Raw genomic sequence first — 144,179 nt, forward strand, 5'->3', positions numbered from 1 at the left:
TGCAGTTCAAAAGATCATTGGCTGTTCTTATCTTTTGTGTGAATCATAGTTATTCTTACATTTGTCCTAAAAATTTTTTGGGTTATGAAAAAGAGAGATAAAATTTGTGTTGCAGATCAGCCCTGATACTTTGGCCAAAACCTGTTCATATTGTGGCAGCTTCTGTGGTGCCTGTTGTATTAGTTATAAAATTTTCAGTAATAGAATAACTCTGTATATGGCTTTTGGTGAATGATTGTACATAGATAAAGCCATGTATGACCTCACTATTAGAGTCCTGGCAGATTTAAAGAAGAAAGATTTTTTTTTTCATATGCTTTTTGACCTTGGTAAGAGAAAAAGATGCTCACATTGATAAATATGTCACAGGAATGAAATTAGACAAAGATTGGGGAACATTTAACATACAATTGCAGGTTAGGTACTGGCTCTTGATCTCATTGTTCATAAACAAACTTGTTGCAGTTTCAAAGCATTCTTCAGGCTCAAAATGTTGGCTTCTTCAACAAAGAAATGTGTAGTGATTATACAAGCATACAGGTCAAAGAACCAAACGATCATGCTAGGAACAGCTCACATTATGTAAAGGAGTGTCACAGAGACTCATGTTATGCCATTTTAAACAAATTAAAGGGATGCATTGGCATCACAAGTAGGCAGGACAGTAAGTGAAACAGTAGTAGTGTTGTAGTAGGAGTGTTGTTCCACAACAAGGGTTTTACAGAAATGAGAAGTCAGTCATGTGCAAATGAGAAGCTAGGCCAAAACAACGAACTAGGGCATAGCTGTAGTTGTCAAAGTGGCTGGATTGTAGTTGGTGACCACTTACCATGAAAATACAAAAGGCCATACTGGCCTTCGTATGCAGCCCAAGAGATCACAGGTCAAACAAGATGTCTCCATAGCACCAGGGCCAGATGTTCAGGGATAGTGTTCACTGCATGGAGTGCTGCTCCCATAGCAAGTGTGCAGAACAGTGTGTTTCTAGTTGTGTAGTCTGGAAAACCATGTCATGTGGTTGGCACTGAAATCATTGATGTGTACCCCCCACTTGTTACTTTGAAAATACATAACTTAAATTAAATAGTGGTAGACACCTGAGCAAATCTACGAATAGGATGTGTGACCATAAGAGTGATCCTGAGTGGCACATGCAGTTGTGCAGTGAACATCTTAGCTCTGTCAGCCAGAGAGACACGCAGTCTTTGTGGTCTCAGGAGCATAAAATGCTAGGGCTTAAAGATGCAGAAAAATTGGGCTGATCATCTTGATACTGGCACATGGCCAGCAATATTCTGTATTAATTGTGGATTTGGGGGAATTTTTTTAAGTAATTGTATGAGAAGCTAGAGCAAGATAGCAAAATAATACTTTGCTGGAGAAGCAATTAAGTGGTAGGCTGCCACATCTGTTACTGGTAGGTTCAAACAGTACACAAGTGTTACAGAGATGCTTCAGGAACTCAAATAAGAACTTCCAGAAGGAAGGTGATGTTCTTTCGAGGAACACTATTGAGAAAATTTAGAGAATTGCCATTTGAACCTGATTGCCAAACAATTTTATTGTTTCCAACATACATTGCGCATAAGGACTATGAAGATAAAATTTGAGAAATCGGGGCTGATATGGAGGTGCATGGACAGTCTTTTTCCCTCGTATTTGCGAGTGGAATGAGAACGAAAATGACCAGCAGGGTTATGGGGTCCCCTTCCCAATGCACCATTACCTGGATAGCGGAGTATCGATGTATGTGGAGATACTTGGTAAAATAAGTAGCTGACTAATGTAGTAGGAGCAAGTGATATTTTTTATAGTAGTAAATGTACATTAACATACATACAAAATAATCCATTAGCAGTTCCCGTAATTATCAGTGTGAGTAGATTAGCACTGTCGTGTCCCAAGCGTGGGTATTGCGAGGGATTGAGCGACATGGTTCGTGGCTGGGATTTTAGCCGGTTGACCTAGTGAGAGGGAGACTTTTTGATCTGGCTAAGATGTAGAAATCCCTGGTGTGAAGGGACAAGGCTAGGAAGCGGGTAAAATTAAAGTCTTGGTAACTTTAACAAATTGCAGTTTATTCTAAATGAATACAGCTCACCCTAACTGTGCGGTGATTGCATTCACAGGAAGGCCAAGTCTAACACAGAGACGGTGACAGACTCCACCGTTCCGACTGCCTCCTAAAAGTTCTGCAACGTTTCCTAACACCCTACGTTAGAGTCCCGCTGCTACACACTCCAGCGACTATCTCCGGCTGCCTACCTACGGCCCGTTCCCCAGCCCAAGTCGGCTGCTGCTATCACTCTCTAACTCTCCAGACAAGATCTGACACGACAAGACCTCAGAGCGGCGTGCTCTCGGGTTTTGTTAGCGTTTCCCCTTCGACCCCGCCAGCACTTGGCATGACGTAGCGTCGAAGGCAACTTGCCCTTATTTGGTATCGTTAAAACATTGTTGTTGCTATTGTTCTTCAGAGGCTGAGTGGAGGGATAGAGGCGCCTCTCCCTATATGGTCACGCACTGCGTCCTGAGCCCTTCATTGGCTCCTCATGACGTAGCGCGGTCCCCACCAAGGGCCCTCTTTCTTTCTCTCTCCACTCCCAGACCTCTCTCTCTAGCCAGGAGTGCTTTCTGTTTATACCCCTTACTTGATTGCCTATCATGAGCCCTGCACAGACCTTCATTTGTATCTGCTGGCTGTTTACTTTCTTATCGAGCACCTAGCTGCCCATCGGTTTGAGTGCCGCCTCGGCTGGCCCTTCGGCCACTCCTGGCGTCCAGCGCTACAACTTTAACTTCTTCCTACGTGCTATTCTCAAGGTAATGCAATTAGACTTGGCTTGTTCCTGCGGTTACAACACCTCCTTCGCCAGGGAAATTGGCGTTACTCCTCAGAGTAGTCAATTGTGATTCTCTTACTTTATTTGCTTACATTTTCTTTTGTTACATCAACACTTCATATGTTTTCTTTTTCTTTCATATACACTTAATTCCATTAAGTTCTTTGTGAGACAAAATCATTTTATACATACATTTATCAAGATACACTTTTTTTTTCAAATCATTGATACAATTACAATCAAGGTATATTTTTAAAAGCATTGATACAAAATACCATTTTCATTCAACATTGGTAATTACAAGTACGTACAGTTTCATAAAAATGGACAAAACACTAAAATTGATTACACCTTTCCATAAGACTCTTCTAATATATTTTTATCTTTTGATTTTACTTAACGCCTGTTTCTGAACAGAACTGACTCTTCTTGGTTTTTCCCACATCTTTCATATATTACCACATCTTCAGTTTCTTTATTAGCTTGTCTTCTACTTAAGCTAGTATCTGGGTATTGATTTACTATAGTGTTTCTTATACATACTTTACCACAACAGTTATTATCGTCAAAGTACTTCCATACACTTTTGAAGCATTCCTTACAGCATTTACAATTTTTACAACAACATGTTATTACAATAACAATGACTATTGCTATAGCTATGTATGTAGTTATTGAGTAATGTGTGAAATATCTGGAATATTTTAGTTCTTCCTCCTGCCTTTCTGCCATTCGCTGGACATCATCCAATCTTTTCCCAGCGACTTTCAAGTCGTCTGATTGTGTTACTACCTGCTCCAGTGGTAAATCTAGCGTTAGCATTGAGACATTTTTCTTTTCTTCGTTTACAACACAACAGTCAAATTCTAAATTAATTTGAGGTATTATATCTTTCTTTGTTACGTTACTATGAATTACTCTATCTGTTTGTATGAACACTCTCATTCCATACCCTTTACATTTACTATAAAAACTTATTTTTTCTACTCCTTTCATTAATAAGTCCTTCGGGGGTTCCTTTCCACATAATACTGTCAGTCCTTCTTCCTTAGGAGCTACATATAGCCACTCGTTACTGTTTAGGTGGGTCCAAAGGCTCTGATTCAGTGCGACTATGTTTCGCACACAATCTTCCGGAATTTCTCTTACTGGTTGTAATAATTTGGCTTCGCATTCCTCATGGTCGAATGTGGATAGCAATGCAAATGACTGTCTCCACAGTCTTCTGTTCTTATTCAGTTCTTTACATTTTAGATCATCCGCAGAAAGATTCGCGTACTGCCTTTTGGATTCATCTATCAGTAGAAATTCTTTCTCTGGCTGTATGTATATGTACCTTCCTTTCATATTTGGAATCTCCTTTGGTAATGGGAGAACTCTGTAGAAATTGAAATTATTATTATCTATTAAAGGAATATTAATTATGTACTCTAGTATGCTACTGGAAATGAAAACATCTAAATCGATTATTCTTAACAAGAGGTAGCCTGATGACTCCGCTAGAGGAACAGGAAACTTCACGTCCTTTAATTCGTCTCGTATTAAACTTAGGTACTTCACAATTTGCACTGGATTAATGATGTGAGGCTGAAGTATTCCCTTTTGAGCATTTACAATGGCATTTATCATTTGCTCGTACTCTTCTTCGATTTGGCCAAACACTGCCGCTAATTGTAATACTTGTTCCGTTACAGTGGCAAAAGTTGCTACTCGTTTGAAACCCATATCTGTTTCCTTCACGTATTCCTTCATGAACCTTTCTAGTCTCTGCATGCCTGTCCTTAGAATGTGTTCATTTGATTCTAGTGTATACACGTGTTCTGTTTACTCCTGCTAATGTGGCCCTTACCACTGCCACCTGTTCCTTCGTTAACCTCAGCAACCCTTCAGAGTTCCTTTCCATAGCATCTATTCTTTCCTTATAGTACACTGCGTCTGCTTCGTCCAATGTTCCGAACAGTATCTTACTTACCTGTCTGACGATGTTGAATACTCCTCTCTTTCTTCTGGTTTCGTGTTTTGTGAGTTGCTGTACGAGTTGCTGCAGACCTGTAATCTTTTCCACGTGATGTGTAACCTGTTGATCTAGCACTCTACATTCTATTAATCCTACGTTTAATTGTTTCAGTGTGTCACGGCACCTCTGTACCGCTGCCTTACCGTACCTCTCTGCTTTTTGAAATCTTTCTGTTATTACATCTAAGTTCACATATGTGACTATTCTCCATGTGGTACTGTATATTTCTATTTGTCCTAGGTGATCATAATATAGTCCTGATGAACTTGGTATTGCGGTCACTTTGAAATCGTTCGTTTCGTATCCTGATGCAACGAAACTGTATGTTGTTATCACTATGCTGAGTTGCACCACTTGCCACTTGAGTGCCATACCTGAAATTTAAAAGAACTGTTTCAGCCTGTTGGCATGTACTTTTGTTTCCGTATTTCTCTTAACTCTTATAACTACGTTAGGACCTTCCACTTTTAACACTTCAAATGGACCTCTCCATTGCGAATCTAGTTTCCGAGGTCTACCACGTCTCACTGATTCGTCGTGTAATAGCACCTTGTCCCCTACATTAAATTCTTTTGGGTTCTGCTTCAGATCATACTGTCCTTTACTGATTACCTTACTCCTTATAATAGAATCCCTAGCCACTCTATGGGCTTCCTGCATCCTTGACATACGAATCATAATCGTAACTTACCTGCGGTGTTTCTTGCTGCAGTACTCCTGGTATGTTAACCTTCCTTCCGTACATTAATTTGAATGGTGGATAACCTGTGCTGCTGTGTGGTGTAGTGTTGAACACAAAAATTGCATACGGCACCCATTTGTCCCATGAACTTTGATCTCCTGTTACAAAATGTCTGAGATATTCTACAATTGTTTTATGGCTCCTTTCTAGAGCACCGTTTGACTCAGGGTGGTACGCTGTGGTGTTTATATGTTTTACCTTCAACACTTTACATACCCTTTTGAATACGTCACTCAGAAAATTCGATCCTTGATCTGTTAACAAAACTGATGGAATCCCATATCTTAGTACTATGTTTTCTACAAATGCTTCTGCTACAGTTTCAGCGTCTTGCTTGTCAATCGGGACTGCTACTGTGAATTTACTCAGATCGTCTTGGAATGTTAGCATGTACTTTTTCCCTGTACTTGATACATCTAGTGGACCCACTATATCCACTGCACATTTTGCAAATACTGTTTCAGCTGTGTCTGTAATTTCTAAGGGCATCCTTGTTTTCATTTGTGTGTTTTTGTTCTTTTGACATGATGGACACTTCCTAATATAGTTTTCAATGTCCCGCTTCATTCCGCGCCACTGCTTGTACGCTTTTATCCTCTTGAATGTCCTATGCATTCCCTGGTGCCCTCCCAAAGGATTATCGTGCATCTCCTTTAATATACTTTCCTTTTCTTCGGGGCTAATTTCCTCATTACTATTTGTTTCCTGGTCTATTTCACCTGACACTTGCACTTGCCGCACGTTTACGGAACTCTGTTCCGCCTTTGCTTGTGCTACTGAGGTTCTTTCTGCCTCCACATTTTGCTTTGAACTTATCTCTTCCTTTCCTTCCTGCCTTATCCGACTTAACGCGTCCGCATTACTGTTTAGCCTTCCTGGCTTATATACCACCTCGTAGTCGTACTCTTCGAGCTTAAGTCTCCACTTTAGGAGCCTCGAACTCGGATCCTTCACACTAAATATCCATGTTAGTGGCTTATGGTCTGTCACCACTGTGAATTTTCGCCCATACATGTATGGTCTAAACTGCTTTACCGCGTATACTATAGCCAACAACTCTTTTTCCGTTGTACTATAGTTCAGTTCTGCTTTGTTCAGTGCTCTGGATGCATATGCAATCGGCAAGTCTTCGCCAATCTTTTTCCCTTGCGATAACACGGCGCCCAACGCTGCGTTACTCGCGTCCGTTGTGATTATAAACGGTTTCGTAAAGTCAGGATACTGAAGTAACGGCGGATTCACTAATTTCTCTTTCAGTTTCTCGTACGCATTCTTCTGTCGTTCTCCCCATTGGTACTCTACTCCTTTCTTTAAGAGCTCATGGAGAGGTTTCGCAATTTTGCTGAAATTTGCAATGAAATGTCGATAGTACCCTATCAATCCTAGAAACCCTTTTAGTTCTTTTGTTGTTCTCGGCTGTGGGAAGAACTTCACCTTCTCCACCTTTGCCATATCCGGTGATATTCCCTTGTCCGTGATACAATGACCTAGGAAGATTACCTCCTTCCTCAGAAATTCACACTTGTCTAGTTGCAACTTCAAATTGTGCTCTCGCAACCTGTCAAATATTTCCCGGAGTTTTTCGTTATGCTCCTGCAGGTTTTTCCCATAACATACTATGTCGTCCAAATAGACAAAACATTTAACACCTTGTAAACCTGCCAATACTGTGTTCATCAGTCTCTGGAAACATCCTGGGGCTCCTTTCAGTCCCATCGGCATTCTTTTGTATTCGTAATGTTGATAGTTGAGCTGAATGCCGTTTTCTCTCTGTCCTTCTCATTCGTCAATATTTGATGGTACCCGCTTGCGAGGTCAAGCGTCGAGAAGTACTTGGCTTGCCCTAATTGATCCAGGATATCGGAGATATTCGGCAGTGGAAATGCATCGCCTACCGTGATGTCATTTAATTGTCGGTAGTCCACTACTATTCTCCATTTCTGCTTGCCACTGGCATCTAACTTCTTCGGAACTAACAATAACGGTGCATTCCAGGCGCTCTTGCTTTCGACAATTATGTCATCCTTCAGCATCTGCTCTATTTGCTCTTCTAGCACTTCCTTTTGCGCTTCAGGGATCCTGTACGGTCTAGCATTCACTACCTTCCCCGCGTGTTCCGGCGCAATCGGTATTCTATGTTTCACTGCAGAAGTATAGGACAGTTTGTCCCCCGGTAGATGAAATACATCTCCGTACTCCATGCAGACCTCTGCTAGAGCGCTCTTTTCTTCGACGTTCAAATGATCCATTCTGAGTTGCCTTCGCAACACACTAGCACGACTTTCCGTCTTACCTACTGCATCAGTGTCCTCTGACACGTTCAATGCACTTACTAAGCATTTCCCATTTCGCACTTTTACTAAGGACTCAGGTACATGCACCCCTTGTGCAATCTCCTGCCTTGGTATGACCATTTCTCTTTCGATTCCCCGTGGTACCCTTCCGTCCACTTTCAACAACATTATTCTTTCTCCCCGGGGCCCTATCTCCCCGCCTATTTCTGAATCTGCTTCTATCTCTTGTTTCTTTGATTCTTCCTCTACTACTAAGGGTATATATCGCCCTTTTAGTCTTATTACTTTACCTGCATAGTTCAGGTTGACTCTATGCTGTGTTAAGAAATTTCTTCCTATCAATCCGTCGTACGGAATGTCTAGACCTCTACCGTACACGTGAAATTTCTGTCTCACCTTTTCAGATCCGTCTATACTTAAGTTTATTTGTACCGTGCTTATTGTGCTAACGTCTTCACTCGTTACACCCTTTAACCGAAGCTTTCCTGTTTCATTGATCCCAAGCATACTCTTTACCGGAATACTCGTCCTCTTTAGCAAACACAATTGTGCTCCTGTGTCTATTAGTAGCTTCAAATACTTCTTTAACTCTACGCAGTACAACACTACCACGTCGTTTTCTGTTGCGCAGTCTATTACCCTCACTGTGGGTTTACCTATCGCAACAAGGCCCGACTGCGCGGCCTTGCCCTCTTAGTTTCCCTGTACCACCTTTCCTGTTTTACTCGATACTGGCACCCTGCCTTTTCTCCAGGCGTGCCAGGGCCCTTCGTGGCAATCTTTCGCGTAGTGGCCCTGCGGCTTACACTTAAAACACGCAACATCTTTTACTCTTGTGCACGGAACTCCGCAGTTCCCTGGTAAATTACACTGTGGACATCTCCACTCTCGCAACCCTCCATCTGTTTCTCTGTGATTTCCTCTGAATTCCCTTACATCTATCGGGTGAACTTTTCTTAACCGCACCCGGTTTTCCATGTCTGTGTGTCCTGTCTTGTCACACCCATAGCAAAAGTTTGTAAACTCTTTACCCGTCATGGCTCGTGCTCTATGCTCTGGCCTGCTTTTCCTACACTTGCTGGCTATGTGACCTCTCAGCCCACAATTGAGACATTTCAACTCTTTACTTTCTCTCGCGTTTTTTACAGCTTCTTTATTTCGAGTGTACGTTACCCTCGGGGCTAGTCCCCACTCTCTCATGGACAATATCGCACTCTCCTCCTGCAGTGCCAACTCCACTGCTGCTGCCAACGTAATTTCATCGCCTCTGCTTCTCACTATTGTTTGTATTGTGTCATTACTTAAACCCTGTATAAAGCACGCTCTTCCTAAGGAATCAACTAGTTCTATCGCACCTTTCACGTTTTCTCTGGCCGTAACTCTGTTTACTGCCTCTCGAAAATCTCTCTGCATTTCATCTATTCTGCTTGCCCACACTGCTATTGGTTCCCTGTGTCCCTGTCTGGCTTGGAAAATTTTACATGCGTAGTAGTCTATAGTACGCTTACTAGCATAGTTTTCTTCTAAAACGCGTTTCACCTCTTGCCACGTACCTGTGCGTTCACGCACCTGTAATCTCGACCTGGCCTCACCGGTTATCTTTGCTTTAACAAACTTCAATAACGTTTCGTGTTCCTCTGGCTTTACTAATTCAAAAGCTGCATCTACATTTTCGATAAATTCCCTTAAATCCTTCTTATTTCCTTCGAACACTTTTGACACAATACATAGGGCCTCCTTCACTGACATCTTACCACTAGTGGAGGATGACGCAACTTCATTAGTTAGGGGCATCTTAACTAAGTTAATACTTTACACAACAAAATACAATATTCTTAAGACAGTTTTACAAGTACCGCTTCTCTTGTGGTGCGCCGTCTGCTCTGTTGACTCGCATCGTCCCGCGCTGCTTCGCGCTCTCTTTGTCCCCCGCGCTGCTCCGCGTCGCGCTGCCGCTGTCCTGCGTTGCCCTGCACCCGCGAGGACTACCTTTCTGGACTCTGACGTACTGGTGCTACTAATGCTGAAAGTTGCGAGTCGCCACAACTTCCTGCCAATTGCCACAGTCGCTGTAGCAAAATCCAGTGGCTGCTACCTCCTATTTGCCTATTCGCCTTTGTGATAACCCCACACCTGGCACCAAAAGTTTTTATTTATGTCGCGTCCCAAGCGTGGGTATTGTGAGGGATTGAGCGACATGGTTCGTGGATTGGATTTTAGCCGGTTGACCTAGTGAGAGGGAGACTTTTTGATCTGGCTAAGATGTAGAAATCCCTGGTGTGAAGACAGAAGGCTAGGAAGCGGGTAGAATTAAAGTCTTAATAACTTTAACAAATAGCAGTTTATTCTAAATGAATACAGCTCACCCTAACTGTGCGGTGATTGCATTCACAGGAAGGCCAAGTCTAACACAGAGACGGTGACTGACTCCACCATTCCGACTGCCTCCTAAAAGTTCTGCAACGTTTCTTAACACCCTACGTTAGATTCCCGCGGCTACGCCCTGACGCAATCCAGCGACTATCTCCGGCTGCCTGCCTACAGCCCGTTCCCCAGCCCAAGTCGGCTGCTGCTATCACTCTCTAACTCTCCAGACAAGATCTGACACGACAAGACCTCAGAGCGGCGTGCTCTCGGGTTTTGTTAGCGTTTCCCCTTCGACCCCGCCAGCGCTTGGCATGACGTAGCGTCGAAGGCAACTTGCCCTTATTTGGTATCGTTAAAACATTGTTGTTGCTATTGTTCTTCAGAGGCTGAGTGGAGGGATAGAGGCGCCTCTCCCTATATGGTCACGCACTGCGTCCTGAGCCCTTCATTGGCTCCTCATGACGTAGCGCGGTCCCCACCAAGAGCCCTCTTTCTTTCTCTCTCCACTCCCAGACCTCTCTCTCTAGCCAGGAGTGCTTTCTGTTTATACCCCTTACTTGATTGCTTATCATGAGCCCTGCACAGACCTTCGTTTGTATCTGCTGGCTGTTTACTTTCTTATCGAGCACCCAGCTGCCCAGCGGTTTGAGTGCCGCCTCAGCTGGCCCTTCGGCCACGCCTGGTGTCCAGCGCTACAACTTTTAACTTCTTTCTACGTGCTATTCTCAAGGTACTGCAATTAGACTTGGCTTTTTCCTGCGGTTACAACAGCACTATTCACAAACAGCTGGTTGTCAGTATACATCAGAGGTAAACTCCTGTGGGAGCTTCTGCCTTAAGATTTGCAGCCTGGCTCACCCACTTACATCCACATCTTCGTTTATGGAGTGCAATGTGTAAATCAAGGAATGAACAAATGAATAACATTCACACCCCATCTCTAGCCAGAGCAGAGGTTACAGTGTTGAAAGCAAATTTAATTTTATGAAAAAATTTCTGAAACGTTCAACAGTAGATGCAACCGATCAAGATAAATTACCATATTTTACTGAAAGAAGTTATACCTGTATAAGCAATTCTTCAGGATGTTTAAAATCATCAGATTTCACAAAGCTATAACTTTGTATTAAATAAAGGTACAGAATTGGGGTCCGATTTTTATTTCTATACATGCCTGCAAAGCCTTTATTTACAAAGGAACCATATGATCTTCCCATTGATCACAATTTGTGTGTGTGCACATATGATATTAAGGTGCTTTTAACAGCTGTGTTTAGGATCAGATTTATCATTTACTGATCATAAATATAAAAATTCTTTTAGACACATTTAAGCAGCCATGTGATGGAATTGATCCATGCATTTCCAAGCACGTCAGTTTAGGAAATTCACTGCTGTTCTTATGTAGTATTCATCTTATGATGTTGGAAGGGAGGCACATAGATGGAGCCTTTCACAAACTCCTGCCAATAAGAGATAGCATACTGTGAGATGAAGCAAATTTCCAGGTCAGGTCTGCAGCCCCTTATAGCTGATCAATCCCTCAGGCAGCTAACTGTTCAGAAGTGTTCTTTTGTGCAGGTTCCAATGCAGTGGTACACAATCCATATGAACAATGATATTTGTGATAATTTTCCATCTCTTCTGTTTTTGGTTGATCTATGTGTTTTCTAGTATTGTCAACTTTCTTCAGTTTGTTACAGAATTCCCTTCTCTTCAGATTCAGTTCAGTACCAATCTCACTAAACTGTTTATCACATCCCCTGAGTTTGATAATAAATCATGATCACTACCAACAAACTTCCTGTCCCATATTGCACAGCACATTACCCTTATTAATGTTGCAGCTACCAGTTCAAGTCATCCCTTGACGACTCATTTTATAACATGCAATTTAATTAGAAATGACCTGCTACTGGAAGATGTAGACATTACTGGTCACAGACTAAATGATACATGCTGCATACAATTCCTTGGTGTCTACTTGGGTTTCAGTTGAAATGGGATCAACAAAATGGTAAACTTCTCGAGTTGATCCCCTCAACACTACTCACCTGGAGGCAATTATGATAGCGTCTTTTGGAGTTTTAACTTGTTTTTGGAAATATGTTCTGGGACAGCCAACTACAAATAAATATTTGTTACTTAATGTAAAAGCCAATAGGGAGTTCCATAGTCAGATGTAGGCGCAAGATTCCCTAGGTCAGTGAAGAGGTTTATGCAAGGTGTTCAGTTGTCATCATCACATCATTGGTACTACAAGCTTGTATAGGATAAATACTAATTTGTTCATAGCTGCCATGTCCTATAAGATTATACTATGGGATAGTACTGAGTGAAAGCATGCTAGGAAGCATTTCTGCAAGCTGGAAGAACATTCATTAATTGCAAGGCAGAGAGATGCGAGGTTTTTGGTTAACTCATTCTCATGCTGGTGCTTCCTTAATTTAATATCCATCCAAATGCCCAAGAACTTATGCATTCTCATTCAGTGCCTGTCATTAATATCTCCTTGTATCTGTAAGTCATTTGGATTTGTTTGGAATTGCATCAAGTGTGCTTATGTAAGTATAAAGGTTGAATTGTTTGTTACATTGCCTGTAAACTAGTTGAAAGCATGTTCCTTTATTTTCCTGGTTGTTTCTAGTATGAATGTGTTTGCCAGTTATCAGTGTACTTGGTGTCATCAGCAAGTATTGCACGTTTTGAAGGTACCTGCAATGGTTTTAGGTCAGGATAAATCAAATGCTGAACCCTGTGGGACATGGTGTGATTGTTTCTCCATTCTGTATTCAGTTTTCCTCCCAAGGTATCATTTATTACTATGACCCAGTTTTTGTTGCTAAGGTAAGATTCAGTTCTTGTAAGTGTAATTCATTTAACACCGTAGTTTCCTGAGTAAAGGGAGTTGAAGGTTGTAATGTGATGCCAATATGGTTTCTACACTTATACTGCATATTTCAGTCATGCTGTAAAGTCAGCACAATATTTTAGTTATTAGATTGTTACAATCATAACAAGAAGAGTTCCTGCTTCTGTCAGCAGATGATTCGTGTGACTGATTTGACCATTCATCTGATGTCTGGTCAAGTATACATTTCCTGACTGAGTCTGATGAATCTAATTTCAATGGTCACTCGCCCCCTCCCCCCCAGTTTTTTTCAGCTACTGTTAAGAAATTATTGTTTTCATGGCCTGATATTATCTCAGTTTTTTCCTAAATATTAGGTTTGTGCATAAGTTGATAGACTTTAGTTTTGCATGTTGGTATTCCTCTTGCTGAGGATTTATTTATCAATTGTCATTTTTTATTTGTAGTTCACTGTTGCTCTTTGAGTTTACACATTGTCATTTTGTCATTTGAAGATACTAAGTGGAACTGTGGCCACTAGATAGTGGAGTGCCCAGTGGAGAAATAGGAGCACTGTTGGGTTCTATATAGGTGTAAAAGCAATGGAGGCAGCCAGAAACATTTGCATCCTGTTTGTGTTTAATACCTTTGGACAGAGCTTGGCAAGAAAATTGTTTTTTCATTCTAAGGAGAATTGTTTTGCCATTAGTGACTTACATTCAGGGCTTGATGGAGATCATTTAAATGCATTAATTCACAATGATCCCTGTCACTGTACTTGAGAACTGGCAAATTCGATGAACTGTGATCTCTTCATGACCTTCCAATATTTGCATGCAATGGGTAAGGCTCAAAAATAGGGTGTATGGATACCACATGCACTAAACCAAAATCACAAAAATGGATGGCCATATGCGCATTCTTGCTTGCCTGTAATCAGTTATTTGTGAACAACACTAATCATTCCTGCCCTCTACATTATGCTGATCAGAAATGGTGACTTTGTGCTAAAATAAGGAAAAGAAAGGAATGATTGAGCCCAAACAAAGCAGCAACAAAAAGCATCCACAAAAGATAATGCCCCTCAGGGGGCTCAGCATTTAGTTGTTGGGTACGGGCTTGGCGACCCCGGGGTCCCTGAGCTGGGGATTGGGAAGCACCACTAGTCCTCAATACCGTAAGCTCTGAGCATGCTTCAACGACCACCGTAAGGTGTGATGGTGGAACGTTGTATGGTACAGAGCCCGGAGATCTTGGCTTAACTGCCTGGGTCGTGAGGATGGTATAAACCTCTATAAAAAAAACTCAATCTCAAGGTGTGCTTTGTGCTGAGGAGATGCATGGCTGTTGAGGTAGAACAGTTGCCAGCAGGTGACCTCTGGGGAACCTGCCGCCCCTGGTTGTATTAGGCTTACCCAGGCAAGCGGGGCTCTGTCTGGGTGGACATTCCTTCCCCTAGCTGCTCATGGGACCACCATGAAACGAAATACGAATAGTGTGCAAGTATGAGTTTCTTTGCTCGTCAGACTGCACGGTTTATCAAAAAGAACGGAAGATCATGGAGTATAAGATCTTAGACAGGCTCACTTACACAGAGGCCAAATGCAAGTACGACCGACTTCAGCCTGTGCACATTTCATCGATGTCGCCATCCCTGGTGACGAGGGCCCAAGCTCAACCACTATTTGTCTATTCCTGCCCCCCAGGTAGTTGGGGAACACCCTCTTCTGTTGCTCCCCTGTTATCAACATCGGGAGTAAAAACCCCTCCTTCTTTGGGGACTTCAGTCCCCACCTCTGAGCCGGAGAAGTGCCCACCTCCTCCGGCTCCCCTTGCGTGGAAGGGATCGCTTGGTGCCCTCCCTTCCACGGTTACTGCCCCTCCAGATGTTAGCCAGTGGCTGAAAAAGCCACCACCTGAGGGCCGTAAGGCTTCCAGGTCTTTGTCGGTCCATGAGACTGTGTCGGAAAAACCCACCCAACCTGATAAACTGAAAGACAAACGGGACCCTACCAAAAAGAAGCAAAAGCAAAAGAGAAGGACATAGAGACAGAAAAGGAGTTCACCACAGCACCTGAAGATGATGTGGAGAATCTAGCATCCACTCAGGAGCTAGATGTTGCTAGACCCTCAGCTCCTATGGAAGTTGATCAGGCTACTTCGCAATTGGTGGCAGCAAGCTTCCTCCCCCCCCCCCCCCCCATGTTCTCTCATGTCTTCACAGTCGGATACCATTGTCCTTCAATGGAATTGCCGTGGCTTTTTCCATCACCTTGCTGAGTTGAAACAGCTTTTGTGCTGCTTCCCTGCCACTTGTCTGGCCCAACAGGAAACGTGGTTTCCTGTTCGACAGACCCCCTCCCTCTGTGGCTACCAGGGTTACTATAAGAACCTCGTAGAATACGACAGGGTGTCTGGCGGTGTCTGTGTTTATGTTCTTGCCACTGTTCCTAGTGCCCCAGTGCCACTTCATATGGCTCTCGAGGCTGTGGCTGTTAGAATCCGGGCAGGAATAGAGCTTACCATCTGTTCCCTCTACCTTCCCCTGGATGAGGTTGTCCCTCTTGCCGACCTAGCTGCCTTGTTCGCCCAGCTCCCCCCACCATTCCTCCTTTTGGGGGACTGTAATGCCCACCACCCTTTATGGGGTGGGGCCCAGATCTCGGGCCAGGGTAGGAATGTTGAGGCTCTCTTGACACAGCAGGACATTTTCCTCCTTAACACTGGTGCTACCACATATTTTAGCTTGACTCATGGTAACTACTCGACCATTGACCTCTCTCTCTTAGTAGCCCTGGTCTTCTTCCATACCTCAGTTGGAGGGTTCACGACGACCTCTGTGGTAGCGACCACTTTCCTATCCTGATTTCTCTTCTTCAATCCCAACCCCTTGACCAGCTGCCACGATGGTCTCTTCATGGAGCTGATTGGGCAGCCTACACCTTAGCTACTATGGCCATTGGTCCGCTTCCTGGTGACATTGATTTGGCAGTGGACGAGGTCATTATGGCTCATGTTTCTGCTGCTGAGGCAACTGTCCCCTGCTCTTAAAGTACCCTAAGGCGTAAGTCAGTTCCTTGGTGGACACCAGAGATTGCAGAAGCTATCCGGGACCACCAGCGAGCCCTGCAATGACACCGGCATCATCCTTCGCTAGAGAATTTGGTTGCCTTTTAACGGCTGCGGGCCTGGGCTCGGCGGTTAATCCGGCGGAGCAAACTAGACTGCTGGGAACGATATGTTGCCACCATAGGTTCTCACACCTCCCCATCTCAGGTGTGGTCGCGGGTTCGGCGCATTTTTGGCTTTCGCCCTCATCCACCTGTTCCTTGCCTTTCTCTTCGGGGTACACTTTGTACTGACCCAATTGCCATCGTCGAACATCTGGCAGAGTACTTCGCTCGTATTTCCGTGACAGCAGGCTAGAGTGCAGAATTTTGCACCATTAAAGAGCAGGCTGAGCGTACGCAGTTGTCGTTTTGCACGCACCGTTGGGAATGATACAGTGCCCCATTTAGTGAATGGGAGTTCCAAAGTGCCCTTACAGCTTGCCCCGATACCTCTCCACAAATTCACAACAGAAACTGCCATCTCTCGGTGCACTGTCAGTGTGAATTACTCGCCCTGTTTAACCGCATCTGGACGGAGGGTGTTTTCCCAACTCGTTGGCAGGATAGCGTTACCATCCTGGTGCTAAAACATGGTGCAGGTCCGCTGGTGGTTGATAGCTATCGCCCTATCAGCCTTACCAACGTTATGTGCAAACTCTTGGAATGGATGATGAGTCGGCGGCTCATGTGGGTCCTCGAAGCTCGGGGCCTCCTAGCCCAGCAACAGGGGGGGCTTCCGTCAGGGCCACTCAGCAATCGACAATTTAGTCTCGCTAGAGTCGGCTATTTGTACAGCTTTTACTCGGCGAGAACATCTAGTTGCTGTTTTCTTTGATCTTCGGAAAGCATGCGATACCACCTGGCACCATCATATCCTTGCTATGCTGCACGAATGGGCTTACAGGGTCCACTTCCAATTTTTCTAAGGAGTTTTCTCTCCAATCGCTCCTTTCGGCTCAGAGTTGGCACTTATTTTAGCTCTCCTCATATTCAGGAGAACGGTGTGCCACAGGGCTCGGTTCTTAGTGTTCCCCTCTTTATGGTGGTTATTAATGGTCTTGCGGCTGTGGCGGGCTCATCGGTCTGTTCCTCTCTGTATGCCAATGACTTTTGTCTTTATTACGGTTCCCCAAGCATCAGTGTCGCTAAATGGCAGCTGCAGGGAGCTATCTGTAAGGCACATCTTTGGGCGTCCAACCATGGTTTTCAGTTCTCAGCCCCCAAGACCTGAGTGATGCATTTCTGTCGTCATCGAACGGTCCACCTCCATCCAGAGCTCTACCTTGCCAATGAACTCCTTCATATTGAGGAGACACATAGCTTCCTTGGCATGCTGTTTGATGCTCAGCTCAATTGGACACCTCATCTTCGCGAGCTTAAACAACGGTGTTGTCGGCACCTCAACGTCCTTCGCTGCCTCAGCCACACCATTTGGGGGCCTGCACAAACAATCCTCCTACAGTTCTTTAAAGTTCTAGTCCAGTCCCGTCTCGACTACGGGAGCGTGGTGTATGACTCAGCAGCACATTCAATGTTGCAGATCCTCGACCCGATTCTCCATTGTCGCGTCAGACTGGCGACAGGTGCCTTCCGACTAGTCCGGTGACTAGCCTTGTTGTAGAAGCTGGAATCCCTCCCCTGCGATTGCGCCGACAACAGTTGCTTGCATTGTACATCGCCCGCATCCATGCCACCCCGACCACCCAAACCGCGGGCTCCTTTTTCCATCTTCTGCACTCCCCTCCCCATGACGGCAGCCTAGGTCGGGTTTCCTAATCGCAGTCCTCGTTCATTCCCTTCTCTCGTCACTAGAGTCCTTTCCTCTTGCTCCATCCTTCCGGCCCTCTTCTTCTACCCCTCCTTGGTCCCTCCCTCACTTGCAGCGTTGCTTGGATTTGTCCTGTGACTTCAAGGCTTCCGTTCCACCTGCCAGTCTTCGTCAAGAATTCCTGACTCTTCTTGCCTCATTTCATGATGCAGATGTAGTCTACACCGATGGTTCTGTGGTTGATAGACGCAGTGCGTTTGCTTTCATCCACGGCAATTACGTTGAGCAGCATTCCCTGCCTTGCAGGAGCAGTGTTTTCACTGCAGACCTGGTTGCTCTTTATCGTGCACTCGATCACCTTTCTTCCTGCACTGGGGAGTCATTTGTCATATGCAGTGACTTCCTGAGTGGATTGCAAGCACGTGACCAGTGTTTCTCTCGGGACTCTTTGGTACAGGGTATTCAAGATGATGTTTCTGCTCTCTCCGATTGTGGTCGTTCAGCAACGTTTGTGTGGACTGCAGGCCACATCGGGATTCCAGGAAATTAACGTGTCGATTGGCCAAGCAGGCCACCACTTCGCTACCCCTGGAGCTTGGTCTCGTGGAAAGAGACCTCCAGTCAGCCCTACATCGCAAGGTGCATGATGTCTGGAGCTCTGAATGGTCTGTCTTGAACACGCCAAATAAGCTCCGCATGGTAAAGTCATCCACGGCCATATGGAACTCATCCTTGAGGACCACGCATAGGGACTCAGGTGTTCTCTGCCGTCTGCGAATTGGACCCACAGCTATCTTCTTCGTCGTGAGAACCTGCCCAAGTGTCGCTGTGATGCAGGGCTGACAGTGGTCCATCTTCTGATGCACTGCCCCCTTTTAGCCCCCTTGTGGGAGTCCTTTAATTTACCAGCTGCACTTCCTTTAATTCTCAGTGACGATGCCTGTATAGCTGACTGTTTTACGTTTTATCCGTGCAGCTGGGTTTTATCACTCACTCTATCTAGTATGGGCATTCTCGCATGATTTCTCAGGCTAGACCCACTCCAGCGACTTTTAAATGTGAAGTGGATACCAAAATAGCGTCTTTTATGGTAGTAAGTTGTGTTGGTACCTCCATCAACACTTTCCAGCTGGAGGTTCTTCGTTTGTAGTTGAGTGGTTGACCTTTAACCTGATCCATCAACCACTGTAGTCTGTTTTACTCTAGTCAACTATTTGCTCTGCTCCTTTTAAGTGTCCTCTATTTTGTGTTATTGTGGTGTTCATTTTAGCTCTGTACCCCTTGGTGTTCCCTCCCTCTGGGTGCAGAGGTTATGCTTTTCCTGTATAGGCCTTTTACAAGTATGTTTTTAACTGGGGACTGATGACCTCGATGTTTAGCCCCCATCAAACCCCAAAACCAACCAACCAACCAACCAAAGATAATGTACATCCTGTGTAGTTTACTATGAATTGCATCCTTGAGATGTAACCACTGATTACTGCTTACATTTGCTGTCAGCAACTGAGATTGGTTACAGATGCTGTATATGAAGAATGACCAGGAAGACACTACTCCAGGATAATGCCTGCCCACAATCTGCTAGACTGATAAACAGTACACAGGAGTTAGGTTTTGAAGTCATTGCACACCTACCTTATTCAACAGATCTTCCACCCTCAGATTTTTTCCTTTTGTGCTCTCAATCGAACAAACTGCAAGGAACTTCCTTTCCAGATGAAAATACGCTCATAGCCTTGCTTAATGAGTTCTTTGCCTTAAAACCAGGTGACTTCTACAGTTACAGAACGAAAAAGTCATCCCAGCATTGGGAGACTGCTGTAAATAGTGAAGGAGAATATTTTGTTGGTTATTTAAGTTTCTCTTATTTGTATCTGTTATATATTAAAATTAGGGAATATGCCATGAACCATATACCAACTAAGTGATAGCTGCAAAAGGGTACATATGCCTTATCTTTTTTCATTTTACTGGTAAATTGTGTTTCCTTTCATCTCTGTCTAACTAGTATGTATAATGAAACAGTATGTATAATGTTCAAAATAATACTTGGTCTGTTAAGCCCAATGTCTGTGTACAGATGTTGCTAACACATATTGGTTTTGTACACATCTTTCACAATGCAATTAACTCTGTGAATGTGTGCTAAGGCTTCATTGATGAATCATATTGTATTTAGTTGTCGAGTTTATAAAGAATTTAATATTTTCTCAAAATAATTCTGATCCCCCAGTAAAGTTATGGCTAAGTAAATGACAGAAGATTTTTAATTTCTTGTCACAAAATGATGTGGCTCTGTTGAGAGGCTAATGTAACCTGTGCATGGTTGTTTCTCAGAAAATTTTAGTAGTAGTGTTGGGGTCAGCTGTGTTGTGACAGTTATCCAACATAAAAGCTAATTACTCTTGTTCTGAGGTATTGGTTTAAATAATTTTAATGAACAACCCAAAGGGTGCATTGAAATATTATCACAAAATGAGCATAGCTTCTAAAACTAATTTTGTATGAAGAAAACACAATGAATAATTGACAGAATCTGTAAATTAGTTAATAAATTTGTTTACTTCAGTGTAGAAATGACTGAAGCACTAAATATCCGCCAATTGATGTTGTAAATAATTTTAATTTGGTGTATAATCAGTATTCCTGGTAGTTGCAGTGGATAGAGATGCAATTATTTCTTTATGGAATACAACAGTATACTTACTCATTAAAGGTCAATTAAATCAAAAGTAGAATTCAGCTGAGGAAAGAGTGATTACAAGTTTCCTCTTGGGCATCACACCTATGAAAAGTGAGTTTCATTAATTGTTATAGTAACATTTTCTTTTCTAAATGAATGATGGGTTCATACAGTTGGCTGTGTGGAATTAAAGATAGCTCCTGAAGGAATTTTTCAAAATTATATTCAAATCAGAAATTGTTTGAATTGCACCCTTCCCTTAAAATACAAATACATAAGGAATGTGTTAAATTAGGCATGCAGTAGTTGTATGTAAAATTTGTAATCTAGAAGATAAAAGTCAAAAACTAATTGCATTTTGAACACCATAGATTCTATACATGGCTCGCACAAATAGTGTCATTCATAGTGCAACTTTTGATACTCTAAAAAACTAAAACTATACATAAATCATATGATTTAAATACACGAGTCTTTCAGTTTTTCATTATATTACATTTTCTTCTTAAAAAAAAAAAAAAAAAAAAAAAGAAAGATCCATGTTGCAGCACAGTCGTATGTTCCAATTCTAAACACATAAGTAATATCTGTTGCTTTTTAAATAATCATTAATTGGTTTAAAATGTTCAGATATGTTCAGTTCTAACAAAAAGTGCTGTCACTTTTGTATTGTGTGAAAAAATTGTAGCCTTTGGAATGTGTTTCAAAAACATTACCATAGCTTCTGCATTTTCAGAGATGCCATAGAAATTGTGTTATAGCTCTCTCATTTAAAATTTCTACAGTGACAAACAATCCAGGATTTATCAGGTCAACATGCACATCTTTGCCAGCATCTGTTGCAGTTGTCTTCATCTGCAGCATTTGGTCCCCGCAAGAATAGTTTTACACCGGAATACCCAGCACATCTTTGATGGGTTGCATCCTTAGTTATGAGAAGATGTTTGGTTTTTTCAAGCTTCAGGTTGGTTGGGTCAACAGTATTATGATAGCTTAAGGTAGGAAATAATAATAGTTTTGAATATGAGCAAAAATTTTGACCTGAATGTAATTTATGCTCACGCAGTTGTCCAGAAACCATCTTCCAGTTCCATAAAACGTGGTTTTTCCTCGAATCTGAGTTTGTGTGCATTCATAAAAATCAGCCAGCATGCCATTTTCTTTGTTTCGTCTGGTTCCACAATCCTCTCCTCATTGTACTACCAATAGCATCCATCACAACTTTGCCATGACATGCAGCAAAGAATAGCAGGTACTTGTTTTCAAATAGGGGAGTACAGCCATCTCAACAAATTGTCAACTTTTTTGACACATGAGATCTGCTTTAAATCAGCTGTAATCTATATAGGAACACAGCAATAGAAACTTTAATGTGTTAGATGTCATTAGTGATGATGGCATGATAAAAAGTTTCCGCGGCATCTAGATTGTGAGTTTTTAATGAAGCAGTGAAATGTTAAATATAAAATTTGTTTATCAATTTCAGACACTATATCAGCGATGGTACCATTACCTACTTTATATTTTTGTTGCCTGCCAACATCAATCCATTTTTTCCATTTTACTACTTTGTCAGTGAACTTCATTATTTAATGTGAAGTGAAGTTTAAGAGTTACAGCTTTTACACTTCTTTCATGAGTTCATAGTATACATGAATTAACAGTAGCCCACATGTTCCAGTAACTCCTTGCCTCAAGAAAAAATGCTGTTTTCAGTGCATTCACCAGATAATGAGAGTTGGCATGATACCTACATGCATACATTGAGGTGTATTCAAAACCAAAAAAATGTGTAATGAATAAAAGAATGTTTTATTTGCCCTATTTCTGTGTCTGCATAAAATTGCTTATAGGCTCCTTGAGCTGAAAATACTATGTAGTGTTTTTGCAGCACTCTGTGCATCTTAGTTTTCAGATCTTTAAAGAATTTAGTACCCCATCTGTCAGGTGCTTGACAGCTTGTCATCCCTGTTGCAAAAAAATTCAACTGTTTGCTTCCCTTTTTCTGAAACCTTGTTATTCAGTTTGTGTTGTTACTGTTTGCTTCAACATTATGGAAGTTGTTGCACTGGAACAATTAAAATGTTTGTTACTACATATTTCCAAGTTGGGCTGTCTGGATGTAGCTATTCTGATCTTTTCACTGCCTTTCCTAAAGTTTATGGGGATTAGTATGAACCTAAATAGGGTTCTGATGATTACACTCCAGTGACATGTGTCGTTGCACATTTACTTCTTTTTTATACACTCTTCCCAACTCTTTCTTCCTCTATTCCTTTACTTTAAATTTAGACATTTGCGAAATTGCTCTCTTTCCTCTCTTCTGCAACATTTTATTATCTTTTTGTCTGCATTGAACCAGTTGTAATTGATTTGAATATAGTTTTGCAAAATTTATCTCAGTCTCTTAAACTTTCTATCCATTACCTTTAACAGAGAGCTAGCATTAATAATGTATAACAATGCACCAGCCTTCATATACAGATGTATTACTCTGTAACTTATTCAGCAAATGAAACTTATATTGTTTCAGCCACAAACTAATTCCCCCATAAATTCTTTGCTCTACTGTACATTTTCTTTAAAAAATTTTTAGATTGAAGTTAACTAACAAAAATTTAAACATTCTTCCTGACCTACCTTCTGTGTAGTAAGAATCCTTAATGTTATATTCTTCTTTGGATATCACAACTTAATCAGTATTTTTACTTCCATATATGGCAGCAAACATGATAAATTTAAACTTAAAATGCCTATAACACTGTAGGCAAACACAATGTGTTTTGTAACATGGTCTATGCAGTTGAAATCAGCACACAGGAAGTGTCATACTGATGAGTAAGTTAGGTATATAATGTTAAGACAAAGGGTCTTCATATCATTGTAACCTCTGCTTGTAACTTTCAAAAAGTAGATGTGGGAAATTATTTACATTTTTCCTACTCAGACAGGAAAATAGATACTACAGCTAAACCACGATGCAAAAACAAAGATAAGGTTCAGAAAATTATATTTTAATTGTGTGCTTACATTTTGGAATGGCTCAAAACTACAAATTGGTCAGACAAAATGGCTGGCCTCCACTTAACTTCAGGAGGTGAAATAGTTAGTACTGACAATACATGCACACAAAAGTATAAGGAACTTCCCTGGCTTTTGGAATTATTAGTTCCTTCATCTGGAAAGAGTTAGTAACAGATACAGGAAGGTTAGGAAAGAAGGGCAGGCCACTGAAACCCAGAGAGTGTCACTCACAAGGAAACATCATCAGTTTGACCTTATATTTTAGAGAGAACAAAAACATACCATATTTTATGGAGTACGACACACTTTTATCTTCAAAAAATTTCGTACAACATTCAGGTGTGTCTTTGACTCAAAATGTAAAAATGTCCATTGTTTGATGTAAAATTCCTGCAGGCTTAAAACAGGCCATATATTCAATGCTGTGGGAACCTATCTCTGCCAGCCGTGGTGGCCAAGCGGTTCTAGGTGCTCCAGTCCGGAGCCGCGCTGCTGCTATGGTCGCAGGTTCGAATCCTGCCTCGGGCATGGATGTGTGTGATGTCCTTAGGTTAGTTAGGTTTAAGTAGTTCTAAGTTCTAGGGGACTGATGACCACAGCAGTTAAGTCCCATAGTGCTCAGAGCCATTTTTGAACCTATCTGTATCTGTCAACACTGGATTCAACCGCCAGCAGCAGTGCAACGATGCGACGAACATGAGTTGTGGAGCTTCACAAGCTTGCTAACACTGTCCCCCTCCGGCCCTACCATCACAAACCCAGAAAACTGTCTAGCCTATGATGTGTCACTGCAGTCTATAGTGCCAGTGAACTTGAACTGCAAGTCATTTGTATTATTGGTAACAGAAGAGTATTTTATTTAGGAGTTTCCTAATGGAAAAAAAATAGGGGTTTCATATGATGTAGGCTATAATCTGAAGGTAATAGCATATGCAGAACAATATGGAAACAGAGCAGCTGAGTGGAATTTTGGTCCTCCTCCAACAGAAAGAGCCATTAAAGAGCCATTTGTGATTGGCATGCTAGTATGGAAGAAGTGAAAAAATGAAGAAGACTACATGTGCAAATTGAGGACTGAATGCAAAATGGCCGAAACTACACTGTTATCCAAAATTAAAGCAACAAACCACAACATCCCTGTCCTGTGTTCAGTTCATGATACAGTCCTACAAACTGTCAACCAGACATCTGAACGATCATGTTCTGCACGGTAGATGGCATTCCGGTCAACTGACAACTATGCCAATGATGTCAGGGCACGTATGAAATCAGGTAGTGTTTATTGGGTAACCCTACATCCACAATCACCATGTACACAACTGCAGACAGTGCAGTTTGACACAGAGAAAATGCCTACTAGACTCGGCAGTGGAGGGCCATAGAAAGAAAGGAAGCAGAACAGTCAAAACTTGATGTGTCCTGATGGCTTAGTGTGAATGGTTCTGCTGTTTCTTGGGTGGGGCGACAGCTCATAGAGACGGAAACTGTATCCCAAAGTCCAGGGTAGGGTCGACCATGTGTGACTTAAGAAGAGAGGACTGTTATTTGGCTGTAAGGTCACAACAGACTGCCTTAGTACTGCACGGCAACTGGCATATGAGCTTGAAGCATCCACTGGACGTGTTGTATCAAAGTAAACTGTGTGCATATGGCTTTGGCAGAGTGGCCTTTGTTGTTGGAGACCTGCTGTATGTATAGCTCTGACACATTTTCACAGAAGGTAGTATCTAGAGTGAGCAGGCAGCTTGCTTGTGACTCAGGGCAGGCTGCCCTGTCTTGCAGTCATTTTTGGTGGACCCCATGCTGCATTCCAGGAAGCCACTCTTGTGTGTTACAGGCATGTGGCGTAGGTTGTGATAGTAGGACAAGAATCATGTAGTATACAAACTGCTGAGTACTTTGGCATTCCAAATTGTTTGTTTAGGGTTTAAGGCGTGTGTTATAAATAGTACTCTGGTGTCAAGTGATGAAAAACATCCGTCTTTCCACTAGCATGTTGCAGCATGCTATACTATGCCCTGCTGGCTCTGCTTTGCAAAGCAAGTTGGCCATGTTTGCTTTGCAATGCATAACTGCATAACACTCTCACCTGTCTGCAGCTGGCTCTGTTTCAACTCGCTTCTGCTCTGGCATATTTTTTTACCATTGATGGTTGATACACTAAATTGACCTTTTTAACAAGACTCTGTCCCTCGGGTTGACCAAACTATACTACCCATTACACCAGAGTTACTGGCGACAGTTATTTCCAGCCTTATTTTGCCTTTTAAGTATCATTCTAACAATTAGTTACCTTAACCCTTTCAGTGAATCTTACACATTTCTATAGGACCCCTTGACCTGCACCTTCACTGGAACACCATGGTACTAATTTCATTACTATGCTTCTTGCACCATCATTTCTAACTCTCTACTCCCCACTTAAAAGCCAAAATAAATCAATTATTGTTCACATTATATCACTGTGCATTTTGCTACATTCTGCCACTTTTATGTTTTGGTTATCAAACGCAGTGGAATCTGAACTATGGCTGGGTCTGAACATGGTGGTGTTCTTTACCTTTTATTTATCAGGACAACACCAGTCTCAGCAGAACTAGTGCTGCTGTGTTGGTTAGTATGACAATAGTCAGTGTTGTTTGGTGCCTCCTGCTGGTTCAGAACTGTGTTTATAGATTACTTTAGCTCTGGCCCTAGAGTTTTATTTAAGCTGGTCAGATTTGTGGCAGGTGGCACTTCCATGGGCTTCTCTGGCCAGTACAAATGTGACTGGGAAATACTCAAGTGAGTTATCCCTGCAGCCACGGTGGACAGGCAGAAAGTAGGCGTCATTATGTAGAATGCTGTTCTATTTAATACGAAGGCATTCACCTTTCATTTTACCCTCGTTGATGTACCCCTCCATTTCTTGAAACAAGTGGCTGCTACTACCATCTTCTCAAAGCTAGGGTACAATCCATGTGCCTTGACCTGTTGAAAGTACGATTCTGGCTGGACCACTATTTATTTGCATTATCTTTCCTACTTTGTCCCATTAGCAATTTCACTGCACAGGAATCCTGCCCCACTCTTATTACCATACTCGGACAGACTATGATTTTCTCTCGGTGGCATTTTTGTAACTTTGCTTCCTCCATTTCTACATATCTTCCTTCATCTTTTGCAGTTAATAACAGTCGCTGAGTCTTTACTCTTACAAATTACTTCAGTATTCCCCACTTGATGAGATATGCGTGAATATGTAGCACTCATGATGTGCTTATTTCCCGGCTGTTGTTACAGAAATGGAAATGGAAACTTTTCTTCCACCAGTTCTCACTGATGCTGTGGCTACTCCAAATTAAAGTGCAAGTCTTTGCACTCAGGTTCTGAAACCAACCACATCTTCAGTGACAGTTCCTTCTGTACTTTCCGTAGACACTTTAAATACTGCTCTTCTTGCAACAAATTTACTTGTAGCTGAAACACTATATTCTATGGACTGCAACCATTGTAATAACTACTTCCGTATTCAGGACCTTTACTTGGGTTTGTAGTTCCCTGATATTCTGAGTAATATGTAATACTGCTGCTTTTCTACTTCAGCTACCTGCATTTCCATGCTTCTTCTCAGTTTTATGTACAAGCTCAAAATCTTATTTGCTTAGTCTTGCTGTTCGTCGTGTCAACCTATAGGGAAGGTTTCTTTAACCCCAACAACCATTTTAATGCCACATGATCTGTTATTACTCTAAATGCTTACCTTACAGATAAAATTTGAAATATGCGATTCCATTCTCCATTGTGGAATAATTTCATTCTTCAGAATTCAGGAGCCTTGAGCGTAAGCTACTGAATGTTCTGCACATGCCACCTCTTCTGATGAGACACAGCCTGGTGCATGGTTTTATGCATCACAGAATAAAACAAATTCACTATTAAAATCAGAAAACGCCACAATTGGACTCAATGTTAAAGCTCAAAAGCATGCTGGCACTGTTCTGACCACACAAACTTGGTACCCTTCTTTTAACAATTGTGTAACCTTCAGGCAATATCGGCATATCCTTTTGTCAACCACTGGTAATAGATCACAAGTCCAGAATGATTGCAACTTTTTTACAGATTAAGGTACAGGAAATTCCCATACAGCTCTAATTAATCTTGGGTCTGCCTTAACTCCATCTTGTGGTATCTCCTTTCTGTACTCAGTGTTCACTTCACTGCTTTTAACCTTAAGAATACTTCCCCTAATCGCTGCATATGCTGTTTGATATCACTTCCATAGACAATTACGTCACCAAGATACACAGAGCGTTACCATGGTTTCAGACTTCCGGGTATTGTGTCCAACAATCTCTGAACTGTTACAGGTGCATTTTTAATGAGGGTGGCATCCGTCTGATTTAGTAGTGGCCCCAGGTTTCCAGAAATTCTGTTTTGTGTCAGTCCTGTGGTGCAGGCTCTATCTGGTGATAATCACTCTTCAAATCCATTGTTGAAAAATATTAGCATAACTCTAAATTATCCATAGTTTCTGTGATGTTTGGGAAAGAGTAGGCAACCGTTACTGTTTTCACATTTAGGTGCATCTAATCAAACCAAAACCTATATTTTTTACACAACTATTCCGCTGACATTACATTCTTCAGTTATTCCATCTTTCAGCTGTTGATAGATTTATAACTCCTAAATTGGGTGAAAGTTCCTAGCTATTCTGTATGGTTTGTGGTAGACTGAGGATTTATTTCCTATTGGTATGCAGTGTTATGTAATACCCGTACCTGATAATGGTCCATTTGGAAAAAATAAATCATTGAATTCCAAAAGTAGTTTTGTTCCCTGTTTCCTATTGCTTCCCTCTAGAGGCTTCACTTTTGCTGGCAATTCTCCATGGCTGACTCCCCACATGTCCCATTCTTCTTCCTCCTCCAAGGTATTCATATTAGCAATTAACAAATGATTTGTTAATCATATGCCCTATGTGCTTAAATGGTACATAGAAACAGGTATGTGCATGATATGTCTGTTAAATAAACAACCCATGTGATCTAATACTTCATTCTCTTCTAATGGTCCATCACACACAAAATTCCTACCAGCAAGCTAGACTCAACAGTGACCCAAAGTAATTTCCCAGTACCCTTAGATACATAATCATGTGTATCAAGTCTTTCTATGGGTGTTCATGGTTTAATTGATTCACCTTTCGCAACACTCTCTTTGCCGCCTCTCTACCTTGACTTAACCTAACTGAACCATTTTTCTACCACGTTCCACCCTGTGTAGCTGGAAGTTGATTATGGCACAATGCTGATAAAAGAAATCTAATCCCAGAATCATGTCATAGCCCTCAATTTAGTGTGCCACAATCTCTAATTATTGTTTCAATTAAGCCGTATCCAGGTGGATGCCCAAGTCCACTGTCCTAATGGTGTGATGTCTTTATTCCCACTCCTTGCTGTCTGTGCTGTGGTGGGTCCAATTGCTTACTTATTCACATCACCATGAGGCTGGCGACACTTCGTCCTTACATGGCCTGTTTGTCCAAACTTGAAATGTTTCATATTAGTTGCGAACAGTGTCCATTTGCCCTGCATTCCAGTCAACAAATTGATCTCCTCACACTCTGTAGTTAACTGCACTGCTGTGCGCAAATCTGTGGGACATCCTGTACACACACACTTTGTCATTTCTGCATGCAGTCCACTTAAAAAAGAATTGAAGACCCTCTGCTCTGCTTCCTGCAAAATGTCAGTGACCTCAGCATCCTACCCTAATGCATTAATTTTTCTCATCTTATCTGCAAATTTTTCCACAGTTTTTGTATTTTTCTTAGTTATTGCCGCTAGTTGTTCCCTGTAGTGTTTGGCAATATTTTGCTCCATATATCTTTGAATTAACCCTTCTTTAAATTCTTGGAATGTTGTGGCTCCCTTCAGAGCTCCTGTATACCCTAAATATGTTTATACTTCCCCTGTTAGTCTCTTTGGAACAGTCAATATTACTTCATTAGACCAACCTTGCATCTGAGCAAGATACCGAAGGTGAAGACCTGGTCATTGTCAGTTGCTTTACCAGGACAAGTAGCAATTAAACTTTTGTCTGACAAATTTACACTCTGTTGAACGATCGTGATCTTGTCAACCCACAAAGTTCGTTATTTTCTGCTGGTAATTGTGCTACATTTTCTAACAATATGCATACTGCTTCTGGTTATGACACACCTGATGTCTCTGGTTTTATTGAAGCTTTGTCCTTCACAACACTCACTTTGAGAACTAACGTTCACAAGACAAGAAAACAAAATACATTAATTTTATTCTTATATGTAATTATGAGCCATTTTGACTCCCAGCACTGCCTAGTCGTATGGCCCAAGTGATTACATGTGTGACCTTTTCCTAGAAGTGATTTCATACATTGCACTTAGTGACCCTTGAGGTTACACTGTGCACATCTAACAGTCACAAACTAATCATACCTTCCATTACCTCTAAGCATAGAAATATCAACGTGTTCTCTATTTGCTATAAAATCTACTTCATAATATTCACAACTGTCAGATGTCTTTTCCACGACCAAAATATAAGAACTTTCTTTTTTTGGTTCTTGATTCACTGTAAGATAAGGTGTAGGTTCTAACGTAGGTCTACAAAGAGATGACAAAGTTCTGACATGAGTGTTGCATGACTCTTGGAGTGTCACATGTGGAGAGTGAAATGAGACGTCAGGGTGACTGTAGATATGTTTAATTGCTTTCGTTTTTTCCAACCCTCAGCCATAGTACATCAGGAACAGCTTCGTAGAGGCTTCCAATTGCCTCTCATGTGAAATAGTAGACATCTGGCATTGCTGACAGTGCAAGGAGCAAGGCTGAATATGGGGGTCACTCAATGCCGCTGTCAGCAGTCTCTGGCTGCAACAGTGATGACACCACAGTGGTGCAGCTGATGATGGCCGTGAACTTCCTCCAGTGAGCAGCCAGCTCCCTCATGCCTCATAGCAGGCTACTCTGAGTAGTGCTCAAACGGCTGACCCCATACTGCATTCTAGGATGTCACTCTGGGTGTCGCAGGCTTGTGGGTGTTGTTCGCTCTGATATTGAGAGAAGAATCATTTAGTACATGAATGGCTGAACGTTTATACATTCCAGACTATGTTCGTTGAGGGCTTCAGGCAAATATTTTAACATGACTGTTGGCAGGTGAGGAAAGGCTCCTGAACTTCCGCTAATGTACTGCAGTGTTGGCTGTTGCTATATGATGCCCAACTAACTCAACTTCGCAACATCAGTGGGTCATGTTTAGCTGTGCAGCATGTGATACTCCCACCCACCTGCGGCTGGCTCTGTTGCGGCTCAGTTCTGCTCTTGCGTTTTTTCAGACCAAATTCAGTTGACATGCTACAGACAAAACCCAACAAGGACTCTCACCAGAGAGAGCATTGAAAGGGCCTACAATCAAACTAGTGTGTCAGTGGAAAAGACAGTCATGGTGTAGAGTAAGAGAAGACGTTATGGTCAAATATTTCAAGAAGTACAGCACAAGTAATGCTCTGATGGGCAGTGAAGACCATCTCTTATATGAAGAAGACAGTGGTCATGAAGGAGAAGTTAAATTTTGATATTCAGGGGCCTTTACATCAGTTCGGTTTTATACACTAAGAAATTTTTTTAGCCTGGCTTTGCAATCTAATATTAATATTTGTAACACTGTTACTTTTTAAAAAGTGGTTAAAAATGATAGTGTGCTTTATAGCCCACATCCTCTTAGTCTAAAATATACTGAGGGTCTCACTGAAGCCTTCACCGACCGTAATTATCCTCCCAATCTTGTACAAAAAGAAATCTCTCATGCCTTATTGTTGCAGTCTCCCATTGTCTGGCCACAGAGGAGCATTCCCCTTGTAACTCAGAATTACATTCTCCACCATTGTTTTGACTACCTCTCGTCATGCCCTGAAGTGAGAAATGTTCTGCCCATTATCCTTCCCACACCTCCCACAGTGGTATTCCACTGTCCACCAACCTTACACAATCTACTCGTCCATCCCTACACAACCCCTGCTCCCAACCCATTACTTCATTGCTCATACCCCTGTAATAGACGTAGATGCAAGACCTGTCCCATACATTCTCCCACCACCATCACAAGCATTACCTATTGCATCAAATACAAGGCTACCTGTGAAACCAGTCATGTGATCTACAAGCTAAGCTGCAGCCATTGTGCTGCATTCTATGTGGGTATGACAACCGACAAGCCATCTGTCTGCATGAATGGCTGTGAAAATAGTGGACCACGTGGTTGCTGAGAATGCTGCCAAACATGACCCTTCATTTCAATGACTCATTCACAGTCTGTGCCATATGGATCCTTCCCACTAACACTAGCTTTTCTGAATTGTGGAGGTGGGAACTTTCCCTACATTCACATAACCCTCCTGGCCTCATCCTTCATTAGCCATTGTCCTCACCTATTCGCCCTCCTGTTCCATTGCAGCACCATACAGCCCTCATTCCACCATCACACCCAGTCTTTTTACTTGTCTTCTTTTCTGGTAGCCTCTTCCCCACCTCTCCCCTGCCCACTGTGTAACCCCCTGATAGCACATAGCTGCCCTACACTCTTTGCACCTCATCCTTGTTCTCTCCCCAGCAGCACTGTGCTATACATCACCACTACCCTACTATCCCTCCCCCAGTGGCCACTCCCATCATGCAGTAGTGCTGCTGCTGCTGCTGCTCACAGTGTGGTTGCAGTCTTGTGTGATTTTTTTTGGACGAAAGACTTATGGGCCAAAAGTTTTATTTGTGAGAGACTTTTTGTTTATCATCTCTGCAATACGATGAGTGTCAACTTTGCTTTCCCCTGCTGGTCCAGATTAGAATAGGCTTGAGGTATCCCTGCCTGTTGTAAGAGGTGACTAACAGGAGTCTCTAACTTTTTGGCCTTATAAGTTCAGGTACCATTTTATGGTTTCATCTGCCTCTTTCCAAATTCTACAGAAGCACAGGCTATATGGGAAGGACACCTTATGTGGTGCATGAGTTATCCAAATAGCTCCCTTAGATTTGATCTCCTGAGCCTCTTGTCATGGCTTTGGATCTCCACTTGCAATTCAACTATTTGGATGAGGACACTTTCCGGGGTATGTCATCTTCTTACATTGTCTCCTGTACTCTTTTGCCCCCATGACAGTATTAGATTTCTCTGAGCCCAATATCCAGCATGGTAGTCAGTTCGTTGGGGGTGGGGCCATCTTGTCCCCTGACAACACAGGGATAGCACTGCTGATGCTTGGGCTGTAAACTGCCACGTATGCCAAGGAGTAGGTACCTGTCTTCCTGGGGCATCAGGACTCCCAGAAATGGTCATCATGCCAGGTGGCCTTTGCTGTGGCTGGGTGCTGCCCATGGGGAGAGGCCCTGATCGGAGTCGGTGGCATCAGGGTGGCTGACACACAATGAAGCGTACTAAGTCATCTCTTGCTGGTGACTGTACAGCACCTGCAGTCTCTAAGAAGGGCAAGATCATCTACAATGCTGACAGATATGATCCTAAATCATTTCCCTACCTTGCTACACAATGGGAGGAATGTAGTGCTACAGAAAGAAGAGAGCCATATTCACCTTGGTCAGGGACTCCTTTCTACCTATGAAGCTTCAGTTTTTTGTTGAACATCTTGAGGATAAGTTTGAGGAAGTGACAGCACTGGCAAAGATGAGAAGTGGTGCAGTCTCGATTCAGACAGCATCCTCAGCCCAATCCCGGACATTACTCGCATGTGACTAGCTGGGTGATATTCCTGTTTCAGTTACTCCCCATAAAAGCCTCAACATGACCCAGGGGATTATTTTCCATCACGACCTCCTCTTTGCAGTCTGAAAAGCTCCACACCACTCTAGAATGGTGGTTCATTTTATCTGGCAGGTTTACAGGGGACCCAAAGATAAAAGGGTCGCTACTGGTGCCTTCATTTTGGCCTTGGAGGGTGATTCATTGCCTTAGAAGGTCAAGGTGATGGTTTACTGTTGTGATATTAAACCATATGTCCCTCTTCCAATGCAGTGTTCTAAGTGCTGGAAATTTCGGCATATGTCTTCATGTTGCTCTTCCAACGCCACATGTTGAGACTGCGTATGTCCACTGCATCCAAATACTTTCTCTGCATCTCCTCCCACTTGTATCAGCTGCGGTGAGCAGCACTTCTGCAGCTCGCCAGACTGCACAGTACTCCAAAAGGAGTGGAAAGTAATGGGAGTACAAGACCCTGGACCATTTGACTTATCAAGAGGCTAAATGTAAATTTGAACGATTACACCCCACTCAGTTGACGTCCACATATGCTGCAGCTACATTACCATCGCCATCATAAGTACCTATTTCAGGAGCAAGGACCCCACAAACGCAGGGGAGAAGCAACAGCATCCTCTGGCTCATCTTGTGCAGAAGAGGTTCCTTGGGACCTAACTAATGCTGCAGCAGACGCTCGCCAGTGGCTAAAGGAGCCAAAAGCTGCTGAATGAGGAGCTTCACATTCTTCCTCTGTGCCTGAAGCTACTTGAGAGAAGTCCTCCCAGCAAGCCCCTAAAGAGAAGTGAGAGGGCAAACAAAGAAGTCTGCTAAGAAAAAGAACCCTCCAGTGGCCTCACCACCACCACCACCACCACCACCACCACCACCACCACTACCTACCAATTCTGCACCTGTCGATGAGGTGGAGATCTCAGCATCTCCTGAGGACCTAGATGCCACTGATGCCTCATCCACAATAGGAATGGATACAAATGCTCAGTCATTGGCAGCAGGTGACCCTGAGGCGTAACCTGCCTTCAAGCATGCTTCATACCTTCCCAGCCTTATGATAACGTCGTCCTCCAGTGGAACGGCTGTGGTTTTTTCCACCACCTGCCTGAGCTACAGCAGCTGTTTGGCTTTACACCTGCTTTCTGCATTGCCCTCCAGGAAACCTGGTTCGCGGTAATGTGGACCCCTGCGCTTTGTGGCTATAGGGGATATTACAAGAACTGTAGTGAATATAATAGTGTCAGGTGGAGTTCGTGTCTGTACCGCACACAGTATGCAGTAAACCTGTGCTCCTTCAAACCGCTCTTGAAGCTGTGGCCATCAGGATAAGGATGACACAGGAAATAACTTTCTGCAACGTACATCTTCCTCCAGATGGTGCAGTACCCCTGAACACATTGGCTGCACTGATTCATCAACTACCTAAACCTTTCCTACTTTTGGGAGATTTTAACGTCCGTAACCCCCTTGTGGGGTCACACTGTGCTTAATGGCCGAGGTATAGATGTCGAAACTTTTGTGTCTCACCTCGACCTCTGCCTCCTTAAATACAAGGGCCCTCCACACATTTCAGTGTGGCTCATGGCACTTACTTGGCCACTGATTTATCACTCTCCATCCCAGGACTTATCCCATCTGTCAACTGGAGAGCCCACGATGACTTGTGTGGTAGTGACCACTTTTCCATTTTCCTGTCACTCCCACAGCGCCATTCCCCCAGATGTCTACCAGGATGGTCTTTAAACAAGGCAGACTGGGAAGCTTTCGCCTCTGCTGTCACCATTGAAACTCCCCCACATGGTACCATCGATGTGGTAGTTGAGCAGGTCAGTAAAACGATTGTTTCTGTGGCATAAAACATGACTCCTTGTTCTTTAGGGCGCCCCCAACGAAAGTCAGTACCTTTGTGATCGCCGGAAATCGCTGAGGCTGTTAAAGAGCATCGGAGAGCTCTACAGCGACATAAGCAGCACCCTTCCCTAGAGCAACTAATAGCTTTTAAAGGGGTCCTGCCCACGTTCACCAGCTTATAAAGACGGAAACAGGCGTGTTGGGGCAGGTACATCTCGACCATTGGGTGCCATAAGTCACCGTCCCAAGTCTGGACAAAGATCAGACGTGTTTGTGGGTACCAGACTCCAACCGATGTTACTGGCATTAACATCAATGGCGTGTTATCTACCAATCTGAAGACTTTGCTGAAAACTATGGTTGAGCCTCTGCATCAGAGAATTATCCCCCATCATTTCCCACCCTCAAACGGCAAATGGAAAGGAAAGACCTTTAGTTCACTGAATGTCACATTGAACCTATAATGTTCCATTTACAGAGTGGGAGTTCCTCAGCGTCTTTGCACATTGCCCTGACACATCTCCTGGGGCAGATAGGATCCACAGTCAGATGATCAAACATCTTTGCTGACTACAAGTAATACCTCCTGAACATCTTCAACCAGATCTGGTGCAGTGGCATTCCAGTACTCAAACCCGGCAAAAACCCACTTGATGTGCATATGTATCGGCCCATCAGCCCCACCAACTTCATTTGTAAGCTGTTAGAATGTATGGTATGTCAGCGATTGTGTGGGGTCCTGGAGTCACGTGGTCTACTGGCTCCATGCCAGGGTGCTTTCCGCCAGGGTCACTGTACGATTGATAATCTAGTTTCCCTCGTCTGCCATCCAAACAGCCTTTCCCAGATGCCAACACCTGGTTGCCATCTTTTTTGATTTACAAATAGCTTAAGACACGACCTGGCGACATCATAACCTTGTCACATTATATGAGTGGGGTCTCCGGGCCCCGCTCCCGATTTTTATCCAAAATTTCCTATCGCTCCATGCTTTCCGTGTCCATGTTGGTGCCTCCCCACAGTTTCCACCATGCCCAGGAGAATGGCGTCCTGCAGGGCTCTGTATTGAGTGTATCTGTATTTTTAGTGGCCATTAACGGTCTTGCAGAAGCTGTCAGGCCATTGGTCTCAGCTTCTCTGTATGCAGATGACTTCTGCATTTCGTACTGCTCCTCCAATACTGGTGTTGCTGAGCAGCGCCTACAGGGAACCATTCACGAGGCATAGTCATCATGGCCCTAGCCCCCAGCTTCCAGTTTTCAGCTGTAAAGTTATGTGTCACACACTTCTGTCTACTTCATACTGTTCATCTGGAACCAGAACTTCACCTTAATGATGGTCCACTCACTGTAATGGAGACATATCGATTCTTACGACTGGATTTCAATGCCCAATAGATGTGGCTTCATCTTCATCAGCTGAAGAGCTGGCGGCACCTAAATGCCCTCTGCTGCTTGAACAACACCAATTGGGGTGCAGATCACTCTACGCTGCTGCAGCTCTACACAGCCCTTGTTCAATCCTGTTTTGACTACGGGAGTCTGGTTTATTGTTTGGCGACACCCTGAACATTACATTTACTCGACCCAGTGTGCTACTGTGATGTTCGACTGGCAGCAGGAAGTTTCAGGACGAGTCCAGTGACCATGCCAGAGTTCCTCCATTGAAGGTTAGGCGTGCACAACTGCTCGCCAGTTACGTTACACACATTCATAGTTCTCCTGAGCATCCGAACTACCATCTCCTTTTCCCATCCACGGCATTTCATCTCCAACATCAGGGCCCAGGTCAGGGCTTAAGATTGCGGTTTGCATCCGATCTCTTCTGTCTGGAGTCCTTGCTTTTACCACCTATGCTGTAGATCCATTCACGTACACCTCCATGGTGTACACTGAGGCCGAAACTTTGCCTGGTCCTTTCACAGGGCCGTAAGGACTCAGTTAACCTTTCGGCTCTGTGCTGTCACTTCTTCTCGGTTCTTGACATGTACTGGAACCATGAAGTGGTTGCCACTGACAGCTCAATGGGTAATGGTCAATTTGCCTTCACATATGTTCATGGAGGTCATATTGAACAGCACTCCTCGCCAGATGGCTTCAGTAGTGTTTGAACTGCAGAGCTGGCAGCCATTTCTTGTGCTCTTGAGCGCATCCGATCATGCGCTGGCGAGTCGTTTCTTCTCTTGAGGAGCCTACAAGCTATCGCCCAGTGCTACCCTCACCATCCTTTGGTAGCGACCATCCAGGAGTCCATCTGTGCCCTGGAATGATCCAGTCGATCCCTGTTGTTTGTGTGGACCCCATGCCACATTGGAAATCCAGGTAATGAAATTTACAACAGGCTAGCCAAACAGGCTACATGGAAACCACTTCTGGAGATTGGCATCCCTGTAACCGACCTGCGATCATTATTATGCCACAAGGTTTTTCAGGTTTGGGAGATGGAATGGCATAATCTCAGTATGCACAATAAACTGCGTGCGGTTAACACATTGCTACTCCTCTGTCGCGAGGACCCACCTCGGTGTCATTGTGGCTCACATATGACTTGTCATGCACATCTTGCTGGACTGCCCAAATCTAGTCACTCTACGGCGGACTTTTAACATTCCCAGCACCATACCTTCAGTATTGGGCAACAGTGCTTCAACAGCAGATTTTGTTTTACATTTTATTTGTGAGGGGTTGTTTTATCATACCATCTAGTTTGGGTGTCTAGCCTTCTCTCTGAGGTCGCCACCCTCCCTCCATTTTAACTCTGTCGCACTTTCTTTGCATTTATTTGTCTTTGTGGTCGTCTTTTCCCTACATGTATTCATCTTACCGTGCCTTTTTGGGGTGGAAAATTCAATATGTTGCAGAGTGGCTGGCTCATCCTCTTTTATTATTGTGATCAGCCAGCCTAGACCATATGCTCTATGGTTTTAATACCTTCTGCTTCTCCTTGTGGTGTATGTTTTTCCCATTTTCTTCGTTCCATTTGTTTTATTGTTAGGTGTGGTGTTGAGTGTTTACTACCTTGAGCCTTGCTTGTCAAGAGAAAGGGACTGATAACTCTGCAGTTTGGTCCCTTTATACCCAAAACCAACCAACCAATCAACTTTGTTCTTCATAATATTGTTACATTCCATCAATGGTTTTCCATTACTTGAGTCTATACTTGCAGGACATCAGTGCTGTAGTTGATGCGGCATTGAAATTTGGGCTATAATTCTAACATTTTGCAGTTATGACCAACTGAAAGGACAGCTTTTAAAGATAGACATTCTCAAGTTGTCTGTTACTCCACTCCACTGGAGCCACACAATGCCTGAGCAACAAGTACTACACTGTTGAGGAGGTAAAGTGTTCGTGAAATACTGTTTTGGTGTTGCTTTTATGTTTCGTTCATTGTGTAAGTGTGTGGTTTCTAACCTGTAACTGGAGACAGAGATCTCCTACTTTAAATATTTTTATGTTGCAATGCACAAATGCAGTGTAAATGAATGAAGGTCATGTTATAGTAGTAGTATAGGTCTCTGTGTGTGTGGTTTTTTTTTTTCCAAATTTACAGCTGGCGTTATTAAAGTGAAGTACATTTTGTAGGAGTTTCACTGTTCTTAACATAATTGGCATGATCAAAATGTAAATCAAAAATAGGTAACTTAATTTCATAATAATTCTGAAGTTGGCTAGGTTACTTATTGTCATCTTGTGGTGTGTATATGTAGCTTCAGAATATGGAAACATTAATATTGTTAAAATACAGGGTGTACATGAAGTCAAAGAACACTTTCAGTTATTTATTGCACAGCAACTAAGCTTTGTACATATATCATACATATTGCAGTTTGAAAAGAAACTCTGAAAGTTGTTTTCTTATGAACACTCGATATGCGAACCATGAGTGACCCAGCAGACATCAATACGGTAATTGAATTCTTGCCATATCCATCCCAGCATGTCTCTCGTATGTACTCCAGTCACTTCACTCTTACTGGGATGTCCACTTCTCTTTGCTGGGCATAAGCAACCTGTCATAACGAATTTGTTGTGTCAGTGGTAAATGGCCTTCCTTGTTGGTGGCTTCTTACTGGTTCTAAACATCTGTTGAAGAGCTGTAGCATACTCGTTTTTGTCAAACTCCAACACACAGAAAGCTTGCTCCACACCTGAACTTGCTGTGCTGACTATCACCGGCAAATTACCAAAATATGCTGTGCTGGTGGTATACATAAAAAAACATTTTCATGTTTCTCTTCAAAATGACATATGTTTGCTATCTGTACAATGTTTGGTTCTTGTGCAATAAATGATTGAAAGTTTTCCTGGACTTCATGTACTCCCCGTAATACACTACTGTTTCAAGAGTATAACACATTTAGAGGCAGTGGTCTGCACCATGCCATGATAAAAGGACTGTAGAACAGTAGAAACATAATATGTGATTTAATTGGTAGAGAGTCGTGTGCGCATAGGCCCAGTATTGCCTTCTTTTGTGTGATAGGCCAGGTCAGTGTTACACAGCACTGGGTGCAGAGATGTCATATGAAATAGCAACATGTAATCAAGTGCCACTATTCCTTGCCAGTTTCACAAGGTGAAATATCGGTGTGTGTGTGTGTGTGTGTGTGTGTGTGTGTGTGTGTGTGTGTGTGTGTGTGTGTGTGTGTGTGTTCAAATGGGGCAGAATTATTGGTTATTCTGTCATGTTGTGGCTCACACGAGGCAAGCTGCATCAACAGTGAGGCAGATGTGGAAACGGTGGAGACCAGGTACTGGAGGACACAATATGACCACAGTGTGAGATGAGCACAATCTTGTCTGCTTGCAAGGTGTTACAGGAATTGCATAGTTTAGCAAAGTAACACTAACAGTAAGTGGTCCAAAAAGTGCAAATAATGCACAGAAAAGGAAAATTAACTTCAGGTAATTGGCAGCATATTAAGAGAAAAAGACTTCATGATGGTGGATTGCAACAGAAATCACAAAAGGTAAGGTAGTTCCTGCGAAACAGCCACCAATGCAAGTGAGTGGAATAATGCTGGATTGGTTTCTTTGGTTTTGTAAAAGGACATATGTTAATAGAATAACATGAGTCCTAAATGACAGCATATGTGCCCTGTAGAGTACATGGCTCTAACAACATACCTGATGTGCATCTTCTGACAATATGGTAGTAAAAATAAGTAACATGGATAAAACTAACTATAGTTATGTCTTTATCATTGATGAAAGAGTGGAATACACACTGCTATATTATTAAGACAATGTGGGGTATGACACTTTAATTGAATATTGGGTAGTAATATTGACAGCATGATTCAGGATCATGTATGCAATACTGAAGTGTGTTCAAAAGAAGGATTCTAGGACATTTAAGTATGTAAATTAAATTAAAGTTGTGCAAAGAATACCATGCCTTGATGCACAATGAAAAGTCAATTAACTTGATAAACTCCACGTACATAGGTGTGCCAGGCAGACGAAAGGAAGGTAAGACAGACGGTACAGCATTGAAACAAGCTACTTTGAAATACGAAGTCCAGTCAAAGGAAGTATGTCAAACATTGCTTTACGCATTCTGAATCACCCAGCAATGAAAACTCTGTCTTCAGCATAAACTGGAAAGTGGAGTGACCACTCCTGAAGATGGTTGAGGAAAATATTTGTGTAGGTCACAGCCATATCAAATGATAAGTCTCTAATTCGGGAACTCGGTTTCAGTTTCTCAAAGTAGGAATAAATCTACGAAGAATTTCTGTACCACAATCTCAATCTGTTCAGAATTTTTCGCTCGTTTATGCTCGCAGCTTCAGGTGAGATACAAATGCACAACATGGAACCTGGGTCAGTTGTCATGCAAAAGCAGACCGAGCATACAGACTGCTAAAAGACAACACAGAAATGGCTACAAAAGAACAACAATATAAATGTTACATGTGTTGACGTACAACAGGTTCTACTTTGTCATACATTGGCACATTCCATGGTATTCTGCCAGAGACAGCTGCCATCATATAATTTCATGGTTCGTGACTTCGGTACTTAACTAACACAGTAAATTTAGGGGATGAATCTGATGCAAGATTTGGTTCAGCCAAAATAGTTTCCAGTTTGATTAAATTTGTTATGCTTGAAGGTGGTGTGGAACACAAACTAATTATGTGGTATGACCACCATGTTGGGCAGAACAGTAACTGGAGAATTTTAGCACTTTATTTTGGTCTGGTCAACTGCAAGTACTGTGTGAAAAAACATAAAAAGTTATTATGTTCAAGTCACAGTTTCCTACATTGTGACAGGAACTTCGCTATGATTGAGAAAAGAAAGTGTTAAAAGTTATGGCTCCTTTAGAATGGAAGCATGTCACAGCTTAGACCTCTGTTGAACTTTCAAAACTGACCATTCAGAAGACGATGGAAGACTTCAAGGGCATAGGATCTGTTGAGCTGGTTATCAAAACACCACATGCTTTAAAAATTACTGGTGTGCTCTGGTTTAAGTTATGCAGTGACAATCCTTGAGGCATAAGGATGCTTCATCCATGTGGAAGACATTTCATTTTGAAATGTGGGTGTGAACATGAGGTAAAAGAAATTCTGTTGCGTTTTGCTTTTTGGTTGCTCTACAATGGGGTACTGAAACTTGTAAGGAGAAGAAAAGTGATCTATTGGATGTGACGAAATACATGGAATCAAAATTATAAAAAACATTATGAGTGTAATGTGCCAGCTTTCGGTCTCCACTTGATAACAAACTCATGTTCTATTATTTTAAGACCAAAGTAATGGGTTTACAATAAAAATCCGTTTGTGTCTTGTTATAATTTTCCTATTTTAAACTTTGAGACTCTAGGTAACCTTATAGTTGAGTGTGATTATACAGTAATGTTGTATATCAGTTGCTATACACTGTTTTTCTGTTACAATAGTTATCTATTTTCTAAAACCTACCCTTAGTGCAATTTTAAAAAGTACAAGCAAGTATTTTCAACAGTCTGCATCTTCAAACAACACATATCTGCTATTACATTACTATTAATGGTTTTTGTCAATTTCCTAAAAAGTCCAAAATGTGCCCTTCAGCGTTATTCATGCACATGCTTCATTTTGCTATGATTATGTGCGTCTATCAGGTGACACAGATAGAGAATGCGATTGACTGGTGCCTTCTTCCAATCACTAGGAAACTTTCATGGGCTCAGAGACATATGATATGCTGCTGTTAGAGAAGGAAGTAGTTCATTGTAATATGAGCAGTATTACACAGCCATCTCATATGGTCCAGGTGCCTTTTTTCTATTAAGTGGTTACACAGTATAAAATCAACAGTTATTGATCATCTCAAAATCTGTCATTTTGATGTTTATACCGGTACTGAAAGGAGGAACTCCATTACAATATTCCACGATAAAATAACTTTGGAAGAGCAAATTGAATTTTTTGGCCTTTTATTATCTGTTACCTTCAGTTTGTGTGACAGTAGGGTCACTGATGATGGTTTCAGTCCAGCTACTGACACTGTGAGCTTACTCCTTACTGAGTAATTTCATTCAAGACGTGTAATGTTAATGTTGTGAATTTGGTCCTATGATGTACTGAGTTTCAGGCTAGTGACCAAATCAGATGTTGGAATGTACCTCTACAGTCCCATGCATGGGTCACAGCCATCCACCACTGAGTATCTACCCTGTTAAAACCACCAGCTGTCTACACTATATTTTGTCAGTCAAGCAACATCTAAAAGTATGAAGTTAGGCATATATTGCAATAGTTAATGTATACTTAAACATGTTGTTTAAACTGAATTTAAATGCAGTGAAAACTAAATAAGGAAATGTAAATGCAGTGGCAAAGTTAAGTTGAATGGTGTATACTGTCAATGTAAGACTCAAAAGTAGAAATAGCCATACTTAAAATCATTAAATTGAATTATATAGGTTCACATAGCAAGGTTGAACACTTCAGACTGATAATAATGCAGTTCAATTATGTGAATAATATTTGACAGATTCCCCAGTTACATAAGCTACTTTGAAATCAGAACTAAATCTAAGTTCCAACTTTGGGTCAATATAAGTTCATTTTTCACGCTGTGTCACTGTCTGATCAAAGTTCAACACAAAAGAGAACTATCAGCTGCACAAAGTGAAAGTTCTTCAGTCACAAAACATACAACAATGAGAAAATGTGAAAATCCTCAAATTTTGCTCAAAATCATATCGTCCATACAATTTTAGAGAACTTAAGTCGCACAACTGGTTGGCTGCCCAGAGACTTCAGTTCAACTACTGTCAAAACTTGCGCAGGCTTAACAGAAACTGTTCACCAGCCCAGACTGTGTGAAAAACACAAATATATTACCAAAGGGCATGAGGCACAAAAGCACTGCTTATTTAAAACCTCAAGAAACCATACAATGCTAGTCAGCTCCAAAGCATCTTACAAAAGTAAATCGAACTAACAGTGATCGAAAGTACATTGTTATTGTTGAAACTAAACAACTTCAAATAAGCACCTTCCCATGATGTTCACTTTGAGGCTTACCAAACATTCTAAGATTGATTTTACATTACATATCAGTGAAGAAACGTTACATTGCCATCATATTCAACTGTTAAAATAAGCAAATCTAAGGAAATATTTCTCTACAAACAAGTTTGTCATATCAGATGAGATCATAATTTTATGCTCATGTACATGGCGCTTTAGGTTACTATGTAGCACATACCAAGTGTGAATTACAACCAATTGAACTCGGCCCATCTTGATCTCACTGCATAATAGTCAATTTGTCAAAAAAATACCTAAACACAAATTCACTAAGGATGATTGATTTGGTTTGATTTTGGCAGGGAAGCTAAAACAGCTTTGATCTAACCTGACACTGCCTGCACTGAAACAGTTTGTGTGGATTGCTCCCTGTGTATGTAGTAAAGCCAACCAGTGCCCTTAGGTAGTGCAAGGAGTCCCTTTACCAGTTCTTTGTTAGACACAATTTCTCCACTTCTAGTTGCCCCGAAATTTCTGCCCCTCTTGCTGTGGTATGTAGGTGTTATTTGAAATTCTCATGGCTGGTCATCATCCCAACCATAAGTTTAATATTTTTCCTGTTCAAGCCTAGGATTATAGAGCTTCTTTTAAAACATGGCTTTGGCATAATTATCTTACCATGTTTTGGTTATAGACCTTGCTCCAGTATTCTATGTACTATCTTGTAAGCCAGTTCTGTAGTTCTAGTTTGATCATAGTCGTGGTGGTTGTAAGGACAGGTTAGGGTCCAATGAATGGAGTCTTTGCCCCCATCCTGGCCAGTCTTTAGGATTGTTCATTGCCACCGATCTCTGAGTGGCCAGGGACCCACATTAGGTTTACCCTATTGCTTCCCCTAGCTCCACCGGAGCACTGTGACATACTACAATAATCTTAGATCTATTTGCAGGAGCTACCAATGATTTCAAGGCTGCCTGGCTGAATAGATACTACGGTCCTTGTAGCAACTATGTATATTCTCCTCCACACACACACACACACACACACACACACACACACACACACCCTGATTTCAGTAATTTCAGCTTGGAATACCAAGGCCAGTTTTCCTAGAGTGATGATGCCCTCCAGTCTTCGCTGAATCTGAGACACCCCGACCCCAGCACCTTGGTCTGATTTCTACCCATATGGTGTCAAACTGCTTTTTGCACTGCTCTCTGCTTCCAATTATTATATTGTTAGGCTTGTTAAAGCAGTTGGAGTTATTATGTAGTTGGTCTGCATTTCTCCAGCCATTCATATATTTGCCCCACTTACTGATTTAGTGTGTGTGTGTGTGTGTGTGTGTGTGTGTGTGTGTGTGTGTGTGTTGGTGTGTGTGTCCCATTGAGATCCAGTTTTTACCAGTTTTGAGTCTGTATGCATCAGCTGCTGCCTTCATCTAAACCCAAAGGTGTAGTGGAGGCATGTCCAGCATGGCTTCCATCTCAGCAGTTGGTGTGCTACTAATTTTCCCTGTTATGGCTAACCAGGCCAGTCTCTTTACCTTAGCAAGCTCCTTAGCTGCAACCTGATTTTCTACCTTCTTCCACAACAATACGGTCCCATAGGAGATCCTAAGTCTAACTGCTGTGGTGTATATCCAGTGCATACCTCAGGGTCTTATGCCCCAGTTTTTGCCATAAGCCCTTCTGGTACTCACTAGAGTACAATTCGCCTTCCAGCAGATAATCTTAATGTGAGAAATTCATGTTAGTTTCTCAGCTAAGATTACCCCTAGATATTTCACTATCCACTTCACAGGTAGGGTTTCATTGAAAAGCTTTACATTCCAAACTTGAGTGTTGTATATGCTTCTTTGTGATTGATACATCAGTCTTCTTGGGATTAACCTGTACATCCTGTTTAATGCACCAGTCTTCCACAATGTCAAGCGCACCTTGTGCCAAGTATTACTATGACAAGGTCATCTGCTTATCCTTGGCAAAAACATTGACTGGAATTTAGTTCCTAAATGAGTTCATTCACCACTAGATTCCACAAAAGGGACAAAACTTCTCCTGGTGGAAAACCTCTAGTGGCGTTAATTGCCATTTCATTCATTATTGTGGCCTCCACCCTTCTTCCACTAAGTGTGGCCCTAGTTCACCCACATATAGAGGTCAGTAGGTCATGCACCTTCGCAGCCCTAACCATGGCATCGAAGGCTGAATTACTAAAAGCCCCCTCGATGTCCAGGAAGATGCAGAGGGCTATTTCTTGAAAGCAAAGTGCTTTCTCCACCCTCCCAACAAATAGATGGAGAGCTGTCTCATTTGATATACCTGGTCGTGTGTGTTGGGGTTTGAATGCGCAGGAGCCCTAGTTAACCTCCTCTCCCCAACATATACATTAACCAGACTCATTGGTCTCATATCCTTGGCCTTGTTATGATCAATTCTCCCTGGCTTTGGAATAAAGCAACCTTCACTGCCCTTCAGGCATTGGGAATGACTCCTGCTGCTAGGCTAACCCTGAATAACCTGCACAGGACTCTTACTCTTTTTCAAGAGAGATGGAAAGATGCCATCTGGGCCAGGTGGCTTGAACAGTTAGAATGTTCCCACTGCCCACTGGATTTTACTGAAATTGTCACACTCCTTAGCCAATTCCCAGTCCTCTCTTAGAGCGCCTGAGAAAAATGGCTGAAATGGCTCTGAGCACTATGGGACTTAACATCTATGGTCATCAGTCCCCTAGAACTTAGAACTACTTAAACCTAACTAACCTAAGGACATCACACAACACCCAGTCATCACGAGGGTGCCTGAGAACCATTGTCTTTCAGGGGTCACATTCTGGTCTATGTTATCAGCCAGAGCATATTGAGGAAAGTAAGTTTTGCGGAGGAGTTCCAGTGTCTCGTATGCTGTCTTTGTATATTCCCGTCCTCCTTCCTCAATGTACCTTCTGGATTAGTTGGTACTCTAGTGAGGATTTTGTGAAGCCTGGCTTGAGATAAGCACCTCCTCATGCTGGTCACTTTAGAACCTTATGAAACCTTCTAAGATAAATACTACATTAAATATCAGTGAAAACATGACAAACTGCCATCATATGCAACTGTCAAAATAAGTAAATACAAGAAAATATTTCTATACGAACAAGTGTATCATATCAGGTGAGATAATAATTTCCTGCTCATTTACATGGTGTTTTTGGTTACTATGTAGCACATACCAAGTATGAATTACAACCATTTGAAGTGGAAATATCTTGATCTCATACTGCATAATAGTTAATTTGTCAAAAAAAGTACTTAAGACACATTCACTAAGGATAAAGGTAAAGGTGTAGTGTAAAATATGCTGTCTTTTTGTGTATGGAAGTGTGGAGTATATTTAGCTCTGGTCAAATTAATCGAGTAGTTTGTCAAATGTTAGATACCCTGGATCCAGTTGAGTTCCAGACAATTTATGTATTCACTGTACAGTTTGATGTATTGGTTATGCTTGTGGCAGTTTTGGCTTACCAGTAGTACAATTTAGTGTTACTGTAATCAGTGTTTATAAAAATTGATATATTAGTGATGAATTGAATTTTAGTGGTTTTTTATGTAATATTTGTGAATAATATTTTATAGCTGGGAAGTGACAAATTAGCAGTTAGCTATAAATCTGGTTTTTTGAGACAATGGTCAGCAGAGTTAGAATATTTCATTTGTTGAATCCTTTGTTTATTTCTGTTCCTCGCTTATTTTGGCCACATTCATATTTTGTTCATCAGTGAGTTTATGAGTATATTTAAATGTGTGACAAAAATTCTACTTGCTCTCATGGCACTGACCTTGGAAAAGTCCTAAAATTCCTCAAAGCTACTAGTGCAAAAGTTGTATAATGTGAATTTAAATACTGCCTTACAGTCGTTAGCTTACTCTCACAGAAAGGTATTCCCAATGGATAGCAGATTAGTGGCATTTCTCGTGGCATGGGAGGAATATAGTTCACCACAGCAAAATATTAAGTGTATATTTGTTGGTGTTTCAATGTTAAATGAGAAAAGTTCTGTGTCAATCATTTGAATTTAGATCCAGGCTCTGTCTTAGGCACTCAAAAAGTTTGGTTTTGGTCTGAAAAGAATTTCTTAGAAAATTGACAGAGGTGTGTTTTGGATCATTATCTATATATATATACTTACATTATGAATATAATAGAGGGAAACATTCCACATGGGAAAAATGTATCTAAAAACAAAGATGTGACTTACCAAACGAAAGTGCTGGCAGGTTGATAGACACACAAACATACACACAAAATTCAAGCTTTCGCAACCAATGGTTGCTTCATCAGGAAAGAGGGAAGGAGAGGGAAAGACGAAAGGATGTGGGTTTTAAGGGAGAAGGTAAGGAGTCATTCCAACGCCGGGACTGGAATGAAAGGGGGGAAAAAAGGACAGGTATACACTGGCGTGCACACACTCACATATCCATCTGCACATACACAGACATTTGCCTGTACAAATGTCTGCTTGTGTCTTTGTGTGCGAGTGTATACCTGTCCTTTTTTCCCCCTTAAGGTAAGTCTTTCCGCTCCCGGGATTGGAATGACTCCTTACCCACTCCCTTAAAACCCACACCCTTTCATCTTTCCCTCTCCTTCCCTCTTTCCTGATAAAGCAACCGTTGGTTGTGAAAGCTTGAATTTTGTGTGTATGTTTGTGATTGTTTGTGTGTCTATCAACCTGCCAGCACTTTCGTTTGGTAAGTCACTATATACTTACATTGTTGTATGATCTTGCTTGTTCACTAGATATGTAACCACAGCAGCTTGAAGCTCTTGCTGGAATGACACATACATGTGTTGCTCTTTTGTGACTGCATGCAAGCAGTACTGGCAGCATAACACAACTGCAAAGTATTTCTGAGAACTGCTGTAACCTAACAAAACACTCCAAATACTGTTCCCTGCATATTTGCAGAGACACTTTGACCTACTTGCTGTAATATGTTTGCAGTACAAATACAATTGCTGTGCTTTACTGAGATGGTATTAGAAATGTGGAACAATATTTTTTTTCCCTTCTCAATTACACGCCAGCTAAGGTTTTACATTTCTTTATACTACTCCTTCATCTGTACACTTTCTTGTTTCCACTCAGGTGACATCCAGTTTCTATTTTCTCTTTTTGGAACTATTTTGCTGTGGAGTATTTATCAACTCAATTCTGTTTCTGTATTTGGTTTTAAATTTCTTGCTTATTTATACAAGTTTCTTGTAGGTCTTGGTGCAGTTCTGTAAGCCAATGAGTTCTCTTCTTAAGTTTTTAGTACTTCTGCACAGTTTTTCTTTTTAGTATGATAAGATTCATTAGCTTTCTTTGCCAAATTTTGTCTCCAGTTATTTTCGTACATATTTATCTATACTTCTGTATTGTTTCTGAATTTAAATGTTTGTACTGGTGTTCTGTTTCCTAATATCTTTTCTTTTTTCATAATTTTCTCTATCATTTGTTGATTCTAAAATTAGTGTTTGTGAGTCAGATCTGTATTCTGGCCAAATGACTGCCTTGCAAGTTGGAGGTTCTGCAATTTTGGAGAAAGAATTTTTACTGTAAACATCTTCTGTTAACAGAAATCCAAAGACCATCTTTCATAGTCTACCTTTTGTGGCTCCATTTTCCCCACCATTCGGCTACATGAGTTCTCATAGATCCTTAAATTTTTCTTCCCCTGATACTTCGTATTTGATTGGGATATTGCAGTCCTGTTACCCACCACTGCTTCTTACCAGAGGAGACGAGTAGTCATGCTTCTCCTACCGTTTTTCTTTCTCTCTGTTTTGTGCTTTCTCTACACTGTGAGTATTGCTAAATTATCTACAAAAGTTGAACAGACAATTTTGACATCCATTTTCTAACCAAGTAGTATTCAATTTCTGGTATTGGATTCTGACAACTGCTCCATGTGTTCAATGTTCACTTTTCTAGTATGGTCTGAAAGAAGAATGGAGTTAGTCCTTTGCCTTGGCTAAAGTATGTTGTTATCTCAAACGAGGCTGTAGTTTTTTTTAAGAAGACCCGTGTTGTCTTCTGTATTTCAGATTCTGTAAGAAGTTTGAATAAAAGCAGTCTTGCTTTATAGTTATAAGCCTTCTAAAAGTTTACAGATGTATTCCAATAGTATTTTGCTCCTTTAGTCCTTAACAATTTGCCCTTCAGAGGACCATCCTGCCCTAAGCTATCTCTAATATATCTCCTATTTTGGGATTGTTAGTGTTGTTTTCTCCTTGAACTTTTCGTGGAATTTCTTTTAATCTTCTGTGAACATGGCTATCTCTTATTACAGGCCAGGAATCTTACTTTTATGATTCAGTGATAATAGTCAATTTCAACAGGTATCTATGTCCGACTCTGGAAATCATCACCTTCTTGGAATTGTGCTTCATTATTGGCACATAAGCTATCTGATATTCTCAAATCATATTATTGTTGACCTCGTGTCTTTTTAGTGGTGTATGGGGGGGGGGGGGGGGTTATCTGCCAACAATTTAGCTAAATGTCTTTTTCTTACCACTTTTCCTTTTTTCTTACATCCACAGTCAGGCAGACATAAACATTTTCTCCTTGGACTGTTATGGAAAGTATTTGTTCAAAATTAATTTGGCAGCTGTACAATTATCAAGTGGTAGCCCAGTGTGACATCTGAATCCTTTATAATTCTTTTGAGGTAATACTTTCCTTGTGTTAACCATGTTCACAAATTGCATATTCATCAAAAGACAGGAGTCTTCATAATCTGTATGTCCAGACAATGGTAGTACTTCATGTACTAATTTCTTTCAGTCATGTCATACTGCACGTCTTAATATCCACTCCCTAAGCACTAGTTATGACATTTAATAATTTTGATGTAGTTTATAGTAAAATGTCACTGGAGAATGGCATAAGTCAAAATTCCAGTTGTGAATAAATATATGTAATAGCACTTTTATGCAGAAAATGTTCTCATCTGCATCCTCTGATAGTCTGAGGATAAAAATTTAATAAAATTTTTATGTTTTCCTCTAGCACTTCATCAGATGCTTCTCAACACTGTTCTCAGGACTGTTTTACTTTCTGAATTGTTCTTGTTACCCTGATTTATTATTGCATGTGCATTAATTATTGTGTACCTCTCATCTAAATATTGAATTATGGCAGGGAGAGAAGTCTTTCTGGAGGTAATAAAAAATTTGCTACTGATTGCAAAGTAGATTCGCCATTTATAAATGCAGAGCCTAGCACTGGAGGAGTTTCACGAATTTCTTCCCTGTGTTCTCTTTGAAAAATCTATAGTTCTCTGAATGTTGTATTTCTTCATCTGTGAACATGCTATTTTGTAACGCCAGTTTTAACTTGTCCATTTACAATGTCTGAAAGTATTTTGAATCTGCCAATATTGATTAATGTTTGTATATTTAATGGTCCAAGCGTGTATGTAGTTCTGAGTGTGAACTTACGGTTGGGTTTAGAAGTCACTCCTCACCTCTGCAAGTTGGTCTGGGCTGGCCAGAGCACAAAGGCCCAACTGTGTCACTTATGATGATCGATTCATCTCTCACTTTTCATAATAAAAAAAAAAGAATGAAAATCTTACACAATACATATGTACATGACAGATGAAAGATGTTTTGGTCACTTTTCTTTGTGAAGTGTCTAGTAGGAAGTATGGCTACAACCAAATTACTGGCTTGTGTAGATATTTACAGAACTGAAGACAAAGTGAGGAAATGGAGAGTGAATTCTTACTGACATTCTGTTTCATTAACTGAAACAGTTTATCATGTCCTCTTTAATAATATTTTCAAGCCTCACTTACAGCATTTTGTGGGCCAATCACATGTTGGTGGGCATTAATTCAATTATATTTATTTACTGTCTCATCAGTTGTAAGTCACAGGCAGTTTCTTCATATATTTCAGGTGGAAATCTCAACAAGATACGCATCTGATAGTGCAAGGTAAGTTTTCATAATTCACTGCAGAACTTTTTGAGAAATATAAATTTTTATTACTTGTGAAAATACGTCAGATATAAAATGCCCTACTGTAATTACTCAGTATCACCGATAAGCAACAACATTACAAGGCAGTATGGTCAGTACTGCTATTCTCTGCAACAACCATTATGTGACTGTTCCTAGATAAATAGAGCAAATGTCTAATATCTGTACAGGTAAATAAAAGTTCAGGTGGAATGTCAGCAGCTGTATTGGGCTGAATTCAGAATGTCACATGACTCTCTGAAATTCAACAGGTTCCTCTTGATGAGCCCAAGCTAATATACTGCAATAGAAAAGTAAGAAGGAAGGGTGAGTGGCTACATATCCAAAAATTGGAGCTGATTCCTGGCCTTCCAGATTAATGAACATAGTGTTGAACAGCTCTTTCAGTGCTGTGCCACAGTGGTGCTCAGGAAGCACACAAGTTTGTAGTGGTGACAGTGTACAGGCCACCATCAAGAAGAATCTTAAGTAGCTGGTGCCACTTTCAGTAAGGCTGTGAAGACTTAACTGGTGAATCCTCATTCTCTTTGTTTCTCCTTTGTCCCGGTGTGTTCCTAAAGGCTGGCCCATTCATTACACACATTACAGGTGACAAGGTAATGGATAATGCCAAGCTCCAGGTCAACAGGTAGGGTTCACACGTACACTCTTATACAGTCCAGGCCCAGAGATGGGTAACTGCCTAAGCTGTTACCTTCCCAAATCCCAATTCGTCCCTCTGTCAGGAGTTCGGGAGGTGTGACCTGAGATGTGAGCAGTCATTTACGGTGGGGTGAATCCCCCCTCTGAGGGTGCCCCCAGTTGGAAGGAGCATGCCATTGTAGGTGTTGGCAACCATGGGGATTTATTTATTTATTTATTTGCAATGACTCACCATCTTAGTGTGTGTGTACTATACGTAAACAGAATGAGGCTAAAGATTTGAAGACCCTCCCAACTGCACTTCGGTCCCTCATGGTATCATGTACTGGAAGTGGTCCGTCCTTTGCTACAGTTAATGTGTGCATTATTCTGAAACGTGGTGTTGCAGTTGCAGGCCCTGTGAAATCCTATTCCCATTTATGTAATGCAACTGTGCTTCTGAAGATGTATTGTGATTCTCAAGCTCAACTGCTTACAGCATCACATATGCAGAGCTATCCTGTTCGTGTGGAGAACCATCTTACACTGAACTCTTCGCAAGGTGTTATTTACATTCTGATGCTTGATGGCCTCACTGAGTAATGTTTGCCTCAAAGATTAAGGCAGGCTATGAAGTCATCACGGTCCAACCATAAATTACAAACCGGATGAGTTCCTACAAGTGTCAACATTATAATAAAACACGTATCCTGTCAAAACATGGGCAAATTTGTTACTCTTGGCAGAGATGCTCACGAGGGCAGCAGTTTGCCTCCTCCTTTCTGGTGTATCAATTGTAATCCCATGAATTTCCCATGTGTCTTAACAAGCAAGCCGATTAGGAGATCTGAGTGGTAGACATCAAACTCCACTTTGTCACTCACAGTTGTTAGCTAGTCAAAATCTGTGAATTTTACGATTGGCATTTGCAGTATCGTTTTTGCTATGTTATGCATAATAGAGGATATGCCCATCCAGACGTGCGACCCCAAGTTCAGTATTGCAGTAGTGAAGTCACCCAGGTCACAGTAGCATCCCAATCTGCTCCTACAGCTGCGCAACAAGCCATCAGATCTTTGCCCCTGGTGGTGAAATAACCTGTTACACAACTGTCAGGCTGAAAGGACAAAAGCAGTACTCCTGCAAAAGACTTTCTACAGTTAAAAACAGTCTTCATCTGCCAACCAGAAAGTTCTAAGAGCTCAAACAAAAACAAACTGTTTTCTCCTTACCTGATTTAGAGATCTTCTTCAGTGGTGTTGCAACATATACTCTAACCTGGCTGACCTCAATTTTGCTGGTGCCCACTGCCTACTGGTTTTCTGCCATAGAATTCACAGGCTGACTAAGGGAGAATGCCAATATGTTTGCAGAGCTCATGGAACAGGATTCTCCAGCCTCTGCCTCCTGTAGCAGTGGATTTTTTAAGGCTGGCACTCAGCAGCCACCAAGGTGACTAACCTTCATTTGTTCCCTCCTCCCCAATCCCCATTCCCTGTTATGACTCTTCTCCAATGGAACATTCATGGCATTAGATCCAACAAGGAGGAGTTACAGCTGCTCTTGGAATTGCAGTGTCCACTTGTTTTCTGCTTCCAAGAAAAAAATTGTCATATTAAAAATTGTCCTCACAACCCCTTTGATCGCTTATGTTTCCTTCTGGTCCTCTGTGATGTTCCCCCAAGGACAGCATTCTACCTCATGGGGGAGCCATGCTGGTCATCCATCTCATTGCATTCGACTGCTAGCTGTTGCAGTCTATATTTTCCTTCCTCATTTCACCTTTTGTCTACATAACTTCTACACCCCTCCGTCATTTGCTGTTACTAAGTCAGACTTACTCCAGCTCATTGGTCAGTTCCCTCACGCCTTTTTGCTGCTTGGTGACTTTAATGCCCACCATCTGCTTTGGTGCTCTGGGAGAACCTGTCCAAGAGGTTCCCTCTTAGCTGACTTCCTGAATCATATTTTAGCACAGGAGCACTCATGTTCCTTTCAGATTCCATGGACATTTATTACCATTTGGACCTCTCATTCTGCATTGTATAGCTCGCTCATCATCTTGAATGGCCCGTTCCCTCTGACACATACTCAGGTGATCAATTTCTGTGTGCTATCCATTTGCCGACTCCTATCCTACCTGAGTGCAGATCCAATTGGCAGCTTTCCAAGGCCAACTGGAGGCTTTACCCCTCTCTCACGACATTTACACAGCTGTGATGACCACGTAAAGTATCTTCCAAACGTTATCCTTACCGCCGAAGTATGTTCCATACCATGCACTTAAAGTTTACTGTAGCATGTTCTGTTCCCTGGTGGACTGAGGCATGCAGCAATGTGTTTCGCTTGCGGAGATGTGCTCTCCACATTTTAAACAATCATCATGATACATCTGCTGGAGTTCTGGTATCCTGTAGTCCATACATCTGGGACTTCAGAGGCCATCTTACACCTTTACTAGAGGAAGTTTTGAAAGACAAAAGTTGTCTCTAGGTTTATATTGTTCAGATTTGTCACACACATTTATCCAGGAAAACGGGATGCCTGAATGCTCGTTGTATCATTGCCTTTGCTATCCCCATTAACTATATGGACTCTCCCTCCAGGCATCTCAGCTTCCTTTTCTTCAAGGATTTTACAATCGGTTTCAGTTCGAAATCAACTTGCCTCCTTAAGCCAGTGACGTTAGCTATGGTTTCGTGTGTTTCCAGCCAGTCAATGCTGTACATAACTACCCCCTGCTCATATATTGCAGGAAAGTAGTTTGCTTTCACTTTAGCCCAATTAGGATTAGAGTGAACGTCAGTACATCAAACCTTCAAATGATGCAGAGACTTGCATACTGCTTGTTTTTATGCAATTTTGATGAAAAATATGTCAGAAATATCCTCAGAGGTATGAACTGAAGTCATGGTAGCGTCGAACATTGTACAACAGCTGGTTCCTATTGGTGAAGTGACAACACAATTCTTTATGTGGCCTTAAATCACCAAGAGCTCCATACCTCGAACAACATCTAAATTTACTGTTCCACGTTTTGTGGTTTTGCACATTGTCTCAGGCAAAGTGTGGTGTCACCGCCAGACACCACACTTGCTAGGTGGTAGCTTTTAAATCGGCCACGGCCCGCTAGTATACGACGGACCCAGCGCCGCCACACGGCAGGTCTAGAGAGACGTACTAGCACTCGCCCAGTTGTACAGCCGACTTTGCAAGGAACGGTTCACTGACAACTACGCTCTCATTTGCCGAGACGATAGTTAGCATAGCCTTCAGCTACATTTGCTAAGACCTAGCAAGGCGCCGTATTCAATTGATATTGATATTCTATTAATGTATCATCAAGATCGATGTTCTACAAATGTGGATTAAAGTTAAGTATTCCAGAAGCTACGTACTTTTCTTTATAGCATTCATTACGTATCCTGTTTCAGACCTCACGCCAGCCTGCGTGAGTTTAAGCACGTGCCTTTCGGCTTCCTCCCATTGTGTCTAGGCTGTCTTGTCTAGACACAACACAAAGTATCCTACATAAACACGCTGTAAAATCTCATGATTTTAAATTCTCTGGTGAGTCTAAGCAGATCTATGTTTTTACCCTTCTTTCCAGTACCATTGCCTTGGGCGTTTTTTTAATGTACAACCCAAGCCATCTTCTGTATTGTAAATAGAGGCCTTTACCTATAGCGATGGCCTCCATGGTCATATTGCCCCTTTTAGTTGCTTGTAATTACTTTTCACTTTTTCAGGCATTCTCTAGTGCTTGAAATATATCAGCTCTCCTAGCTAATGAAACTAGTGGCTGACAGCCAAGTAAATGTAGGTATCAAAGCCAGAATTATTCCACCAGATGTCTTTGGTATTGGTAGGAACCTGGGCGTTTTAACACATCATTTCCTTCCTTTTTTCTGCCTCAAGGCACCTTTTGGTGCTGTCACCAATTTTTTAAACATCCCATAGGTTTTTCTTCTTCTTTAGAATGCAGTGAGATGCATTCAGTGTTGCTTGAAGGTTAGTCCAGTACCCAATTTAAGATCTAGCAAACATTTCCTTACCAACAGCATATGCAAATATAGGTTGTCCTACATGAATATCCGTCCCTTGATGTACCTGTGCAGCGTTATCAGTGAGTATTTGGTGTGCAATATGGTGATCTTTATTTGTAGTGTAGGCGGTGATGTGCTCTTTGCACACATTTTTTAATGCGTTGAAGCCCTTATCACCATAATCTTGGTGCTATTTCAATTTTGTTCCAGCTCCACAGAAATTATATCCAGAGATACAAACTTCTGATGACAGATTCTCGAGAATACCACCTCCAACTTTGTTGATACATTTCCTAGCACTTGTCACATTACTGCATGGTTTGAGCTTTGCTTTTCGTATTACGTAGCAGTTTGCGAGTGTTCACCCAACTGTTGAGCTTCCATGAGAAACTAAACCATTTCATCAAAGCCCTGTTCCCTCAACATCATACAATCTGCTCTATGAGGAACATAATGGGTTTAAAGCTATCCCGTAGTTCGTTTGTGACATCGATAGGTTTGTTCTTAATTCTGTGGTGAATAATACGATTATACTTGTCAATGATCTGTGGCTGTATGTTCAGCCATTTGCACATACGTTGAAGATTAAATTGCTTCCACATTTGGTTTTTCATGGTCCAGTTCAACCATATGGCAATACTAGTTTCCAAATGGGAGACTGTTGAGTAGTGATTTATCCAACATCATTCCAATTCTGCTTTGAAATGCCTGTCGTAAAATTCACTTCCATCATATTCCTCAAGGTTGTTGTGGCATCGAGTTAGTCCTGTCTGCAACAATTGTTTAGAAACCTCTCAAACCTCCTTCCGTGTCTTTACTTTCAAAGGTAAGGCCCAAGCAAATTTGGAATGTGTGTCTGTGACCGTGAGAATGTACTTGAAACCATTATTTGATTTTAAGTAGTCTTGCGTATCTGAGATCAGCCTGCCATGCATAATACATTCCTTGTATTATCAGAAATATTCTGCATGCAAGTCCGTAAAGCTCGTGGACAATTCTCTCCCCAATCACTCGACGATGCATATTTTTCAAAGCTCATGTAAGATCGATAATATTTTGCTCATGTGATCAGCATTCTCTTCACCAGCTGAAGGTGTAAACAGTTTTAATTGAGCTATGATTTCATTTAGTTACCACAATTTGTATACTCTACAAGTAGATTGTTTAGTCTTTCAGACTAAACTTAGGTTAGTTTACCTGCACTATGTGGAACTGCTACTGCTGGTACAGTTACAATCCTGTATTTGTCACTCTCTGAAATTTCCATTCATTTTTTTGCTGAGTGGGTCAGGAGTCAACTACACAAAGGAAGCAGTTCCACGAGTATGGGGATGTGTAGAGGAGACTGGGCTTTTTTTTAGGTTAGAGGGTCTCAGGTAAGTGCAGAAAGGGCTTCAGTTTCAAAGGCTGCAAGTAGAACACCGAAAGAGGGTAGATACAACCACAATAAAGGTATGGAAATAAGTTCAGCTGAATTTTTTCAAGAGACCTGACCATGTTCACAAAGAATAGATGAGATACAGTTGGTGTTGTAGTGTTAATTCCTGGTGGAAGTAGTTTACCCTGTAGTGAAATTTAAGATATTTCCTTTGAGGTAGTATGGGTAGTGATTAGTTAAAAGCTCTGGGCTGAGATGCCGTTTTCGATCTGTAAAGCTACTACTTCCTGGCGTTTCGTTGCCAACTGCGGGAACATCTTTGGAGGTGAGTCAATTATGGCTGCCAGGCAGTGGAATTCCCGTTCATATAGAGGGCACCAACATACGTTCAATTGGGACCGACTATAAGTCTCTCTGACTAGCGTCATTATTCCCGATCGAATGTAATCGATCGTCAAATGGTTGGTGGAGAGGTGACCACCGTATCCTGTGTAACTGTAAGCCTTCCTCTTTTCTGTTGAAATTATTGTGGTGTTCCTTAATCTCTATAGCTTTCCTATACATACATGCATAATAATAGATGACCTGGCTAACACGCTTGTCTCACTAAATTTTATTTCATGATCACAGTCTTTAAAAACTTGTTCCGCTACAGCTGATTTGTCTGTATATCCCAGTCGACAGTTTCTTTTGTGTTCCGTTCAGAGGGTATTGACATTTCTTATCGTTGTTCCAATATAAACCTTTCCACAGCCATATGCAATTTTATATTCGCCAATCTTATACATTCACTAATCTTGGTCAGTAAAAATCTTCTGGGTTTGAGGAAGGCGTGTTGCAACAGTCGCCAAGACGTCGAAATTTTATAGTTGACAATGCGGCTTCAAACGCAGAAGAATTTTATTGAGTGTTACAACGGACGCGGAAGCTTGCGTTTACACTCACTAATCTTCTTTGTAGGTCTAAAGATTGTTTAAACTTGAAACTTGGCCAGAACTTTTCCAATACAGTCCGTAATATTGCGAATAATTGGAAGCAAAACTACCCTCTTATATATTGGCGAAAGTAAATGTTTAATGTCAGTGGTAGGCATAAAACGTCGTCCGAAACCGTACTGAATGGCGTCTCTGAAAATTATTTTGAACAATGGGTACAGAAGCGCGAAAACATCCTTGACATCATAATAGCCCTGACCAAGCAGGGATTAGTGACCACAATGTTGTTGAGCCATGAAGAGTTCACAAGAGTGAATACTGTAACATCGAGACTGACCAAAATAAATGCAAAATTCACACTTAAAGCAGGTAAAAATTTGCTTGACACATTCCGAAGATACAGTTTCCACTCCGTCTGATAAGTCTTTCTAAACTTAGTCCAGATGCGGTTTAAAGTCAAATGAGTAATAACTGAGAGATACGCGTCAAATTAATGAAATGTGGTACTGACAAAAAAACAGGTCAGACCACTGGTGCAGAAGCAACGAATTACACATGCCAAATTTAAAAGACCGCAAAATCCACAAGATTGGCGAAGTTTTACAGAAGCTCGAAATTTAGCGCAAAATCAATTAGAGAGACTTTTAATAGTTTCCAGAATGACATTCTGTCTCAAAATCTGATCGTAAACCCAAAGATATTTTGGTTGTATGTGAAGTATACAATTTAAGAGGTGCATTAATACCTTCACTGCGTGATAACAGTGGTAAAGTTATTGACGACAGTGCTGCTAAAGCGAGTCACTGAAGACGGATTTTCTAAATTCCGTCACAGGATAAATGTAGTGGAGCAGCTTAATAGTTGGGAGGGGCAATGCCTCTGGTCCAGATTGTACACCATCCAGGTTCCTTTCAGAATATGCTGATACAGTAGCTCCATACTTAACAGTCATATACAACTCTTCAATGGCAGAAAGATTGGTACTCGAAGACAGGAAATTTGCACGAATTACACCAGAAACCAAGAAAGGGAATGTGAGTAATCCGATTAAATGCACGCCCATACAACTATTCGGAAAACATAATTCTTGTGAAACACAAGCTCTTTATTCTCGCAAAGTAATGACTGATTAGGACATATGACATTACATTGATTCCATATTTATGGTTTTCAGAAGGCTTTTGACTCAATTCCTCACAAGTGACTTCCGATTACATTGTATGCCCCTGGAGTATCATCGTAGTTGTGTGCACTGATTCGTGATTTTGTATCAGAAAGATCACAGTTCGTAATAACTGACAGAAAGTCATCGAATTAATATCTGACGTTTCCCAAGTAAGTGTTATAGGCCCTTTCTTGTCCCTGACCTACATACACGATTTAAGAGACAATCTCTTAGATTGTTTGCAGATTATGTTGTCATTTACCTTATCGTAAAGTCATCAGATGATGAAAACGAATTGTGGAGTGATAGAAAAGATATCTGTATGATGTGGAAAATAGCAATTGACTGTAAATAATGAAGAGTATGAAGTCAACCACATGAGTACGGAAAGGAATGTGATAAATTTCGTTCACACGATAAATCATACAAACCTAAAAGCTGTGAACTCAACTGAATGCATAGGAGCTACACTTATGAATAAATTGAATCATAACATCCTTATAGATAATGCTCTGAGAAAGCAAACCAAAGACTGATTCCTTGGCAGACCACTTGGAAAACGTAACAGGTTACTAAAGAACTGGCTTACATTATGCTTATCTATTATCTTGTGGACTATTGCAGTGTGGTGGGGGACATGAAATAAATTGAAAGAAATGCAGCTCGTTTTATACCATCGCAAAATAAGGGAGAGTGTGCTATGGATATGATACGTGAACTGGGGTGGTGGTCATTAAAACACTTTTTTCGCTGTGGCACTAATTTATCATGAAATTTGAAACACGAATTTTGTCGACAGTGTGATAATATTTTATTGATGCCCATCTAAGCAGGGAGAAATTATCATAGTAAAGTATGAGAAATCAGCACCCACATGGAAAGGTGTAAGTGCTCGTTTTCCCTGCATGGAGTGAGAGTGGAATGGTAGAGAAGTAAATTACAAATGATGGTTGGATGACCCTCTGCCAGGCCCATAATTATGAATGGCAGAGTAATCATGTACATAAAGATCAGGCATCATCGCCATTTTACATAGTAACAAAACATATGAAAGTTACAGGTAGATCAGTTCTCAAACGTTTCTTGGATGGACAGGTATTTTAAACAATTTAACATATGCGGCACTTCATAGATGTTAGTTGTAGTATCATGATATGACGTAATGGGCTCAGAGATGTGAGATGCACGGGGCAGTGTGTGCTTCATGAGAGTTGATGGAGCACTGGCCATGGGAGTGGAGGTGTCAGAGGCTCATATCAGTGAAATATGACATGCATCTGAACTGCACTTGGAATAGGAGCTGCTACACATACAATTAGTCAAAGCATAGGCAGGAGAGTCCTCATTACTTCCTTCCCCCCTCCCGTCCCCATTTGTCCTGTGGACCTCAAGCCGTAGCTGCTTTCCTGTCATCTCTAACTCCCGTCCTCTCCCCCCCCGTCCCTCCCGTCCTCTCCCCCCCGTCCCTCCCGTCCTCTCCCCCCCTCCCCGTCGTTCTCGTCCTCTCCGCCCCTCCCCGTCGTTCTCGTCCTCTCCCCCCCCTCACCGTCCTTCTCGCCCTCTCCCCCCCTCCCCGTCGTTCTCGCCCTCTCCCCCCCTCCCCGTCGTTCTCGCCCTCTCCCCCCCTCCCCGTCGTTCTCGCCCTCTCCCCCCACCCACCCCGTCGTTCTCGCCCTCTTCCCCCCCCCACCCCGTCGTTCTCGCCCTCTTCCCCCCCTCCCCGTCGTTCTCGCCCTCTTCCCCCCCTCCCCGTCGTTCTCGCCCTCTTCCCCCCCCTTCCCCGTCGTTCGCGCCCTCTTCCCCCCCCCCTTCCCCGTCGTTCTCGCCCTCTTCCCCCCCCCCTTCCCCGTCGTTCTCGCCCTCTTCCCCCCCCCTTCCCCGTCGTTCTCGCCCTCTTCCCCCCCCCCTTCCCCGTCGTTCTCGTCCTCTACCCCCCCCTTCCCCGTCGTTCCCGCCCTCTCCCCCCCTCCCCGTCGTTCCCGCCCTCTCCCCCCCTCCCCGTCGTTCCCGCCCTCTCCCCCCTCCCCGTCGTTCTCGCCCTCTGCCCCCCTCCCCGTCGTTCTCGCCCTCTGCCCCCCTCCCCGTCGTTCTCGCCCTCTGCCCCCCTCCCCGTCGTTCTCGCCCTCTGCCCCCCTCCCCGTCGTTCTCGCCCTCTGCCCCCCTCCCCGTCGTTCTCGCCCTCTGCCCCCCTCCCCGTCGTTCTCGCCCTCTGCCCCCCTCCCCTTCGTTCTCGCCCTCTACCCCCCCTCCCCGTCGTTCTCGCCCTCTACCCCCCCTCCCCGTCGTTCTCGCCCTCTCCCCCCCCTCCCCGTCGTTCTCGCCCTCTCCCCCCCTCCCCGTCGTTCTCGCCCTCTCCCCCCCTCCCCGTCGTTCTCTCCCTCTCCCCCCCTCCCCGTCGTTCTCTCCCTCTCCCCCCCTCCCCGTCGCTCTCGCCCTCTCCCCCCCTCCCCGTCGCTCTCGACCTCTCCCCCCCTCCCCGTCGCTCTCGTCCTCTCCCCCCTCCCCGTCGCTCTCGTCCTCTCCCCCCTCCCCGTCGTCCTTGTCCTCTCCCCCCTCCCCGTCATCCTTGTCCCCCTCCTCCCCTCTGACTCCCGCCCTCTCTCGCCCCCGCCCTCTCTCTCCCCCGCCCTCTCTGGCCCCCGCCCTCTCTGGCCCTCACTCTGAATATGCTGTAGGCAACCATGACATGTCATGTCATTGATACAGCATGTTGCACAGGTAGACCATTTTGAAGATGTAATTTCTCATCATATCCTAATAACCATACCAGAACCACCAGTATCATTGGTCTGATCGTTTCTCTTCTTTTCCTGCACTGATGTCTCATTCTCACTGCTTATAGCGCCATATTTTCACCTTTTGGCGGAAAGTGAAAAATTATTTTTCAGTGTACTCGATGAGGACAACTGTTAATGAACACCCTAAACTGCCACAGTATCCTGGAAAGTATAGAGCTCACACAGCAGCATCTGGAGCACTGTCAGTGTAATTATAATCACTTAAAACGCCTTGGGTCGACTTCTTGTTATGAAAACTGGTTGCTTTTCAGACAGTTTTACACTCAATAAATTCATAATAAAGTTATTATGACATCCAACAGAGATACCACACTCGTTCAACAAATACTGCTCAGCAGGGGTTTTTATCAGCAGCTTGTGTTTATTCTTGTTGTTACAGTGTAATAATTATGGTGTCTTCTGTCAGTGTCTTTTACAGTATGCAGTGTGTGTCGCATATCTCTAACCATTCAAACCAGCCATAACAGACTTATTATTCTCCATGAGTTCTGTCCACAGTTTGTGGTCTACTGGCTAGCATTGCTGCTTCTGGAATATGGCATCCTGGGTCTGATTATTGGCTGTGTTGTTATGACTGGGTGTTTTCACTGTCGTCATTTGATCATCATCATCATTCGTGACAGTGGCTACATTGGACTGTGTAAAAAAAGACTGCAATAATTGGGACTGATGGCCATGCAGTTGAGCCCCCACAAACCAATCATGCATGAGTTCTGTAAGTAGGACAACTGTACTTTAATATATATTTAGATAAATGGTATATGAAATTCTGGTTGACAGTAATATTCATCAACATTACATGATGGAAATTGGTGATACAATTTCAGAAGAGACAATTTCAGAAGAGGGCCGTGGTGGTGGTGGTGGAGGAGGAGGAGGAAATAACGACAACAGAGGATACAGTCATATCACCATGATTCCTGCTTTTATGGTAGGGGAAACTCTTTCAAATGGAGAAATGCACAATCCAAGCAATGTTTGTGCTACACAATAGAACATTGCTTTGCAGATTCCTGCCCTGTAACTTAGTTGTGATGTGATGAGTAGAAATCGAGACATTGTACAAGAAACAAAGTTTTGTTTTCACTCAAGGTATTTTAGATGAGATTCAACAGTGATGAAACAAAATCTTGATAATATAAAAATATTCAAAAGAACATACCCTCTTTGCATGATATTAATTTTTCTGAGTAAAAGCTTTAATAGGCTTGCTTGTATTCACAGCAGTCTCCAACCCTGGCATCAAATGCATTGACAATATTTCCTTACTAGGTGGAACCAATTGTAATATTTTCATGGTAATGTAAGAAACGACCCACCAGGGTAGCCGAGAGCGCTAACGCGCAGCTTCCTAGATTCAGGCATGCACGCCATCCCTGGATCAAATCCATCTGGTGGATTAATGATGAAGGTCCAGTGTACTGGCCAGCCTGGATGTGGTTTTTAGACGGTTTTCCACATCCCACTGGGTGAATACCAGGCTGGTCTCCACATTCTGTCTCAATTACACGGCTTGCAACCATTTTCAGACATTCACACTTTCCCATGGATTACACCGGATGTAGGCAGTTAGGGCACACTAATCCTGTCCTGTAGGGGGGAGTGGCGGTAGTCTTTGGGAGTGGCGAGCCCATCGCAAAACTAGTGTATATATGCAATGGCACTTCGCAACCATCCTCAGCCGAAAGACCAAGTAAAAGTGATGAAGTCCCATTAATCCCCCGACCGCACTAGTTGTATGATACAGGGGTACTGGAGTATCTAGATAGAATGTAAGAAACTGTTTTTGTTCATAATGACAACTCTTTGGTTTGAGAATTGAGAGAACAAAGGAAGGAATAAAGTAGAGGTAACAGCTATAGTGCCAAACGTTTTAGCAAATGTGTAAACCATCAGCAGTGTTGCAAACCATCAGCAGTGTTGCTGTTCAGGCTGTAGTACTTGTGTTATTAAAATACATGTGCACTTCCATCATGACTGCAATAAGAGTCTATGAATGTACATGCCACAAAAAATGTTGTGCAGTAAAGATTAAGGATACGACACAAGTACTCAGTACCTACACAATGCTTACGTGGAGGTCTCTTAAACAATTGATAAATAATTATCATCAAAATTTATGTATTGTTGACGTTTTCCAGAAATTCTGGTTTTTATTCTGGTTTGTTTATGGTTGACTGGCATAGTCTAAAATTTAAATTGTTACCTTTCTATTTCTTAAAGTAGTAGAAATAAAACTATTTGTTTGAAACCTCAATTGCATACTTTTTGATTTCTTTCTTCATTATTTATATTCTGTTACTTCACTTCCATATGTATGAAAATACATGTAACTGAGTTTTAAAAAGTTACAATGTTTAGTGATTCAGTTGTGAACTTCTAGAATCTGACACACAACGCTACTGGTTACGTTAAAAAACCCGTGTGATCCCAATTAAGAGTTTAAAATCATTCGAAATTTAGCAGATACCATGCCAAACAGAACTATATACCAAACACAATGCAAAAAAGTTAGAAGTTACAGTCAGAACAAAAGAAAACGCTGGAGCATGCATGCCTCCAGTAGTTTGTGATCTTTCATGTGCAACATGATCACATGGGGACCTGAAAGGCATCACAGTTCTGTTCTGTGGGAAAGGGTTTAACTGCAGGTGGAGTTATGGGACCCAGATACTACACGGGTAGCTCATGCATTAGCTATTGTCACTGCTACTCGATATGTAGTCTCAGACTGCAGTGTTTAATGTGTGTGTCCTTAAGTTATTTGTGTTCTGCAGTGTCGGGTGACCAAATGTAAAAATTTTCAAAAAGGCTCACTGCAAATATACTGGAAAATTTACAACCATTTCAATCATTTTAGACAGCATTTCCATTTGTGCAAGGCTTCATATAAGTTGCAGTGCCAAAAACATAGTCTTAGATTAAAACCATCTGCAAGTTTGTCATTCACATTCATTCATCAGTATGCATTTTTTCCATAGATTGATGTGACATTGATTATTGTTCATGAACAGTCATTATCCACCTGATAAACATCCATACAAGATACCTAACCAAAATAATTATGCTTGCAGTAGTTCTTGACTCATTGGGAATCAAACAAAAAAAAAAAAAAAAAAAAAAAAAACTGTTTGCTAGGTGAAATAAATTTTCAAAGGTGAAAGTATTTGCCAGACAAAGGAAAGCCATTTCCAGAGCTACGATAATAGAAGAGGAACATTTAAAAATTATTTCTCTTAATTAAAACATGTAACCGAAATTTTTTTTTATACAATTAATAAATCGGTGTAGACTATTAATTTGTAGCACTGTATTTTAAAAAGACTGTAACACTTGAAAGTGAATTATTTTAATTCTCATCTAAAAATTTCAGATCAAATTGGCAGTGACTCAGATTAATCATTATTTTTACCTCATCAGTTCCTTACTTCTGGTGGAATATTACAATTTTAAATCTCTAACAATTTCTGCACTTTTATGAATTCTCTCTTATAGTACTGGATTTATGGACACCTAAATATTGTTTCTTTGTTGTTTGTATATCAGTATTTAACATCCGCCTCCTTACTCTTCAGATTGACTCAGTGTACTGGTGGGAGCAGTGGCATATCATGTGAAGAAACTTGTCACCATAGACTGGTCCAGGATGAGTTGTTGATAGACATGGAGAAGTCAACACACGAGTTTGGTACCAATACAGAAGATATGACTGTTGATAAGAACTGCTCAGTTGCCATGCGGTATAACTTTAGTACGTGGGAAAAGGAATTACATGTATATAGCTGTAATTTCTGCCAACAGAGCTTTCCTTCAAAATACAGATTCATAAAGCATGTGTTTATTCACATTGATGGTACGCTACCACCTTTATATGTTTGTAAGTGGTGTGGTGAGGTATTTCACAGTAATGTTAGTTTGAAAAAACATTTGCGAATGAGTGAGAATTACCGTTTCTCAACTGCTGGCAACCATGAAAATTATGGCTATAGCAATGAGCATCAAAGCACTAGCTTCTCAGATAGTGAGCCAGAAGTTTCTGTCACAGAACTCAATAAGCTGAATTCATACAAGGAAACATGGAAAGCTGCAAACAAGTGTGATAATTACATAGGTAACACAATACTCAGAAGTTTGAAACTATGGAAATGCTATGTATCCTGATGACATAATCGTCTATGGAAGTGATAGCAAACTGTATATGCAGTGATCAAGGGACGTATTCTTAAGGTTCAAAGCAGTGAAGTTAACAGTGAGTACAAAAAAGTGCTATTTTGTGATGGAATAGATAGCATACCTAGGACATATCACAAGATGGAGTTGAGACAGACTTAAGGTTAATTAGAGTGTATGTGAATTTCCTGTACCATAATCTGTCAAATAGTTGCAATCATTCTGCATTTGTGAACTATTAGCACTGGTTGATAAGAGGATATGCGGATATTGCCAGTAGGTTACACAATTGTTAAAAGAAGGGTACTAAGTTTGTGTGGTCAGAACAGTGTCAGCATGCTTTTGAGGAGTTAAAAGAAGCTTAAACATTGAGTCCAATTGTGGCACTTCCAGATTTTAATACAGAACTTGTTTTATTATGTGATGCATAAAACCATGCACCAGGCTGTGTTATCAAAAGAGGTGCAATGTGCAGACCATCCAGTAGCTTACACTCAAGGCAGCTGAATTCTGCAGAATGAAATTATTCTGCAATGGTGAATGAGATGTTAACCTTATTTATGGACTCACATATATCAAATTTACCTGTATGGTGAAACATTTAGAGTAATAATAGATCATGTAGCATTAAAATGGTTGCTGAGGTTAATGAATCCTTCCCAATAGGCTGACAGGATGGACAGCATGACTATGCAAATTTGATTTTGAACTCATGCATAAAACTGACTGGCAGCATGGAAATGCAGAAAGCTGAAGTACAAAAGCAGCAGTATTACATATTACTCCGATTATCAGGGAACTACAAACCCAAGTAGAAGTCTTAGAGGGAAGTAGTTATTAAAATGGTTGCAGTCTGTAGAAGATAAGTGTTCCAGCTAGGGGTAAATTTTTTGCAAGAAGAGCAGTATTTAAATGGCCTAAGGAAAGTACAGAAGGAACTACCACCGAAGTTGAGATTAGTTTCAGAACCTGAGCACAAAGACTTGCCCTTTAATTTGGAGTAGCCACAGCATCAATGAGAACTGATGGAAGAAAAGTTTAGATTTTCATTTCTGTAACAGTAGCAGGGAAACAAGCACATCACGAGTGCTACGTAATTCGTGCATAACTCGTCACATGGGGAATACTGAAGAAATTTGTAAGAGTAAAAACTCAGCAACTGTTATTAACTACAAAGGACAAAGGTAGATATGTAGCAGTGGAGGAGGCAAATTTACAAAAATGTCACCGAGAGAAAATCATAGTCTGTCCGTGTATGGTAATATCAGTGGGGCAGGATTCCTGTGCAGTGAAATTGCTAATGGGACAAAGGAGGAAAGAGAATGCAATTAAAAAGTGGTCCAGCCAGAATTGTACTTTCAGCAGGTCAAGGCACATGGGCTGTACCCTAGCTTTGACAAGATGGTAGTAGCAGCTAGTTTTTACAAGTAGAGGGGTAGATCAGCAATGAGGGTAGAATGAAAGGTGAATGCTTTCTTATTAAATGGAACAGCATGCAACGTAATGGGACCTATTTTCTGCTTGTCCACCATGATTGCAGGTATAACTCACTTGAGCCTTTCACAGCCACATTTGTACTGGCCAGAAGACCCCATGGAAGTGCCACCTGCCGCAAATCTAACCAGCTTAAATCAAACTCTGGGACCAAAACTAGTGTAGTCTATAAACACGCTTCTGAACCAGCAGGAGGGACCAATCTTCCTGGAAACGTTATTGCAGCATGTAAATTCATATTGTGAAAATCAGCACCAGAATGAGACAACACTGACCACTGTCATACCAACCACTGCAGTGGCACTTGTTCTGCTGAGCCTTGTGTTGTTCTGGCACATAAAAGACAATAAAAACTACTGAGTACAGACCCAGCCATAGTTCAGGTTCCACTGAGTTCGATAACCCAAGCATAAAAGCAGAAGAATGAAGTAGAATGCACAGTGATATAGTATGAAGAATAATCGACTTATCTTCGCTTTTAAGTGGGAAATAGACAGAAAAAATTGGGCAAGAAGCATAGTAATGAAATTACTACCATGGTGTTTGAGTCAAGGTGCAGGGCAAGGGGCCCTATGGAAATTTACGATTCAGTGAAAGGGTTAAGGTAACCAATTGTTAGAACAACACTCAAGAGGTGAAATAAGGCCAGAAATACTTGCCGCCAGTAAATCTGGTGTAATGGGTAGCATAGTTTGGTCAATTCGAGGGACAGAGTCTTCATAAAAAGAAGGTCAATGAAGTGTATCAACCATAATTGGTAAAAAAAAAAAATATGCCAGAAGGTAGGTAAGGAAGAAAGTTAACATTTTTTGTTAATTAACTTCAACCCAAATAATTTTTTTAAAAAAATGTGCTGTAAAGCAAAGAATTTATGGGGTAATAATTTTGTAGATGAATAATTTACAGAGTAATACATTTGTATATGAAGACTGGTGTATTGTTACACATTATTAATACTAGCTTTCTGTTAAAAATAATGGATAGTAAATTTGATATATATATATATATATATATATATATATATATATAATGGAAGGAAACATTCCACGTGGGAAAAAATTATATATAAATACAAAGATGAGGTGACTTACCGAACAAAAACGCTGGCAGGTCGATAGACACACAAACAAACACAAACATACACACAAAATTCAAGCTTTCGCAACAAATTGTTGCCTCATCAGGAAAGAGGGAAGGAGAGGGGAAGACGAAAGGAAGTGGGTTTTAAAGGAGAGGGTAAGGAGTCATTCCAATCCCGGGAGCGGAAAGACTTACCTTAGGGGGAAAAAAGGACAGGTATACACTCGCACACACGCACATATCCATCCACACATACAGACACAAGCAGACATATTGGTCTTTAAATATGTCTGCTTGTGTCTGTATGTGTGGATGGATATGTGCGTGTGTGCGAGTGTATACCTGTCCTTTTTTCCCCCTAAGGTAAGTCTTTCCGCTCCCGGGATTGGAATGACTCCTTACCCTCTCCTTTAAAACCCACTTCCTTTCGTCTTCCCCTCTCCTTCCCTCTTTCCTGATGAGGCAACAATTTGTTGCGAAAGCTTGAATTTTGTGTGTATGTTTGTGTTTGTTTGTGTGTCTATCGACCTGCCAGCGTTTTTGTTCGGTAAGTCACCTCATCTTTGTATATATATATATATATATATATATATATATATATATATATATATATAATAGAGGGAAACATTCCACATTCCTTCTCCTCCCTCTTTCCTGACGAGGCAACCATTGGTTGCAAAAGCTAGAATTTTGTGTGTATGTTTGTGTTTGTTTGTGTGTCTATCGACCTGCCAGCGCTTTTGTTTGGTAAGTTTCATCATCTTTTTATATATATATATATATATATATATATTCCAAAACTACATGCAAATCAATTACAATTGGTTCAATGCAGGGAAAATGCCAAGAAAATATCACAAGACTTCAGAAGAAAGGAAAGAGAGCAACTTAGCAAATGTCTAGACTTAAAATAAAGGAAAAGAGAGAGGAAGAAAGAGCTGTGAATAGTATGTATGAAGAAAGTAAATGCACAACCACTCATGTCACCATAGTATAATCATCAGAATCCTATTTAGGTTCATACTAATCACCATAAACTTTAGGAAAAGCAGTGAAAAGATAGCTACATCCAGACAGTCCAACTCAGAAATATGCAGTAACAAACAAATTAATTGTTCCAGTGGAACAATTTCCATAATGTTTAAGCACACATTAACAACTCAAACTGGATAACAAGGTTTCAGAAAAAGAGAAGGAAAGTTTAATTTTTTTACAACAGGGATAACAACCTGTCAAGCACCTGACAGATGGGATACTAAATTATTTAAAGATCCGAAGACAAAGATGCACAGGGTTTTGTAAAAACATTACATGGTACTTTCAGCTCAGGGAGCTTATGAGCAATTCTAGGCAGACACAGAAATGGGGCAAATAAAAAATACTTTCATTCATTACACATTTTATTGCTTCTGAATACACCTCAATGTATGTATGAAGGTATCATGCTAACTCTGATTATCTGGTGAATGCAATGAAAAATGACACTGGAAAGAGCATTTTTTATGAGGTAAGGAGTTACTGGAACATGTAGTCTATTGTTAATTCATGTGTACTACGAACTCATGTATAAAGTGTAAAAGCTATAGCTCCTAAACATCATCCACATTGCATAATAAAGTTGACTGACAAAGAAATAAAATGGCATAATGGATTGATGTTGACAGGCAACAAAATATGCAGAAGTTAATGGTACCATCACTGATGTAGTGCCAGAAATTGATAAGCAAATTTTACATTAAATATTTCAGTTTCATTAAAAACTCACAATCTGCTGAATTGAGGATATGTGCAAAATAGATTTCTCAAATCTGGAGATCTGCAGACTGACTCTGTAGATAGTGTGTCTATGATTAACGAAGAAAAAAGTCTAAGTGCTCATTCATAAGATGAATAAGTACAGGCTTCACAGGTTGCACCTGGATGTTGCAGAAACATCATCACTAATGACGTCTAACACATGAAAGAGTCTCTGTTGCTGTGTTGTCATATACATAATACCTGCTGTAAATAAGATCTCCCATAATTGAAAATTCATTGAGATGGCTGTACTTCTCTATTTGAAAACAAGTACACATTATCCAGTTTGTGTTCAAGAGTATTAAAAGTGGAAAAGGACTGTTATTCTTTGCTGCATGACATGGTAAAGTTGTCATGGATGCTATTGGTGGTACAATGAGGAACGAAGTGTGGAACCAGATGAAACACAGAAAATGATATGCTGACTGAGCTACAGATTTTTTATAAGTGTGTACAAACTTAAATTGAAGCAAAAACCTTGTTTAATGGTACTGGAAGATAGTTTCTGGACAACAGAGAGAGTGTAACTCACATTCAGCTCAAACACTTTTGCTCATATTCAAAACTATTATTATTTTTAGCCGTAAGCTATCATAATATTGTTGTCACTCTAACCATGAAGCTTGAAAAAACCAATCATCATCTTGTAACTATGGATGCAACCCATCAAAGATGTGCTTGGTGTTCAGAGTTGGAAAATGATTTTTGCAGGGATCAAATGCTGGAGATGAAGACACAATTGCAACAGATGCTGTCAAGGATGTGCATGTTGATCTGATAAATCCTGGATTGTTTGTCACTGTAGAAACTTTAATTGAGGGAGGTATAAACCCATTCCAAAGGCTACAATTTATTCACACAATACAAAAGTGACAGTACTTTTCGTTAGAACTGAACAAATTTGAACATTAATAAATTAACCAATGACTATTTAAAAAGCAACAGATATTATTTATGTCTTTAAAATTGGGACCTACAACTGTGTTGCAAGATGAATCTTTTAAGAAGAAAATGTAATATAATGAAAAACTGAAAGACTTACGTATTTAAATCGTATGATTTATGTATAGTTTTAGTTTTTTAGAGTATTAAAAATTGCATTATGAATTACGCTATTTGTGCAAGCCGTGTGTCCCAAATGCAATTAGTTTTTCACTTTTATCCTCAAGATTTAAAGTTTTAGATTCAATTACTGCATGCCTAATTTAACACATTCTTTATGTTTTTGGATTTTAAAAGAAGGGTGCAATTCAAATAATTTCTGATTTAAACATAATTTTAAAAAATTCTTTCAGAAGCTGTATTTAATTCCACACAGCCAACTGTGTGAAGATATTATCAATCATTAGAAAAGGAATGTTACTATAAAAATTAATGAAACTCACTTTTCATACATGTTATTGCCCAAGAGGGAACTTGGAATCACTCTTTCCTCAGCTGAATTGTACTTTTGATTCAACTGACCTGTAATAAGTAAGTATATGGTTGTATTCCCTTTAAGAAATAATTGTATCTCTATCCACTGAAACTACCAGGCCTACTGATCATACAACAAAATCAAATTATTTCCAACATCAATTGGTGGATATTTAGTAGTTCAGTCATTTCTACAATGAAGTAAACAAATTTATTAACTAATTTACATGGTCTGCCAATCCTTCAGCGCATTTTCTTCATATGAAATTACTTTTAGAATATATGCTTATTTTTTTATGATATTTCAATGCACCCTTTGGGTTGTTCATTAAAATTATTTAAACCGATACCTCAGAACAAGAGTAATTAGATTTTATGTTGGTTAACTGTCACAACACAGCTGACCCAAACACTACTCCTAAAATATTATGAAAATCAATAGTGGACAGATTACATTAACCTCTCAACAGAGCCACATCATTTTATGACAAGAAATTAAGAATGTTCTGACATTTACTCAGCCATAACCTTACGTGCAGATCAGAATTATTTTGAGGAAATATTAAATTCTTTATAAATTCAAGAACTAAAGACAATATGATTCATCACTGAAGACTTAGCACACATCCACTGAGTTAACTGTGTTGTAAACGGTATGTACAATACCAATCCGTGTTTGCAACATCTGTATTCAAACACTGGGCTTAACAGACCAAGTTTTATTTTGAGCATTATATATACTTCCACAATGAGATTTTCACTCTGCAGCGGAGTGTGCGCTGATATGAAACTTCCCGGCAGATTAAAACTGTGTGCCCGACCGAGACTCGAACTCGGGACCTTTGCCTTTCGTGGGCAAGTGCTCTACCAACTGAGCTACCGAAGCACGACTCACGCCCGGTCCGCACAGCTTTACTTCTGCCAGTATCTCGTCTCCTACCTTCCAAACTTTACAGCTCTCCTGCAAACCTTGCAGAACTAGCACTCCTGAAAGTAGATATTGCAGAGACATGGCTTAGCCACAGCCTGGGGGATGTTTCCAGAATGAGGTTTTCACTCTGTAGCGGAGTGTGCGCTGATAATGAAACTTCCTGGCAGATTAAAACTGTGTGCCCGACCGAGACTCGAACTCGGGACCTTTGCCTTTCGCGGGCAAGTGCTCTACCAACTGAGCTACCGAAGCATGACTGATGCCCGGTCCTCACAGCTTTACTTCTGCCAGTATCTCGTCTCCTACCTTCCAAACTTTACAGAAGCTCTCCTGCGAACCTTGCAGAATTAGCACTCCTGAAAGTAAGTTTTAATCTGCCAGGAAGTTTCATATCAGCGCACACTCCGCTGCAGAGTGAAAATCTCATTCTGGAAACATCCCCCAGGCTGTGGCTAAGCCATGTCTCTGCAATATCCTTACTTTCCGGAGTGCTAGTTTTGCAAGGTTCGCAGGAGAGCTTCTGTAAAGTTTGGAAGGTAGGAGACGAGATACTGGCAGAAGTAAAGCTGTGAGGACCGGGCGTGAGTCGTGCTTCGGTAGCTCAGTTGGTAGAGCACTTGCCCGCGAAAGGCAAAGGTCCCGAGTTCGAGTCTCGGTCGGGCACACAGTTTTAACCTGCCAGGAAGTTTCATTATATATACTGGTTAGACAGAGATGAAAGGAAACACGTTTACCAATAAAATGAAAAAAAGGTAAGGCATATGTACCCATTTCCAGCAATTATTTGGTTTGTATATGGTTCGTGGCATATTTCCCTAATTTTAATATACAACAGATACAAATAAGAGAGACTTAAATAATCAACAAAACGTTCTCCTTCACTATTTACAGCAGTCTCCCAATGCTGGGATGACTTTTTCATTCTGTAACTGTACAAGTCATGGTGTGATGGTGGAATGACAGCTGCGTAGTGCTGGAATGGGAACAAGAAAAGGGCTGGACGGGTGAGAGCAGTGACTAATGAAGGTTGAGGCCAGGACGGTTACAGGAATGTAGATGTATTGCAGGGAAAGTTCCCAGCTGTGCAATTCAGAAAAGCTGGTGTTGGTGGGAAGGATTCATATGGCACAGGCTGTGAAGCCGTCACTGAAGTGAAGAATGTTATGTTTGGCAGCTTGCTCACCAACAGGGTGGTCCACTTGTTTCTTGGCCATAGTTTGTCAGTGGCCATTCATGTGGACAGACAGCTTGTTGGTTGTCATGCCCACATAGAATACAGCAGTGATTGCAGCTTAGCTTGTAGGTTACATGACGGGTTTCACAAGTAGCCCTGTCTTTGATGGGATAGGTGATGTTTGTGACTGGACTAGAGTAGGTGGCGGTGGCGGAGGACATATGGAACACTTCTTGCATCTAGGTCTATTACAGGAATATGGGCCATGAGGTAAGGGGTTGGAAGCAGGAGTTGTGGAAGGATGGACAAGTATATTGTGTAGGTTCAGTGGAAGGCGGAATACCACTGTGGGAGGGGTGGGAAGGATAATGGGCAACAGTCTGTATATGTGCGCGCGCGTGTGTGTGTGTGTGTGTGTGTGTGTGTGTGTGTGTGTGTGTGTGTGTGTGTGTGTGTGTGTGTGTCAACATGCCAACGCTTTCGTTTGGTAAGTTACATCATCTTTGTTTTTAGATTTATAATTACAAAAACACACATCAGGCAATTCCAAACAAATCCAAATGACTTACAGATACAAGGAGATATCAATGACAGACACTGGATGAGGATCCATGAGTTAAGTTCTTGGGCATTCAGATCAATAATAAATTAGGAGGCACCAGCATGAGAATGAGTTAACCAAAAAGCTCATATCTCTCTGCCCTGCAATTAATGAATGTTCCTCCAGAATGTCAACTTGCAGAAATGCTTCCTAGCATGCTTTCTCTCAGTACTATCCTATAGGATAATCTTATAGAGCATGGCAGCAATGAACAAATTAGTATTTATCCTATACAAGCTTGTAGCAGGATTGTGATGTGAACACCTTGCATTAACCTCTCCACTGACCTAGGGAAACTGGCACCTACATGTCACTATGGAACTCCCTATTGGCTTTTACGTTAAATAACATAAATTGTTTTTTATTTCAAGTTGGCTTTCCCAGAAGATAATTCCAAAAACAAGTGAAAGCTCCAAAAGATGTCATCATAATTGCCTGTAGGTGAGTAATGCTGAGGGGATCAACTTGACAAGTTTACCAATTTGTGGACTCCATTTCAATTGAAACCCAAGCAGACACCTAGGAATTGTCCGCAGTATGTTTCATTTAGTGTGTAACCAGTAGTATCTACTTCTTCCAGGAGGAGGTCATTTCTGATTGCTTTTCCATTTTATAAAATGAGTCTTCAAGGGATGACTTGAACTGGTAACTGCAACGTTAATAAGGTAAAGTGCTGTGCAATATGATACAGGACGTTTGTTGGTAGCGATCATGATTTAATATTAAACTTAAGTAATGGGATGAACAGTTTAGTGAGATAATACTGAACTGAATCTGAAGAGAGGGGAATTCTGTAACAAACTGAAGAAAGTTGACAATATTACAAAACACATAGATGGACCAAAAACAGAAGAGATGGAAAATTATCAGAAATATAATTTTTCATATGGATGGTATACCACTGCATTGGAACCTGCACTAAAGAGCACTTCTTACCAGTAAGCTGCCTGAGGGATTGATCAGCTAAAGGGGCTGCAGAACTGACCTTGAAATTTGCTTCATCTCACAGTATGGTATCTTTTTTATTGGTGGGAGTTTGTGAAAGGCTCCTCCTATGTGTCTCCTCTTCCAACAACTTTGGATGAACTATGATGCTACATGGAAACAGCAGTGAGTTTACTAAACTGACATGCTTGCATATGCATGGATTAGGTCTAATACCTGGATGCTTAAATGTGTTGACAAGAACATTGATATTTGTGAGCAGTAAATGATGAATCTGGTCCTAAACACAGCTGTGAAAAGCACCTTAATGTTGTATGTGCACACACATAAAATGTAAGCAATGAGAAAATCATATGGTTCCTTTGTAAATAAAGGCTTTGCAGGCATGTATAGAAGTAAAAATCTGACCCCAATTCTGTATCTTTATTTATGTCAAAGTTATAGCCTTGTGATATCTGATGATTTGAAACATCCTGAGGAATTGCTTATACAGGTATAACTTCTTTCATTGAAATATGAAGATCTTAATTTGTCTCTACAGGTTCCATCTATTACTGAATGTTTCAGAATTTTTTTCATTAAATTAAATTTGCTTTCAACACTGTAATCTCTGCTTTGGCAAGAGATGGGGTGTGAATGGATGAGGGATGAGCCAGGCTGCAAATCTTAAAGGCAAAAGCTCCCACAGGGATTTACCTCTGTGAAGTATAGTGACAACTAGCTGTTTGTGACTAGTGCTAATCTACTCACACTGCTAATTATGGGAACTGCGAACAGATTATTTTGTATCTATGTATATGTACATTTACTACTATGAACAACATCACTGTTGATCCTACTACATTAGTTACCTACTTATTTTACCTTCTATCTCCACATACATGGATACACCACTACCCACCTAATGGCACTAATGGCGAAGGGTACCCCATAACCCTGCTGGTCATTTCCGTTCCCAATCCACTCGCAAATACGAGGGAAAGAGACTGTATATGTGCCTCTCTATCAGTCCTGACTTCTCAAATTTTATCTTCATAGTCCTTATGAGCTATGTATGTTGGAAACAAGAAAATCGTTCAGCAGTCAGCTTTAAATGGCAGTTCTCTAAATGTTCTCAATAGTGTTTCTAGAAGGAACATCACCTTCCCTCTGGGAATTCTCATTTGAGTTCCTGAAAGATGTCCGTTATACTTGTGTGTTGTTTGAACCTACCAGTAACAGATGTAGCAGCCTGGCACTGAATTGCTTCTCCAACAAAGTATTACTTTGCTATCTTGCTCTGGCTTCTCATGCAATTACCTAATAAAATTTCCAATTCCACAATTAATACAGAATCTCGCTGGCCATGTGCCAGTATCAAAATGATCAGCACTATTTCTCTGCATCATTATTAAGCACTCGCATTTTATGCTGTCGAGACCACAAAGGTTGCATGGCACTCTAGCTCAGAGAGCTAAGATGTTCACTGCACAACTTCATGTACTACTCAGGATAACTGTTATGGTCAAAAATCCTATTCATAGATTTCTCATGTGTCTTCCACTCTTTAATCTAAGTTACATATTTTCAACGTAACAAGTGGGGTACACGTCAGTGATTTCAGTGCCAACCACATGACATGGTCTTCCAGACCACACAACCAGCAACACACTGTTCTGCACACTTGCATTGGGAGCAGCACTCCATGCAGTGGACACTATCCCTGAACCTCTGGCCCTGGTGCCATGGAGACATATTGCTCGGCTTGTGATCTCTTGGGCTGCATACAAAGGCCAGTATGGCCTTTTGTATTTTCATGGTAAGTGCTCACCAACTACAATCCAGCCACTTTGACAACTACAGCTATGTCCTAGGGCACTGTTGTGGGCAAGCTCCTCATTTGCACATCCCTGACTACTATGTGTGGCGTTCTTATTTCTGTAAAACCCTTCTTGTGGAACGACACTACTACTGTTTCACTTACTGTCCTGTCTACTTGTGATGCCAATGCATGCCTTTCATTTGTTTAAAATGGCATAACATGAGTCCCTGTGACATTTAAGTCTTGCCTGTTAGCTGTGAATCAGCTACACTCCTTTACATACTCTCTGAGCTGTCCGTAGCATTATAGTTTGGATCCTCAACCTGTATGCTTGTATAATCACCACACATTCCAGTGTCTGAAGAAGCTAACATTTCAGTGCCTGAAAAATCCTTTATAACTTCAGGAAGTTTGTTTATGAACAATGAGATCGAGAGTGAGCCAGTACCTAACCTTCTGCAATTGTGTGTTGAACGTTCCCCAATCTTTGTCTAATTTCATTCCTGTGACATGTTTATCAATGTGAGCATCTTCTTCCCTTTGCAAGGTCATTAAGTGTATTTAAAAAATTAATCTTTCTTCTTTAGATCTGCCAGGACTTGAATGGTGAGGTCATAGATGGCTTCATCTATGTACAATCATTCACCAAAAGACATAAGACATACACAGAGTTTTTCTATGAATGAAAATTTTATAAGTAATACAACAGGTACCACAGAAGCTGCCACAATATCTACAGGTTGCAGCCTAAGTATCAGGGCTGATCTACAACACACAAATTTTATCTCTTTATCAAAACCCAATAAATTTTTAGGGAAAGTATAAGGCCAGTCAATGTTCTTTTGAATTTTATTTATCAGATGTTATTGAAAGGAGGAATATTTCTCAAATGACCTACACTATTGGAACTTACACTTCATCTAAATGTGAATTTCGGGACCATCACAGACAACAATTATACAATATAGTCGATATCAACAAGGGCAACAGAACAGCATTATACCAACCACTAGTCCCCTTCTATTTAAAACTGTCAGAACGTAAGAGGTGATATGAAAGTCAAGTGCAGGAGTAGAAGAATATTCTACAATTACGAACAGCAAAAAATTTCAGAAAACTGACAATCTGTGACAATTCCATTTCAATGCAACTTTTACTCTACACACTTACCAAAAGACTTATTTGACTACAAGCAATACATCAGAGATGTAAATACTTACAATATTCCCAGTTATATTCATTTCCAAATTAAATTCAGGATCCTCCTTGATAAAATCAGTGGACCAAGATATTCCCAATGGATTTTTAACAGACTGAAAGAAGAAAACAATCTGTGAATTATAACTGCTTGCTAACTTCTGTGTGTATGACACAGCTCTCAATATTCCTTTCTTATGATTATCATCCAACTTTGCAGAGATTCTTATCGATTGGGAAGAGTGAGTGTCAGAATGCATCCAAATCAGGGGAGAGAGACGGTGGGGTGAGGGGAGAGAGAGTGTGGGGTGAGGGGAGAGAGAGGGAGGGGGGAGAGAGGGTGGAGGGAGACAGAGAGTGGGGGGCAGGAAGGGAAGTGAGAGAGAGAGAGAGAGAGAGAGAGAGAGAGAGAGAGAGAGAGAGAGAGAGGGAGGGAGGGAGGGAGGGAGGGAGGGAGGGAGGGAGGGAGGGAGGGAGAGGGGGGTAGGGAGAGGGGAAGAGGGAGGGAGAGGGGGGGTAGGGTGAGGGGAAGAGGGTGGAGGGAGAGGGAGAGAAAGATGGAGGAGGCAACAGAGTGTTCTGCCCACCCCTCAATGAGGCAATAAGGTTAAGTTGCCCTCCCTTAAACAGAGTGGTAAAAGCCCTCCTCAAGAATTAAACATAAAACTAAGTCAGCCACTGAGGCATCATCTCCTGACACCACAATGAATGAACCCCAGCCTCCATGAGTAATCTGTCTACAAGACTAGTTCAAAACGCTCCTGTTGCAAATCAAACCCCACAGTGGTGCATCAGATCCTGTATCCACAAGGCCGAGGATCATGCCAAACCACATACCAGACTCCCATCACCAAGACAGGGTTGTATCATGGCTTTGTAAAGCTGCAGAAGGGCAGTGCACTCTGCACCCCTGCTGGTGTTACTCAGGTGACGAAGTGTACTGAGGTGCAGCAAGCACTTACACTTACACTGCCAAAGATTGGGATTTCATGCCAACTAAGACTCAAAGACCAGTCCTAAAAAGCAGTAAGTTCCTGCCTCATTGAGAAGTCTGTCATCAAAATAAAGTTCTGTTTGTGGATGAACCATACAATGTTGACAGAAAACCATCACATGGGTCTTGGCAGCTGAAAACGAAAAGCCATGGGCGAGTGCCCATGACCACGTCTTTCGTATGCCACCTTGCAGTCTACATTCAGTGACACACACACTAGAGGAGCAATAGTAAGAGGCAGAAATAGTCAGCATACAAGGAGGGTGATACTCATGACCTCTGCTACTGATGACCTCACAGCTGGAGGTGACCACTGATGGCTTGTGGAAAGACAGGGACACTCAGTACAGAGCCCTGCAGGACTTCATTCTCTTGGATATGTGGAGTGTTGTGGGAAGCACCAACTAGAACCCAGTACATACACTGTGACAGGAAATTCTAGATAAAAATTGGGAGTGGCTCCCACAGACCCCACTTGTGTAAGGCAGCAAAGATATGGTGTCACCTCCTGGTGTCACACAGCTTTTGCAGGTCAAAGAAGACAGCTACAATGCACTGACATTGGGCAAAAGCTGATTGGCTGGCAGACTGCAGGCAAACCATATTATCAGTAATGGAACAGCCTTGGCAAAAATCACACTGGGATGCAGCCAGAAGACCAAGACTCAAAGAGCCACACAACTGTCAGCTCTCTGCGCATTCAAGCAATTTACAGAAAACATTGGTGAAACTTACTGGGCGATAACTGCCCATCTCTAGAGGTGCCTACTCACTTTCAGCACAATGATGCTTTCTAATTGTTGCAATGAGAACTGGTCCTCGCTCCAGATCCAGTTACAGATGGCAAGGATATGATGCTTGTGAATGTGACCTGGCCCTGGTGCTCTATCAGGGCAGAGGGTTAGGACACTGATGAATCCATAGAACTTACAACTACTTAAACCTAACTAACCTAAGGACATCACACACATCCATGCCTGAGGCAGGATAGAAACCTGCGACGGTAGCAGTTTCTCGGTTCCAGACTGTAGCACCTCGAACCGACGGCCACCCTGAGCTGCAGGTCCTTACGATGGCCAGTGATCATAGTTAAAAGCTACAAAGAGTTATGTTCATTGAAACTGCCCAAAATTAGGAAAGTTGGGGGGGGGGGGGGGGGGGGGGAGCTGGGAAACCAATGCAAACAATATGTCATGAGATGCTTTATCATCAGAAGGGATGTAAACACTGCAGACAGTACTATGCTGAAATGCACTTTACCCAAACAGCCACAGCCTCCAAAGGTGTATCAAGAGGCAAAAGTTTGCTAAACTGTGTATCCACAACATCTGCGCAAACTCCATTCCGAGTTCCATTGTGTGGAGCAAACTGGGGCCTCAGGGGTTGCTGGAATCTTTGCCTTGGCCACAGGAGTTGAACAGGTGGGATCTGCCAGTGTGGGGGTCCACTGGAAGGTCCTCCTCCTTGAACTACTCTTCTTGTCTTTTCTCTCCTTAGAGGATTTTGATGATGCCAAGGGCTTCTCTGAATCAGTTTCAGATAAAAATGATTATCGTAAAGCAGTGTGACCAACAGCCTGTGGCGCCTTCAGCCAGTTGCTGGTGTCCAGTTGTAGATCTGTGCAACCCAGGGAAGGAAATGTCCCCAAGGATCCCTTCCTGGCAAGAGAAGCCAGAAAAAGCTTAGTCATCTCAGGCTGGGAGGTGGAGCCAAACGTCCCTGGTGGATGGGAAGAGAAGGGGAGCAGTCAAACCATCAGGGGGTGGGGGATGGCCTGAGGGCCCACTACAGAAAGAGTAACAGACACAAATACCATCAACAAAAGGGAAATGTCTTTGTAGCTGTAGCATATGACATAGTGTACATGCTTTCCTTTTGGCCTCTTTGTCAGTAGGTTTGTCCAGAGTCTTGTATTCTTGTACCTTCTTCACTCCCTAGAAAACAGTGTAATCTGGCGAGCAGGGAGTGTGGTGCTTTCCACTGTGGACACAGATGGGGGCAGAGGCACACGAGGCATTTGCAAGAGATACTCATCCACAATCTCTACAGATAAGGATAGTGCTGCAATGCAATGACGTGCCCCAATTCCGGATACTTTAAGCACCAGAAGGGGGAGGGACCTACGGTTTCACATTGCATCCGTATACCATCACTTTGACCTTTTCAGCCAATGAATCACCCTAAAAGGCCCCTGGGGAGGGGGGGGGGGGGGGGGTGCATGGACAGAGAATGGAGTGGAAGGGAATGCAGGTCGAGGGTGTTAGAACTGGAGTAAATGCACACCCAGGTGAAGCCAAGAAGTCCACTACTTTTCCTTAAATAAACATTTCTTCATTCTGCAAAACAATGCTATATCATTATTGTACAAAATAGAAAACATGTAACATATCATGACAACTTTCTGCTTCCCTCCAGTGCCACAGTCCCAGTAGTGATGTCGGTGAATTATGGATGCTATGTAAGTTCCAAATTTAATTATTTCACAATTGAATGTAATTCTGAATTTGTCCTAAATCTGTACAAATAAAAATAAATATAACTGTTTTGCTTGCACCACTAGCAATCCTTCAGAAGTCATAGAAAACAACTCACATATGCTATCTGGACACCCATGGTCGTTGTCCTAGGAACCCAAAACTAAAGAGAAATTTTCCGCCATAATGAACAGGCACAAGGAATGGCCTTTGATGTAAAAAGCAGTGACCACTTGTTTTATGTGCAACAGAGTAAAGACTCATGGCTGGTTTACTCTCCTTCACTTATCCTGGTCTAATGATGCAGTCACACTCTTGGTACAATTATAGCTGTCAGTGAATATCTATGCATGCCACCAAAGTTAAGTTTACAGCTATTTCGCTATTGTTACATCCATATTTGTTCTTCCATGATTTTTCTGAAATCTCCTACCTGATGGGTGGACTTTCTCTGCATCCACCATATCCAGTATCACAAATTTATACCCACAAAAGCAGTGGCATAAATTCATTTTTTGGGCCACTCAACTGAAAGATTCTCATGGCATTTGTTGTAAAAAAAAAAAAAAAAAAAAAAAGCTAACCGAGTGGTACAATGTGTGCAGAACAAATACAGCACTTCTGCAGTAGCAATATTAGCAGGTTCATAAATATATTTGTGTCAGTAATTTCCTTTTACTGTGTCTTTCTGTGTGGAAACCAATATTGTAAGCTTTTCTCTATCTGTATTTGGCTCTTCCGTGTTTGTGGGAATGTGAGAGCCTTGCCCTCATTTACTAATTTTGTCGTTAATCTTAACCCTGCTGTAGCTGCCACTGCCATGTGACTTAGACAAGCATCTGTTGAACACCTAGCTCAGGGGGCAACTTCACCAGTGTGACTTAGAAGTGGCCAAAAGTACATTTCACATTCTGGCAGCGAATGTTCTCAAAACAACTGAGCCACATATATATGAGAAGCAGAGTCGCTGCCAGGTAGTCAGTTTGAAAGCTACAATCTTCGCGATAACTTGGAAGTGATAATAAGTGAACAACTGCATTACTGGCTATTAGCACAGACTTCAGTCAGTATTGTGCTCAGTGATATTAGAAATCTGGGAGAGTCGCCAAGAGTGTATTAGTGCTAAGGGTACCAGCGATACATTTTTCAGTGCGAATAAAGTATTTATTCGAGAATAATTGGCATCTAATTTACCTACATTGTAACAATATAATAAAATGGATTGATATGTAATAAAGAAAAGAAAGTAGAAACATCTGATGATTCTGGTCAGCATTCATCTGCAAAAACACCACTAGATGTAAAGGCACAGCCCAGCACTTTGTCAAAACTTCCACAACGAAGTTCATTGACCGATTCCTTCAATCACACAGATATTGGCAATTAATAGGATGTATTACCATCAGGATATTATTGATGATATAAAACACAAGCTTCTCACAGCTCCAAGGAAACCTGGAAAAGGTTGTCTTTCCTACTTCTGAGCACAACAAGGAAGGGCGGGTTGAACATAGGCAAGTGCATGATAATCATTTTAAACAGTATCCGTGGCTGGTGTTCTCCCAAGTTAAAAAGGGACTTTTTTGCATTAACTGTTCACTTTTTGTGAACAATAAAATGGCTGGAGGAAAGAAATCCACTATTGCCAAGAAACTTGTGACTGAACCACTATCAAAGTTTGCCAAACTTACTGGTAAAGATGGGGACCATGAGACTCACTCTCAGCTCAAGTACCATATTGAAGTATCAATAGATGCAAAATTATTTTTGGCAACACGAGGAATGCAAACTTTGTGTCATAAATCAATATCAAGACAGAGAATGGAAAACATTAGGGAAGACTGAGACTGTCTTGTACCTATAATAAAAACAATCATATCTCATGGAAAGCAAAATATTCCCCTGAGGGGGGGGGGGGGGGGGGGGGGGCTTAGACATGATGGGAGTCTATTAGAAAATGATAATGATCGTGAGAGTATAGTGAGTAGTGAGTAACACAGGAAACTTCTAAGCTCTTCTAACATTTAGAACTGACGCTGGAGACTTGCAACTAAAACATCACCTTGAGACCACTAAAGCGAATGCCACTTGCATATGTAAAACAAAGTGTAACAAACTTATTTCGTGCTGTGAAACAGTGATGTTATCGAGATTACTGGAGGAAATCAAAGATTCTCGTTATTAAAGCATAATCTTCGATGAGACTATGTACATAGTGCACATCGCCCAACTGAATTTAGCTGCTAGATATGTTGATGGTGACGGCAAATTACACAAAAGATTTTCGAGTTTCATTGGCAGGACACTTAGAAGATGCAACAAGTCCACTAAAGAGACAGCTTACACTACACTCGTTTGTTCTGTTAGAATATTGCTGCGCGGTGTGGGATCCTTACCACGTGGGATTGACGGAGGACATCGAAAGGGTGCAAAAAAGGGCAGCTCGTTTTGTATTATCACGTAATAGGGGAGAGAGTGTTGCAGAAATGATACGCGAATTGCGATGGAAGTCATTAAAGCAAAGACGTTTTTCGTTGCGGCGAGATCTATTTACGAAATTTCAGTCACCAACTTTCTCTTCCGAATGCGAAAATATTTTGTTGAGCCCAACCTACATAGGTAGGAATGATCATCAAAATAAAATAAGAGAAATCAGAGCTCGAACAGAAAGATTTAGGTGTTCATTTTTTCCGCGCGCTGTTCAGGAGTGGAATGGTAGAGAGATAGTATGATTGTGGTTCGATGAACCCTCTGCCAAGCACTTAAATGTGAATTGCAGAGTAGTCATGTAGATGTAGATGTAGATGTAGACAAGGATTGTAGTGGAAACACTGACGATGAACCTGACGTGTCAAGATGAAGAGCGTAGCATTACTGGTGAAGTATTAGGTACTACAATTCTAAGGAGAATGGAAAGCCTTTCTCTGTCCCTGGAGAACTGTGTGGGTATAGGCTGTGATGGTTGCTCAGTTAATTACAATGATATGAAGAATCTTTGTCTTCACATTACATACCTGATGTACTGATCAGTATGACACTTCCTGTGTGCTGATTTGAACTGCATAGACCATGTTACAAAATACATTTTTTTTTGCTACAGTGTTAGAGGCATTTTAAGTTTAAATTAATCATGTTTGCTGCCAGAGGTGACAATCTGTGAAGCACTTGACATAAATATTTAAAGATCTGAAGACAAAGATACACAGAGTTTTGTAAAAACACTACATGGTATTTTCAGCTCAGGGAGCTTATAAGCAATTTTAGGCAGAGACAGAAATAGGACAAATAAAAAATACTTTCATTCATTACACATTTTGTTGGTTTTGAATACACCTCAATGTATGTATGAAGGTATCATGCCAACTCTTATTATCTGGTGAATGCACTGAAAAATGACACTGAAAAGAGCATTTTTTAAGAGGTAAGGAGTTACTGGAACATGTAGTCTATTGTTAATTCATGTGTACTACGAACTCATGTATAAAGTGTAAAAGCTATAGCTCCTAAACATCACTCCACATTAAATAATGAAGTTGACTGACAAATAAGTAAAATGGAAAAAATGGATTGATGTTGACAGGCAACAAAAATATGCAGAAGCTAATGGTACCATCACTGATGTAGTGTTATAAATTGATAAGGAAATTTTATATTTAATATTTCACTGCTTCATAGAAAACTCACAATTTGCAAAATGGATTTCTTAAATCTGGAGATCTACAGACTGACTTTGTAGATAGTGTGTCTATGATGAACAAAGACAAAAGTCTAAGTGCTCATTCATAACATGAATAAGTACAGGCTTCACAGGTTGCACCTGGATGCTGCAGGAACATTTTATCATGCCATCATCACTAATGAGATCTAACACATGAAACAGTTTCTGTTGCTGTGTTGTCTTATAAATAATACCTGATGTAAATAAGAAGATCTCGCATCTCAAAAAAGTTGACAATTCGTTGAGATGGCCATACTTCTCTATTTGAAAACAAGTACACATTATCCAGTTTGTGTTCAAAAGTATTAAAAGTGGAAATGGACTGTTATTCTTTGCTGCATGACATGGTAAAGTCATCATGGATGCTATTGATGGTACAATGAGGAGAGGAGTGTGGAACCAGATGAAACACAGAAAATGGTATGCTGGCTGAGCTACAGATTTTTATAAATGTGCACAAACTCAGATTCAAGTAAAAACCATGTTTTATGGTACTGGAAGATGCGTTTCTGGACAACTGAGTGAGTGTAACTCACATTCAGCTCAAACATTTTTGCTCACATTCAAAACTATTATTGTTTTTTTACCTTAAGCTACAATAATATTATTGTCACAAAAACCCTGAAGCTTGAAAAAACCAAACATCTTCTCTTAACTAAGGATGCAACCCATCGAAGATGTGCTTGGTATTCAGAGGTGGAAAATGATTCTTGCGGGGATCAAATGCTGCAGACGAAGACACAATAGCAACAGATGTTGTCAAAGGATGTGCATGTTGATCTGATAAATCCTGGATTGTTTGTCACTGTAGAAATTTTAAAAGAGAGAGGTATAAAACAATTTCTGTGGCATCTCCGAAAATGCAGAACCTATGATAATGTTTTTGAAACCCATTCCAAAGACTACAATTTTTTCACAAAATACAAAAGTGACAGCACTTTTTATTAGAAAAGAACAAATTTTAACATTAATAAATTAACCAATGATCATTTAAAAAGCAACAGATATTACTTATGTCTTTAAAATTGGGACCTATGACTGTGTTGCAAGATGAATCTTTTAGAAGAAAATGTAATATAATAAAAAACTGAAAGACTTATGTATTTAAATTGTATGATCTATGTATAGTTTTAGTTTTTTTGAGTATCAAAAATTGCATTATGAATAATGCTATTTGTGTGAGCTGTGAATAGAATCTATGGTGTCCCAAATGCAATTAGTTTTTGACTTTTATCTTCAAGATTTCAAGTTTTAGATACAGTTATTGCATGCCTAATTTAACATATTCCTTATGTATTTGGATTTTAAAGGAAGGGTGCAATTCAAATAATTTATGATTTATACGTAATTTTAAAGGATTCTTTCAGAATCTACCTTTAATTCCACACAGCAAATTGTGTGAACCCATTATCAATCATTTAGAAAAGGAACTGTTACTATAACAATGAATGAAACTCACTTTTCATACATGTTATTGCCCAAGAGGAAACTTGGAATCACTCTTTCCTCAGCTGAATTGTCTTTTTATTCCACTTACCTTTAATGTGTAAGTATACTGTTGTATTCCATTAAGAAATAATTGTATCTCTATCCACTGCAACTACCAGGCCTACTGATCATACAACAAAATCAAATTATTTCTAACATCAATTGGTGGATATTTAGTAGTTCAGTCATTTCCACAATGAAGTAAACAAATTTAGTTGATAACCTACAAAATATTTCAATGCACCCTACGGATTGTTCATTAAAATTATTTAAACCAATACTTCACAACAAGAGTAATTAGCTTTTATGTTGGTTAAGTGCCACAACACAGCTGACCCAAACACTACTCCTCAAATATTATGAGAATCAATAGTGGACAGATTACATTAACCTCTCAACAGAGCGACATCATTTTATGACAAGAACTTAAAAATGTTCTGACATTTACTCAGCCATAACCTTACTTGCAGATCAGAATTTTTATGAGAAAATATTAAATTCTTTATAAACTCGACAACTAAAGACAATATGATTCATCATTGAAGACTTAGCGCACATCCATTGAGTTAACTGTGTTGCAAAAGATATGTACAATACCAATCCGTGTTTGCAACATCTGTACTCAGACACTGGGCTTAACAGACCAAGTGTTGTTTTGAACATTATACATACTGGTTAGACAGAGATGAAAGGAAACACAGTTTACCAATAAAATGAAAAAAGGTAAGACATATGTACTTATTTCCAGCAATTATTTGGTTCGTATTTCATGGCATATTTCCCAAATTTTAATATATAACAGATACAAATAAGAGAGACTTAAATAATCAACGAAATGTTCTCCTTCACTATTTACAGCAGTCTCCAAATGCTGGGATGACTTTTTCATACTGTAACTGTACAAGTCACGTAGAAGTGGAAAAAACTTATTGGCATCACATTAAAGCCTTAATCTCCATTTACTCAGGGAAACTACAAGTGTTGTGGTGTTAAATGAATAACACTTACAAGAACTGAATCTCAGCTTAGCAACAATAAACTGGTTCATAGTAATAAATGATACCTTGAGAGGAAAACTGAATACAGAATGGGGAAACAATACATATGATGTCCCACAGGGTTCAGCACTTGATTTATCCAGACCTACGTAAATGTTGTGCTAAAACCATTGGAGATGCCTTCAAAATCTGCAATGCTTGCCGATAACAAGTACACTGATAATCGCCAAACACATTCATACTAGAAACAGCCAGGAGAATAATGGAACATGCTTGCAACTGGTTTACAGGCAACAGCACAAAAATTCAACCTTTATACTTACAAAAACGTACATCATGCAATTCCAAACAAATTCAAATGACTTACAGATACAAGGAGATATCAATGACAGACACTGGATGAGGTTCCAAGAGTTAAGTTCTTAGGCATTCAGACTGATAATAAATTAAGGAGGCACCAGCATGAGAACGAGTTAACCAAAAAGCTCATATCTCTCTGCCCTGCAATTAATGAATGTTCCTCCAGAGTGTCTACATGCAGAAATGCTTCCCAGCACGCTTTCACTCAGTCCTAACCTATAGGATAATTTAATAGTGCATGGCAGCAATGAACAGTATTTATCCTATACAAGCTTGTAGTAGGAATGTGATGTGAACACTCTGCATCTACATGTCACTATGGAACTCCCTATTGCCTTTTACATTAAATAACATTAATATTTTATTTATTTCTGGTTGGTTTCCCCAGAAGATAATTCCAAAAACAAGTGAAAACACCAAAAGATGCCATCGTAATTGCCTGTAGGTGAGTAAAGCTGAGGGGATCAACTTGACAAGTTTACCAATTTTTGGACCCCATTTCAATTGAAACCCAAGCAGACACCAAGGAATTGTACGCAGTATGTTTCATTTACTGTGTAACCAGTAGTGTCTACTTCTTCCAGTAGCAGGTCATTTCTGATTGCTTTTCCATCTTATAAAATGAGTCCTCAAGGGATGACTTGAACTGGTAGCTGCAACATTAATAAGGGTAAAGTGCTGTGCAATATGGGGCAGGAAGTTTGTTGGTAGTGATCATTGGTAGTGATCAGGAGTTATTACTAAACGTAAGTAATGTGATGAACAGTTTGACGAGATTAACACTGAACTGGATCTGAAGAGAAGTGAATTCTGTAACAAACTGAAGAAAGTTGACAATATTAGAAAACACATAGATGGCCAAAAAACAGAAGAGATGGGAAATTATCAGAAATATAATTTTTCATATAGATGGTACACCACTGCATTGGAACCTGCATTGATCAGCTAAAGGGGCTGCAGAACTGACCTTGACATTTTCTTCATCTCACAGTATGGTATCTTTTTTATTGGTGGGAGTTTGTGAAAGGCTCTACCTATGTGCCTCCTCTTCCAACAACACTCTATGAATTATGATGCTACATGGGAACAGCAGTGAGTTTCCTAAACTGACATGATTGCAAATGCATGGATCAAGTCTATTGTCTGGATGCTTAAATGTGTAGAAAAGGATTTTGATATTTGTGATCAGTAAATGACGAATCTGGTCCTAAACACAGCTGTGAAAAGTATCTTAATGTTGTATGTGCACACACACAAAATGTGAGCAATGAGAAAATCATATGTTTCCTTTGTAAATAAAGGTTTTGCAGGCATGTATAGAGGTAAAAATCTGACCCCAATTCTGTACCTTTGTAATAAATAAAGTTATAGCCTTGCGAAATCTGATGATTTTAAACATCCTGAGGAATTGCTTATACAGGTATAACTTCTTTCAGTGAAATATGATGATCTTAATTTGTCTTGATGGGTTGCACTTATTGTTGAATGTTTCAGAATGTTTTTCAGAAAATTAAATTTGCTTTCAACACTGTAACCTCTGTTCTGGCTAGAGATATGGTGTGAACGTTGTTCATTTGTTCATTCTTTAATTTACACATTGCATTCCATAAATGAAGATGTGGATGGATGTGGGATGAGCCACACTGCAAATCTTAAGGCAGAAGCTCCCACAGGAATTTATCTCTGTGAAGTGTAGTGACAACCAGCTGTTTGTGACTAGTGCTAATCTACTCACATGGCTAATTAAGGGAACTAGTAATAGATTATTTTGTATGTATGTATATGTACATTTACTGCTATGAAAAATATCATTGTTGCTCCTACTACATTGGTCAGCTACTTATTTTACCAAGTATTTCCACATAGATCTATACTCCGCTATCCACTTAATGGCACATCGCGAAAGGTACTCCATAACCCTGCTAGTCATTTCCATTCCCATTCCACTCACAAATATGAGTGAAAAAGACTGTATATGTGCCTCTCAATCAGCCCTGACTTCTCAAATTTCACCTTCATAGTCCTTATGTGCTGTGTATGTTGGAAACAACAAAATCGTTCACCAGTCAGCTTCAAATGGCAGTTCTCTAAATTTTCTCAATAGTGTTTCTAGAAGGAACATCACCTTCCCTCTGGGAATTCTCATTTGAGTTCCTGAAGGATGTCCGTTATACTTGTGTGTTGTTTGAACCTACCAGTAACAGATGTAGCAGCATGGCACTGAATTTCTACTTTGTTATCTTGATAGCTTGCTCTAGCTTCTCATGCAATTACCTAATAAAATTCCCAATTCCTCAATTAATACAGAATCTTGCTGGCCATGTGTCACTATCAAAATGGTCAGCCCTATTTTTCTGCATCATTATTAAGCTCTTGCATTTTATGCTCCCAAGACCACAAAGGTTGCATGTCCCTCTAGCTGACAGAGCTAAGATATTCACTGCACAACTGCATGTACTACTCAGGATCACTGTTACGGTCACACAGCCTGTTCATAGATTTCTCAGATGTCTACCACTGTTTAACCCTTTGCACTCCATAAGGCAGACACATGGCGGCTCCGCGTGCTCTTATTTAAATCGCTGCTGCCTGGGCGGCAGTGCACCGCAGAGATTTACACGGATTTCTTTGTGGAAACAATGTGGTCCCTGGTAAACAATTGGGGCATACATTAAAACAAAATGTGTGCTTTCATTCATATATTTACGTAAGCTTTTACAGTACAAAACTTTCCATTGTGTGGTATTTTTTGAAACACTCTTCAGGGTGGAGAGCTGGGTTTCCTGAGCATGTTTCGCAGTAATACACAGTTTCGCACCTGCCACCTTTCTTATTTCTGTCTGAGCACACTGCACAGTCCTTATGCTTGTTCCCAGGAAGCTTGTTGATAATGTGCAACTTTCCATTCAAGTGTTCCCCGTCATCAGAAGTTGAACGATGTCCTCGTTTCTCTCCTCGAGTTCTTCCTTCGGCAACTAATCGTCTTATAACACTTTTACAGAATGCTTTGTGAGACGGTATTGTCAAGTTATTTTTCTTACAATGGTTTTTGTATAGTAAATAGCTGTTTACAAGTTCTACCTTCAACCACCAGAAGTATAGTTTTCGCCACCACTTGAGACTTTTCATTAGAAAACCGTAACTGGAAGTAAAATGGTCAGATCGATCAACTCTACCCGTCTTTCAAGTATAATCAATAATCACATTTGGTTTCTTTATTTCTTCCCTTTCCTTTCTGTTTCTCCTTTCTATAACTGACACTGAGTTATTGGCTTTTGTAGAAAGCATGAGAACTGTTCGTTTATCTTGCCGTGCCAGAACCATCATTTTGTTGTTGCAGAGGCATTTTATTTCGTGCTTCCTTAGACACAGAGCTCCTTTCTTGATTGCAGCTGGAAGATTTTTGCGATTGGCCTGAATCGTTCCTGAGATGAATGTTCTGTTTCAACAGCTCATAAGCTAATACAACATTTGTATAAAAATGGTCAGTGTACAAATGATACCCTGATTGCCCTGTAGCATTTCTGATATTAGCTAGCAGCTGAAGAACTATTCTCTCAGAAAAATTCAAGTGTGGACAAATCAATGCCTCAGTTGTTACAGCACCAAAATAGGGTATCAAACTGCAGATATAACCATTTGATGAATCCGAAATTACATAAACTCTGAGTCCCCATTTTGTTGGTTTTTGAGGATTGTACATTTTGAATAATACACAACCCTTGAACGATACTGTAGATTCATCAGCAGCTAAATACTGATATTGTCGATAAATTTTGAGAAACGTGCCAGACAAGTAATTCAGTACATTTGTCACTTTACTCAGACGTGACTGAACCTGACTGTTGACATGTGTAGCACTCGTCGGATTAAAGACATGAAGTGCCCAGAAAATTTGCATAAATCGTTGGCGACTAAAACAGTCTGGAAAGAAGTTGGATGATTGTAACCATTCTCTTGAAAAAAGGTCCTGCAAGTTCTTACACTTTTGTAATGCCATATTCAACAGCACACCATGGAAGTGTTTCATTTCTTCCATAGTAACAGTCCAATCATGCAGAATGTTGTGGAAGTGGTGTCACTTTACGTATTTTTGATGTAGCATACCTATTCGTTTCATCTGCTATTTGTTGAAATATGTTATCTGTAAAAATTAATTGAAAGAATCCGATGGGCGATGATGGAACAGAACTACTTTCTGTTATAAAACCCCACTTTAATTCGTCAAAAGGAAAATCTGTGAAGTCAGTGTCAGTGTCGCTCTACATTCGCCACGAATCTCTGCTGAATCACTAGAAACATGCACATTGCCGCTGTTTTCTTTGTCATTGTCACTCGAATTGTTTTGAAAAGAATCACTATCATAATCAAAATAATTTTCACTCTCGTTTTTACTTAGAGTGCTCCAAAAGATCTAAAATCTCTTCCTCAGAAAGGACTACAAGAAGAACTAGCCATTTTGAGCGCGTGGACTTGAACGTAATAATTACAATCTTTGACTTAACACAGCTGCTACTGTTCGAGACAGGGTTAACACTAGTTCTCCTAGATGGCAGCACACTGCAGCAATAATGCCTAGTAGACTCAAAATATGTCTGAGAGCTTAGAAAAGTCGTGTTGAATGAGGCTCGACATCCGAGCGGAAAACAATGGCACTCGACATTGGAGTGGAAAGGGTTAATCTAAGTTACATATTTTCAAAATAACAAGTGGGGTACATGTCAGTGATTTCAGTGCCAACCACATGACATGGTATTCCAAACCACACAATCAGCAACACACTGTTCTGAATGCTTGCTATGGGAGCAGCACTCCATGCAGTGGACACTATCCCTGAACCTCTGGCCCTGGTGCCATGGAGACATACTGCTCGGCTTGTGATCTCTTGGGCTGCATACAAAGGCCAATATGGCTTTTTGTATTTTCATGGCAATCCAGCCACTTTGATAACTACAGCTATGCCCTAGGACACACTACAGATCACTGTTTTAGCCAAACTCCTCATATGCACATCCCTGACTACTATGCATGGCATTCTCATTTCTGTAAAACCCTTCTTGTGGAACAACACTCCTACTGTTTCACTTACTGTCCTGTCTACTTGCGATGCCAATGCATCCCTTTCATTTGTTTAAAATGGCATAACATGAGTCTCTGTGACAAAGTCTTGGCCTGTTAGCTGTGAACCAGCTACTCTCCTTTACACACTCTCTGAGCTGTTCCTAGCATGATCATTTGGTTCCTTGACCTGTATTCTTGTATAACCACCATACATTTCTGTGTTGAAGAAGCCAACATTTCGTGCCTGAAGAATGCGTTGTAACTGCAACAAGTTTGTTTATGAACAATGAGATCAAGAGTGAGCCAGTACCCAACCTTCGCAAATGTGTGTTGAATGCTCCCCAATACTTGTCTAATTTCATTCCTGTGACACGTTTATCAATGTGAGCTTTTCCTTCCCTTAGCAAGGTCATAAAGCATATTTAAAAAATAATCTTTCTTCTTTAGATCTGCCAGGACTCAAACGGTGAGGTCATACATGGCTTCAGCTATGTATAGTCATTCACCAAAAGACATAAGACATACACAGAGTTTTTATACGAATGAAAATTTTATAAGTAATACAACAGGTACCATTGAAGCTGCCACAATATGTACAGGTTGTGGTCAACATATCGGGGCTGATCTAGAACCTACAAATTTCATCTCTGTTTTTCAAATCCCAAAAAAATTTTACGACAAACTCAAGAATAACTATGATTCACACAAAATATAAGAACAGCCAGTGTTCTTTTGAATTCTATTTATCAGAAGTTGTTGAAAGTACTAATATTTCTCAAATCACCTACACTATTAGAACTTACACTTCATCTAAATGTGAATTTCGTGACCATCACAAACAACCATTATACAATGTAGTTGATATCAACAAGGGCTACAGAGAACAGGATTATACCAGCTACTAGTCTCCAACCACTTCTACTTAAAACAGTCAGAACGTGAGAGGTGATATGAAAGTCAAGTGCAGGAGTACAAGAATACTCGACAATTACGAACAGCAACAAATTCCAGAAAACTGACAATATGTGACAATTCCACTGCAATGCATCTTTTACTCTACAGACTTAACAAAAGGCTTACTACTTGAATACATGCAATACATCAGAGATGTAAATACTTACAGTATTCTCAGTTATATTTAATTCAGGATCCTCCTTGATAAAATCATTGGGCCAAGATATTCCCAATGGATGTTCAACAGACTGAAAGAAGAAAACAATCTGTGAATCATAACTGGTTGCTATCTTCTGTGTGTATATGACAGCTCTCAATATTCCTTTCTCATTAGTATCATCCAACTTATCAATTGGGAAGAGAGTGTGTCAGAATGCATCCAAATCAGTTCTATTGCCCCTGATTTTGCTATCAGCCATTGTGCAGTATTTATTTGGCATACTTTCAATTTCTAAACCTGTTACATAATCCACTCTGGTTTCAGAGGCACTATGGCCTACTCTATCGGATGGTCGTACTCCCATATACAAATTTGATATACGTGTGTGGAAACATTTCAAAATTAAACTCAGATAATATAGAGATGCAAGTAATCTTCCAACAGTAAACCCATAAACAAGAGGAATTTTTGGTCATTAATCAAATGAATGTGGCATTCCACACATTATCATCAAAATTAACCAAATTTAATGTTATTTACACAGCTTCTCGCCATATCATCATGTATTTTCAGTGCCTGCTCTTTAGGGAACAATGCAAATTTATGTCATGTGTACTGGGGGAAAATCATAAGGAATTACACAGCAGGATTTCAGTAATGATGTAAATACTACAGTGAATAGTGACTGGGAACTCTAGAATATATACCCATCACATTTCATAGTTCCACATGTTACAGCACTGTGACACAGACATGTAACAAGATTAACAATTACTTCCAAGAGGAAGTCTTCCTTGCTCCGTTGACACCAAATATGTACTTAAGGCATTCATTACATAGAATCACAATAAAAAATTAATGCAAGGTTCATCATGCAAGGTTCATAAAGATAGGCTTGTTACAAGTGCTGTTAAAATGCTATTGGTAATACCCTATAAATAACATATCTAACTAGAGTTTCTTAACTACACTTCCTGCACAATAGAGTGCTTGTGTGAAAACTTACATTATGCTCAGATCCGGCAGCATGGTGTTTCAGTTCAGGATTTTGCTTTACCCAAACACTAGGTTCATCAGCCCTTAATGGGTACCGAGCGAGGTGGCGCAGTGGTTAGACACTGGACTCGCATTCGGGAGGACGACGGTTCAATCCCGCGTCCGGCCATCCTAATTTAGGTTTTCCGTGATTTCCCTAAATCGCTCCAGGCAAATGCCGGGATGGTTCCTTTCAAAGGGCACGGCCGACTTCCTTCCCCGTCCTTCCCTAATCCGATGAGACCAATGACCTCGCTGTCTGGTCTCCTTCCCCGAAACAACCAACCAACCTTAATGGGTCTTTAAGAAACTGAAAAACGAAGAGAGTGACGTATCAGGGCATCTGTGTCTTGTGCCTACATGACACTGTCATACAGAGGGAGAGGGGAAAAAGGGGGCTGGGAGGGTAGAGAGATGGGGGTGGGAAGAGGGGTGTGAGAGGGAGACGGGGTGGTCGGTTGGGGCGGGGGAGACGGGGTGGTCGGTTGGGGCGGGGGAGACGGGGTGGTCGGTTGGGGCGGGGGAGACGGGGTGGGTGGGGAGAGGGTGGGGGAGAGAGGGTGGGGGGAGAGAGGGTGGGGGGAGAGAGGGTGGGGGGAGAGGGGTGGGGGGAGAGAGGGTGGGGGGAGAGGGGTGGGGGGAGAGAAGGTGGGGGGGAGAGAAGGTGGGGGGAGAGAAGGTGGGGGGGAGAGAAGGTGGGGGGGAGAGAAGGTGGGGGGGAGAGGAGGTGGGGGGGGGAGAGGAGGTGGGGGGGAGAGGAGGTGGGGGGGAGAGGAGGTGGGGGGGAGAGGAGGTGGGGGGGAGAGGAGGTGGGGGGAGAGGAGGTGGGGGGAGAGGAGGTGGGGGGAGAGGAGGTGGGGGGGAGAGGAGGTGGGGGGGAGAGGAGGTGGGGGGGAGAGGAGGTGGGGGGGAGAGGAGGTGGGGGGGAGAGGAGGTGGGGGGGAGAGGAGGTGGGGGGGAGAGGAGGTGGGGGGGAGAGGAGGTGGGGGGAGAGGAGGTGGGGGGGGAGAGGAGGTGGGGGGGAGAGGAGGTGGGGGGGAGAGGAGGTGGGGGGGAGAGGAGGTGGGGGGGGAGAAGGTTAGAGGGGGGGAAGTTTCTTATCAATCTATTTTCACTAAGTGACATGCGCATAACATATCCAGTCAGCAAAATCTTACAAGACCATATCTTGGACATTGGGCAATGGCTAAAGCAAAATTATATTCGACGTTCACCATAATGCGATCATAATAATGATGCTATGACACATTGGAAAGTAACTTTTTATTCCAACACTGGACCATGTTACAACTGGCATGAGAGACCATTTTGCTGAAGAATATATTTATGATTTTAAATTCAACATCCTTTTTCCATCACAACTACTGGAACATGATGGTAATGATCTGGTGCATAAACTAAACCAGTGCTTAACTGAACTACTGTATTTTGAAGACGACTCACACTTTGTGATTAAAAAGAGACTAATGGGACAGACTCTTCAATACAAACTACGAGCATAAATGCCCTTAATGATTGTGATTTTGTTATGCAAGATTTGTCTCTCTGTCCTAGATCTGACTATCCTACTTTGCACACGCTGTACCAAATATTTGTCTGTTGCTACAGTAGAAAGAAGTTTTTCAACACTGCGGTGTACAAAGACATGGCTGAGGTCAACAATGAAGGAGGATCCGTCTTAATGGCTTAGCTCTGTTGGACACTCACCCTGACATTGCTTGTCCTGCTGACAATGTAATTAACCAATTTGTCAGAAAGAATATGTGCATAGAATTCATCATTTAAGGTACAGAACCACAATTCTAACTTTTTTACATCAAAAGATGGCATTGTCTTGTATATGTGTATAATCAGTTTAAATAAAACTTTCTTACACTTTCCATATGATTTGATTTTATTACAGTAGAAGTAAAGGTAGCTCAAGATATTTTTAGTGAGCCCTCCTTGAGGTTTTTCTGTATCCGCCACTGTCTCATATGAGATATGGTGTAAAGTTCTATTGGCCAGCTGTGAACTGTGGTTCTTGTGCAACAACAAAATCTGTTGGTTGGGCTCAGAGGACATCCTAGGCTCACTTTTTGGCTGTTGGCTGAAGAGGCAATGAACATTTCTTAGTGAGGCAAGAGAACATCTTTTAATTTGTAGAGTCAAGCTGTGGATGAATTACTATCACCTAATTTTGAGCAGAGTTTAAGACTCAGATCAGACCTTTTATTAGTTTTTGATCTCTGGAAAATGGTAGGGTCCCTATGTAGCAGCAATGAGTAAGTTTCAGAGATGTAGTCTCACATTTACTAAACTGTAATGCATAGATTTGTGCCGTCTATTACAGAGTTGTCTTTTGTTTGTTTTAAATGGCCAGCAACTGCTTGTCTCAGGGGCTCAAACTGCAGTGACACCAGCAGAACACAGTAGGGGATGCATAATTACCTACTGAAAGGTAAGCATATTTTATTCAAACCAGTAGAAAATACAAGGTATCAGTAGTCAATCACTTAATGCTCCCAGTATGCATTGTTGCCCCTTTCAGATGCAGTGATGAAGCTACACAATGAGTGAGTGTTGACCATAATGGCACAGTGAGAGGAGGAATATCACACTGGCTGAATGTTTGTCCCCATTGTTGTGGGTTGATCCCAGCAAGCAAAATTATACCATATTGTGACAATTGTTTTTACCAAGAAATGATCACAAATAGGGAATGCCGATATTACACATTCATGTCCACAACGCTGGCTATGATAAGAATGGACACCACATATATAATTAAGGTGATGTCAGCCAATGATCCTTTCAGTGTAGATGCACACCCCTTTCAGTGTAGATGCACACCACAGTAACTCTTACAGGAACCAGTGAGACACCATGTGTAAGGAAGATCATGAGCATGAGCACTGCGTCAGTGGTGTGTAAGTTCAGAATTTGGGTCTGACAGGAAGCATGCTAGAGTAGTCCATGCAGATGTGATGACCACTATGTCCAGATGGCATAGTCGTCACTGCCAATGCCCAGTCCGCATGAGACTTGGGTTCAATTCCTGGTCCAGCACAAATTTTCAACCCTCCCCATTGATGTAAATTAATGCCCACAGACAACTAATGTCTCTACTTCCTTTTTCCCTGAGTCATTGTGGCTGCAGGATCAAAATACTGTCTGTCCCCTTGGACATGTCCAAAAGAACAGACAACACATGCATATTTAACATGTTGAGATTAGATATGAACAAAAATTTATTTTGCAGTGATAGTGACTCCTTCCATTTACATTTAACCAAAAATATGTAATTTTACGTCGGGCTAACTTTCATGATCTTGTTTAGTCAACAATCTCTGCTTCTTGAATGCAGCATTACTGAGCAGCCAAATTCTGCCTGAAATAACACCCATAGCACTCAAAATCAATTAGCATGTATGCATTAGGTTACCATTACTTGAAACAAAGGTGAAGCCCGTACATTATTTGACTGCTAACAATACCGTAATTTAATCAGGGTTGTTTCAGAATCAAGTTACATATGAAGGGCTTATTTCAATTGTGGTACAAGTCCATTTTTGTTCATCTTGAGATACAGAGTCCTAAAGTTAAATGAGTGCTGAAAAATCTGCAGTTGAGGTACCACAAATATTCAAGCATATGGCTTCTTGCTAGACATGAATCTTTCTTTCTCTTTGTTTGGATCATTAATTTTAGAAGCATTATAGGCAGAAAAGTGAAGGTAATGGACTTGTACCCTCTCTCCCTCCCTCCCTCTCTCCCTCACCCCATCTCATTTTATGATTACATTCCGTCCATGCTTTTGTAGTCAAGAGGTGCAATCCCATATTTTAGTAACTTTAAAGTGTAATCGTGGTCTGTTGCACAGCTCTTAATTCTTTTAATTAAAATCTACACAGTGAAATAATGCATTAGCCTCCACTGGTGAAACATCAGAACAATAGCAAGCTAAATATATTGCTTTCTCTGTGTGTTTTACTGTTAATTCTTGAATAGTAGTACTGGAATGGATATACTGTGTGCACACTGTGTGCAGATGGAGGAGCTGGCCTCAGTTCATGAACAGCTGAAGATGCTTTTTGCCACGTTCAGCAGCATTCAGGCTGCTGCCTATTGTAGTAGTGGGGGCCGAGAATCTGGCTCATCACATGGGATGCCTAAGGTGCTACCTATTTTCCCCACTGGCTCTCCTGTCAAAACACCTTGTGGTGTACCCAATGTGGCTGAGTTGTCCTCACCAAATGGTGAGGAATGGGTCGTAACAGTTAGTGCTGTTTGAGGCAGAGAGTAAATGTGGAGGCTGCCTCACCCATTGGCCCTGCGAGTGGACTGGCAGGTGTTCATTCATCAGAGTCCAGACAGGCCCAAGTGGAGAGAAGTTTTCTAGTTAATCAGGATCTCCAACATCAAATGCGTTATGGAGCTCCCTGGGGAAATAGCATCCAGGACTGGAAATGAATCCTATGTGTACTGAATATGTCTGCCATGGAGCCTCATCTGAGACGTGGAAAATGTCCTGCCTGTGGCTACGAAACACACAGGGTGTGGCTGTCTACAAGTTGTGGCTGATGTTCATGCCAATGACACCCATTGTTTGGGTTCTGAGGCCATCTTCAGTTTATATTGAGAGGTAGCACAAATGGTGAAGAGCCCTTGTGTCACACGAGTGCATGTAGCACACACAGTTTGTATCAGAATTCCCAGAATTGATTCAAGTCCTTTGGTTTGGCGTGAGTGGAGGGACTCAACCAAAGGTATCATTGCTTCTCTGATTGCCCAAACTGCAGACTGCTGGAAATGCGTTATGAGGTGGAGAATTGTAGGAATACTTGATGGATCAGTGGTGCACTACACAAAGCAAGCGTTTTTTAGGCTAGGCAGTTGTTTGAGATCCTCTGATGAATGCACGCTAGTCAGACTGCATACAAAGTGAAGACCATACTACCATCAACATGTTAACAGTAAATTCTTGATGTAGTTGTAGTTCCTGAATGTAATGCCCCCCAAGAAAGTTGTCATGATCAAAATACTCTTGGACCAAAGCTGGCTGAAACCTTGAGCAGAAACCCTTGAAATATTTAGCAAGCCATGGAATGTACACTGAAGACAGATGACACACCTCTGGGATGGTAGCGTCAGAAGAGTGGAAGGGAGACGAAGGGCAAGAATGATTATGGATGAAATTTGTGCAATAAATGAAAGCGCATGCTATTGGTGGTAACCCCCAAACAGTAGTGAAAGTAGGATTCTCAGACTCAATAATATTCTTATATTGCCAACATATAACTATACTTAAAATACTTTTTGCCACAAATAAGTAGGCAGTTATGCAAAAATTCATTTTCATTCCATATGTTTTGTGGGTTAGCTATGAATGTTGGACACCATCACAAGAGAAGGTACTTGTATAGTTTACAATGTATCTAATGTATCTTACTGTTTTCATGTAATTTAAAGCATAAAGTAATGACTAACTGCATAGCAGAAGTGCTGAGTCATTGAAAGGCACATCAACTTTGCTATCTTTCCCACAGATACTGCTTCAGACTATGGTCTCATTTTACAGGCTGACTACATTGTGGCTGCACTGTGGAGAAGCAGACTAAACAGTTTCACATGACCAGTAATTATGGGATCGATTTCCATTCTTCCAAATGAATTGATTTTTTTCAAGAGCCATCATACAGGATCACAAAATCATCCAAGAAGATTTTCGCACCAACTAGGATGTCTGTAGTTTTGCACGTATTTCCTGTGACTTTTCTTACAAACTGGAATGACCTTTGCCTGTTTCTATACATGTCCAAACCACTGTCCCATAAATGAACAATTCGGATGGCAGAGAGGTGTCAGTTCAGCACCGTTTTTTGTGTAACTGAATCTGCTAACTACACTTTATGGTCATGTGACCTCTGGTGTGTTCATCATCTACTTTTGGAGTGCATTCCATATGGAATTATATGGATTATAACTCTGGACTTTACTGCTAAATGCTTCTGCCTTTTTCTAGAACTTGGTGGCTCAATGGGTAATTGTGGCACTACATATCCAAAGGTCCTTGATCAGTGAACGGCAGGTACTTTGTAACTAGTTGGGTAAATCAGTTCAGAGGTGGAAAGAGGGTAACAGCAAATGGTAGTCAGCAGGACTGTGTGTAATGAACTCCAGTGTTCAAAACCTCCAGGCTGATGACAGCTTCACCTCTAGTTTAATTTTATGTTTACCTTTCTTTCATGTATTCTCTTCTTGACACAAGCAGATGACCGATCGTTGGCTCTGTCAGATACGCCAGTTAACAACTTATTAGCCTTACAAACGGGCTTTCCAAACTTATAAAGCTTGAGAATGCATTTCACATGGAATCTGCAGCTTGCTTATCTTCTTTCTGGCTGCTGTGCATGTACGTTTGCATTAAAACTGTGCAAGCCACTAAACGGTGCATCGTGGATGGCATCTATTACCACGACGACAACAACAACAACAACAACAACAACAACAACAACAACAACAACAACAACTACTACTACTACTACTATTACTACTAGGCAATTCTATGGTGTTCTATATGTAGTGTCCCTTACAAATGAACCACAGTTTTCCCAATACAAAAAAAGTTGATCATTCCCCATCCTACTACCATCCTTACGTGCTTGTTCCACTTCATATCACTTTGCAATGTTATGGTTCAAATGGCTCTGAGCACTATGAGACTTAGCTTCTGAGGTCATCAGTCCCCTAGAACTTAGAACTACTTAAACCTAACTAACCTAAGGACATCACACACATCCATGCCCAAGGCAGGATCAGAACCTGCGACTGTAGCGGACGCACGGTTCCAGACTGTAGCACCTAGAACCGCTCGGCCAACCCGGCCGGCCCCTGCAATGTTATACCTAAACATTTTATTGACCAGACTGTCAATCTGTAGAGTACTGATGTTGTATTCTAACATTATGGGACAGTTTTTCCTACTCATCTGCATTTACTTGAATATTTCTACACCTGCCATTCATCACACCAAATAAAAAGTTTGTCCAAGTCATTTTGTATCCTCGTAGTCACTCAGTGATGACCCTTCCCCACACACAATGCCACTAGCAAACAGACACAGAATGCTGCTCATCAGATCATTTCATATATAGATATGGCACCATTCTCTGTGGCACTATTGATGATACTCTTGGCTCTGAGAAAACAGTCGCTGTTGAGATCAAAGTACTGGCCTCTGTTACTTGAGAGGTCTTTGCGCCATTCATATATCGGGGAACCTATTCCATATGCTCATACCTCTATTTAACGTATGCAGTGGTGCACTGTTCAAATGCTTCCCGGAAATATAGGGATGTGGAATCTAGCCTGTTTCCCATCATCCATGGTTCACAGTACGTAATTTTACAGAGGACCAAGATGAGTATTGCACAAAATCAATGCTGATTTGTGGATAGAAACTTTTCTGTCTCAAAGAAATTAATTATATTTGAACTGAGGATATGTTCAGGAACTCTGGAGCAAATAAGCATTATGATATTGTTCTGTAATTTTGCAGGTACGTTCTTTCACCATTCATATATACAGAAGCCACCTGAACTTTTTCCCAGCTGCCTGGGTCTTTGCACTAGGCGAGAGATTTGCAATAAATGCAAGCTAAGTACGAGGCCAATGCTGTAGAGTACTCTCTGGACAAATGATTTGTGATTCTGTTTGGACATGGCAACTACTATGTTTTCAACTCTTCCAGTTGTTTCTCTACTCCAGGGATCCTATTACTATGTTCCCAATACAGGAGTCTGTGTGACAGTGAAAGAACAATATGTTTGTATGATCCTCCTGCAAAAACTTGAAAACTCAATACAGAGAGGGGTTAGTGATCATCATCTGCTTTCCTCCAAGGCCACACCAGACTGGTCAGTGACTGCCTGGATAGAAGTCTTTGACCAGAAATGTCTCATGTTCTCTGTAAAATCTGTTGCTCATGTATGATGGTGGTAGTTGTATGCTTCACGCATAGATCTTTTTACAGACAGAAGAATTTCCATTAGCACTTGCCTGTCACCACTGTGCATACTATTTTGAACTGAGTGAACAACAGTCTGCTTCCTCAGTGTTTTCCGAATTCTGACATGAAACCACAGTGGGTCTTTTCTGTCTGTAATCCAGTTACTCACCACATACTTATTCAGTGTGTGATTTACAGTCCATTTAGTGTTTGTCCATCTTCCTCTATGTAAATCATATTGGAAGTAAATGACATTCTCATTGTTTGAATGGGATGCTAACAACTACTTACCTGCTCTTTCTAGCAAATCTATTCACCTAGCCTTCTTAAAGGATTCATTAACTTCATTTACCATCCAGACTGAGATTTTCACTCTGCAGCGGAGTGTGTGCTAATTTAAAACTTCATGTTAGATTAAAACTGTGTGCTGGACCGAGACTCAAACTCAGGACCTTTGCCTTTCGTGGGCAAGTGCTCTACCATCTGAGCTACCCAAACGTCACTCACGCCCCCTCCTCACAGCTTTACTTCTGCCAATACTTCGTCTCCTACCTTCCAAACTTTACAGAAGCTCTCCTGCGAACCTTGCAGTAGTAAAGCTATGAGGACGGGGTGTGAGTCATGCTTGGGTAGCTCAGATGGTAGAGCACTTGCCCGTGAAAGGCAAAGGTCCTGAGTTCGAGTCTCAGTCCAGCACACAGTTTTAATCTGCCAAGAAGTTTCATTTACCATTGTTGCTGTGCTGGCATCATGATCACTAGCCCCTCTCTCTACTAATACCATCTGTAAGGACAAGCCTGTTTATAGTTGCAGTGTTTCAACTATTTCAATTTTGTATGGGCTGTTAAACTAGCACCTTACGACAGTTTTCAGGAAACTGTTCAAAAGTACTTCACACGACTGCCTGTCCATACCACTTGCAATGTACGCACAGACATCTTAGTCTCTACTCAGTAGGTTAGGATCACCTACTTTTTCTGCATCACTTTGAGTAGATTTCTCTTGAATGATTCTGTAACTGTCACAGCAGTATCACATTGTGAATAAAAACATCCAATGCTGGAGTTCACATACACGGAACCATTAAGGGAACTACTCATTAAAACAGGAAATCATAGCCTGAGTCTTGGAACTTGGTACCAATTTTCATATGACTTCATCAATGCTATCTCATTTAATTTTTATTTGTGCTTATAACGTAAAGAAGCAATTCTACAAACACAAGCTAAACTACTTCACCAGCTCAAAGATAATATTTAAATCCATATGGGTAAAGTGTAACAAAATATTCTATTTTACCTGTTTCCTCGTTTCCAACCTGGAGCATACTGTAATACTGTAACACTGTCAACTTTACCCTAAAGTAAAAACAGGACTGCTAAAGTGGATACACACACAATTGATTACCATCTCATTATTTTCACCACAGCTCAGCAAGATTACTTCCATGTAGTCACATAAATTCTAAAATTACCTTTTTATTCACGCCCTTCTCCAACTCTTCTTTTACATTCATGCTGCATGGGTAAACTTGGGCCTGTGGCAAAAATAACAAACTGTAATAAGTACTTTTAACAGTCACAGTCCTCCCATATTATATAAAATGTATCACACAGATAAACCCCAACCGTCACACTACTTTATAACTAAATAGTAGTTATTGTTAAGTGTTCTCTTTTGAGTTCAAAATTCTCAGTGATGAGTTCACTATGGTATAGTTCACTGGGAGGCAGCAAAAAATTGTAAGACTGATTAATAACAACGCCTTTGAAAATTCATTATGATCTTTCATTTCAGCCTTCTCCCTATGCTATTGTTTTCAATCATATTTTCTAGCTTGATTATCTACATATACATATAATGGTAGTGTAATCAAGTAAAATAACACAGCTACTACCTGAAACAATGACTTCAATGTTGTTCATAAAATCGATGATGTTCATATCAAATTACAATACAGTTTACACCAACTGTGTGAGGGAGCAGAAACTGGACTGTCAAGTACCACATCACTCATACTACTTTTATGATCAGAATCATAAAATGTATGATCAGAATCATAAAATGTCTAGAATAGTTACATCAAAACCTTGTTGCACTGAATGCTACCTTGGCACATTACTTAATACTATTCTAACTTCATGAATTCCTTTTGTTGGGACAAGCATGTTTCTAACAGTACAAAAAGAGAGAGTAAGCTACAGGCTACACCAGTCCTATTCTGTGGATCTGAACTATGGGTTTAGTTGCTTGATCTCAAAAGAAGACAAAGTTATGGAAAGATTATTTATGGAACAGCACCAGCATATCAAGACTGAAAAACCCATAATGTCAAAGGAAGTGCTGGAATGAGAACAAATGAAACAGTAATAGCATAGGAAGAAAATCATTAAACTGATATTGGGATCTGTTGAGGATGTTAGATAATTAGCAGCCAAAGAATAATTTTTTATTGGAAATCATCTTACTGATAGAAACTTAACTTTCAGAAAAAGCATATCGACAAAATAATGAAGCAAAATGGTGTACGCAAAGAAGATGCCTTGAAGAGAGATGCTGGGCAGAAGATAGAAAGAATACAGCAACATGTTATTAATTGACCTTCGTATTAATTAACTGCCTACAATAACACTAATATACTAGTACAAATAATGATGATTATGATTTCATTATTATTACTATCTGAGGCATGGCGGGCTACCTCTTTGAATTCCCATCCTGCAGCTGGTGATGTCACTTCTTTGGCTTGGAGCTCGTGGTGCCATGGGGCACGATAGAGCCACACAGGGTACGTCGACAGTATTTGCCAGTCAGCCAAAATTGACAGAATGGAGTGACTAATAGCCCTTCAAAAGTTCTGTCAAGTTAATAATTGCAGGCACAGGTGTTAACAAAAGACACTACATTGGTGTGGTCTTGGCTATCTGTATTTGCTATTTGTTGTTCTCTGTGGAAGTCACATTATGCAACAAGCTTTCTCATCTGAAAAACTGCCCGATTTCAGCTGTGTTGCATGACTTAATACCTTGTGACATTGCCTTGGAAGGGGTTAGGGTAATGTCTAGCAACTAGACAAGCTTGTTATTGCTATTCAATTCCCCATGTTCAGCAGTGGATTCGATGATTTGGTAATCCTGAATACTGTTTTAAGTGTGACCATGTTTAGCCTTAGACCGAATTTTTGATGAGAATCATCTGACGAATTGATCTACCCCACTATTGTGGCCGTGCAGTTGCATTAAGTGAGAATGACAGTGGAATTTAGATGCTCCTTAGCCTGCTCCAGTTTTCTACTGTTGTGGCACACTTTGATTGTTTTGGACTTGGACTCAGGGCATGCTTATCAAGCTGTGGCTCTTAACATTGCCTCTGTACATCAGCCTCTTGGAATTCACCACTGCCAGCTACCGATGGGCTGCCTTCACTCAAGTTACGTAAATCACTATTCGAAATTTGTACTAAAATTTTGTACATTTTGATTTTTGGGGGTTTGTTGGGTCGAGTGCCTTTGTTGTACATACTGTTGAGCACTGTTAGAATGGTCACATGCTGATCATCTCTATGTGAATCACACGTCACATTCAGATGTCATCCAGACTTGTGAAAATATAGGCTGTTGGTAAGTAACAGGCACATTTGATGCTCACAGACTGGAACAAGCAAAATGTGTAAAACCATCAAGTGTTACTGAGCACTGAATGTTTTTTGTGTTCGTTCACTGGCCATTTGTGAGGCGTAGAGTGAAAGAAATTTATACCACCTCAGGGCGAGTTGCTGATTACCAGATTTAATTGTTCAACTGTTTGTTATTTTAAAGTTGTCATGGAGTGACCTTTTCTCAAGGGTGTTCTTGAGCTGCTATGCATGCACATTCACATACTGAATCACTTCGGGATTTTCTACAGTATGCCTTAGAATTTTCACTGTGTCTGAAGCCAGTTATATCGATCTGTGCACGCTCATTCTCTTGTTAATTACTTAACTGCTCACTGGTGCAAGATTTAAAGAGACTTGCTCTGTCTGCCTGCCTGAAGGTAGCTCTAGAACTCAGTGCACCTGTTTACTTTATTAAATTATCTAGATGCACTTGGAGGTGTATTTTAAGAATTTCCTTTTTCTAGGGGTCCCGAGGCAGCTATAAATTGCTCTGTCTTCCAGTATAGCTATTTCGTTTTAACCTTTGAGATGAGTTAGGCTTCTGTGTTGTCTTAAAGAGACATCTGTTTCCAGATAATTATTTGTTCATTTGTTGAAGCATTTTCTCAGTTGCGGTTTGTGAAGATGGAAATTTTGAATCTAAAATCTAAGAACTGGTGTCAGACACAGCTTTTGTCTTTAACTATTGCCTTATTTAAATTGTCACTAAACTAAGGTGTGTAATGTCTTAAATTTGAAAGTTCGGAGTGTTGTTTGTAATCCTGCTAATGTATCTGACTTTAGTTATTTTTCTTAAATAAAAACATTTTAATAAACAATGGAGACTCATGTGAACCCCAATCCATCCAGTCCTTCCACTTAATTTCCCCTTTTCCTGCTGGATGTTTGGTTGGTAACAGAGGATGGTTATTTTCCTTGAAGTAAAGGGGGAAGGTGTCATACTGTCATTCACCATGAGGTGTGTGTGTGCAGGTATCCACTGCTGAACATGGGGTCCCACAACTGTCCCAGTTTGTCCTCACTGAAAAATCAACAGTTTATCTATGAATTAAAAGTTTGTCAGCTTCCATGTAAGGGCAGTGTTGCCAAACTTGTGGACCACCCCTTGGTGATTAGTACCAACTGCACCATGGAGGTATATGTTGCACTAGCTGCCTGAGCTCTGGCCATGACAATCTTGTGTCAGAATGTAGTATGTTTAGAAAGTAGTCAGCCCCATCATAAGCAAATACTTAAAATTCAGGCACAATTGATCCATTGGGATAATCACTTGTGCGGTATTGCACAACGTAATCTCTATTCCGAGCAGATTACATTAACTCTGCAGTTACAGACACAGCTGCCTTGATTTAGACAAATTAGGAGCAATAGGTGGTGAACAAGATTCTCCCACCAACATATAACTGCTGGAAGTAGTAGGAATGCTACGGAGACCTTTAAGGACCTCAGGAGAATTCATTTGGGAAATTACCGTACCAAATAATGTTACTGCTGCAAGCTATAATAGAACTTTCAATGTAGAATTTAAAGACAGGTGACATCCATCATATGGATCATGGTCAAATTAATGTTTCATGCTGACACTTTGGCCATCACTGACAATGTTGTTGTTCAGATGCTGTACCCCCTGTGTTAAGCCATGTTTTCAATCGAATTTTACATGAAAGTGCAACATCAAGGGAGTTGTAAAAATCAATTATTGGCCTGAAATTGTCACCTCGTATTAAGAGGCTACTCAGGCATAAACATTTTTGGCTATTGCAGTTTCCTCATGAACCTTTTCCTAGGTTCATAGATGAATGCATATGACCATTCCATCCCTGGAATTGCATGTCACAGAGACACAAATACTCAATAATATATTACAGAAAATGCAGCCACCGGACTGTTCATGGATTACCTTCACTAATAAATGCACATCTTTTACTGAATTAGAGGCTTTGGTGTCCGCTATTGAAGTCCGAGTTTCGCAGACCACCAGTGATGGGGGTTTAAGTGTCATTATCAGGATGGGGATCGAAATTCCAAGCAATTTAAAAGGGGGCCACCCATAAGGAAAAAGTGTAGGATGTGTTTCCAGTGTAACAAAGAGGGGCATTTTGTATGGCGATGTCTGGTTACATGGAAGGAGAATCAAACAGCCGACATCACACAGAATAGAAGAGGCACGGTAGTGTTCTACTGCCTAAGGGCTGGATCTGTGCCAAGTCCGAGGTACGGGAACCCCTGCCTTGTCTTTGGGTACAACTTAACCAGGAACGAATGTGTGCCCCCCTCAACTCTGGTAGTTCAGTTTCTCATTTAGATTATCTGTGGCATTTGAAGTTCCGTCATACCTGTGAATTGCCTTGTTTGCATCTTTCCTCCCAATGTTGAGCTCTCACTGGGCACATGTTGCCTCTGGTTGGCAAAACTGAGTATTGGAAAATTTTCTTGGCCTGTGAAGTGGATAGTAACTAAAAATCTTTCAGTTAACTTAATTTTGCAGTGTGTTTTTATAAGTGGTAGTGGGTTTGTGCTAGTTTGTCAAGGCAGGGTTGTTTATTTTAAATTTAACCCAGATGAAACATTCACATTGTGCTCCTGTCAGGTTGCCACAGGAACTCATAGTGTGTTACCGCAATGTTTGCCATTTCAGCTCAGTCACCTTCATCCAGTAGAGGTGATGCTGGTATTGGAAGTTTTTGATCGGTTACCGCAGATGTTAACTAACAGATTGGACATCACCGATAAAATCCAGTACAATATTTGCCTTACAAATGACATTCAAGAGAGGTTTTCTCCATCAAAGATGAAATGTATATGTGCTTTGATTAATACTGTGTTGTTCAATGGGGTCATCAGGCCCTCAACTTCAGCCTATGCTTCTACCATATTCTCAGTACCTATGGGCAGCAGTGGGGGGTTTCATCCTGTTGTGGGTTATTGTGCAGTTAATGAGAACGTAGTTTTGGAATCTGTGCCACTTCCCAATCTGCATAATTCTTTTATGGTTCAGTCAGGCTCAGTATTTTGCTGTCCTGGATCTCAATCTCTCATATTATCAGATCATGTTAACAGAGGATTCCAAGTATATTACTGCCTGCTGTACAGATTGGAGCCTCCACAATTTTAACAGGGTGCCCTATGGTTTGTCAACAGGAGTTACCATTATGTCTTGCCTTCTAGATTGTGTTATGGGTGATTTCACATTCAAGTGTGTGTCTAATTACCTAGATGGCATGGTTGTTTACAGTTCTAGTCTGTCTGAACACCTGCAACATCTTGAGGCAGTTCTGGTTTACCAGAGGGAGGTGGGACTTAGTGTGAAACCATCTAAAATGACACTGGCACATAGGTTTCATCCTTGGGACATTTTAGTTTCACTGATTCGATTGAAATTGACCAGGAGCATACTAGTGATTTGCGAAAATTTCTAGCTCCTAGAAATAAGAAAGGTGTGGCACGGTACATAGGCATGACAAATTTGTTTTCGAAAGACTGTGCCGAATTTTATTAAATTAGTGGGGTGCCTTAACGATTTAAGAAATTTCATATGGGATGAAAGTCATCCAGAATCTTCTGAAGCCATTAAGGTGGTGCTTAGTAACCCACTAGTATTAGACAAACCCAATTTTGAGGTCATGTTCTTCTACATCTACATCTACATTTATACTCCGCAAGCCACCCAACGGTGTGTGGCGGAGGGCACTTTACGTGCCACTGTCATTACCTCCCTTTCCTGTTCCAGTCGTGTATGGTTCGCGGGAAGAACGACTGTCTGAAAGCCTCTGTGCGCGCTCTAATCTCTCTAATTTTACATTCGTGATCTCCTCGGGAGGTATAAGTAGGGGGAAGCAATATATTCGATACCTCATCCAGAAACGCACCCTCTCGAAACCTGGCGAGCAAGCTACACCGCGATGCAGAGTGCCTCTCTTGCAGAGTCCGCCACTTGAGTTTGTTAAACATCTCCGTAACGCTATCACGGTTACCAAATAACCCTGTGACGAAACGCGCCGCTCTTCTTTGAATCTTCTCTATCTCCTCCATCAACCCGTCTTCTTGCAGACAGACACCTAATTCTTCTGGAGTAGAAACTGGTAGCTGTCCTCCTGCAGGAACAGAATGGCAGGGGTGTTGCATGTTGATGCCCTATAGCAATGCACCGGAACACTTTCACCTGCGGAGATGAAATATTCTATGTATGAATGGGAAGCCTTGGCGGTTATGTTTGCCCTTAAGAAATTCAGATTTTATTTTGAACACAAGAAATTTTGTTTAGAGACTGACAATCAAGCTCTTAGTTAGGTTTTGGCTCACTATTTCCATAACACCCTCTTAGGCATTTATAAAACTGTTGTTAAGATCAGACAACACATCACCTGGTCCTCCCTGTATAAGCAAGACTGGAGGTTGGTGGGGTCAAGATCACTCAACATGTCACCTGGTCCTCCCTGAATAAAGCTGTCCAGAGTTTGGTGGAGGAGTGTGAGAGCTGTAAGGGAGCTGAGCCCAACCTGAATTCGCTCAAGGGGCTTTTAGAGTCTACCCGTTAGGAATGCCTGATGGATTAACTTTGTATGGATTATGTAGGTCCACTTCCTCGTGTGTGTGTGTGTGTGTGTGTGTGTGTTTTAGGCACCTACTAGTTATCATGGATGACTTTTCTCGTTTTTTTTTTTTTTTTTTTTTTTTTTGACACATTCCGAGCAGAGAAATGACCATCCTGGTAGTTAGCCAGCATTTGTTATGAATTTTTTCTGTTTCCAGGCCACCGAGGATGCTTGATAGCTTCTGTTCCCCAGCTATTTGCGAGGTTCTGCTTTGACAATGAAATTAAACATGTGACCACAAATCCTTTTACCGGCATACTTTGCTGACCAGGTGAACTGCAAGTTGAAGGCTGTGCTTATCTTTCACAACAAGGCTCACACAATGTGGCTCAATTTTATATTGAACACTGCACAACCCAAGTCTGAAAGTATTTACATTGAGTGTATGCATGTATGGAAGTGAAATATGGACGATAAATAGTTTAGACGAGAGGAGAACAGAAGCTTTCGAAACGTGGTGCTACAGAAGAATGTTGAAGATTAGATGGGTAGATTATGTGACTAACGAGGAGATACTGAATAGAATTGGGGAGAAGAGGAATTTGTGGCACAACTTAACTACAGGGTCGTGTACGAAATGTGTTACCAATTGTTTGTTTTACAATTTATGACGCACATTAAATACTCTGCTGGGATCTCTACAGCAGTACCAGCAGAGCTTGGAAAAACAAATGAGTTACGAAATGACATGTAATTCACGATACTGCCACTAGGAGACTTGTAACCAGCAATGGCTGACAATGGAAGACTGATGACACAGCAACGATCGGCAATTGTGTTACTTTTTCATGAAACGAAAAGCCTTGTTGTGACTCAGAGGCGTTTTCGACAACAGTTTAACACACGATGGGTCCCTTGCAAGAAGACCATTCACGGATTGTATGATAAATTTGTACAGGAAGGAACAGTATTGGATCCAAAGCGACCTCGGCCTAAGCCTGTTTGTTCGCCGGAGAATATTGAAGCAGTACGAGTTGCTGTACAGAGAAGTCCCGGGAAATTGTGTAGAAAGGCAGCAGTGCAACCGGAAATATCCAATCGCTCCATTCAATGCATTTTTAAAAGTGACCTCCACTTGTACCCATACAAGATGGCCTGTGCACAGAAGCTCACTGAAGAACACAAGCAGCAGAGACTACTGTTTGCTCAGTGGGTGGAGGATAGGGAAGAAACTCTCAACAACGTTTGGTTTTCAGATGAGGTGCATTTTCATTTAGACGGTGTGGTTAACAAATAAAATGCACGCTTTTGGGCCACTGAAAACCCACAAGTGCTTCATGAACGACATTATGCTCCGAGGATTACAGCGTGGGCAGCAATTTCCTGTCACAGACTTACTGGACCCTTTTTCTTTCAAGAAACTGAACACTGAACATTATTTGAGCATGCTTTGCAATAGATTCATTCCACACCTTCTTGCTACTGCCTTGCCCTCCAACATGCAAGATGGAGCAAGGCCACATACTGCAAACACTGTGTTGGAGTTTTTACACGAGCATTTCAACATGCAGATCATTTCACTCAGGTTGCCAGGTCACTTCAATGACGGACAAAATTGGCCCCCCAATAGTCCAGACCTCAATCCATGTGACTCTTTTCGTTGGGGGTACCTAAAGGAAAAAAATTTCCTGAAATGTCCATGTGATTTAATGGGGCTCAGAAGACTTATTCTTTATAGCTTGCAGTGAAATTACGGAAGACATGTGCCGTAGGGTACTCACTAACTTCAGTGTTCGTTTGAAGGAAGTTAGGAAACGAAATGGTGGACATACTGAGCATGTACTGAGTTAGATCAAATCTCCATGGACAGCTCTTCATTGTAGTATATGTTCCTTTCAGATTGTATTGACAATAGAGTTTATATTCAAAATCAAAATGGTAACATATTTCGTGCGCCACCCTGTAGAAGAAGGGACTGGTTGGTAGGACAGGTTCTGAGCCATCAAGGGATCATTGATTTAGTATCGGAGGGAAGGGTGGAGGGTGAAAATCAGAGGGAGACCAAGACACGAATACACTAAACAGATTCAGGAAGATGTGGGTTGCAGTAGTTACTCAGGGATGAAGAAGCTTGCACAGGATAGAGTAGCATGGAGAGCTGCATCAATCCAGTCTTGCCACTGAAGGGCACAACAACAACAGAAGGGGTGGATGTGCTTTGCAACCAGTTTACAATACTTCTTTTGTGACACAGTACCTCACACGAGCTCCACTGGACCCATGGGTGGCCACGTGGCTGTTTCCCAGAGTATAATGGAGGCCCCGACAGTACAGGAGTCAAGAGGCTGTTCCCTTGTGGGTGACAGAAATGCACCCTCCCAAAGGCACGATGAAGGTATCAGGATCCATCAGACCATGCAGTGCTCGGCCATTGTGCCAACATCCAGTGCCAATAGTTACATACCTATTTCAGATGTTGTCGATGTCACGGCGTGGGTCATCAGCGGCACAGACTCATCATTAGGAGTGTTTGGAGCATTGTGCATTCAGACACAATTGTACTCTGCCCAGCATTAATGTCTGATGTTAGTTACACCACAGTTTGTTGCCTGTCTTGTTTTAGCAGTCTGCCCAGCCTATGATGTCTACCGTCTGTGATGAGGAGTACTTGCCCAACCCCATAATGTCTGGCCATGGTCTCACCTTTGTTTTGCCATGTGTTGAAGACAACTGCCGCAGTACTACTTCAACACCCAGCAAGCTGTGCAGCTTCCAAAATGCTCATACCAAGCCTTCAGGCCATCAAAATCTGCTCTTGGTCAAACTCAGAATGTGCGCATTTCCTATTTTACAACAAGACAAGATGCTCACTGATACTCCATGCAACGTGCGTGTGTCTGACTAGAAGACAAGGTGAGATGTTATTGCCTGGATGAGTTTATACTGATAGTAGATCAGTGATCATAATGTTTTGGCTGCTGTGTATATGGATTTAGTATTATGGCTTCCAAGTGGATGCTGGGCAATGCCAAGGGAACCATTCTGCAACATTTGAGGCAATTGTAAAATGCATCAATTTATTACAAGGGTGTGCCAGAAAATAATGCCTCCAAAATTTTGATTCTGTTCTTAATATCAGTTGTCATGCATATGACACTGTTGATGTTACCACTTTGCTGACACAGTATGCAGCACCCTCCTGATGAACAGTTCTGAACTGCAGGGTGTAACGTGTGTGTGTGTGTGTGTGTGTGTGTGTGTGTGTGTTATTTAACTGTGTCAGCACGTGAGAAAACCCTCAGACAACAGAGCACCAATTAAAATAGTTCATCCACATGTGGAGCACCCTCTCCTTCAGCATGACAATGCCAGACCATACACAACTGTTTTTTTTTTTTTTTTTTTTTTTTTTTGCACCTGCAACAGTCTGACGCCTTTGATTCATTATTATTGATCATCCTCCATACTGGCCCAGTTTGAGCCAATGAATTTTCAACTGTTTGCAAAACCTAAAGAACACCTTCAGGAACTCAACTTTGATAGTGATGAATTAGTGTGAGCGTAGGTGAGGCTGTGGGTCTGCCAACGAAATCAAGCATTCTACAGTGACGACACCAACAACCTGGTGTCTCACTGGGAGAAAGGTGTTCAGTGCCACGGTGACTGTGTTTGAAATAAATATACAAACATTAAGAATAAATACGTTAAATGTTAAGATTCTTTTAATTAAAATGCTTCAATAATTTCCGAATAAAAATTTTGTGTCATTACTTTCCCACATGTGCTCAAGCCCAAAATATATACCAATTAAAAATTAATGTTGAATTAATTTGGCAAAGAAGGTGGCTTTCATTTAATATAATGTCTACAGGCATCTCTTAAGGTCATAGGAAGTTCAGTCCCACTAACACAGCACACAATGTAAGAGAAGTCTTCTTGTACGTAAAAGTTACATTCTAGGCACCATTTGGATTTTTTGGTAAACATTAGGCTGTGCTACTGGTCAATTTGTTACCACATCCGTTACTTAGCTTTCACATATCAAGGCTTGGTCAGCTCACAGCCACACTGCCACCTTTGAACATAGGCTAGGCCTTGAGATGCACTATGAATCAGACTCCCACCACAACCAATATTTCAAGGGGGAAGTGGGTCTAGCACCACATTTTAACCTTGTAGCCTTTGAATAGTTCTCCAGTTTAGGTCCAAGGTCAATGACTCTTCAAATTGCTTTTCATTTACATGACGTGTGTTGTGCATACATATCATTCTGTATGCCAAACCATTATTACGTCAGCAGTGAAAGACAAAGACTGAACTATGTTGGGTCTAACCACTCTTTTACTGTATTTCATAAAATTTAGTGTATTTACTTTCCTACCGTGTCCTCAAAGTGATGGTTTAGGATTAGTGTTGTGATACTGCGTGTCAAATGAATTCAAGCTGATCACAAAGTTTGTATGAACTATAATGAAGCATTCATATATATTCAAATGCAAATACTGCAGTAATGCTATCACAGTACTGCTGCAGTTGCACCTAAGATGGATGTTGAAGCAGACTTGTTCAGCACAGACAGTACACAAGTAGTTTGTGAGATTGTGTCAGTACCCTCAATTCTGGTTGGCAGGATAAAAATACTAGTGGCACCAAGTGAAGTTATTTGCTGCTGATAGGTGAATACCCTACAAACGGTTGCACTGCATTAGATTTTAAGTGACATGTATATGTAAGATTATTTACACCAGCAACTTTAACATTGTGGCAGTTTCACAAACAATATGCATAACAATGTGCAGCAAATGCAGAAAGTGGTTATGAACAAACCTGTCAATATTTGATGTGTAACCCCATGGCTCCATCAAAACTTTGCTGCCAACATACAAATTCATTCTGCTGTGTAACAATTTATGCTTCCATGATGTGATATTTGTCTGAAATTTAACTTTACTGCTGACAGTTCCACTTACATATTGTTCACATATTCAAAGTAAACAAAATGTACTTCTCAGATTAGTGACCATGCAAGCGTCACTTCAAAATTATTTATAAACAATTTATTTTACATTATCAATAAATAAATTACAATTCTCATTTCATACCACAATACACTGCAATAATGGATTAACTGCAGCCATACCATTTATAAAATTTAATGGCACTGCTAAGATTCACTATAGTCATATTTATTCTTAAGTTGCACATTAAGGTTGTCATTTAAAAGAAGTGTATCAGAGCAGAATATACCCACTTTATAGCAACCACTTTATCAGTATAATTGGGTTGTGCATTAAAAAAGTTTTCCATGTTTACTAAACATTAAATTAAAACTCTTTCTCAGTTCTATGTGAGGTTTAATACGAGGCTTATTTCAATGTACTGTGCAAAATGCAATATTTAAGACAAAGTTCATCAGTTTAGTAAACAGAATTATTCATGTTTCCAACTGTATGACATCAATTGTATGTATTCACACATCATACTGGACACAGAAATTAATGAAACACTTAAGAAATACAAGTAAGCCACTTACCATGAAGCATAACTCAGTTTGTACTTCATCCGTTCCCTCTTTTTTTATCCACATAGTTGGCTCCTGGTCCATGGCTTCAGTTCTACAGTCTGAAAAGAAAAAGCAATCAGATAAGAAAAGTACACGAGGTATAGCTCAAAGGCAGTATTTTCACTCATCTATTGCGTGAAGTAAATGGGTGATTACACAGGAAGCAGATTCAAAGTGGCTGAGGAAAAGTGTGCTTAGTGATATAAACTCATTTACATTTCTCAGGTCATGAAGAGTGAACAATCGTAAAATAACTTCAGCGTTACAAACAATCAAAGCAGTCAATAAATTGCAGCAATATTACTTAATAACACCACATATTTCATTCTACACTTGGTTCATTGTGTTAATTTCTGTGTGATAGGGACATCATGAAAATCAGGATGTATGGATTGTTTATCAGTGAATATGCATTTCCAACATAGGCACTACCCCGAAACTTCCTTCATCTGTATTATTTCACGGATGTATGCTCAATTTACAGTAAGCATCATCGTTTTAGAATCTGTACCTGCTATTAAAGATAACCATATACCTGTACCGTAGACAGCACACTGCAATGCGGTAGTTCTCATTCTTGATTACCATCAAGATTAAACGTTGGTTAGTATGTTCTTACAAAACTGATTTACTGAAACGACTTCATACTAACTGTAACTATGATGAATGATCTATTGAGTTTCGATTATATGTAATGCTTTATGTTAGACAAATTACAGTTAATCTGTATCTTGTATTTCGCCAGTTCGTAAATAATGTTACAGTACTCTAATACAGAACTCCATTAAAACCCACACACTACAACAAACTGGTATTAACACGATTCGACGAATACTAGCGACACGAGTAATCAAAGCACAGTGAAAACTAACAAAATGCAACAGAATTACAGCATTTCCTTTCATGCGAACATACTCAAAGCACGAAATGATGTAGAAACTGTGGGCACTTGAAATAGTGCTTACATTAGCCCTACAATCTAGAGCCGCTATATGTCTACATCACATCACAGAAAATTATCATCACAATCATTATTACTGCTAAGTAAGTCAACATAACCGTACTAACATAGCGAATGTTTGGATTTCACTGTCCGCCTTTTATCGTTAGTCACGAAGTACATGGAGATCACTGCAATGACGAACTGCTCCTGACAACACGTTACACTCTCAGCCGTTTCTTTTACGCGGATACACGTAGCGATTTTACCGGACAGGCCAAAAACAAGCACTAACAACTCGGGTATTTAGTTATTATGAACATAACCTGAAAAACTACAACATTCACACACCATCACAAAGCACACTAGGTGATGAATCTCATCCTTATGTACCCATTAAAAATTAAAACATAAAAAAGACAGCAGCCTCAAACATCAGTCGCCACAAGATATTCGCGAACTATTACACTCATTCATCAAACTCAAGTGTTACTGTGATACAAATTAAGTACCATGTTAATTTACTTACGAAACACATTTCTTCACTTATTCCTGCTTGCTGTTTATAAACGCTTATAAATTACCTGAAGAATGTCACACACAAATTTACATAACACTATGAGGTTGCAGCTGACTACACAGTAGACGTCAGACGCTACTCCAGCAGATGCATTAGCGTGAATCCGACATGCGCAGGAGGGGGGTACTCCATGCTTCTTGTTGCTCGTTGGGACACCAGCTTACAGCAGAATTTTACGTCTTCTTCAGAGTGTTACGAGATATGTAATTAATTGTTTTTGCCGTATCTTCTATAGTTTTTACGTGCATTAGTTTCAGATAGACTTGATAAATTGAAGGTTTTAGTTTTTATTTGCGTCTGAATAGGAAAAGCGAAGTTTCTGTTAAGGACAGTTTCGCGTGTACGCAAACGTTGGTTTACATTCTTAAATTACATTGTTAAATGCGCGGCATTATCAATTAAGTCAGTGCACAGTAATCAGTATTTAAGTTTATTAGTGTCATTTAGACTCGATATATTCAAGATACCAGTTTTTATACATTTTATTATGTCATTTTTCGCCTGTACGTAAACGTTTGTTTACATTATAAATACGAAGGTTAATCAGTTTAAGTTAGTGTTGAATACTCAGTATTCACGTTTATTAGTGTCATTTAGCTTTGTTACATTGAAGGTAGCAGTTTTTACACGTTTTATTGGGAAAAGTCATACTGACAGTGAATTCTAAGCTCACTTGCATACGTTTGACCAGCGCAACCTGCGACCGTTAATAGTTCAGCAAACGTAAAATACGTGGTAAGTTCGTACGTACAGTTTAGGTAGCAGAAAGCCAATAGTCACCTCGCCGTCTGCTTAAATTCCTTAGCTGTTGTGGACATTAGTGATCGTGTACTGTAAGCCCATCGGTTCCTATAAAGTAGAGTTCGTATTTGTGCTTTACATTCTGAACTCTTACTGTTAGCTAATGGTTTCGTTTTGTACCTGCATCTGTCAGTGTACAATACTCAGTATTTAGGTTTATTTGTGTCATTTAGACTCTATACAGTGAATGTAGCCGTTTTTATAGTTTTATTAGGTCATTTTCGCGTGTTTTTTCCTGTAGTATTTACCTGATAGCCCCTAGCAGCAAAATAAGCACCAGATCTAGCTTCTACCATAGATTTTTATTGTTTTTCATTGTTGAGTGCCCTTTCTGCCAACTAGAGTGTAGTTGTTTACCTTGGGTGGCAGTAGGTTTCCTTAAGTTTCTTATAGTAAATCGCATATTAGCTAGATGGATAGGGACTGTCTGTTGTGCGCAAATGCAGGAGGAGTTAGCCACAGTCCAAACGCAGCTTGAAGCTTTGTTGGCCACAGTCAACAGACTCCAGAGTGCCACCTTGAGGTGGCGGTGGGGATGGGGTACCTGGGGACAGGCTCTGCAGTACTAGATGTGTTGGGGCGGGAGGGGGGGGGGGGGGGGAGGTCAGAACTTTGTGTCACTGAACCAACCTACACTAGTAACATAAAACTGTTTATTTGCTGACATTAATCATCAATGAGGAAAGTAGTCAAAAAACCTAACTCAAAAACTGCACAAAAAGACTGAAAGCATTACAGAAACACACACGTGGAAAAATATCCTAAGTGTAAAAACAAAATGAACTCCAAACACTGAAGAGAGAGTCAACAGAAGCGTCCGATCCCACGCGTCGGCTTTGACCCGTGACGTAAGGGTGTGACGTCATGACGGCGCGGAGTTTGGTTAGAATGTGTCTATCTCCAATTCTGTTTTTTGTCTTATTTTGTTTACTTTTCTGATCTGTTTGTTCTATCACGTGAGATTTTTTTTTTTAATTTAAAAACGCTTATTACTTATTTTAACTATCTGTTTCCTCCAATTTCTGTTTTAGTTTATTATATTTATCTTTCTGATCTGTTCGTTCTATCCCGTGAGATCTTTTTTTAAAAAAAGACAAAAAACACTAATCAGCTACTGAAGCATCTTTATCTTCTATGGGTTGCAGGGGTTACGACCCCTGGGGAGGTGGGTGGGTATTCATGCATGGCTGTCTTCACTTACACGTTGTAGCTACGCAAGGCGTCTAAATTTGTTTATATTTAGTTTGCCCCCCCCCCCCCCCCACCCAAAACACCCCATTTCCCGTGCTTGTCCCGTTAGTGTCATTAGGCTTCGTGTTGAAAGTGTGTGTGTTTGTTTTTGTTTCCGCCATATTTGTGACGTCATGGGTCAAAGCAGACGGGCGGGATCGGACGCTTCCGTATTTCCCAAAAATGAAATAAAGGAGAAATTTATAAAAAGAAAATCTGAAATTAAATATAATGTGTCATTTCTTATTAATGTGCTCTATTTATATGTATACAGTCAATTGAATAAAGTTAAAAAAAAAAAGTTTCAAGTCATGGCTGTAATACAAATTTTAATTAATTTCTTCCGCTTCTATCATTATCAAAGATAAAGCTCAGACTCATACACCTCAAGGAAACTTTAAATCCATCAGTTCATGAAATTAAAGAAAATGGTCTGTTTTATGCCAATTGTGCAATAAAATATGCAAAGCAATGAAATACAGGTGTATGAAGTATCTTCATTAATTTATGAATATTTCAATACCACAAACAGATGATCATTTATAATTTTTGTCTGTCTGATGGAGTGTATGCGGTACTTTCACTCCTGTGCACTTCACACATGTAAAACAGGCATGAAGGGACTTCAGACCTCCTGTTTGCGTATTAGTCAGTACAGTAGCTTCTCTCAAAAGTAACATGAAGAGTGACAGAGTGCTTGGATCATTCCATGGCTGACTGCTGTATCCTCAGGACAAGTCTTCAAATGCGTGATTATGTGGACTAAAATGATTGTTCTTCTAGTGAAATTTGTCACCACCCTTTCTTCCTCAGACAGACTATCAATTACATCTTGTTGACACAAGACTGTGTGTTACACTTATTGAGGTACATGACTTCAAGACTCTCACTGTCAGAATCTGTGAAGGAGTTACCACTTATATCAACATTGAATAATTCATCCCCACTGTCATGCCGAATCTTCACAATTTCTTCCTCAATAGAAGGGTTGAAAATATAAATATTTGGATCAATGGAGGCATCCAATCCCACGTATTAGTTTTGACCTGTGACGTAAGGATGTTGTGGTGTGTGACGTCATGACAACACGGACTTTAGTTTGAGTGTGTTGTGTTTGTAGATGTCGCCTTGTTGCGGTTGGTGGTGTCCTCAAGTGGTGTGTGTATGGTCCGCGTATTATGTGGTGTATTGGGTTCATTTGGGTATCGCTGCTTCAAGTGTGCATTTATTGGTCGTGACCCTTATAGAACAACAGAAATTGGTTTCAGTGAGTTAAGAGTGAAGTTTGTGTTGTGTTTCTGTTATTGTGGTGTCGTTTGCTGTTTGTCGTGTGGTAAGTCATTTAATTTAATTTGTGGCTTCTTTTGTTAGGTATGGATATGTTTTCTAAGTTTAATTGTGTGAAGGTTGCGCGGGGGGGGGGGGGGGGGTTGTTTTGGATGTGTGTTTGTCAGTGGTGGGCTGACCTAGTATGTAACGCTGGAACTTTTATGTGGTAAGTAGCCATTTTTTTTATCTATTGTTCGCATATTATGATGATGATTGGTGGGGTATTTGTGTGTTGTTGGGTCGGTGTTATTTACTGCATGTGTTGGTTACTGGTGTTTTGGTATCGGCACTTGTGGTTGATTTATGTATCTTAGGGGAAGCACTCTGTTTCAATTTTTTTGGTATCGCCAGTTTATTTGAGTTACGTTTGTCAAGACCAAGTGTCCAATTCTAATTTGTCATCGTAGCTGTGTTTTGGTATCTTGTGCTGCTGTTGACCAATGTAGGTGGTCAATGGAAGTGTCCGGATCCAATTTGTCTTCGTAGGTATTTTGGTATCGTGAGCTGCTGCTGGTGTATATAGGTCAAGGGAAGTGACCAATTCCAATGAGGTGTCGTAGCTACGTGTTTTGGTATCGTGAGCTGCGATTGACCTATATAGGTCAAGTGAAGTGTCAGATTCCAATTTTTGATGGTATGGGTAGTTGCAGTGTTGTTATTTTTTGAGCTGTCAGTTTTTCTTTTGTGGTAATGGCAATTGCTGTTGAGCTATGTAGGTGAAAGGAAGTGACACATACCTGTGAATATTGTGAGTGTAGTGGAATTGGGGAAATTTTGATTGCTTTTGTGTCATTGTCGTGTTTGGTTTGGGATCGTGGTGTGTGTTTGTAGGTGTTTGTATTTAGTTTGTCCCCACCCAAAAACCTTCAATTTCCCACGCTCGTCCTGTTACTTTGATTATATTTATACATTAAGATGTGTGTGTTCTTTTTTTGTATATTTTTGTGTTTGTAATCGTGTTTACATAATGTCATAGGCGCCATACTGGAGACGTTGTGAATGGTTCTGTCTGCCATATTGGTGACGTTATTGGACAAGGCATACGGGGTGGTATCTGACATTTCTGTAATCCCAAACATTTTTATTCTAATCTTGATGAACAGTAAGATGAAGTAAAATTGAATGCAGTGAAATAAGATCATAGTAGACACAGTACTACTACCAACTTAGCAGCCAGAACTGTGAGAAACTGCTAAAAAATGGTTCAAAGATCTATTGTGCACTAAAATTCATGAACAGTACACAGCTGCCTGCAAAGCTGCACAATTATACTTGTCATTAGTGGTCAGGGGACAGCAGGATGGCTTGAGTTAACTCATCAATAGCACTCAAGGAAAACCCACAAGCTGTGCTCAAACTCATCAACAGTACCTGGTGAGCAGCAGAACATGAAAAGAGTACTCAACAACAACAGTTAAAGGACAAAGGGCAGACGAGACAGTGATTGACCACAGAAATTTATTCGGAGGGTAGGCTCTGAAATTGTTATTTTGTATACAGCTCAGTTGGTCAGTTTTGTTCTGCATCATGCGACAGAAACAAGTGTGGGCATTCATACTACTGAATCATATCAAAGAAACACTGTTAATAGAAACTGAGTTAAGGAAAAACTGTAGTGTCCTACAATTTTGAACCAAACATCACAAGAATTGAACTATGATGGATTATCCCTGGACAATAAGAATAACGATGATGATGATGATGTATTCCACATTAATATTAAAGGGAATAATTTTCAACGGACAAAACATCATGCTGTGTTAACTGAAGCCTGTGTCTTTTGAAGGAATTCATTATACATGTGCTATGCCAATTAAAGATATCAATTCATTTTGAAATGTGAATTGACCACCTAGTATCTGTTAATGAGTAACTTTGGTGGCAACCACTGAACAGTGCAGCTAGCTGATAGTAATAATTTGAATCTAAGCTTGCTTGCTAAAGAGACTTGATTTTGTAACCCCAAATATAGACTCACATAAGTGCCAAGAGCGGACATTATCAACAAATATTGACTGCAATATCAGACAGTTCTGTGTCGCCTCGCTTTCACGTAGTGAAGAATTCTGCCTTGGCATAGAAGAAGGACATTACAGTTTCGCTGATCTTGGAAGTGCCAGTAGGTAGCAGTAGGAAGTTTGACAGCCAGAAACCACACTTTTGAGAGTAGTTGTTCGCTGATGAGACTTGCATTCTGGAATAAGTTCATCAGTCTGTTTCCGTTTGATCTTACACTTTCCCTTATTTTGTGTAGAGCTGATTGCCAGTATTGGGCTGACGTTTTCACTGGCATTTGTGTGTCTCAAGTACCATGTGCTCCCTTTGTTAAGTTTCTGGTTTCCGATTCATACGAGTGCCGTTTTGTGTGGCTTTATTTTTTACCCTGCCGCTTCTTCAAAAGTTTGGAGGGCTTATTGTATTCTTGGAAAGTCTGTCTTGTCTCTATGAAGGATCCTATGTTGTCAGTGTAAGCTTTACATTTTGCTATAGTGCCGGGCAACTTGATTCCGGTGATGGTGTTGGTCTTCCGCTGAAGTGGATCCAGGGCCATGGCAAATAATGCCCCTGAGAGTGGGCAACCTTGTCTCACCGACCTCTGAACTTCCATTAGTTTTGTGTTACGGCTGTTTATTTATGGCCTGGAGGTGGTGCTCTTAAGTATATTCATTATTATTCAGGCATAGTTTTTCTAGAATCTTGTAAGGATAACCGTGGTTCACTCTAGTGAAGGCCTTATCAAAGTCCACCAGCACAATCGTAGCGTCGGATTTGTTTACTGCTGTAATGCCTATGGCTTCTCTATATTCGGCTAAAGCCTCATAGGTGGCCCTTCTGGGCACGGCGCATGTCTGGTGAGGGTGTATCATTTTCTTCATCAGTACTTTTAATTTGTCTGCCATGTATTGTGCTGCTATATTGTAGTCAGTGTGATAGGTCTGTAATCCTCTATTTTTCACAATGCTGCTTTCTTCAGAATTAAGATAGTGTGTTACGTTTTGAAGTTTTCTGGTATTTTTTGACCACCTGACGATATCCCGGTATGTATGGTAGAATTCAGTGAGAATCCCATCCATCCTGTTGATTTTCTAGTTGTGCTGGATTTAATGGTGGTATGAACATCATCTTTTTCCATACTTCTTTCCAGGTTTAATTTGTCTATGTCCGTCAGAATGACATGCAAGATGTATATGAGGACATCTGTTGTGACGTCGCTCTATTCCTCTGTCTCAAACAGTTGGCTGAGGTATTTATGTACCTGCTCCATGATTTCTGATGTTGCTGTTGTAGTTCTATTTGGAGTTCCTTAATTTCTTTTTTGTCTTGTTTTTGCAATTATCCTGCTGATATGGTGCATTGTGGCCAGCACTTCATTCGTCGTCTGCATCTGTTGGCTTCTTGTTTCGATTTCTTCTGTTTCTGCTGTTTGCATGTTGATGAGTTTCACCTTTATGTGCCTTAGTTTGTGCAAATGCTCTGCCTTGTTGTCTGCTGGATCATTTATTTCATCTCACATGCACTGAGTATGAAAGTGACTGTTTAAATGGCTTGGTGCATGCTGTAATTAGTCTGATTTTATGTTCATGGGTCCTATGGAAGTGAAAAGTAGGGAGTTGAAAGTATCTTTGGAGTCTTCATGTAACAGTGTTTCTGGAAATTTGTTAAAGAGGATTTAATGAGATAAATTGCAGCTGCCTTCTGGAGTCTGCCACTTCAGGTGTCTCAACGTTTCTGAGGTGCTGTCCTGTGGGTCACACAAAAGTGTGCCCATTTGTGCCACTGCCTTTCTTAATTTGTATGTTCAGTTTTCCCTTTTTATCCTATGTGGCATGAGTCCCACGCAGAACTAAGCAATGTTCTAAGATGTTATGCATGACTGTCTTGTAAGTGGCCTCCTCTGCAGATTGCTTGCACTTTCCCAGTATTCTGTCAATGGACTGAAATCTGCCAATTGGTTTACCTTCAACTGAGCCTTTGTGGTCATTCAATTTCATATACTTACAAGTTTTTACACCCAGGAATTTATATATGTTGATTGTTATAAACTTTGATGACACCCATATGTTTGATTTTTTTACTAGATGCAAAAAAGCAAACACTTAAAAGTACCTACAGTACAATTTTTTAATTATGGGTGAATATGAAATGCAAATTTTACAAATTCATTGTGCAACACTGTTATATAGGAACTTTTCGACAGAAATATAAGGCACACAATAAAAGAAACTTATTACTCTTGAGCAGGAACATAAAAATTTCGTGACATGCCTGACATTTATTTGCGATACACCAATGTGTCATGACGCAGTGGATAAGAAATACTGTTGTGGTGTACACCAGGAAGTAATTCTGCTGAAGAGTCTCAGTCTAAGATAAAACATGCTGTACCCTGTTTACCGAGAAAACATCAACCAAGGAAACCTATGTTGTTTGATACCCATATCACCATACTTTTGTTAATAAACACATTGGCGCGGTATTAAGCTGAATTGTTTTTATAAATTAGGAAATATGCCATCTACCTTATTCCCTCAATCTTTGTCTTTGAGGATGGTACGTGGAGTAAAACAAATAAATAAATACAAAAATTGTAGGGTGGGTGTTGTCTGTTGGAGGTTTTCAGAATTCGTGCTTGTTGGTTTGGAGGAGGTTATTCTGCGTGAAATAACTGTAAATATTTGTAGAGGTGTTGTACCTCAACAGAATTTGAGTGTTGGTCCATAGGTTCAAGCGATTGCCACAGTATATCTCTTGTTTATTTTTAAAACCAGTTTTAATATAATATTTGAGTTTCCTTTAATACCTGTAGTATTTTCAATTTTCTTATTTACTACAAAGGCTACACTTGTATTTACTCCCACTGTTTTCATCTGTAATAAAACATATGGCCTGATTTTAATTCCATTTGGTCTGGATTTTTTCAACGCTTCTGATAACCTTTTTACATCTTATTTGGTCCTAATTAACTCCTCTTGCAACTCCACTAATCTAGATCGTGATCCCAGAGTTCTGCAGTTTATTGTCACTGTGTAAGAAGTTGTAGAAACTTTTTTGATTCTAAGGCCCAAGTGATCAAATGCAGAAGTAGGTGCCCTGTGGTCTGAGGCTATTGCCCGAGTTTCCTAAGTACAATTTTATATATTCAGCATTGCCCATTCTGTATTAGAGTATAACTCTTGAGTCTTTAGATGCTTTGGAAAGTTGAGGCGAATTTGACATAAGATAGCACTTATACTGTGCTTGCTTTTAGTGATGACGTAGCATCACACTCAAATCTTAACAATTTTTTTTCCATTTATGGACTTCTTTTTTACTTTCTGCTCTGTTGTGGTTAATATGAAAATAGTACCAGGCCCAAAATTTTGAGAGAGTTAAGTCTCTTCTTGGAAAGTTTTGTGTTTGAAATTTCAATGCAAGTGAGAAAAAGTTAATTTTCTACAAATTATAAATTTTGTCTAGGTTATTTATTAATGTACCATAAACCTTGTTATAATGTTGTATTTTTTATCTTATTTTGAGTCCCGTCTTACATTTGTAACTTATTTTACATATATACCCCTCTACTTCATTGTGTGCAATACTCTGTTATAATATCTTACTTATTGATAGTAGTAGTTCCTTTTACCCTATTACTGATTGTTTCACCTCTCCATTCATTTGTTATTTCAAAATAACTTATTTCTTTTATAATCCCATGTTAAAAGTTTCAGAGTTTTGCATGCTTACAGATTTGTTTTGTTACATTCCTGATTAACAGAAAATTACTTCTGAAATGTTCACATTCTATACAGAATGAATCTTATTTTGTACACATGGTTTGAGTTACACTAAAACAAACAGAGTAGTGTCAGAAATTTGACCCCATGTTACTTAAAGAGTAATTGAAAAAAGGCAGATGAGATATCTCATGTATAAAATTGATACTGTTTTTGGAGACAGCAATGTCACGTAGATCGAAATATGGTGTGACATATGTACCAGGCACATCAATACAGCCCCTAATGCATTGTGTACGTGCTGTGGTGCCAGTGATGAAAACTAAGTAGCGAGGCACATCATTATTGAGAAATAGCGTCTCATATGAAATGGCAGTCAATTAGATACATTGTCATGATGGTTTTTGAATCTAGTAGGCAACCTGACAAGTAAACTATGAATAATTATGCTGGAAAAATCAAAATGGTTATTATATAACCTGCTCTCCTATTATAAGCCCTTAGTATCGTGATTATAGTGATAGTTTTCTGCTTCGTACAAAACATGAAAAGAAAAGGATTAAAAGAAAAAAAAAGATAAAAACGAGTCATTCCATGTTTGATGAACACAGAAAAGTACAATTTTCAACCTGACCCATTTCGATATTCATGAAATTTGGTGTGTCCGTTGCACATGACTAGAGAGTGAAAAATAACAAATTACAGAATTTTAGCACAAGTAAGACAGGAGTAATGGCCACTTGAAGCTCAAAAAATGTGCAGATAATTCGACAAGTACTGCTGACAAAAACGGCTGAAATTTCCATTCTAATAAAGACACAACAGTGAACGAGGTAATTTTGGAAAGGTCTTGAAACAAGTTTTTCAATGATATGCAAGATTGTCATTGTTGAAGAATGTACACAAGTAAGGTCAGTGACCTTGAACTTTGACCTTGAGTATCGAAAAACATGCCACCTTTGAAACTGATGAAATAATATATTTTCTTCTTCATGTTACACTGTACAACAGTAAAAAGTCAAGTTAGGGTGATAATGGGATTAGGAGATATAAATTAATATGTACAGGAATGTGCTGTTAATGCAAAATAAATTGTACTCAGACTCTGACAATATGACACAAAGCACTGAAAAACATGTTTATTGTTAAAAAGGTGGTGGTCTAACAATGCACTGGAAGGTAACAATGTAGGCGGGCCATTAACAACCTAACAAATATTGGATGGTAGTGTGCCTGCAACATGTACACAGATAGTTGCTGCAAAAGGTCTTGTGTCTTGAAATTATACAAATCTACCTGGAAGATGGAGTTTGAGATCATCATGTATTGCTGTAACCCATTCAGGGAAGATGGACACAGCAGATGTAAGAAAAATGTATTTAAAGTGCAAATGCAGATGATTGGTGGCATAATGACAGACTACAAAATATGTGGTAAATGCAGAAAAAAATTAACTCAGGGACAAAAGTGTGTGGCTGACTCAGCTACATTGAAACATGTGGAAACCACAAACCTGTATTTCTGCTCAGATGAGTCACACATCTGCAGCCCCAAAAGTTGCTTTAGATGCATTAAATGATAGTTAGGTATCTCTTGGCAAATCCCCAGTGAAAAAGAACAGACAGGAAAAGAAAGATATGTGCAGAAAAACCTTGACCAAGTTCTGAGTTATTGAGAAGTAAATACATACCTCGTGTGGAAAAAAATGCAGATTATGAAACAAATATTGAATCTGAAATGATAAAGCAATTGAAAGAGAAATTCAGTACCAGCACCATAGACAGTGAGAAGATGCAGATGCTGACACATCTTCTGAAAAGTTGGAGCTTTCGAAGGATTGAAAATAAATTTGGATCCTCTAACTATTTAGAGAGAAAAGCAAAACAAATATGGTATCTTAGAGAATCCCAAGCCAAGACCTAAATGTGTCTTAAGTGAACAATTGTGTATGGTGTCATAGAATTCTACAACAGAAACATAATAAGCCACTGTTTGCCTGGGAAGAAAGATTTTATTTTTATTAATGAACAGGGCTTCAGGGTTCATAAACAAAAATGACTAGTGTTGTGAAACCTGCATTAACTGTATCAGGTATTCAAAGATGAAAACCCAGGACTGAAGATAGGACTATTGAAATTCTGCCAGCTGTGACCCAAGAACTGTGTTTTGGCTGGTGCAGGCAGAGTACCATAGCTGGTAGATGCGCAGACAATGGGGCAAGTGTGGGGAGATCAGTGGTGGTGGGGCTCTGGGCAGGCACTGTAGGGTAAATACTGAGTGCTGGAGGGCAAGTGTCATTCTAAACTGAAGCCTACACTCACATATTTTGTAAACATTAAGAGAGGCCCCTCATGCCCACATTCGGATGGTGCCTATTCAAAAATATCTGTCACCTCTTCTGTGGTTAGTATCCAAAAAGAATTCCACCGAAAATACAACGATAAATTTTCTCCTTGTTTGTTAACCATTTGTAACTTTCAGAGAAGTGTCATGAATGGGGAATTTTGAGGAAAACCTACACATTTCTCTTTGTTGCCGTGTTAAAATGTGCTTCTTTTGCCAAAACTCACCGAAATTTATACAGTCTAACCTCACTAATGTGTTGTGCAGACGCAGTTGAGGGAGAATCCTTACACAGTGGTTCATTAAATTTATCAAGAGAGGAACTGGGGAAAACTAAGGTGAGCATTTTATGAAAAAGCACATCCACGGTATGAAATAAACATGTAATGAGTTCATTTATGTTGTTCCAAAGCCCATAGCATTTCTTGCTTCACCAGCTGTTGATGGCTCTTAAAAATAACATTCCTTCACTGGAAATGTCTGTAGTTAGTGGAACAATATGGTAGATAATGAAGAATTACATAATAACCGTATGGCAAAATACTCTCCTGTTTGTGTTCTGTCGTTTGTCAAACTCTCATTTTGATATCTCAAACCATTTATGAAATATGACGAATGTTCTGGATATATCACCTTAGTTTTATTGCTGGCACTGTGTGACCACAAATGAGTATGCTACGTCAGATCAATTTTCTCGAGATTGGTGACAATTACAGACCTCCACCAAGTTTAAAGAAAAATGCAATATGTTAGCTAAATTTCAATACACAGCAACATATTATGTAACATGCACTGATCACAAAGTCATAGCGACACCAATTTTTCATTGCAAACTTTTTCGAATTTCGTGCTGTGTCTTACTTCCACGTAAATATCACAACAATTATGACCAGTAATGAAACGTTGGGCACCTCATAATGAACCTGACATATAAAGCTGCAAGTAAAGCAAAAATAATTTTTTTAGCAAATAGTTTCTGTAAAATCATTTAAAAAAGATTGCGGGGCATGTGCCTCGATTCTGTCATCACCGACCGGCTGAAAGATCGACATAGATTGATATATTTTGCAGTAACTGTCTGCTAAGAGCTTGACCTAAGGCTTGTATAAATACTGAAACAAATATATTTAGCCCAAATGGTAATACTTTAAACTGAAAGTTTATTCCATCATGTAAAAAAACTGAGTATGGTTTTGAATTGTCATTTAATCTCATCTGCCAATTGCCAAATCCATCAAACTAAAGTACTTTGCTTCCTCAAAATGTACTAATATTTCATTGATGTACACTGATATATCTCCCTCAGTCTCTATATGTCTATGGAAAGTACATGCATGTAGCATGAGGTGAACCCTGCCTGTAACCTTTCGTACTATCAGTAAAGGATTGTTGAAGGCACTTATGCTACATTCTATATCATTATCTGTCATCTTATTAATATCTTCTTGTGCTTAAGGTTTTAAACGTATCAGTACTGGTTAGGATTTGCAGAAAAATAGTCCTTTATTCTTAATTTTAAAATTACATATATGATGGCCTATGACCCCTAGTTTGTTGGAAACATTTTCTCATGGGTACATAAAACATGGTACAATGCTTCCTTTTACATATTAGTTAATAAATCAGACTCGTATACAATTTTTATGAATGTAAGTGATGTTTATTGTAGCTGATTAACATTTTCTTTCTCCACTACTTTTGTATTATTTACTAAACGGATGTGATTTAGCCTCACATATTTAGTACTTACTAAGGTGGTGATGTAAATTGTATTCCATCATGGTGATTGTCCACGTTGCACTTCATTGATGATGCATGGAAATCTAAAATCACTTTGTACTTCTTCAACCAATCTACTCCATAAAACACCTGAATATTTATATTAAGTCCACTAATAAAATTCATGTAAATGTAAATGGTCCAATTTTGATAGTTGCTCTTGTTTCCCTTTTAATTAATTTGCTCTTTGTACCTTTCACTCTGATAATATATACGCCAGTTAATGGTAGTATTGGGAAAAAATCTTTCACTGTACTTAAAGATATTAATTCTTGGGTCAGTCCATATCAAGTGGTCCAGCGTTGGTAGCTTGACCATCTCAGAAGAAACTGATATTCAGTGGGTGAATTCCCTCATGTTTGGTGGACTCTAAATTTTTTTTATTCGTTATCATGTAGAAACAGCATTCATTTTGTTTTGGGCTGCAACCATTCTTTTGCATTTAGAAGCATCATGTTTTTTAAAAAATTATACAGTAAGCAGTTGCCCCAGACCTTTCAACATACACTGGACTATAAATTAAAACCATGATCATCTAACTAAATGCATTTCTTAATATATTTTTAATGGGTCAGATTTAGTGGTTGCAAATTAAAAAAAACTAAATTTTTGAACAATATCTCTCCAAAGAAGGAGTAATTTGTTGGTCTTAATATTTTTGGTGCTATACTACATAGTGTAGTTACTTTTTATGGAGTGTCAGTTGTGAGGAGTTTACACTTAAAAAAGTTCACTTTAAAATAAATAAATAAATATTGAATTTGTTCATTCTCTGGCCAGCAGTATCTTTGTTGGGGGATCATTTAAAAATCTGAAAATTACACACTCAATAGACCTTTATGATGTCGAACTTCAGTATAAATTTCAACCTTGAGATTCAATGGGAAGCTACTAAAAAAATTACCAGTATGAGTTGGAAAGGCTTTTCTTATTGTCGGCGGTATCTGGACTAATAGATAAAGTATATCAGTTACATAATTTAAGCATATCTATGATCACTTTTTTAAAAAAATGAGCCAGCTAATTGCATTGATCTTGTTCTCACCTTATTTGTTTTTACTACGTTGTTCATTGAACAACAGATAAGTTTCCTCACTCAGTTTGGGCATTAGGTTAAAAGTTCGGCCAGTCGCAGTTGTAAATTCCAGGGGAGACATGTTCTTCAGTACATTTTTAACAGGTGCCCAGGCAAGATCCTTTTCAACTTTTTTAAACAAGATCCTTTGTCCTGGTAGGTGTAAAATGAAACATGCACATATTGGTTTTTACAATAAGTATTAACAACTTCACCAATCCATCATTGTTCACCATAAAACCATGCCACTGTGTCCTTTTTTTTAAGTGTTAGTGGTACATCTTTTCCACACTGGGGAAGTTCACTATCAGGGAATGTTGATGTGATCTTACACTTCAGCAAGTTGTTTGACTGAGGTATGAAACAATGAAAAGATCAGATGCCTTTAATCTTCTGACAAGTTTTGAATCTTTCCTCCAAGATATTGGTGTAGAGTTCTTGTATTTCCTCACATTTTAAAAGCATTGGTAAATCTTTTACCTCTGCTTTACATAATTTAAACATTTCTTGAGGTGTCAAGATCTGGTTCTCTTGGGTCTACTGAAGACTAGATTTTGTGACAGCTTGTTTTGTTGCACCCCCGACTCAATCACATGCATTTTTCCTGAAGCATAATGCAAAAATGTGCCATTCTGCATCAAATCCATGTCCTTCTCCTGCAAAGGAGATGTTAATAATTCTTTTGTTTTGTTTTTATATTGACTTGCAGCACCATCAGAGAAGTAGATCAGTTTGTTTATGGAAGTTCTGTCCTGTTTTATCTAGTTTGTTAATTGCAGTTGAAAAGCATGCACTGCTGTAGCATTGTGCTCAGGGTAGTCACTTACGACACAAAAAAACTGTGATTTTATGTTGATCTTTATAATAGAACACAAATGGATGAAGTATGGGTTCTTCGTTTATCCAGTTGTACTCTTGTACTTCATCTTGATCAATAAAGGAATTGTTTTTTGAAAAGTCGGCAAGAACTAAGCACTCAGCTGCCAAGGTTTGCTCTTTGTCTATCAGAAATTTGTCCTGAACTTTGGCAATAAAATAGTGTAATTCAGGTTAACACTCCAAAAAACTCTTTGTTTGGTTTTGCAATTGTCACCATTTCCATTCTGTCTTTATCATCCATTGTTTGTATTGTATATTTTCAGGCATCAAATCATCTTCTGATGCTTCACACACGTCAAGGAAAGCTTGTTTGCCTGGACAGTCTTGACATTTTCCCATGATCATACAATTGTAACAATTAATATTGCAAACGAAAACTTCCAAAAAGTCTTTATAGTCAAATCTTTAAGATTTGCGCCATCCATCATGAACTTTGCATTCTGATGATACAAACAAATTCAAACATTATGGGTATTAGATATTGACTCTAATTAGTCCTCTGTGAGATCATAAAGTTGTCCTTTTAATCAAATACGCAATACACCATATTGCCAGGAACACAGATTTTTAGAGACCATTGATTCAACGATGTACATAACGAAGATCAAGGAGAAAACGTAAACTACCATACATATAACACATCAAAGAGTAAAACTGAGTGTTCCCAACACCCCCACAAGTTCTCGAGATGTCAATTCATGAACTCTGAAAATTTACCTTTAGGCAGTGCCTTTGTCAAAAAATCAGCTTTCTGCTTATCGGTACTTACAGGTTTCACACTGAATTTTCCTGTTTTAATTAAATGATGAATATAGTGGTGCCTCACGTCCATGTGTTTTGTTCGAGCTCGATGCACACCATTGTGACTCAGTGCAATGGCACCTCTATTGTCACAGCATACACTTACTGGTTTTTCACTATGCGAAACACACAATTCACGAAGCAATCCTTGGAGGTATACCAATTCTTGCACTGCTGCTGATAGAACCATATACTCAGCTTCTGTAGTTGATAGAGCGACAGTTTGTTGTCGTTTTTAAGTCCAGGAAACTGCTGGCCCAGCTAACTTGAAGATACAGCCAGTCGTTGATAGCCGCTGATGGAGATCTGATGCATAATCAGCATCACAGAAACTTTCAGTTTCAGTTGTTCCACTTTTTTGGAAAGTTATTCTTACATTGACTGTGCCTTTAATGTATCGCATAATTCGTTTGACTGCTTCCCAGTGGATTTTCCGATAATTAGAATTGAATCTACTTAGAAACCCCACAGCATATGCAATGTCCAGTCTTGTGCTTTGATCTAAATACAGTAGTGATACTACGGCTTGCTGATAAGGAATGCGATGTAACACAAGGTTTTCCTCATCTGTCAATTTAGTTTCACATTTTTGCAGCTTTGAGCCGGGTTCAAATGGATATGCAACTGGATTACAATGTTCCATACCAAACTTCTTGAGTATGTTTGCTGCGTATTTGCTTTGATCAATACTAATCGTCCTGTGTTTCCTGTTGCATTTTATTCTCATGCCAAGACACCAACTAAGTTCACCAAGATCTCTCATCTTAAACTGATACATTAGTCCTTTCTTCAAGTCTTTCTTCCACCTATTATTTCTATTAGAGAAAATGATCAAGCTATAATGAGTATATTTTGTTTCTCAATTCTGAAGTAAATGCAAGAATCATATTCTGACTCCTTTAGGTTCATTTTATGTAATGTCACATCTAATTTCATATTCCAAACGTGTGACGCCTGTTTTAGACCATAAATTGCCTTCTTCAGCTTGCAAACCTTCATCTCCTCCCCCTTCTTCACGTAGCCTTCAAGTTGACGAATGTGAACTTCTTCATCGAGATCACCATATAGGGACGCAGTTTGAACATCCATATGTTCAATGTCAAGATCAAATTCAGCTGATAAAGCTAACAGGATGTGAAGTGAAGAATGACGAACAACAGGCGAGAACGTTTCATCAAAGTCTATTCCTTGTATTTGGGAATAACCTTTCGCTACAAAACGAGCCTTATAACGTTCAATTTCGCCATTTGACGTTTCTTTCACCTTGGACACCCATTTCGAATTAATTTCCTTCCTGCCTGGTGGTAAATCAGTCAAAATCCATGTTTCATTTTCAAGTAAAGATTTATATTCATTATCTAAGGCTTCCTTCCATTTTTCACAGTCACCACAATTCATTGCTTCTTCATACGAATTTGGTTCAGAAATACAAGGAAGACACGCAAAATCATAATTAAAATATTTAGTATTTGGTTTTCTTTCACGTGATGATTTTCTAATTTCAGGTCGCATTTCTGGCTATGAAACTTCCGTGCGACTATGTCCGTTGCTATTTACTGTTTTCTCAGTGTCACTTTGTGTTAATTCAAGATAAACTGCATTTCTGTCAACTTCAGCAGGTTGTGTCAGTTCAGTTGCCCCTCAGTGATTTTAGTTGATGACTGTCTATACGATTATCGTCAATTGGGTTACTGTTTGGATTACTGTTTCCACAAGTGCACTTTGAGTTTTCGACGAATTGCACATCACGGGCTTTCACAATTGTCTTTGGTGAATTTGGATCAATCAGACGATATGCTTTAGAATCTTCGCAATATCCAACAGAGATAAGTTCCTTAGATTTGTCTTCTAATTTCGTTCTTTTTTCTTTTGGTATATGTACAAATGCTCCAAATGCTCGACATCCAAAGATTCGTAAATGACTCAGATTTATCCGACGACACCACTCCATAATTCCTCAGGAGTGACATTCTTAGCAGCTTTTGTTGGAGATCGATTCTTCAAATAAATTGCTATGTTTACAGGTTCAGCCCAAAATTGTCTACTTAGACCTGCATCTGTTAACATTGATCTTGCTTTTTCAATGATTGTCCGATTTAAGCGTTCTGCAACACCATTCTGTTCTTTGGTGAAAGGAGTTGTTGTTTCATGTTGAATTCCATTTGTCTTTAAAAATAACTTCATGCACCGATTGACGAACTCTTTTCCATTGTCTGTTCGAAGTATTCTGATTTTTCGACCAGTTTCATTTTCTACTCGTGTTTTGAATTCGATGAATGTGTCACTGTTGTTGATTTTAACATATAACCAAAATATTTTCTTGACAGATCATCCGTAAAAGTGAGAAGATATCGTGATTCTCCCCACTAAGCCATGCTCATTGGTTCACAAACATAAGACTGCACAATGGCAAGTAGATCTTTTACTCTTCTACCTGATGTTTTAGGAAAAGGTTGTTACCTTTTATGCGGGGAATACACGGATCTAAATTGACGTTAGACCAATTCAGTCCATCAGCCATTATTTTTTTTTTTTTTAATAAATGCATGCTTACACGATTCAAATGTCCCAGTCTTCCATGCCACAATTCATAACTGTCAGTTTCTACAACATTTGCGTAATGATGCACTTCATCTAATCGATAAATACCATTTATTTGAGTTGCTGTTGCTACTGGTGTTCCAGAAATAATTACATCACTTATATTGTATACAACGCACTGCGCATTGTCAAACAATACACACAATACACGTCTTGTCATCTGACTAACCGACAGTGGGTTGTATGCAAGGCTTGGAACATACGCAACATCATTAGCAGTTATCTGTTTATTCTTGTCGTCACAAGTAACTCGAAGATGAACATCGCCTTCTCCAATAGCCTGAAGATTGCTATTATCTGCTACTGTCACTGTAGCAGCTGTGGTCGATTGGAAAGTGTTGAATGAGTCTCTTTGATTCGTCATGTGTCGTGAGCACCCGAATCCACATACCAGCCATCACTATGATGCGAAGACGCAGTTAGAGCCATTAACACAGTTTCGTTTTCAGTACTCACTGCATTCGCAGAATTTGAAAATTTATTTGGTTTCTTCTTTGTTCTACAACCATTCGCCTTGTGACCAGGTTTCTGACAATAACACTGAAAAGGCTTGATATTTCGAACATCACGTTGGATATTCGTCTTCTGGTGTTTACTGTCCTGCTTACTAGCTACGAGCGCCAAATCTGTGGTCTCATTTGTGGATGCAATTTGACGTTTCGTCGATTCTTGAATTAATCGCTGACTTACTAAATCACTAGTAATCTTGACACCCGAATTCTCAATTGCCATATCAAGGGTTGGAAATCTGCTGGGAGTACACTTGGCATAATTGCAGCTACGAAATCATCGTCCATTTTCTTACCAATGCTTCGAATTTGTTGAGAAAGTGACATAATTTTTGACAAATACGTCTCCATACGCGTCCGGCCATTCTGATTTAGGTTTTCCGTGATTTCCCTAAATCGCTCCAGGCAAATGCCGGGATGGTTCCTTTGAAAGGGCACGGCCGACTTCCTTCCCCATCCTTACCTAATCCGATGAGACCGATGACCTCGCAGTTTGGTCGCTTCCCCCAAAACAACAACAACAACGCCTCCATATTTTTCTCAGAAGCTAATCGTACATTCATTGAGCATTGTAATAGCCCAATATAACTAGATAAACTCTTATTTTCAAATGCAAATTGTAAATTTTGCCATGCTTCTTTAGCAGTCGTTGCTCCACGAAGTTTTGGGTACACAGATGAATTTACAGATAAACATAATTTTGATAATAATTTCTGTACATTCTTGTCATCTTCCTCAGTGCCAGCAATTGTTTCCCATAGTCCCTCATGTTTCAGGTACATTTCCAACGTGAATTTCCAGTCGTTATAGTTTGTCATACTGGTCAACTTTTCAAAATTAAACAGTGATTGTCCACCCAAAGCCATCTTGAATACGTTCAGACAGTTAAACAAATAAATCTTGAAAGTTTCTAAGCAAAAAATACGATAGCAACACGTTGAACACGCGCGAAAATTATGAACCTTGATTTATCAGTTTATTCCTTTGGTATGGAAAGTTCACTAATCTCTCTTGGGCCCATAACCTATTATATATTGATTCTAATTAGTCCTGTGTGAGATTATAAAGTTGACCTTTTAATCAAATACGTAATACACCATATTGCCAGGTCATACATTTTTAGAGACCATTTATTCAACATTGTACATAACGAAGATCAAGGAGAAAACATAAACTACCATACATATAACACATCAAAGAGTAAAATATGAATGTTCCCAACAATGGGTGCCAGATGCCCCTCCAACAATACACCATTTTGATCTCAACTCAATATTTCGACCTTCCAATTTTAATGTCAGGATGTTCTTTTTTGAGTTCAGTGAATAGTTAATTTAAATTACACAATATCAACCTTTTTTTATATCTGAACCTTAGTAAAATTTTCTTTCACAGAAACAACCTTTTTTGCCATCCACCAAACAGTTGTTGTTGCTTCATTCATAAAATGTAATAACGTTTTCAGTCTTGTTTTTATCTATGGAATTAGATGCATTTTTATTTTGTAATGCAGGTAAAATTCTGTGTTCTTTTATTAACTGCTGTGTTAATTTAACCAATTATTTTGACACATTAAATTCATTACTAACTTTTGCTCGACTCGAGGAATTTTGTAGTGAAGTGATAATCTTAACTTTATCCTCTTTGTCTGAAATACAACACTTAGTTTTTAGCTTTCCTGTCAAATCATCATATTTGATCAGAGAATTCTTAGAACTTCAATCTGGTTTAGTGCAATATTTCTTTTGAAATCAAATTTCCAAATTCTTTGTGACAGTAATTGCCACATTCTCAGTTTTTACATTCAAAACGAAAGGTCCTTTTTCTTCACATAGTTTTCTAATTTTACTAGCAGGCAATACATATAGGATTTCACAATCTCGATCCTTTTTGATAGTTTCTGATAAGTCACAAAATTCTTTATCTAGACCATCACTGTCCCTTTCTTTGTTAATAACAAATATCTTAGAATAACATGTTGGACATAATGACTTCCCTGGTATTATATTGATAAAACAGATTTTTAAAAAATATAATTATCAGATGTTATTTCTCTCAGACCTTTTGTTATGATTCTTAAAAGGGTCCAAGCAAGAGTGGTCAAAAAGGTGATTTATGTAAGTATTTAATTTCATGGTACTTGCAGGTTGAGTTAACCTCTGAGCCAATTTGTAAGTAAAGCGACACTTTTTCTTCATCACTATAATCTTCAATTAATGTAATGTCTTTAGGAAACAATCCATACACACCTTTATGCCAAGCTTCATTAATAAGAACACCAGCAGAACACTGAGACTCCACTGGTAAATGCCACACTTTAAGAGCTCATTGTTAACTAAGTTGAGTAAACAGATGATGGTCAAAGGGGAAGACAATGCCCAGACTTGCACAGGCTCATCTGTGAGCTTGTACAGACTTTCAGATGCTGTCACCTAGCCTGGTGAAACTCTCTGCAGAGGATTCGGTGAAACTGTCTGCAGAGGATTGATTCAACAAGTAATCATTTATTTTAATTTTATGTGTTTTTCTTGTGTGTAAATTATTTAATTGATCTATTTTATTCCATTAGTTCTGATATTGCAGATCTTAAGAAACATATTTTTGACTCTTCATGTTCAATTTTTTCCCCATTCCGTAAGTTTCCATTCAATCTCAAAGTTGAAATTTGTACTGAAGTTTGATATCATGAAGATCTATCAAGTGTGTAATTTACAGATTTTTATCTGGTCCCGTAACAAAGACATTGCTGGCCAAAGAATGAAAAAATTCAAACTCCTTTTTTTTAATAGTGTATGTTTTATGTGTAAGCTTCTCACCATTAATACTCTATAAAAAGTAACAGTAATGTGTAATGTAATAGCAAAAAAATATTAAGGCTGAGAAATTCCTCCTTTAGAGGAATACTGTTAAAAAATTGAGGTTTTTCATTTGTGACTAGTAGCTTTGAGATATTAAAAATTAAGGGACACATTATGCTAAGTGATCACAGTTTTAATTTATAGTCCAGTGTGTGCTGAATTAAATGCTTCTTGTTTGAAAGGTCTGGGGAAACTCATTACAAAATAATTTAAAAAATCCTATAACGCATGTTAATGCAAAAAGCCACTTACAGTGTGAAACAAAAATGGCCACAGTTTCCAATTGATAAAAAATCAAAAGAAATTAAATTTTTTTTGAGCGACTGAACATTAGGGAACTGACACAGTAAATATCAAATTTTTGAGATGGTCGAGCAACCAATTATTTTTTTCCTAGACCGCTTGGTATGGAATGACCCCGTAAGGTGCCATTCAGTAAACCTTTTTGTTCATGCCCCAAGAATTGTTGTATTGTTTTGGGTCTAATAATTTTAGTGTCAATTTCTCTTGAGTGCTTGGAGACCAGTACTTAGATTTAATACTCTCCTGAAAATCATTCCACGACTTAGTCCTCTGAATGGGTGTTACCCCTTCTGCTGAATTTCCCACTAAGTAATCTAGTGTGAAGTCTACCTTTTTCAAGTCATCCCCCTTATTGGGTAGTGAACATCAGAATACACCTAAGAAATACATTAGTTGAACAAACTCCCCTCCTCCGACCGTCACCCCCAGTTTGCGGTTTAAATTTGGGAAATATGTTTTCACAAATTCATACTATTTCCTAGCTGTAAATCTTCAAAAAATTCTTTCAGCACTGCCAGACTTTGATCAAATTTTCTAATTTCTAGAGCTCATTTAGTTTCCTTTAACACAACCCAAATCTTTTCAGATTCATTTTTGTGATCAGTACTGCTTTCCACAAAAGTGGTTTTGATCTAGCGGATTACACCTCACATTCAACAAACATTTGGAATCTTTCCTCTAAGCTGGTTAAGGTAGACTGAGGACTCGACTGTTTCATGTTGCAAGACTCTACATGCTCTTTCATGTTTGAAATATCAGTTTATACTGTATGAAAATGTGTATTTCCATCTGTGAAATAATGACAAAACTCATAACGAGCAATATTGTGCCCTCATGATGGTAAGTTCTCCTCTAGTACGTTAACTTTATATTCTAAGTAATTATTCTGTTATTTTGTTTTGACAATTTAGACACAAAGTCAGATTTAATTTTGTCTCCCAGTTTTTAAGGGTCTTGTCTGATAATAGTTCACTGTTATCATCTAGTAACTTTTTGAAATTTTGTACTTATTCTTTTTTATTATTACTCCTGTAATTTATGACATTCCTCCTGTTATCTCAGTCAAAGATGTGTAGTCATGTGCAACACAACAAATAGGAGAAGTAATTGGTCACTTCTCACAGGATTAAGGTGAGAAGTTATGTTGTGTCGGATGTGTTGGCGATAACTAGCAACCACAGTGCCAACATCTGCTCGGTGGCTATGGGTGTAATGAATATTGCACTGGGCATGTTCGACATGTAGTCTCATAGTCAATGGATGTGCTGAGATGGTGGATGTTTTGTTCATCAGTTGTAAATAAGTCAGGCTGTCTTCTCTGTCACACCCACCAAATTTTCTTCTAAATCATAGTTGTGTTATATCTGTGTTGCATATCTGTAATGCATCCATGCTGTTGTTATTCGTGGCTGCCAGTTTTCTACCCTCTATTGAAGTATTTTGTTCATGAATGATGTTATTGTGAACTTTTCAATAATATTTCCTCAGTATCCTTCATTAATTGTCAAAATATTTAGCCAGTGTAATGCGTCAAGTAATGTAACTTTGTTAATTCTCAGTTGCCACAGGCAACAAATGTTATCTTCTCAATATTTCTTGAAAATTGGTATACTTTCTTGCGAAACTTGGAATCTTTCCAGTATAACAGTTTCATCTCCCCTCATGGTTACCAAGTACAGTGTAAAATTTGAGAAATGGCTGTGGTAAAAGCTGTGGGTATGCATTACATAGCTTGAGTATTCCTTAAACACCATTTTAGATTGTTGTCTGTTACCTCATGCGTCTCTTCTTGATGAATTATTGTCTTGATGATTCATTCTAGTGGTCTGGATCCTTCAGGCCATGGCCATGCTCAAACATCCAATTCTTTTAGACTTTGTTCCATCTTGCAGGGAACACTAAGTGGAAGATAGAAATCTCTACTCTGAGCCACAAAATGACTTAAAATGAACTCTCATTTCAACTCTTCTATAGTTTAAAGTGCATTACTTCTTATTAACAGCCGCTCAAATAGGCTATGTGGTAACAGACAGCAGTCATTAGAACACTTCAGACTTAAAAAGGCTG

At 40.3% G+C, this 144,179-nt stretch overlaps 2 protein-coding genes across 4 annotated transcripts; both read right to left on the reverse strand.

Moving 5' to 3' along the window:
- Positions 1-8,589: 8,589 nt before the first annotated feature.
- LOC124719784 lies at positions 8,590-9,645 on the reverse strand. Its single transcript, XM_047244981.1, has one exon. It carries the CDS (start codon positions 9,643-9,645, stop codon positions 8,590-8,592), a length of 1,056 nt encoding a protein of 351 aa, XP_047100937.1.
- An 11,055-nt stretch (positions 9,646-20,700) lies between these two features.
- LOC124720450 lies at positions 20,701-119,972 on the reverse strand. 3 transcript variants are annotated; one of them, XM_047245801.1, is made up of 6 exons: positions 119,840-119,972; positions 118,341-118,429; positions 106,090-106,152; positions 95,598-95,678; positions 79,407-79,499; positions 20,701-20,777 (listed from the first exon to the last, which is right to left on the reverse strand). In XM_047245801.1, the coding sequence occupies exons 2-6, from the start codon at positions 118,410-118,412 to the stop codon at positions 20,772-20,774; spliced, it is 315 nt and encodes a 104-aa protein (XP_047101757.1). In that variant the 5' UTR covers positions 118,413-118,429; positions 119,840-119,972; the 3' UTR covers positions 20,701-20,771. The 3 variants fall into 3 exon arrangements, with proteins under 3 accessions (XP_047101757.1, XP_047101756.1, XP_047101758.1); XM_047245800.1 differs by lacking the exon at positions 20,701-20,777 and having other exon boundaries at positions 79,022-79,499; XM_047245802.1 differs by lacking the exons at positions 20,701-20,777; positions 95,598-95,678 and having other exon boundaries at positions 79,022-79,499.
- Positions 119,973-144,179: the final 24,207 nt, after the last annotated feature.

Source organism: Schistocerca piceifrons, chromosome 11, assembly GCF_021461385.2.
Source record: "Schistocerca piceifrons isolate TAMUIC-IGC-003096 chromosome 11, iqSchPice1.1, whole genome shotgun sequence".
In the NCBI taxonomy this organism is placed as follows: Eukaryota; Metazoa; Arthropoda; class Insecta; order Orthoptera; family Acrididae; genus Schistocerca; species Schistocerca piceifrons.

What these genes read in the sequence shown, in the direction of transcription:
- LOC124719784 (XM_047244981.1), bottom strand. Translation starts at nt 9,645, where the DNA reads ATGTCAGTGAAGGAGGCCCTATGTATTGTGTCAAAAGTGTTCGAAGGA.
- LOC124720450 (XM_047245800.1), bottom strand. Translation starts at nt 118,412, where the DNA reads ATGGACCAGGAGCCAACTATGTGGATAAAAAAAGAGGGAACGGATGAA. An exon ending in AAACTGAGTTATGCTTCATG is followed by an intron (nt 106,153 to 118,340) that starts GTAAGTGGCTTA and finishes TTTTTGCCACAG; the next exon opens with GCCCAAGTTTACCCATGCAG. An exon ending in AGAAGGGCGTGAATAAAAAG is followed by an intron (nt 95,679 to 106,089) that starts GTAATTTTAGAA and finishes TTCTTCTTTCAG; the next exon opens with TCTGTTGAACATCCATTGGG.